This window comes from Triturus cristatus, chromosome 3_1 (assembly GCF_964204655.1).
Source record: "Triturus cristatus chromosome 3_1, aTriCri1.1, whole genome shotgun sequence".
In the NCBI taxonomy this organism is placed as follows: domain Eukaryota; kingdom Metazoa; phylum Chordata; class Amphibia; order Caudata; family Salamandridae; genus Triturus; species Triturus cristatus.
The window spans coordinates 624711198-624855376 of NC_140583.1; positions in this window are offsets into that span (position 1 = coordinate 624711198).

Sequence of the window (144179 nt, forward strand, 5' to 3'; positions counted from 1 at the left end):
GCAAAAGAAGGGATCTGGAGGAGGGAATATGTAGACATCCTAACATTACTTATGCATGGGTCAGCTGGGGCGGACACGAGGAAGATGGGCCGCAAGGAGGAGGAGAGGGTCAGGTACCAGCGGTGGCCGGACAAGACCATCGAAAACTGGACATCTGCATTCAATATATTGGCAGCGGTGATAGTACAGAAATTCCCCGAGCAGAGTGAGGCCCTAATGCAGTACGCTAGCACCATACAAGAGGAGGCGAGGCTCTCGGGGGGGTTAGGGTGGTTCTACTATGACCAAGATTTCAGGAAAAGAATGGCCATATGCCCAGACTTGGGGTGGGACCAAAAAGAAATTCAGCTTTGGGTAGAACACATGTGCCGCCCCACCAGGGAGAAGAAGGACCAGGGATATAAGGGGCAGGGTGAGGCAGTTGACAAAAGGAAGGACCACTCCCCCAAGCGCTCCTTTAGGCAGCCCTTTCGTGGTGGCAGGGGGCGGGGCCAGCGGCAGGGCAGGAGATTCAATTCTGGGACGTGCCGCCTTTACAATGGGGGCAATTGCACCTGGGGCAGGTCATGTAAGTTCACACACAACTGCAGCAAGTGCGGCGCGCAGCACCCCGCTTCTTCCTGCTCCTCCAGCCAGAGCGCCCCACAGCCCACAGCAGCACCCAGGAATGACGCCCGTATCTGAGACCTCACCCGGGCCCACCCCCTCACCGCCAGCACCCCACCCTCCCACACCAGTCATGCACCCCGCTTTCCAATGCTCACCACAGAGCGCCATGGCCCCTGTCAAAGGTCCTTCACCCATCATCCTGGGACATATCCTTCCACTCATTAGGAGGTATCCATTGCTCAGGGACAGACCGCTCCTGGCGGGGGGGTTCATCGATGGTTTCAGGATTCCCTACAATGGGCCGATGGAGTCCAGGGACGCTAGGAACCTTAAATCAGCTAGGGATCTGCCCGGGGTGGTGGACCAAAAGGTGGGGAAGGAGTTGTCAGCGGGTAGGATAGCGGGTCCTTTCAGCAGCCCGCCCCTGGACAACTTTCTAGTGTCCCCCCTTGGGGTGGTGCCGAAAAAACAACCTGGCGCATACCGTTTGATCCACCACTTGTCCTATCCTGAGGGAAATTCGGTGAACCACTGGCTGGACGAGGGTCTTTGTTCTGTAGTGTACTGCTCCCTGGACATGGCCATTGACATGGTCAGGAGAGTGGGACAGGGGGCGTGGCTGGCGAAGGCGGACATTGAATCCGCGTTCCGCTTGCTGCCGGTTCATCCAGCTAGTCAACATCTGCTAGGCTTCAAGTGGGCAGGGCAGTTCTTTTATGATCGCTGCATGCCGATGGGCTGTGCCGTATCCTGCGCCTACTTCGAAGCCTTCAGCTCGTTTCTGCAGTGGGCCTTGGGGGAACTACACGGGATCACGCAGGTTACCCACTACCTGGATGACTTCCTAATTTTTGGCGCGAGTGGGACGAATGAGTGTGCAGTGGGTCTGAGTCGGTTTGAGGAGCTGGCAGAATTCCTGGGTGTTCCCCTTGCCCCAGGTAAGACCGAGGGCCCTGCGCAGGTAATGACCTTCCTCGGAGTGGAGCTGGACACGGTAAAGGGCGAATCGAGGCTCCCCGCCGAGAAGGTACTGGGCTTGTTACAGGACATCCAGGCGCTGCTGGGCAAGGACAAAGCGACCCTGGGGGCTGTCCAGAGCTTGATTGGCAAGTTGAATTTTGCAGCGAGAGTGATTCCAGCTGGCAGAGTGTTTTCAAGGAGACTGGCAGGGGCCACGGCTAAGGTGACCCGGAAGCACCACTTTGTCAGATTGACCGCAGGTTTGAAGGCTGATCTCGCCATGTGGGCTGAATTTCTGAGGGACTTTAACGGGACGGTGATTTGGAGGGCCCCTTGGATAGCCAGCCAGGAGCTCTGCTTGTTTTCGGATGCGTCTGGCAGGGAAGGTTTTGGTGTGATTCTGGGGGACGAATGGTGCGCGATGCGATGGCCCAATGCTTGGCGTAAGAAGAAGGTGACGCAGAATGTGGCAGTGTTGGAGCTCTTCCCAATTGTGGTAGCACTGCACCTCTGGCGGGCGGCTCTGAGCAATAGGAAGGTTGTCTTCTGGTCGGACAACATGGCGGTTGTCCACGCCATCAACGGCCTGACTGCCTCATGCCCGCTGGTCCTGAGCCTACTGAGGGAATTAGTCAGGGAGGGCCTGCGCAGCAATGTCGAGTGTAGGGCACGGCACATCGCGGGGGTGCGGAATGTGGCAGCTGATGCTCTTTCTCGCTTTCAGTGGCTCCGGTTCCGGGAGGCCTGGCCGCGGGCGAGGGCGGAGATGACACCATTCCCGGACCACCTCTGGCGCTTGCTTCAGTGGGAGAAAGACTGAGGAAGATGGGGGAGAGGTCCCTGGCGCCGGCGACACGGCGGAAATACCACTCGCAGCTAGCAACTTTCAGAGCTGTGAGAGAGGCGCTGGGTGCCTCAGCCTTAGGGGCGGAAGATCAGGTGGAGGCCTTTGTGGTATGGGCCAGGGAGACCGGCAGATCGCACTCTTGGGTCAGCGGTCACCTGGCGGCAGTGCGCCACGAAGCTAAGCTAGATGGTAGGGGCGACCCCGCGGGATCATCCAAGATCAGGGCGGCCTTGAAGGGCTGGGCCAGGGAGGAGGTCAGACAACCGGACACTAGGGCACCCATTGAATACAGAGACCTCCAACTTCTCTTAGATGTTTTGCCCCTGGTAACTTTTTCACCGTTTGAGGCCAGCTTGTTTTCCACAGCTTTCTGCCTGGCATTCTTTGGCGCTTTTAGGGTCAGTGAGCTGGTGGCCAAATCTAAGGAAGACCTGTCTAATTGCGCCCTGGGGATTGCGGATGTGACCCTTGACACAGCACTGGAGCTACGTATCCGCAGATCGAAAACAGACCAATTGGGGAAAGGGAAGACAGTGGTGTTACAGACTCTGGGGGATAACAGGTATTGCCCAGTTCACTGGGTCAGGGAATACCTTGCTTTGCGTCCAGAATCCCCTGGTCCCTTTCTGATTCACGCAGACGGGTCCCCCTTCACCAAATTTCAGTTTGAGCGTCTACTAGGAGCTTCACTGGCGAGAGCCGGTCTAGCGGGGAGCGGTCGCAGGTTTTCCTCGCACTCCTTTAGGATTGGTGCCGCTACCACCGCGGCCAAGGCCGGCTTGGGCCCTGAGGGAGTAAAAGGGGTAGGCCGCTGGGAATCGGACTGTTTCAAGAAGTATGTCCGTCCGTAAGGCTGTGGCACAACCCGGAGCGTTGTTCCCGCTCCAAGTTTTGTTCTGTACATTGTCATGAACGCATCGTTTTGTGTGTGCAATAAAGATAAGCTTGCTTAAAGGCCGTTTCATCGCTTTATTGGCAGGTTCCCGGGTATGGTTGGTAGGCCATTCCTACATCTCGAGGATGGAACGCTGGGCAGCCCACAGGAACTGGTCGCAGAACTTTGCCACTACACAGCTTGAGTGGTTGGGTTCCCCGGGCATGAAATGGAGTGAAGCTCGCTGCATGATTGAGCAGCGCCTGGCAGTTGCAGGGGTCCAGCCCAATGTTATCATCTTGCACTTGGGGGGTAATGACTTGGTTGCCAGGGGGAGGAGGGCTCTGCTACTGTCAATGCAATCTGACTTACAGGCCATCAGCCAAACCGTAGGGTCATGCGAGGTTTGGTGGTCTGAAATTGTCCCCCGCAGGGTTTGGAGAGGGGCTAGGTCCACGGCTGCGGTAGAGCGGTCCCGTAGGAGGCTTAATAGGTCCATGCAGAAATTCTTGGAGCGCAGGGGCATGGGCTTCATCAGACATGCTTTGATCCAAGAAAAGGTTGGAGGGTATTATGAGGCTGACGGGGTGCACCTGTCCAGGGTAGGCATGGACATGTTCCTCCTGGACGTACAAGAGGCATTGGCTGGCAAGGGACATCAGTAGCACTTGTTAGGAGAGGGGGGCTCTGGCAGCGACGGTAGCCTCTCCAGAGCTGTGGCGGAGTTACAGGGTGATCTGGATGCAGACTGGTACAGTAAGGGTACCTCTGCGACAGGCGGTACAGTAAGGGTACCCCTGTCCGGCACAGTAAGGGTGCCCGAGCCAAGGTCCAGGAGCCGAAGGGGGTTCTGGGAAGACCGCGACGGCGCCCCGTTAGTCCTTCGGGCGGTTGGGGGGCCTGACCAACCGGGGGTGGCCACAACACGCTCCGCCCCTGTCAGAAGGGGCGGGAGTAGGAGGCAGATCACGTGACCCAGTGGATGATCTGCAAATATTTATGTGCCACACTGCCAGGGCATCGACCCACCGTGTGTGCTGGCTCACCAGGCGGGCGGGCAGCAAGGGGCTGCCTGCCCTGGATCGCCCGTAAGATAACCCAATTTTATTATCATACTGTGTTGTATGAAATAAACCTGCAGCAGTTCTTCACCCACAAATAAAGTGTCAGTGTAATCTTTGGGTGATGTCTGTGTATGCGTGTTGACTGAAGCGGATGACGGTGTGGTCACTATGCCGCTGCCCGCGTCCCAAGCAATGGGACATCAGCAGGGCAGCATTCTAGTGGCCGCCCGTCGGAGCCTTCCCCCCCCTTGCTGCCTCGCGCGCGAGGCCTACGCCCACTTGGGAAAAGACCCCCTATCGCGTGGAGCTGGAGGCGGACCGGGGGGGCGGGGGGCGCGGCTTACTCGCTACTTAATGGGCTCTCTCGCCCAGTTCCTCCTCTGTCTCCTGCGCGCCGCACCCAGCCTGGACACGCGTTCTCCCACCCTTTCCTCTTACCCCGCATGTCAGGCTCAGCGCGTTATTGGAATGTTTTAATTTTTTCTTTTTGCGTTGCAGGCGGAGTTACAGGGTGATCTGGATGCAGACTGGTACAGTAAGGGTACCTCTGCGACAGGCGGTACAGTAAGGGTACCCCTGTCCGGCACAGTAAGGGTGCCCGAGCCAAGGTCCAGGAGCCGAAGGGGGTTCTGGGAAGACCGCGACGGCGCCCCGTTAGTCCTTCGGGCGGTTGGGGGGCCTGACCAACCGGGGGTGGCCACAACACGCTCCGCCCCTGTCAGAAGGGGCGGGAGTAGGAGGCAGATCACGTGACCCAGTGGATGATCTGCAAATATTTATGTGCCACACTGCCAGGGCATCGACCCACCGTGTGTGCTGGCTCACCAGGCGGGCGGGCAGCAAGGGGCTGCCTGCCCTGGATCGCCCGTAAGATAACCCAATTTTATTATCATACTGTGTTGTATGAAATAAACCTGCAGCAGTTCTTCACCCACAAATAAAGTGTCAGTGTAATCTTTGGGTGATGTCTGTGTATGCGTGTTGACTGAAGCGGATGACGGTGTGGTCACTAGCCTGCACACTTACCAACAGCGATCCGGTTCTCACGGCTCACTGGGGTCTTGAGGCTGGCTTCGGGCAGGGCTCACTGGGATGGACAAGCAGGTGAAGACATTTATAGTCCCGGCCCTGTGCAATAAGTGCCGGTGCTGAGCACCGGAAAGCACCAGCACAAATTAAGCACTGTTCCCTGCTCTCCTCCGAACCCATTCATTGGCCTCTCTGCTGCGCTACATGGCCTCTCTGTCAATGTGCTTCTCTGCTCTCCTCAGACCTTATCACTTGGCCTCTCTGCTCCTTTACATGGCCTCTCTAACAATCTACTTCTCTCCTCTCCTCTGACCCTCTCACCGGGCCTCTCTACTCTCTCACTGACCCTCTCTCTGTCACTTGGCCTCGGCGCTCTCTCAATTAGTCTCTCCACTCTCTAGAACCATCCAGCGTAGCAATGGGTCTCTCTCCCCTCAAAAGGCTCTGTTTACTCCCACTAGCCCTCTCTTCCCTATCACTGACCCTCTATTCTTTATCACTGGCCTCTGTTCTCTGTTTTCACCCTCTTTGCTCTGTCACCGGGCCTCTTTTCTCTATAATTTGTCCTTGCTGCTTTTTTTCAAGTCCTCCCTGACTCCATGAATGTCCCTCTCTCTCTGGTCTGTCCCTGGCCATGTGCCTTCCAAAGTCTCTCAGGCCCTCGCTTGTCTCTCTAAGTCCCCCAGACTGTCTCTTCTCTGCTACTGGACCCCCGGCTCTTTCTCCATGAACCTTTCGGTTGTCTCTGAATTCACATCCTCTGTCCCTCTCATGTCTGCCAGAGTCTCAGGCACTCTTTTTCTTTCTCTTTCTACCTCTTTTCTCACTCTTTCAAGCTCCTCATACCTTTTCTATTCTGCTCTTTCCCTCCATGTGATCCACTCCTTTCTCTCTTTCTACTTCTATTCCTTCTTCCCTACACCCCTCCTCACCACTTCTTCTTTACCGCTTTTTTCCCCCTGTCTTTTCCCTCTCATCTCCTGTCCCTCCCTTCCTCTCTACTAACATGTTTGTTAGCCTCCCTCCCCTCTACCAATCTCTTGCTTCCTCATTCTCTCTTCTGCTCTCCCTCTTCTTCTGTATCCATTTCTACTACTCTCTACTACTCACTCTCTACTACTCACTCTCTACTACTCACTCTCCTACTCTCTACTACTACTCACTCTACTACTCTCTACTACTACTCTCTACTACTACTACTCTCTACTACTCACTCTCTACTACTCACTCTCTACTACTACTACTCTCTACTACTCACTCTCTACTACTCACTCTACTACTCTCTACTACTCACTCTCTACTACTCACTCTCTACTACTCTCTATTACCCACTCTCTACTACTCACTCTCTACTACTCTCTCTCTACTACTCCCTCTCTACTACTCCCTCTCTACTACTCTTTACTACTCTCTACTACTCACTCTCTACTACTCTCTCTCTACTACTCACTATCTACTACTCTCTCTCTGCAGGTGGTCGCATCGTAATCCCTATGGCGGGGCCGCCGACGGCTAGTCGGTCGGTTCCGTTTCCGATAGGGTGGCGGGCAGATGTAAGTCCATCCGCCACCGTAATCTGTCTCTAGGTAATGAGTCTCCGCATCCACTCAACATCCTGTGAGTCTGGAGAAATCACATAATCTCCCTGTTCCTACCCAAATTGAATGTGTGCTTCTGTAATGTAACTGGTGCTCATGGAAAGTTACCTTCGGGTGGCATTCGCTCCATATAAAAATGCTAAAGAAATTGGCAGAGTCCCAAGCCAGTGGCTGAAAAGGCTGGTTGAATAAAGCCAATGGTTGCAAGGGGCAGACCCAAAGCTTACTATATGCATGTTGTTAGCAATAGGCCTGTTTGAAAGGTGTGCTGTCAAACCCAGACTTAAAAATGGCGAAGTCTAGAAGCAAACACATCGATATACATAACATATTACAAATACTTTGGCACAACAAGACTCATTTTGCTTTCACATATACAAACACAGGTCATTAGTAAATTAGGTCTGCAACAAACAAATCTGTACTAACCATACAATTAACCAACCATGCACAGCCGACTGATTAAATTCCAGAACCATAGAAAAGCAAGGCCTAGATCAAGAAGGCACTAAGGTGCCTTACTAACGGCAGAAAGCTCTTATACACTTGTTGCTAACATATTCACTAAGATTGAACTTAGAAAGTATTCTTTACAGTTTTACTATGTACATTTGTATGTGTCTTGTAATGATATATTTGTCATTAAGCTCTAAATTGTAAAGTGCTAAGACCTCGACTCAACTTAGTTTTGTGCTATATCAAACTTCAAATAAATAATACCCCCTCTTACTGTAGATTCTCTCCCTTGAAGCATGTTTAGGAATGCCTGCAGCAATGGATAATGTTCACTGCGGCTATGGATGTAGGCTTCGGAAACAGGTGCCCAAACCACCTGACCATGATAATACCTTGTGCGGTAACAAGCATAGTCAACAGTGAACATAATACCATAAAGGACCTGCAGAGCTGATCAAAGCTGACAGTATACTGTGAACCATAAACTGTGCGTCTGTCCCTTACACTTCCTTATCTATCATACTGCTTAGCACTGCATCCCATAGCATGATAACCACATCTCAGGGGTCACCACACACGACATGGAAACACTTTTCACTTAGGCTCAAAACAAAGAAAACAACCTTCCAACCACACACCCTGCATAGTGTTGCACGCTCAGAGCCAGACTGGCCGTACTGGGCATTGGGCGTTTACCCAGGAGGCTGGAAAGGTGGGGGTCGGTTTTGCAGTAGTGCTGCAATATCGTCCCCCAGTAACAAAAGGAGCAAGCAAGCATAATTCACTCACTTTCATTCCACCCTTCCGGGTCTAGCCAGTGTTTCACATTTGCACCCCCCCCGTCTCCCGCCCAAACTCCCTTTGTAGTGGTCAGACTCACTCACTACACTCTGTGCTGGAGCAGGTCTGACAAAATCTCCACGACTGCTTCGGGTTCCCAGTCCAGCCCTGAGCATACTGCCCTTGCAGGCAAGATCTTTACCACCCCACATAGGGATAGTAAGTGCTCCATAAATGTTACAATACAATACAATGTGCTGTGACACCTAATTTCCTCAATGATGGGAGAGACCTTGAGCCTTTTAGAGGTGGCGTAGGAAAGTCTCTGTTCGGTGGTGGCCAGCACAGGTAAAAGCGGTGGGGTGATGGGCGGGGTGGTTGGGGAGAAGTCGACAGGCGACAGGATAGGTAAAATTACATTAGAAAATAAATAAAACCACTTACTTTGCTCTCGCAGCATCGCCACGTCGGCGATGCGGCGAGTGCAAGGTATGTGGTTTCATTATTTTATTTATTTAATTTTGCCTAGCCCGTCGTCTGTTGATTTCCCCCCCTCCACCCTACCCGCCCCACTGTTCTTACCTGTGCCGGTCGCCACTGTCTCTGTCCGTGAGACCAGCCACAGATAAATGCACATCTACCCTATTGCACAAACTCCAGTGAGGCAGTAAGGAAATACACCAGGAAATGGACTTCCTAGTGTTATGCTATAAACCTTTTTAGTTAAATAAAGACCCTTTCTTTGAGGGGACACACCAACAGGGTCGGACTGGCTTATAGAGCAATCAGGCAGTGCACAATGGACTGGTCTGACAGATCAGTGCGTGGGCCACTGTTTTAGTAGTTTGTGGGTCGGTTTTATGGTCAGGTGGGCTGGTTTATACTGTTGATTACCTTGATATTATCAAAAGCCTTGCCTGCAGCAAATACAAATGCATGCAGTCTCCTATACCATGCAAAACACCCATACAGCGTATCTTTACACATTAAAAACGTGCCTCATTTGCAAATGTAGGACACTTTTTGAGCTATCTGGTTTGTGAATGGGGGCCACTTTTATTTTGGTAGCCGGGCCTGGTTTCTGTCCCTGTCCGACCCTGCATAACAGAATTGTTGACCTACGGCCTCGTTCAGACCTTTTAATTTCCTGCCCAATAATGAGAGAAACTGGCATGACATGCTAGCCAGTCAAGCACTCTGTCAGCCTCCTCGGAGGCTGGAGGCCTGGGGACCAGATTCTACTCACCAGGGGAATCAAAGTCTGTTAATTAGAGAAACTGGAACTGCCTGGTACTGCCTTCTAAGCACTACTCACAGCGGCACTATACGGCTCTATTCCCTCACTGATAGCACCTTGGTCAAAATAAATAGTTCATGTGAGATGTCTCCCGTGCCCCGCACGCATGCACAGATTATTTTTGAGGGTTGATGGCACTCACCTCTGTCAGACAATTGAATGTGTTACTCTGTGTGTGTGTGCGCGCATGTGTGGGTGTGTGTGTGTGTGTGTATGGGAGAGACAGAGAAAGGATAAGCGGGCCACCAGAATTATGCAGCAGGGTTGACTAAATTATCAGGCAAGAAAAGACTGACTATGCTGCATATTCTGAGAGTATTTTTTCATTATTTTGTCATTTTTAGGTCTCGCCTGCGATGCAGCGCATGCGCTGCTTCGCCTTGGCAAGACCTATTGTCGTTGCTTTTGTGTCCGGCTTCTGTGGAAGCAGGGTTGGTGTCTGCCCAGTCGGCATTAGGCCCCACCCACCCGGACTGGAGATTTCACGTGCCTTGCTCTGGCTTTTTATGAAGCAGTCTTGGTGTTTGTTGGTGTCCGCTCTGTTCATTAGGCCCTGCCCACATGTTGATAGCAACCGACAAGCAATCTCTGGGCAGTCATTCACTTCGTACAAACCACGCACATTTAAATATTTCCATCCAGTATGATATAATTTTATTGTGCTGTGTCTTTATTAAGTGATAATACCATATGGAATAAATAGGCGGCAGACGGGTACGGTTTTTATTACATTCGACGCATCAATGCTTTGCACAAAAGGCAGATATCTATATACATAGCTGCTAATATATCTAGGCTTGGATCTTTACTTGCCACAGCAACATGGCGAATGTGAGCGAGTTAAGATTCGGCAAAACACTCACAATATCGGTCACGTGATGTCTGATGACATCACCATACCGCGAGAAGATCTACGTTTTTCTGAGCAGGCGCCATATTTAAAGACCGGATCAGTGTCTGTCTTAAAAACGTCAAAATCGTACCGGGTACCGAGCGGGATACTCGCTGATTTAGAACTGGACTGCCTCACAGCAAGTTAAGAATGGGATATGGTTATTAGAGAATCTCACATTCTCGCCTTCGATATTAGCACTTTCTGAATTTATGTATGGGGGAGGGAGGATCTGCACACCCACAGACTGAGGACTACAATGCTCGTCAGTTCATATAACATAATTGCGCTTCTATTTGCTGAGTATGGAAGCCTAATAGCAGAAGTTTGATTGCTGTCTAACCTTCAAAGCTGCCAGCACTAATATAGGTATAGTGAGGGGCGTGTTTTATTCTATGTTCCTGTTTCCTATGAGCTGTAAGAACGGATAACACTTGGTGCAGCTGCAGACTTTATGAGTCTTGCAGGATACCTCTACCAGAGCAACGAAGCACTAGTAGTATATATATAAAAAAGGTGAGAAAAGGTTGTTGTCGACTTTCGAGCCCGTTAGATACATAGGAGAGCCTAAGGACAGCATTTTTTGTGACTCATAGATAAATGTGAGCACATGGAACCAACTGTTGAAACAACCATGACAGTTTTCCCCTTTTTTGCCTTAAAGCACATCGGAGGTCCAAATTATAACTGAACATTAGCGGCCCGAAAAGAGACGCCCTACCTTGAACTAAAGGTGGAGCCCATTTAAAATCTTCAATGAGAGTAAGATGATTTTTTACCAACCATTTCAGAAGAAAGGTGTATCAAGGACATACTAGTCTGCTAATACCTTAAATACTCATGATATCCTTCTGTCCTAGATTAAATTTGCATTTTTGGGAACAGGAGAGCTACTGTTTGCTTGCTCTCATTTGAGTGTGCCCCATCATCAGCTAATACCCCGGACACACGCTGAATGTGATTGCCAGTGGTCGCTGACCACAGGTAGAGAAAGCTCTTGGCACTGCATGCCATTTAGCGTTAAAGCTGCAAATAACAAAAATGTAGACTTTCCACTTTGTCTATACAAAGAAACACTGGTTGTCATAGTCACATGGAGTAAGGCTTGCTTCATTATATACAAATTATTTTTTAATAATTGTCACCTGGTGTGTTTTCTCTTTTTTACTTGGGTCACATGTCTCGCATGCATGCATGCAGGGTGGCATGATATGAGTCTTTCGGTCTATTTATCACGGGCTCTTGGTGCATAATGGATGTTAGAATGTGAGCACCTGCTCACTGATTATGGATGTAGTCAGCTTTGTCAATTTAACTCATTAAATGTCAAACCCTTTTTTTGCTGTTATTGATTGAATCGTTATTTCACAGACAACCCCCGGCCACTTTTATTTGAGATTCAATTTTATCTTACCTTGGTCCTGCGGAAGGTGGTCTGATTGCGGATCCACCGAAACGCGCGTAGACCAGTAATACACATGTGGAGAGGTCCTTGAGAGACAGATACACCAGAGGCATCTGATGGGTGTGATTGATATCACCAACAACTACAGAATCTGTCCCTTTTACACTGACATCGGATCTCCCCTATGCTTGAATCTCTTTTTTTATGGATGTGTGTAGGTTTGAATGGTGTACTCCTGGGATGCCGCTTTGTCTGAGGACTGGCCCTTTTACTTCGGTTGACACACGGTACGTCTTATTAAGTCTGTAAGCACTATTTTCTTTAATGAGTTTCTCCTACTGCAGGCACAACATGCTTTCCTGCAACATTCAGCGCGCCATGCACGCTTTCACGAGGCGTTTTTTACAAAAAAAAGTATTTGTTTTTTAACTTGACAAACACATGCCTTTTCTGGTAAAAGCACACAATACCGTGCTTTCACTTTAATAGCAGCTGCAGACCTTTCTTTAGACACGGCTGTCCAAAGAAAGGGGCGTGGCCTATTAACGTGAAAGCACAGCACGGGGTGCTTGTACACAACAAGCATTGCATTTGCAATGCAATAAGGTCTCGCATTTTAGAAACTTTGACCTATTGGTATTGTAAAGGACAATGCCTTTTATTATTGCAAGTTTTTTAAACACATAAATAAAAGGCATTGTCATTTACAATGCCAATAGCTCAAAATTTCGCAATTGCGAGACCTATTGCATTACAAATGCTTGTTACACTTGTTAACACTGTCTGGTCAAAGGTTGAACCTCATTAGTACCAGTCAAACACCAAAACATAGCAATAAGCAGCAGAAAGGTGACCAATCCGAAGGGCCTTTCCCACAGCTGCAACACGTGTTGCTACAATTTTAGTAACTTTTGAACCGTTTGAGCTATAAACATTTTTTTTGCTAAAATCTGCAGATTAAGCAGCAGATAATATATTATGTGGCAAATGCGTTAGATTCATAACTATGCAAAAAAACATCGCAGCCTCACAATCACATTATTTCAGTGTGGGCCTGAGAATAATTGATTGGCAGTACACATTCTGCAGTTATTGCCCAATTTCGATGTAGTTTTCTGTAAAACTGCATGGTGATTGTCCACGCGCTTCTGATCCTGTGCTGACAGTCTTTAATATAGTGCGATAGCGGGACCATCCCTGTCCTTGGAGCAAATAGCTACTGAAAGCCAGGATATGTGGATACAGGATCGCATGAGAGCTGCCTAGCTAAGCTATAAGAATGAGCAGATGAAGCGAAAAAAGTCTGTGTGTGTGTGCGTGTGTGTGCATGTGTGTGTATGTGTTGGAGGGAGGCCCACCGGGTAGTCGGGGAGACTATTCCGGGCACCTTCCTACCGCAAAGTTATAGCCGAGCGCCGCTGAGAAGCCCCCTCGGGGAGGTCTTTCTCCTATGATCGTACTAGGCCCAGTAACACCACCACACAGGACTCAATAGTAGTTGCGAGATTAGATTCTTTATCGGCAGCAATACATGCAATATTTACAGAGGGATCGAGGGATCCTATCAGAGTCTCAATGTTCGTTCAAGAGGGTAGGGTAGCGGGGCAGTCTTAGTGCCAGCCAGGCACGGGAGGGCTCTGCGCCAGACCTTGGATGCTGGTCTCAGAGCGGCTCGGACGTGGAGAGCCGCGACGTCGTCTGCAGGGCTCGGATGGTAGTTCCGCTTAGGTCGAGCCACGACACGGTCAGCAGGGCTCTGGTGGTAGGTCTGCTTCGGTCGAGCCGCGACGGGGTCAGCTGGGCTCTGGTGGTAAGGTTCAACAAGGTCGGGCCACGACAGCGTCAGCAGGGCCCCAAAGGTTCGTGAGGGTCTTTAAGCACGGTGGAGCCGCGACGTCGTCAGCAGGGCTCAAGTGGTGGTTCAGGGTGAGTCTTCTTCCGTAGGGTCAACCGCGATCCGATCAGCAGGGCTCTTGACTCCAGGATACAACTACTGCCCTGTTGTCGGGTCACCCCAGATATAGGACGGGAGCCCTTTGATGTCCGGACCCGTGCGCCCGGAGGGGGCGGAGAGGCCGGGTAGGGAGCGGCCAGACGCCCAGCAGGAGAGGCGCCAGGCCCCAGAGAGCTGTGGGGTGATCACACCTAGGTGTGGAGAGACGGTAGGGGGTCCCATCGATACTGCCCTCCGCCGGGAGTGGGAAGGGCTCACGTGGTATCCCCCCAGGCCAGGGGTTGGCGTCTCGATGTCGGGCCTCGCTGGGACCGAGGCTGGGTAGAGCAGGGTCATACAGGTGGTCACGTGGAGTGACGTGCAATCCAAGATGGAGGAGTCCCGATGTGCATGGGACCTCGTGCGGCTTAGCGCGGGGAAACAGGACCACGCCACGAGGCCGGCTCCCACACGCATCCCCCCCAGCTGAAGGCAGGGAGAGTCACCCATCTTCTTGGGGGTTCTCCTCGCCGAGGCGGAAGAATCGGGACAGGCCGTCAGCATTGGCGTGGTCGTTGCCGGGCCGGTGTTCAACAGTGAAGTCCATCCCTTGCAGCGAGATGGACCAGCGTAACAACTTGGGGTTCTCGCCCCGCATTTGCATGAGCCACCGCAAGGGCCGGTGGTCAGTCTGGACCCTGAAGTGGGTACCGAAAAGGTAGGGCCGGAGCTTCTTGAGAGCCCATACCACAGCGAAGGCCTCCCTCTCGATGGTGCTCCACCTCTGTTCTCGCGGCAGCAGTCGGCGGCTGATAAAGGCCACCGGTCGGTCGAGGCCCTTGGCGTCCAGCTGGGAGAGGACTGCCCCGACCCCGTACTCCGAGGCGTCGGTCTGGACTACAAATTCCTTGCTGTAGTCGGGGGCCTGTAGCACAGGGGCAGCGCACATGGCCGCTTTGAGAGCATCAAACGCGGTCTGGCAGCGGGGCGTCCAGTGCACCGCCTTGGGTTGTTTCTTTGAGGTGAGTTCCGTAAGGGGGCCCACAATGCTGCCGTAATCCTTTATGAAGCGTCGGTATTAGCCTGTGAGGCCTAGGAATGCCCGGACAGCGGTCTGGGTGGCGGGGGGCTCCCACGCCTGGATGGTGTCAACTTTTAACCGGAGGGGGGCCACCTGGCCACTCCCCACCTGGTGGCCCAGATAGGTCACAGATCCTTGACCGATCTGGCACTTGCTGGCCTTAATCGTGAGCCCGGCTCTTTGGAGAGCGGCCAGGACTTCCCCAAGGTGTCCTAGGTGCGCGGCCCAGTGGTCGCTGAAGACAGCAATGTCATCGAGGTAGGCCGCGCTAAAGGCTTCGAGACCGGCCAGGACCTTATTTACCAGCCTCTGAAAGGTCGCTGGGGCGTTCTTCATGCCGAAGGGCATCACCCGGAAGTGGTAGTGGCCGTCGGGGGTAGAGAAAGCTGATCGTTCTTGTGCGCCGGGCGTGAGCTTGATCTGCCAGTACCCAGCGGTGAGATCAAAGGTGCTTAGGTAGCGGGCGGCCCCTAAGCGATCAATCAGCTCATCGGCTCATGGCAGAGGGTGGGCATCGGTCTTGGTAACTGCGTTCAGGCCCCGGTAGTCGACACAGAATCTGAGTTCGGGGGCCGTGCCGGGGGCGGCGGCCTTCGGCACCAAGACTACCGGGCTGGCCCACGGGCTGTCGGAAGGATCGATGACTCCGAGGGCGAGCATCTTGGCGACCTCGGTCTTTATGCAGGCTCGGACTCGGTCAGGCACTCTGTAAGCGCGGTGTCGTACAGGGGGGCTATCCCCCGTGTCCACGTCGTGGACGCACCAGGGGGTTACCCCAGGCGTGAGAGAGAAGAGGGCAGCGAAGGGTTGCAGTAGCTTCTGGCAATCATGGCGCTGTTCTGGTGTCAGGGTGGCGGAGAGGTGGACGCCCTCCAAGGAGCCGTCTTGGCTCGAGGACCCCAGGAGGTCTGGTAGGGGCTCGGAGTCACTTTCACCCCCATCGTCGGTAGCCAGTAGTAAGCTTAGTTCAGTTCGGGCAAAATGGGGCTTGAGCCGGTTGGCGTGCAGGACCCTGAGGGGGTTCCTCGGGGACTCCATGTCGACCAGGTACGTGACGGGGCTCTTCTTTTCAACTATCTTGAAGGGCCCGGTCCACTTGTCCTGCAGGGCGCAGGGGTCCACGGGTGACATGACCCAGACTTGCTGGCCCGGCTCAAACTCGACGGCTGAGGCATTCTCGTCATACCAGCGTTTCATATCTTCTTGGCTGGCTTCAAGGTTGGCTTCTGCCCATACAACAGTTCGAAGGGGCTGAAGCCCAGGGACTTCTGTGGTACCTCCCGGTAGGCGAACAGGAGGCAGGGCAACAGGACATCCCATCTCCTCCTGAGGGGCTCTTCCAGGCCCTTGATCATCCCCTTCAGGGTTCGGTTGGACCGCTCGACCAGTCCGTTCCCCTGGGGGTGGTAAGGGGGGGTGAATTTATAGGTGACCCCACATTGTTGCCAGAGGGATCTCATGTACTTCGAGATAAAGTTCGTCCCCCTGTCGCTCACCACTTCTCGGGGGAACCCCACCCTGGAGAAGATGCCCATCAGGGCCCGGCCCACCACTGGAGCGGTCACAGTTCGGAGGGGGACAGCTTCTGGGTACCGGGTGGCGTGGTCGACCAGTACCAGGATGAAGCGGTGGCCCAGGGCGGTTCGGGGGTCGAGGGGCCCCACGATGTCTATCCCCACTCGTTCGAACGGGGTGTGGACGGCTGGAAATGGCTGCAGGGGGGCTTTCACTCGTCCCCCAGTCTTCCCGCTAGCTCGGCAGGTCGGGCAGGACCGGCAGTGCTGGTCCACGTCTCGTCTCATTCGGGGCCAATAGAAATGGGTCACGAGGCGGCTGTAAGTCTTGTCCCGCCCGAGATGTCCGGCGAGGGGCACGTCATGTGCCAGGTTCAAGGGGAATTCTCGAAATCGGAGGGGGACCACCAGCACCCGGCTGGCCCCTAGTTCGGCGACTTTCTGCTCGCTATACAATAAGTCATTGTCCCAATAGACCCAGTGGGTTCCCGAGGGGTCCCCCGCAGCCTGGGCGGCCGCCTGCTGTCGGGCCCCCTCGAGGGACGGGCAGCCCTTCTGTTCTTGCTGGAATTGTTCACGGGTGGGGCCCCCGTCGTGGCGCCACTGGGCCAGCTCGGGGATCTCGCTGAGGGGAGCGGCCTCGTTGGAAGAAAGTTCGGATGGCCCGGCCTCCTCCTCAGGTTCCTCCGGGCCGGAGGAGGTGGATGGTTCGGGGCCCGCCGGTTTGTCGGGGGCCGGGGCCGCGGCTGGCTGGACGGTCATGGACCGAGTGGTGGCGCAGGCCCACTCGGGTAGTCCTAGCATCCCCAGATGCTCTCGGCACTCCACCTGGGCCCAGGGGGAGCTCTCTAGGTCGTTCCCCAGGAGGCAGTCCACCGGGGCGTCGTCGCGGACAGTCACTTTCAGGGTGCCGGACACTCCTCCCCACTCGAAGGGGATTCGGGCCATCCGGCACATGCTCTCGGTGTTGTCGGCGGTCCGGACAGGGCAGAGGACATGTGGTAGGATCTGTTCGGGGGTCACCAGATGGCAGCGGACAGCGGTCACACTGGCCCCAGTGTCCCGGAGGGCCTCGGCCCGTCGCCCATTGATGGTGACCCACTGTTGGTACTTCTGGGTGTTGCTTGGGATGGTGGCGCGGGGCACCATCTCTCGGGAGCCTAGGCACACAAGCGACATGGCGGCTGGTTCCCACTCGGGGGACCCGTCGTCGTGGGTCTCCTCCTCGTCCTCTCCCTCCCCCAGGGCTGCGGCGGCAATTTGTCGGGGAGGTGGCCCCATGGTCCCGTTCCGTCGGTTCACGGGGCAAGCCGGGTCACTCGCATAATGGCCGGTCTGCTGACATCCGAAGCAGGTTACTGTCGGTCGTGTTCCAGACCGGGCGATAGGGGTCCCTCTTCGGCCCTGGGTTGGGGAAGTGTGGTTGGTTGCTTGACCTCGTGGCGGGCTTCTGGGCGGCCCGGCTGGGAATTCTCGACTGTGGTGGGACCCCCCTCCTCCGCCGCGCTGGCGGGGAGGGCCCGTGGTGCTCCGTTGGTAGTCTCCCACGGGGTTCCGGGGGACCCGGGTGTTGACCCATCGGTCCACTTCGGCGGCGAGCTTCCGGGGTTCGGTCAGTTTACTGTCCAGGAGGTGTTGCCTTAGTTCCACAAAGCAGTTGTTGGCGAGGTGCTCCCAGACAATGAGGTCGAACAGTTCGTTATATGAGGTGACCTTGCTCCCTTTGATCCATCCTTCCAACGCTCGGCTGAAGAAGTCCACGTATTCGACCCATGTGGTACCGGGGATCTTCTTGCAGTCCCGGAAGCGTTGCCGGTACATCTCGGCCGACAGTCCGTAGCGTGTGAGTAGGGCTTCCTTCATGTGGTCGTACGAGGTCATCACTGCGTCGGGGAGTTGCAGCAGGGTATCCCGTCCCTCGCTGAGGAACCTCCCCCATAGGCCGGCGCCCCAATCCTTCCGGGGTACCCGATGGGAGGTCATGGCGACTTCGTACGCTCGGAACCATTGCTGTATGTCGTCATTTTTATAGTACTCCTTGACGACATCCTTGGGGATGTGAACCTTTGGCTCGGTCGGGGGCAGAGCGTCCCGGGCTCCGGGGTTGCTGGTCTCCCCAGTTTTAACTTTTAGTTCAAGTTCTTTAAGGCTCCTCTCGTGCTCGAGGGTTAGCCGTCCCTCCTCTAGCTCCCGATGCCTTTTCTTCTCCTCGATTTCTTCTTGTAGTCGTAGTTGCTCCAGGGCTATCTTTTTCTCCGCCAGTAAGAGCTCCCCGTCCAGCCAGAGTCGGGCAAGGTCCATTTCGTGTGTCCGGGCCCTTTCCCGTTCTCGGATCTCTTCGGGGGAAAGGCTGGCGTCTGGGGTGGTTCGCTCCCCGTTTGTCGGGGTCGTGGTTGGCAGGTTTCCGTCCCGGGCCGAGGTCCCTTCGGCTCGGGGCGGAGGGGTTTCGGGTTCTGCCCAGGCTTTCAGGGCTTTCTGCATTTCTTCTTTGGTGCCCAATCCTGTGGTTGGGATCCCTTTGTCTTTGCAGAATTGTTTGAGTTCCTTGTGGGTGTATTCCTCCAGTTTCTCCAACTGGAAGGTTGCGGCCACGGTTGCTTCTTGGCCATCCATGGTTCCCTTTTTCTCTCCTTGTCTGGTCAGGTAGTGGTTGCGTTACTTGCTTGTATGATTGCGTTTGCTCGGATCCCGTCGCTGGCCACCAAATGTTGGAGGGAGGCCCACCGGGTAGTCGGGGAGACTATTCCAGGCACCTTCCTACCGCAAAGTTATAGCCGAGCGCCGCTGAGAAGCCCCCTCGGGGAGGTCTTTCTCCTATGATCGTACTAGGCCCAGTAACACCACCACACAGGACTCAATAGTAGTTGCGAGATTAGATTCTTTATCGGCAGCAATACGTGCAATATTTACAGAGGGATCGAGGGATCCTATCAGAGTCTCAATGTTCGTTCAAGAGGGTAGGGTAGCGGGGCAGTCTTAGTGCCAGCCAGGCACGGGAGGGCTCTGCGCCAGACCTTGGATGCTGGTCTCAGAGCGGCTCGGACGTGGAGAGCCGCGACGTCGTCTGCAGGGCTCGGATGGTAGTTCCGCTTAGGTCGAGCCGCGACACGGTCAGCAGGGCTCTGGTGGTAGGTCCGCTTCAGTCGAGCCGCGACGAGGTCAGCTGGGCTCTGGTGGTAAGGTTCAACAAGGTCGGGCCGCGACAGCGTCAGCAGGGCCCCAAAGGTTCGTGAGGGTCTTTAAGCACGGTGGAGCCGCGACGTCGTCAGCAGGGCTCAAGTGGTGGTTCAGGGTGAGTCTTCTTCCGTAGGGTCAGCCGCGATCCGATCAGCAGGGCTCTTGACTCCAGGATACAACTACTGCCCTGTTGTCGGGTCGCCCCAGATATAGGACGGGAGCCCTTTGATGTCCGGACCCGTGCACCCGGAGGGGGCGGAGAGGCCGGGTAGGGAGCGGCCAGACGCCCAGCAGGAGAGGTGCCAGGCCCCAGAGAGCTGTGGGGTGATCACACCTAGGTGTGGAGAGACGGTAGGGGGTCCCATCGATACTGCCCTCCACCGGGAGTGGGAAGGGCTCACGTGGTATCCCCCTGGGCCAGGGGTTGGCGTCTCGATGTCTGGCCTCGCTGGGACCGAGGCTGGGTAGAGCAGGGTCATACAGGTGGTCACGTGGAGTGACGTGCAATCCAAGATGGAGGAGTCCCGATGTGCATGGGACCTCGTGCGGCTTAGCGCGGGGAAACAGGACCACGCCACGAGGCCGGCTCCCACAGTATGCAAGTGTGTGTGTGTGTGTGTGGTGTGCATGTGTATGCAAGTGGGTGTGTGTGTGCGCACGCATGTGTATGCAAGTGTGTGTGTGTGCGCGTGTATCAATGTGTGTGTGATTCATGCCAAGGTTAATGTTTATGCTTCTGACTTTTTGGTAGTCCTCCTTGTCCTCCATTAACTAACAAGGATGCTGCTATCATATCCCTGCCACCGGCAGAAGGTTGTCTTCCTCTTCTTATGTTGTATTGTGGACCCCATCCTTGGAATATTGTGAGTAGCCTTGCCGTTTTTGGGGACCTCCTTGACATAATCATGGTATAAGGTTATCTTCAGTACCATATTGTGTAACCTCTGCATTACTACGACCATCCCTGCCACAATTCCGATCCAGGTAAAATTTGCAAACTTGTCATTATTGTGACCAACACTGGAATAACACTGACCTTGGTATATCACTGTCCCTCTCTTCATATTTTGAGCATCTTTAATATTTCTGTGACCATCCCTTGCATCATTCTGAGCCTCGCATACGGCTTCCCTCCTTGGCATATATTTTGGTCATCCTTGGCATTATTCTGGCCAACCCTGGAACAATGGTGACCATTATTGTCAAACTAAGGGCATACCTGCCATCACTGTGACATAAAAATTACCCTTGCATGAGGTTGCTCTGCTTGACATATTTAGCTAATATTTCTGTTTTTGCGGTCAAACTTAGCATTAGATGGGTATGCCTGACATTCACTACTTACCCCTTAGTGTAGGAATCTGCGGCTCATCATTGTGATACACAGGTTTGTGAGATTGGTTCTATGTATGCATGGTAGTAGTACATATGAATACTTGACAAAATGACAAGCTGATTTAACAGGGCCAAACCCTGGTTTCACTGAAAAAGAAAAACTAGCCCCTGGGAATAAAATAATATATTCAGAATATTACAAGGCTTTGTTTGATGGAAATGCATTGGAATGTACCCTGAATATCGAATCCAGAATATTGCGGCATGCAAATACAGAGGCCAAATTATCAAATCCAACATATCAAACAGGAAGAATATATAGATGTTCTATGCCTTTGTACATATATGCACCAGTTAGCCCTCCAGTTACCTCCAGTAAGCACCACACAGCTGGATTGCTGGGAGGAGGTCAGAGGCAATGCCCCCTTTCTCCACCACTCTGCAAACGCACCCCCTTTAGTCCTGAGGCCCTCAAGAGGCAAAGAGACCTCATCGCCCCAGCAGCAGTGCACCAAGAGGTGTGTTTGCAGAGTGGTGGAAAAAGGGGAGTGGCCTCTGACCACCTCTCCGCAATCCTACTGTGTGGGGCTTACTGGAGGTAACAGGTGGGTTAGTTGGCCCCTAAGGATCCTCAGCGGCGAAAGGGACTTCATACCCTAACCAAGAGCGTGCCAGGAGGCCTGTTTGCAGAGTAGTGGAGAAAGGGGGCGGGGACTCTGGTGAGTTGCTGGCTTTTGATTTCTTTTGTCTGTTAAGGAAGGGGGCCTGCGTGGCCCCACTTCCCTTGACCCTTTTGGGCCCCGGGGACCGCATCCCACGGTGCCGGGCCCATTTTTTAAAATAAAATAGTGGGAGGGGACAGCTCTGCTCCCCTCCCGAGGCCAATTTCTGCCGTGGGGACCACATCCGCCGAGGCTAGGCCTTTATATATGTATTATATAAAAAGAGAAGGGGGGACGTGCGACCCCCCCTTCCCAGGCTGATTTTGACCCCAGGGACCCCCACCCCCCGGGGCGCACCATTTCTTCTTTTTTTTTTAAAGAGTGGGGCTCCCCAGGCTGATTTTGGCCCCAGGGCGCCCATTCCCTAGGCTGGGCCATTTGTTATTTATTTTTAATGGAGAGGGCCGCACGAGTCCCCTACCAAGGCCATTTTCAGTCCCGGGGACCCCATCCCCCGGGGCATGGCTCCCGCGGTCCCGGCCGGCTCACGACTCCTGCGGCAGCCAGTATTGGTTTTTACACTCAGGGAGCTACATGTTGGAGCTGCTAACATGCAACTCTCGGGCTGTAAAAAGCTAAGTGTGCTACGTATTGAACAAGTGAGAGCAAAATGCTCTCGCTTGTTCAAAGCTGAGCACACTTGTTTATTATAGGGTGGCTGGAGCACTGCTCTTGCCACCCCATAGCAAACTGCAATGTCCTGGGTCGGGCATCCTGGGACATTGCTAGAGCCGGCCCTGGGGAGTGGTGGTCTCCAGGGCTCATTTACTGCTCCAGGAGGAGAAAAGCACAGCCTCCCTCTCATCTTAACAATAGCCCTGGGAAGGTGGTGGTCCCCAGGGCAACGGGGAGCGTGTGGACCCCCGCATTTAAGTATAGTAGCCCTAGGGAGGTAGCGGTCCCCGGGGCTGCATGGGGGACCGTAGCCCCCCACACATCTTATTGAAATATAGCCCAGGGGAGGTGGTGGCTCCTGGGGCTGTGTGGGGGGCAAGAGCCCCCATGCATTTTAATTTACAAAAAGTCCCACAGAGGTGGCAGTCCTCGGGGCTGCGATGGCCGCATAGCCCCCCGCATTGCTGTGATCCAGCCCCAGGAAGGGGGTAGTTCCCAGGGCTTCAGGGGGCACTCAGGGGCCCCCATCATTATTATTTATTGCCCCTGGATCCTGGCCCATCCGGGGGCTTAATTAAACAAAGCACGGCAATCCGTGCTTCGCTTTTTTAAATTTTCCGCGGGATTCGCGGATCCAACGCAACTCGCGCCAAATAGTTTTTTTTTTGGGACCATCTGAACAGGCCTAGGGGGTCGGGGTATTTCTACCCTGCCCCCTTTTTTAACATTTTTGCTTGTGCCTCCATTCAACCGAGTCACAACATGGCTGCTAACAGTTTCTGGTTTGAAGTGTTTGCAGCCAATCAGATCTCAGGCACGAGATCGGGAGGGTTCGTGGATCCACTAGGTCTTTATATATGTATTAAATAAAAAGAGAAGGGGGGACGTGCGACCCCCCCTTCCCAGCCTGATTTTGACCCCAGGGACCCCCACCCCCCGGGGCGCACCATTTCTTCTTTTTTTTTTAAAGAGTGGGGCTCCCCAGGCTGATTTTGGCCCCAGGGCGCCCATTCCCTAGGCTGGGCCATTTGTTATTTATTTTTAATGGAGAGGGCCGCACGAGTCCCCTACCAAGGCCATTTTCAGTCCCGGGGACCACATCCCCCGGGGCATGGCTCCCGCGGTCCCGGCCGGCTCACGACTCCTGCGGCAGCCAGTATTGGTTTTTACACTCAGGGAGCTACATGTTGGAGCTGCTAACATGCAACTCTCGGGCTGTAAAAAGCTAAGTGTGCTACGTATTGAACAAGTGAGAGCAAAATGCTCTCGCTTGTTCAAAGCTGAGCACACTTGTTTATTATAGGGTGGTTGGAGCACTGCTCTTGCCACCCCATAGCAAACTGCAATGTCCTGGGTCGGGCATCCTGGGACATTGCTAGAGCCGGCCCTGGGGGGTGGTGGTCTCCAGGGCTCATTTACTGCTCCAGGAGGAGGAAAGCACAGCCTCCCTCTCATCTTAACAATAGCCCTGGGAAGGTGGTGATCCCCAGGGCAGCGGGGAGCGTGTGGACCCCCGCATTTAAGTATAGTAGCCCCAGGGAGGTAGCGGACCCCGGGGCTGCATGGGGGACCGTAACCCCCACACATCTTATTGAAATATAGCCCAGGGGAGGTGGTGGCTCCTGGGGCTGTGTGGGGGGCAAGAGCCCCCATGCATTTTAATTTACAAAAAGTCCCACAGAGGTGGCAGTCCTCGGGGCTGCGATGGCCGCATAGCCCCCCGCATTGCTGTGATCCAGCCCCAGGAAGGGGGTGGGTCCCAGGGCTTCAGGGGGCACTCAGGGGCCCCCATCATTATTATTTATTGCCCCTGGATCCTGGCCCATCCGGGGGCTTAATTAAACAAAGCACGGCAATCCGTGCTTCGCTTTTTTAAATTTTCCGCGGGATTCGCGGATCCAACGCAACTCCCGCCAAGTAATTTTTTCTTTGGGACCATCTGAACAGGCCTAGGGGGTCGGGGTATTTCTACCCTGCCCCCTTTTTTAACATTTTTGCTTGTGCCTCCATTCAACCGAGTCACAACATGGCTGCTAACAGTTTCTGGTTTGAAGTGTTTGCAGCCAATCAGATCTCAGGCACGAGATCGGGAGGGTTCGTGGATCCACTATAGCCACAGTTGTATATCTGAGGCATCTTTAAATTTCTCAGGAACTACTTGAACTGGTTTAGACCATTTAATAAAAAGATTGCTTTATGGACCAAAAGCTACCTTTTTGCCAAATTTTGTGTAATTCGGTTCAGCAGTTTGGGTTGTAGCCCTGTCTAAAGTTTCTAATTGAAATTAACATGGAAAAAAAGCGCTTTTGGGACCCACCTTTTTCTCAGCCCCGGTTCATGGATCACCCTGAAATTTTTAAAACAGCAGCTGATGTGACTGACCCATTAGTTTTGAAAATTTCACAAAGATTCGCCAAACGGCACCAAAGTTATTCGCAAATCAAAAAACTAGATCCTAACTATAACTACCTGCTATACATATTTATTACCTACTGGCGGTCGCCAGTAGGTAGTTATAGTTAGGACCCTGTTTCCATAGGAAAACCGCAACATTCTATTTGGAATAACTTTGGCGCCGGTCGACGAATCCTCGCGAAATTTTCAAAACTAATGGGGCGCTACGCTCCGCTCCTACCCTGAAAGTCTCGGGGGGATTCGTCAAGCAGGGGCTGAGAAAAAAGGGGGGTCCCAAAACGCGTTTTTCCCATGCATTTTTCCATAGGACATTTAGACACAGCTACAGACCGAACGGCTGAACAGAGTTACTCGAAATTTGGCAGAGAGGTAGTCTACAGATCAAGGAAGTGCCTTTTGTAGGTCTGGTGTAAATCTGTTCAGTAGTTCCTGAGAAAATAGCATTTAAATCAATATATATATCTGTGGCAGCTTACGGTGCGCTTACCGTGCGCTTACGGTAAGCTTACCGTACGCGTACGGTGACGTGCGCGAGCGCGATTCTGATTGGCTGTTTGATCTTAGTAAACATTCGAATCGGTCGCAACCAGGAAGCGGCGGCCGCCATTTTCTCTCTCGCACTCTGAGGTGGGGAGGAAAAACAAAGGTTGAAAATATCTAAAGGGGCAGGTTAGACAGCTCCTAACCACCTAGCCTTGATTAAGGTGTCCCAAAAGGACCCCCAAGGCAAAAAAATCAATTTTATGTTTTTTCGAAAAAACGCCTATTACGCTTACCGTACGCGTACGGTAAAAAATAATTTAAAAAAAAAATTATCCACACTTCCCCCATCCCGTGTGCAAAAGGTGCCCGCAGTGCACCTTGTGTGCATGGCTTGTAGATAACAAAAACAACATTTAATCGATTACCTTTCACAACGAAGCGCATAATATGTCCTCCGTGTGCGGACGGTGCGCGAAGCGCATCGTGCGTACATGGCCCATCCAGCGTAACGTGGGCACGCAGTGCGCGTAGCGCACCGAGTGCCCGCCGTGCGTGCACGGCACTAACTGCGTAAAGTGGGCGCGCGGTGCGCGAAGCGCACCGCGTGCTCACTGTGTTAAGTGGGCGCACTGCGTTAAGTGGGCGCGCACGCCACGAATGGCGTAAAGTAACTTAGCATTTAAAAAACCGTACAAATTCACTGAAAAAACCATAGGTTTCACACACGTTATAGTTAGGAATTAGCATTTAAAAAACCTTGCAAATTCACTGAAAAAACCATAGGTTTCACACATGTTATAGTTAGCTGGACATTTTACTCATAAAAAAACCAATGAAATTCCCCCGTTATAGTTAGTGCAGGCAACTATAACTCACGCGACCGCAATCCCCTGCTGATGACATATGTGTCTTTATGAAAAAAAAATATTTGTAATATATGTATAGCTAAAATTTAATGGAAGAAGACATGGGCAAATAAGTGTCTAAATACAGTATTAGCATCAGCAGAGGATTGCGGTCGCGTGAGTTATAGTTGCCTGCACTAACTATAACGGGGGAATTTCATTGGTTTTTTATGAGTAAAATGTCCAGCTAACTATAACATGTGTGAAACCTATGGTTTTTTCAGTGAATTTGCAAGGTTTTTTAAATGCTAATTCCTAACTATAACGTGTGTGAAACCTATGGTTTTTTCAGTGAATATATATATATATGTATATATATATATATATATATATATATATTCACTGAAAAAACCATAGGTTTCACACACGTTATAGTTAGGAATTAGCATTTAAAAAACCTTGCAAATTCACTTAAAAAACCATAGGTTTCACACATGTTATAGTTAGGTGGATATTTCACTTGTAAAAAACCAATGAAATTCCCCCGTTATAGTTAGTTCAGATAACTATAACTCAGGCGCCCGCAATCCACTGCTCTTGACGTCACATATTACATCACTCATGACATGGTCAGTGGCATCACTCATGACATCACTGATGACATCATCCTTGTGATAGAGTGGGGGTCGCGCGAGTTATAGTTATCTGAACTAACTATAACGGGGGAATTTCATTGGTTTTTTACGAGTGAAATATCCACCTAACTATAACATGTGTGAAACCTATGGTTTTTTAAGTGAATTTGCAAGGTTTTTTAAATGCTAATTCCTAACTATAACGTGTGTGAAACCTATGGTTTTTTCAGTGAATTTATACGTTTTTTTAAATGCTAATTTATTTATGTATTATTATTTTTTTTATATATTTATTTTACAATAAACTACGTATTAAAATGTTTTTTTTTTTTTTTTTTGGTTTTCACCGTGCGCGCACCCCCGCGATTTTTTTTTTTTTTAAAACAAATTTATTTATTTTTTGGGGTTTTTCACCGTGTGCGCACGGTGCGCGCACCCCCGCGATTTAAAAAAAATCGGGGGTCAGGAACTCTCTACCCTGCCCCCTTTTCACGTTCGCCACCTTCCTTTTTCACTCTCGCACTGAAAACAAACAAAATTGCGGCCGACACTTCCTGATTTCGACCGATTCGAACATTGACTAACATGTAACCACCAATCAGAATTACGCTCGCGCACGTTAGGGTGCTCGCACGGTGCTCGCACGGTGCGCGCACCCTGCGCGCGTATCGCTATTGATATGCTTTTAAATGCTATTTTCTCAGGAAATACTCAACAGATTTACACCAGACCTGCAAAAGGCACTTCCTTGACCTTATGGCTACTTCTCTGCCAAATTTCAAGTAATTCTGTTCAGCCGTTCGGGCTGTAGCTGTGTCTAAAGGTCCTATGGGAAAATGCATGGGGAAAACGCGTTTTGGGACACCCCTTTTTTCTCGGCCCCTACTTGACGAATCACCCCGAGACTTTCAGGGTAGGAGCTGAACGGAGCGCCCCATTAGTTTTGAAAATTTCGCGAGGATTTGTCAACCGGCGCAAAAGTTATTCAAAATAGAATTTTCAGATTTCCTATGGAAACACGATCCTAACTATAACTATCTACTGGCGACCGCCAGTAGATAATATATAGATAGATATATATATATATATATATATATATATATATATATATATATATATATATATGAGTACCAGGCGCATTCATCCACTTCCAGGCAGGCGAGGAGAAAGCATACGGACACCTAGTCGTGCTTCAAGGAGATTTATTCAGAGTCAGCATCGGCATGACATGCCATTACGCGTTTCGGCCAGCAGGTGGCCTTGATCACATAGAATAACAACCATACTGAACATCCTTATATATACAGCACTAAGTGATCACATGGTGAGTGGTGTGGAACGACATAAAAGAAATCTGGATTAATCGTATTCAATTAAAAACAGAAGTTATCACTTGTCATGATAAATTGTTGCGCACGTGTACAAATACATGAATATGAGTTCTTATAATGTGCAGATGCTTGTTGTGCAAAATTTAGCAAATTGGATTAAAGTGCAAATCGCAAGAATTTCTATGTACAAAATACGCAATAAAGTGCACAATATAACTAGTCACATGAGGTATATGCATAAAATGACCATATCTAAATACAGAAATATATATCATATAATAAAACCCAGACCTAGTTGTTGAGGCACAATTGACAATATAAAATACCACGATTGTATTAAAGCAAGAAATGCAATTTAGATGTCTACATTGGTCTGCAAAGAAAATCTTAACCCTATTCATGATTATTGAAAAAATAAGAGTACAACGCATCCTTCTGCTCATGAACCAGAGAGGCTACTATACTGGTAACAAGTATGTCGGTCGAATTCGTATTTATTTTTTTGGTATATAAATACCTTTTTTTTAAAGTGAACAAAGTGCAAAAATGTGTGAAAAATGAAATGAAAGGATGAGAAAAAGACTAAAAGCAAGAAGGAGAAAGTATTGATAAATGTGAAATAAACAGAATATTGAAATATACCACAAAGAACATCATATATAAATTCAATTACAAAAAACTAATTTCAATAAGCAAATGAAATCAACCAGATGTTGAGTTAGCGTGTCTTCGGTAGCGATGGTCCCAAATACATTGCGGTAAATACTGCAAAAACCAAATTGTATGGGAGTTCAATTGGAAATGCCGAAGACACCAGTATCAGGAAAGATGTATCTAACAACCAAAAACAGAGAGATAAAAATAGAAAGATAAAAGAGATAAAAGAGATAAAAAGACAGGGAACAATTGATCACATAAATAGAAGTAGAATATCAATGGGCATCATCATGAGTCAAATTGTAAAACTGGTAAATACTAATATAGCTATTTTCAGATACAGTTGTATAAGTCTTCGGTATTGTTAAGTCCCGTGGGTGCCTTACTGTCGAACTCAAGGATATACCTTGTTTCGAGTTGTCTTAGGGTTTTTTCTCTGTTGCCCCCTCTGCGTAATGCAGGGACGTTATCAACCACAAAGTATTTAAGGCAACCTAAGTCATTGTTGTGGCACCTTTTAAAATGTCGCGCTACGGGATAGCTAGAATCATTATTAACGATGGCTCTCAAGTGCTGGAGGATTCTGACATGGGCTTGGAGTTTGGTACTACCGATGTAATTTAAACCACATGTACACTTGAGAACATACACCACGAATTCTGATCTACAGGTGTAGTGGCCCTTGATTTGTCTTGCACTGGGACTGAAGGGAACAAAATATTCAGTGGTGTTTTGACCGAACTTGCAGGCCCTACAGCTTGTGCACTTAAAAAAACCATTTTTCGGTTTGAGCCATGCACTGTTTGAGGGTTTATCCTTGTTTGATTTCATGAGATCTCCCTTCATGGTCCTGGCCCTTCTGAATGTGATTATAGATTTAGGGGGTAGCATAGGGGCCAGAACACCATCAGTGAGCAGAATGGGCCAGTTTTTGTTAATAATGGCCCTGATTCTGTGGTGTTGTTTGTTGTAAGTCATGATCAGACGTGGGGCATCCGGAAATGGATCATCTGACCCTGGATCTGGTGTATTCAAAATGGGTATGCTCGATTTGTCAATTAATAATGCATCTCTAGGCAGACTGCACTTTTTTGTAAGCATCCCTCAAGATCCTCTCAGTGTACCCTCTTTCCCTCATCCTCATTATAGCTTCTTCTGAGCATCTTATTCTCTCCTCAGATGAACTGCAAATGCGCTTAATGCGGAGGAGTTCCCCATAGGGGATACTTTTTATGAGATGCTGGGGATGGGCACTGCTGGCGTGCAAGATGGAGTTGCCAGCAGTGGGTTTTCTATAGAGTGTTGTCTCAATTTTGTTGTCAATGATCATGACCTTAGTGTCAAGGAACTCAACTAAGCTGGTGTCAACGTGCGAGGTGAATTTGAGATTAAAAGTGTTGTTATTTAAAACCTCAATAAAATTCATCACACTGTTAAAATCCCCGTTCCAGACCATAAAAACATCATCAATAAATCTATACCAAGTAACAATTTGAGAATCAAAGATATCCGCATATGTACCCATGAGAACCTGCTCCTCCCACCAGCCTACATGGAGACAGGCATAACTGGGGGAGAAGCAAGCTCCCATGGCGACTCCCCTCTTTTGGGAATATAGATCATTGCCAAACATGAAATAGTTATTGTGTAAGGCCCAGTCAATTAATTCCAAAAGCATAGCGTTGTGTTGGTGAAATTTGATTGGCCTGTGCTCCAGATAGTGTTTGGTGGCAGCCATACCGGTAACATGATCAATGCTTGTGTATAGTGACTCTATATCTAGAGTCACTAGCAGAAATCCCTCTTGCCATTTGACATTGTTCAATTTTCTAATGAAATCACCTGTGTCTTTGATATAGGTAGATAAATTCTGGACTAGAGGCTGTAAAAAATAATCCACATACCTACTGGTGTTTTCACTGATGCTGTCAATGGCCGAAATAATGGGTCTGCCTGGAACCGGCCTCACTCCTTTATGAATTTTCGGTATGAGACGAAGTGTAGGGATTATGGGGAATTCATTATGTAAAAAATTGAATTCATTGTTTGAGATCAATCCCTGTCTCTTATAGGAATGCAACATCTTTCTTAATGATTCTTTGGCGGTGTTATAGCTCTTGATGTTTGTTTTTTCGTAGCAGCTGCCATCAGAGAGTTGCCTTCTAGCTTCAGTCTCATATTCATTCTTCGGCCATAAGACTACGTTACCTCCTTTGTCGGACGTGCAGATTATTAAGTTCGAGTTGTTCTTAAGTTTGGTTATTAAATTTTTGTATTGTAGCTCTTGTTGATTGATTTTAGCTTTTTTGTGGCTAATCGTCCTGTAGAGGTTTTTCAAATCGTTGGTGACCATCTCCTGGAAGATGTCTACGGCGTCTTTTGGCATCATAGGGGTGAAGCTCGATTTCCCTTTGAATGGGCTGAGTCCGGCACAAGAATCGACATTGATGAGGGTTGAGAGCCTGTCCTGTGTGGATCGTGTGTCATTAGGTTCATTTGAGGAATTGATCTCGACGTTGTTGAGTTCAGCCATAGTGAGGAGCAGGTGTGTATCCGCTGCTTCTAGATTGTAATTAGTAGCGGTGGCCGTGATGTCTGAGGAAGTTTGACGTTTGTTTCCATCTTTGATGGTAAAAAATTTCTTTAATTTCAGTTTTCTGGAGAAACTGAACATGTCCACTCTGGTTTTGCAATAATTAAAATTATTACTTGCGCAATAGGAGAGGCCCAGTGACAAAATATTTTCTTCAGCAGTAGTAAGTGGAATTTTAGAAAGGTTGACTATGGTGTTGCTGTCACTTACTTTACTTAGCGTCGTCGCCATTGCCCTCTTCTGCCTCTTTGCGTTGCGGGCTTTTCTCCTGGCGCTGCGCTTCTTATTGCGCTTGACCCTGTGGATATTTGTGGATTCCGCGGCCTCAGGGTCTGACGGCAGTCCTCGGCCAAAAAATTCAGTTCCTCTCCTGGTTGAAGGACGGTTAGCATCGTATTGGAACTCATACGATTCATTTCTTCCCCCTCACTTCTGCTAGTCAAGGAAGCAGAATCGGGTGTATCCGATCCAACCGTCATGAGATGCCCACTTGTGGTTGGTATGTTTTGTGTGGTTGCCGTCAATATATCGGAACGTTTTTTTCTGGCATTATCGTAACGACGGGCAAATGTGAAAATCTGTCCCAGTTCGTAGTCCTCTTTGTCCCTGGTGAATTTACGTACTTTTCTTAGTTTGATTTTCTCCTCCTGTTTTTTGATTCTGTCATCAATTTCCTTTCTTGCCTTCAAGATTTCTTCGATTTCTGGTCGTTGATTAAGTTGTTCATTGGTTTCTTCAATTTGTTTAAGGAGTGCATTACGATCAATTCGAGCATATTTAATTAAGATCCTGACCGCATTCATGGAAGCGTTGAGGTTGTTGTCTGCCCACTCTACAAGCATTTCAGGATGAATATTGTCGAAATTGGGCGCTAACATAATTCTTAAACCTCGTGGGACTCGACCTGCTTCTTCGTATTTGGTAAGTGAGATTTCCTCCCACCACTTCATCATCTCGCTTCTCTGATGTTTTTCGAGTGTTTTTAAAAGAGTTTTCAGGTCAGGATTAGGGCTCATAGTTGTATTCTTACCCTCCTCAGCTCGTTGTGTAGTCGTCGCACCCAAATTTTTGAACAGCTCTTCGGCTTCTGTCTCGCGCTCTCGTTGGGTGTTACTCGACATGTCTGCGCCGTGCTGACTGTAATTTCTTCTGTAGTCCAGAATGCGCTTGGACTGTGAAAGAATAATAAGGAAGCACTACCTCGGCACCCGTGATCTTCCGTGGTTTTAGTTCGTCTTGAAAGAGTTGTCGGGAAATGCCGTGCAGGGCAACATCCGGCAATGCGCTGTCAAGGTTCTTCTGGGATTCGTAGTTTCCACGGGGGGCCGCCACGGATTTCCGTTCAAGAAAAGAAGTCCTAAAGTGGCTGAAAGCGGCGGCCAGCTAACGTCGAGGGGGTCCGTGATTGGTAGCAGTCCCACTACCAACAAAATGATACGAGTACCAGGCGCATTCATCCACTTCCAGGCAGGCGAGGAGAAAGCATACGGACACCTAGTCGTGCTTCAAGGAGATTTATTCAGAGTCAGCATCGGCATGACATGCCATTACGCGTTTCGGCCAGCAGGTGGCCTTGATCACATAGAATAACAACCATACTGAACATCCTTATATATACAGCACTAAGTGATCACATGGTGAGTGGTGTGGAACGACATAAAAGAAATCTGGATTAATCGTATTCAATTAAAAACAGAAGTTATCACTTGTCATGATAAATTGTTGCGCACATGTACAAATACATGAATATGAGTTCTTATAAAGTGCAGATGCTTGTTGTGCAAAATTTAGCAAATTGGATTAAAGTGCAAATCGCAAGAACGAACTGCGTTAAGTGGGCGCGCACGCCACGAATGGCGTAAAGTAACTTAGCATTTAAAAAAACGTACAAATTCACTGAAAAAACCATAGGTTTCACACACGTTATAGTTAGGAATTAGCATTTAAAAAACCTTGCAAATTCACTGAAAAAACCATAGGTTTCACACATGTTATAGTTAGCTGGACATTTTACTCATAAAAAAACCAATGAAATTCCCCCGTTATAGTTAGTGCAGGCAACTATAACTCACGCGACCGCAATCCTCTGCTGATGACATATGTGTCTTTATGAAAAAAAAATATTTGTAATATATGTATAGCTAAAATTTAATGGAAGAAGACATGGGCAAATAAGTGTCTAAATACAGTATTAGCATCAGCAGAGGATTGCGGTCGCGTGAGTTATAGTTGCCTGCACTAACTATAACGGGGGAATTTCATTGGTTTTTTATGAGTAAAATGTCCAGCTAACTATAACATGTGTGAAACCTATGGTTTTTTCAGTGAATTTGCAAGGTTTTTTAAATGCTAATTCCTAACTATAACGTGTGTGAAACCTATGGTTTTTTCAGTGAATATATATATATATGTATATATATATATATATATATATATATTCACTGAAAAAACCATAGGTTTCACACACGTTATAGTTAGGAATTAGCATTTAAAAAACCTTGCAAATTCACTTAAAAAACCATAGGTTTCACACATGTTATAGTTAGGTGGATATTTCACTTGTAAAAAACCAATGAAATTCCCCCGTTATAGTTAGTTCAGATAACTATAACTCAGGCGCCCGCAATCCACTGCTCTTGACGTCACATATTACATCACTCATGACATGGTCAGTGGCATCACTCATGACATCACTGATGACATCATCCTTGTGATAGAGTGGGGGTCGCGCGAGTTATAGTTATCTGAACTAACTATAACGGGGGAATTTCATTGGTTTTTTACGAGTGAAATATCCACCTAACTATAACATGTGTGAAACCTATGGTTTTTTAAGTGAATTTGCAAGGTTTTTTAAATGCTAATTCCTAACTATAACGTGTGTGAAACCTATGGTTTTTTCAGTGAATTTATAGGTTTTTTTAAATGCTAATTTATTTATGTATTATTATTTTTTTTATATATTTATTTTACAATAAACTACGTATTAAATTTTTTTTTTTTTTTTTTTTTGGTTTTCACCGTGCGCGCACGGTGCGCGCACCCCCGCGATTTTTTTTTTTTTTAAAACAAATTTATTTATTTTTTGGGGTTTTTCACCGTGTGCGCACGGTGCGCGCACCCCCGCGATTTAAAAAAAATCGGGGGTCAGGAACTCTCTACCCTGCCCCCTTTTCACGTTCGCCACCTTCCTTTTTCACTCTCGCACTGAAAACAAACAAAATTGCGGCCGACACTTCCTGATTTCGACCGATTCGAACGTTGACTAACATGTAACCACCAATCAGAATTACGCTCGCGCACGTTAGGGTGCTCGCACGGTGCTCGCACGGTGCGCGCACCCTGCGCGTGTATCGATATTGATATGCTTTTAAATGCTATTTTCTCAGGAAATACTCAACAGATTTACACCAGACCTGCAAAAGGCACTTCCTTGACCTTATGGCTACTTCTCTGCCAAATTTCAAGTAATTCTGTTCAGCCGTTCGGGCTGTAGCTGTGTCTAAAGGTCCTATGGGAAAATGCATGGGTAAAACGCGTTTTGGGACACCCCTTTTTTCTCGGCCCCTACTTGACGAATCACCCCGAGACTTTCAGGGTAGGAGCTGAACGGAGCGCCCCATTAGTTTTGAAAATTTCGCGAGGATTTGTCAACTGGCGCAAAAGTTATTCAAAATAGAATTTTCAGATTTCCTATGGAAACACGATCCTAACTATAACTATCTACTGGCGACCGCCAGTAGATAATATATATATATATATATATATATATATATATATATATATATATATATATATATATATATATATATAGATAGATATATAGATATATAGATATATATCTTCAAGGCACATAGATATGAAGTTAGAAATAGTAATTCTGAACTTTCCTATATGGGTTTACCTTTCAATATCTTGTCCCTTGTTATTCTGTTGTATGGCTTGTATCTCTCCGGTAAAACTGTGCCTTTGTTGGACAGCATAAATGTCAGGATTGTGCCTGACTGATTCCTTTCACACCCTCAGGATATATTGGCCTGTATCCCTGCTAACCCAGAGTGCATCATCTGAACCCCTAACCTCACAGGGTAAAAAATGTGTGTGCAAACTCACAACATGACAACCCTGATCCCCCAAGGAAATTGTGGTACCAGATCTAGAACCCTTTCATTTGGACTTTCCTCCATACCCAAAGAAATGCACAAGAAATTCTCAGCAAGGCGTTTCAATATTTATTGAAGCATTGTGATTCCTGTATAAAATATGTGTGCTCCCCATTACCTGCGAGTAAGTGTCATCTGGCTGTCTATATGGGTCTAGAGCTGGACATCCCTCGTGTTAGTAAACAGGGATCAGCTGAGCTGTAATTCTGACTTGACCTCACAGTGTCTGCTGAGTGCGCCTCTTCCTCAAACAAGGAAGTGGTTCTGTGTATATATACTAAACAGCACCCATGTGGCCATGTCACAACACCTGTCAGGCCGCAATTGTTTATTCCAGTTGGATAGCGTTGTCGTTTACTGGACAATAACAATGATGACATCTGCGCAGTGAAATTTACCCTTGTACTAAATGTTGAAGGTGTTGTGATAGTGTGCCTACGTACTAGAAAGGTAAGTAATATTGATTCAGAGAATGTTATCTTGCATTGTTATGCACGCAAATGTACGTCAAAAGTCATCGTACGTAAAAGAGAAGATAACTTAAGAAATGTAAGTATGTAAATGGTGGTGTTTCTTACCAGGCCTATCCTGACCATGTTTTTAACATGTATATACTTCTTCACATATATATTGTGCGCCATATACTTGGACAGTTACACCACATGAGCCAGTATCTTATGAATGTTTCTATGTGACCCAACCAACTAAAAAACTGATTGGCCGATTAGTGTTCTCCTTTAATATGTACATTTATTTAAATAGTTGCACATGCCCTTAAAAATCCACAGTATTTATTTAAATGGACCAACTCTTTTCATTTTTATATACAACTTATAACCATAGGTCTTTCCACCGTGTTCACTAACTGACGCTACAGTAAGCATCGAGCATCTGCTTAAACCACGCTATCTGCATGCACGCGGCGAGCCTCCCTTTAAATAGACAAAGGGTACCGCGGCCACACAGTCTCTCAGAATCATACCGAAGCCGTATGCGGTGAGTCATCTGCTGTCTCTAATGCTTTAAACTTTGTTGGCCTTCGGCAATGTAGTTAAACTCTGGGGATCGCGTACTATCTTTTAATCAATCCTCGAAGCAATAGGGATTGGTGTTTTAATTTAGTGTCTAACTGGGCTTAGTAACGTGTCACGAAGGATGTATTTTCCTTGACTTGCCGTTTTTGCTTAACAACAATACGGGGCACAGAGGGTGTGCCTCGGCACGTCAGGCATTCAGGGTATACTACGCTATAAGCACGGTGTTTTTGGTTTTTTAACAGAAGAAAAAAAGCAGTCTTTGAATCAATTTCAACTTTTGAGTTTATATATTTAGCGCTTTAATGCTATTTTCACGTTGCTGTTACCTTTCTTACTTTTACTTAGTTTCTCATTGGGATTTGCCTGCGCTCCCCAGGTTTGGGCCTAAAACCATATATTTTTATATTTTTTGGACTACATAGGTTACTCATGAACCGTTGCTGAAATACAAGGTGGATTATTGGCACCTTCTTCTTTAACATACGTGAAACCTTTTACAAGTGAGCCTCAATTTACTTACGCACTTCCAATACATGTCTGTGGCCCTTTGGTCTGACTCTGTTCTCCGTCTCTGATCTTCTGATAAGGAGCTAACCAGGCCCATATTTGAAAATACAGCCCGAATTCTCGCGCTGTTACTAATGGTAATTACCATGAACCATTTTTGTTACTAGAGTAACTTTTTCCTTTATCAACGTCACCTAATTTTAGAATATTTGTTTTTAGGCGCTCCCATCACTCCCACCACCCCTTATATGAGTCCTGATGAAGACCCCAAAATAAGGATAAAGCAACCTTTATGACAATAGGGGTCGAAACGTTGACAAGATATTTGCAGATGTATCAAACACAGGCAACAGAGATGTGTTTATCTGTCCCTGGATTGTTATGTTTATTTTGAATGTTGTTTTGTCTATTTGAAGACCGGATTGGTTTTGAAAAATTGTTCGGATGTATTTGAACCACATTACCTCTCCGCTCCTTCGCGCAACCACTCAATTATCCCCGAGCACTCACTTCCTTCCTCCCTCCCTCCCCCTTTTTTTTCTGAGCACCAAAGTATTGCATTGATGATTAAGTTCATATTTTCATATGTTTTGATTGATTTTTAATTTGTGATGCAATATTAAATCACAGTAAATTACTTTTTTGTGCTGTGACGTTTCAAATGATTTAATGGATTTGAATTCAGTGCTGTGCAGAACCGCACTTTAAGTATTTAGCCACTGTGACCATTTTTTCTGTACCAATTTCTACCCTGGTCCAGAGGTCCTATGGGTTACCCCATTTAAATGTGCAGACAATGCCTATCAGAAATAAATGGATGTAAGTGCCATTCTAGCACACAGGAAAACATGTGCAAACCACCATTTGAAACTGATGCTAAGGTAAAACTAGAAACTAAAATGGAGACTAAATGTAAGCCACATAACAACCAGGAATGTAGATTTATGTGAGGTCAGCTGTGGCCTCCCCCTTTAGCACGCTTCAGATTACTGCCTGTGAATCCTAAAGTCTTCAGGGAGTTTACACTGATCCCCTGGCAAAACATAATCCTGTGACCAGTTGGTTCTTGCCCCCTTCCCGCCCCAATCCTTTGTGAACGCTGAGGAAAGCATTTGCAGAGATTTACTCTACTGTGATTAAGTGTGGCTACAGTGTTTGACCCAGCCATTCAACTGGATCGACCCTGGCTTGGTCTGTGTGCCCTCAGTTTTAGATGCAAACTTCCCCTCTTCAGCTGCTGGTTTTGTTTGTCTGACCTTCTAGAGAAGCAACTGTGAGTCAGTACAGGACATCCAAAGGCCCGACATTCCTACTGCACTCTCGAGGGAACTAGAAGGTGAGACTTCCTGGAGCAAGTTGTACTTCCCAGTATGAAAAGTAGGTATGGTAGGTTTTTTACTGCCTGGTCTGTATTTGTATATCCAGGTCAGTAAAAAATTGAGGCAAGCATTTTTTCCATTTTGTTTTTATTGATACATATAGTCATATCCGTAACATTCATTCATTATACGATATCAGTTATTGTCACATAATCTGGGTTGGCGCTTGTTACGCATGTGGGTTCCAGGGAAGATGACAATTTCCAGAATATATATACAGTTCATTAAAAGAAAGAAAAGAAAACGAACCAAGAGAAAGAAGGGAGTAATAATACATCAAAGCGTTAACACAAATGTAATCTATATACATTACCCAACCCCAATTAGCCACTTCGTTATTGGAGCCCATAATTTCATGCCCCACATTTTAGCCTGGTGCCCCTTGTAAGCATAGAGGGCCTGTTCGAGTTTATATACAGCTATAAAACGGGCCATAAATTCATGAAAGCATGGGGGCATTGGGTCCTTCCATCTAGTTGCAATAAGTAGCCTGATTATAGTAACTGAGATGAATATAATACTGGTCTGGGCTTGATCCAGCCCAACACTGCTGTCATACCCCACCATCATAAGCGAAGGGGTTAATATCACAGTTTTGCCAAAAATCCTCTCCCAAAAGTTTACCAGTTCTATTTTTAGCGAATCAAGCTGTGGACAACCATAGAACATGTGAATCTCCTCTGCTGGTCCTACCCCACATCTAGGGCATTTATCATCCTCCCTTTCCCCCCATTTAAATAGTTTAGAAGGGGTGAAGTATAAGTTATAAATCGTTTTATAGTGCTGTGCCTTTAGATTGGCTGATAAGAGCGTTTTCTTTGCCAGCAGCAATGACATAACAATATTCAGATCGTCGTTCTCTAATCTGCTGGCCCATTTAGGTTCTGTTTTTTCAATGTCATCCGAAACTTGCTCCATCATAATACCGTATAGGTGTTTAATTTTACAGATGGGCCTCCCCATAGTCTCAAACAGTAAGATTTTGGCACTTGGAATTGCCTGCCTCTGTTTACCCAAAAAAACCTTTATTTGTAGGTATTTAAAATAATGCCCATCCGGAATGCCATACTCTCTTTGCAACTCAGGAAAGAAATATAGTTGGCCCTTTGATGTCCTTAGACCAAGTTGCTCCCGTTGTTTCCCTATAGTGTTGTAGAACCAAGGGGGACATAGTGATGATCTCCAAATAGGTGCATACCTTGTAAATTTCTCAATGTTCATATGTTTTTGAATTTTACCCCATACTTTCCACGCATTCATGATGATCTTAAATCGAACCTTTTTATAATAACTGGGTCCCAACTGGCGGAGCAGCAGTGCTCTTGCCCTTTCCCTAAGTGCCAGCTCGTAGATTGTTGGGAGACCCTCAGCCGGTGCCCTGCTGGCTCTGCCAACATTGTCAAAGAAGAGTATGCTCATATGTTGTAATAAAGCTGCCCAATAATAAAAGGTAAGATTGCGAGCAGCCCATCCTCCCCGTGTTTGCGGCAAAGTAAGAAACTTTAGGGATCTCCTGACCATACCTTATTGCCAAATAAATTTACTAAATATGGAGTCTAGAGTTTTGATTATAGACCCTTCAATTTCTACCGGAAGCGCCCTAAACAAATACAGTATCTTGGGGAGCATTACCATTTTAAGAACGTTAACTCTTCCTATGATGGTCAGGTGCAATGAATTCATCCGCCTGAGATCAGTAGCTATTTTATTAATAATGGGGTTAAAGTTAATTTGGGCGATCCGATCCATATTCGGACTAACCCTGACCCCGAGATAGGTAGCCGTAGGTAATCGCCGACTATCCTGAAAGATGACATTTTCAGTACAGACTATTTGAGTCTTGGACTTATTCAGTAGATACCCCGACTCCTTTCCAAATGTGGTAGCCATGGATTCTATTTCCTTCATTGCTCCTTCGGGATTAGGAGTTAATGCCGCAATGTCGTCTACGTAGGCTAATACTTTAGTATTGAACCCTTGGGTTTTCACTGGTGTAATGGCCTGATTCTCGATTATCAGTTGAATGAACGGATCGATATCTAGGGCGAATAAGATTGGGGAGCAGGGACATCCCTGCCTTGTTCCCCTTGCCACCCTTATAATATCCGATTCTCTGCCCATCAGCTGAAGCTTTGCGTATGGTACCCTATACATTGCTTTGATTGCAGTGATGACCCAAGGGCCAAATCCCTTGGCTGCCAAAATTCCCCACAGGTACTCCCATGCCACATGGTTGAATGCTTTTTCCGCATCCAGGAGGATCATAGCCACCTTACCATTAGTTTCCCTGGCAATATCAAACAGGGCCACGGCTCGTATTAAATGGTCAGTTGTATCTCTACCGGGTACGAAGCCGTGTTGCCAAGGCAACATGAGGCTGGCTATGGCCCCCTGGAGACGATTCGCCAGAATTTTGGAATACATTTTTGCGTCCGCATTAATTAAAGAGATGGGCCTGTATGAAGTAGGCTTGTCCGGTGGTTTATCTTTCCTTGGGAAAATAACGATGTTGGTACCCTTCCAAAAATCTGGTGGGTTTCCAGAATATTGTACCCCCAGAAACAGATCCCAGAGCAGGGGGGCTAGCTCTTCTTGGAAGATTTTATAGAATTCTGATCGGATCCTGCTGCCTTGCCCGAGGCCAACTGCTGTATCGCTATTTGCACCTCCTCAAATGCTAATTCAGACTCCAGCCTATCTCTCGTATCCCCCCCCCCTCAGCCTCCTTCACTCCTCACTGGTCCTCACAAATAGATTTCCCTGGGGGCCCTGTAGCTCCTCCTTATAGAGGTCTTGATAGAACTGATGAAATACATCGACTATATCCGCCGAGTCTGTATAGGAGGTCCCTGTGAGGATATCTGACTCTTCATCGATTTCTGTCTTGTCTTTAAAGCGAGTAGTCTCCCAACTGTTTCTTCATATTCATAGCTCTCCGCCCTATGAGTCTGATATCCTGCTGCTGCCTTTTGAGAATAGTATGACACTATCTCAGTTTTAGTCAAAATGATGTCTAGCTGAGTTGGGGCCGCTTCCAACCCCCGCACTATCTTAACCCGATGCTCTCTCTCTAAATCCCGGAGCTTGGCACGCAATTGCTTAACCTTCATCTCTTGTTGTTGTTTTTTATTAGAAACAAAACTTACCATCCCCCCACTTAGTCCCGGGGTATTACGCAATGCACTATATCTATTCATATTGAAGAATTCTATTATCCATTTTTCAAAGTGGCTAATATATTCCTGATCCACCAACAGTTTCCGATTGAACGTTCATTGTGATTGCTGCAAATGTATTTGCTGCAATCTTATCCCTAAAATCAAGGGATTGTAATTGGACATTACTTTTGGTAGTATTTCTATCTCAGCCCCTCCTAAGGTCTGCTTCGATACACAGAAATAATCCAACCTGACATATTTCTGGTGAGGGTGGGAAAAATATGTGTATCCAGGGTCAGAGGGAAACTTGGATTCCCATGCATCTATTAACCCATGGCTTTTAACTAATGATGCTAGTGCTCTATATATTTTAGGCTTCCGTCCGTGATACCTCCTGGACATCATATCGCCTGCTCCTAAGTGAATATTAAAATCCCACACATAATTAGAGGGGGTAGGCCAGGTAACCAACTCCATTTCCAGATCTTCAAATATCTTAGGCTCGTCTTGAATTTAACCATACACCGTTACTATTGTTATTCCGAGGTCTAATTCCACCGAGGCCCATCTCCCTCCTGCATCGCCCAATGTCCGCTTAGCTGGTCCTATTCGATTCTTTGCTAAGATGGCCACCCCTCTGATATTAGAAGTTTGAGTAGAACAGGCCATTAGAGAGTAGCCTTTTATCATAATTAACCCCCTCTTATCCCATGGTATGTGTGTCTCTTGGAGAGAGACAATATCTAAATTAAAAGATTTTAACATTTCCATAGTCCGATTTTGCTTATTCCTATCCCCTAGAACCCCTATGTTAACCAAGCAGATAGTCATCTTACCCATTTACACTAGATGAATAGTTCTTCTTTATTTCAATGATAATCCTTTCCCCCCTCTGACCCTGGTAGGAGCATTTTATTCCAGATTCTGTCATTATTCTTAACACTTTACAGTTTTGTTTGAAAGTTTTCCTAGTTACCTCTCTGAGTTTTTTCACCCCATTTTGTCCCCACCACCCAATACCCCTTTGACCCCCAGACCGTCCCTCTCCCCCCTCCCCACTCCTCTCCTACCCTCCTCCCCTGTCCACCTCCTCCCTCCCTCTCTCCCATCTTCAGGAAGTACCCAGACCGCACATCAGTCTGTTGGGAGATGGAGAGCGGTTTGCCAACTCCGTGAATTACCGTAAAAACAACACTACACTTATAGGGAAAGACCTTACAAGAGAAGGTAAAGATTAGAAAAAAGAAAGAAGAGAGAGGGAATGAGAGAAAGATATCTTTCTTTCCAACAACTCAAAATCAGAATACCAAATTTCAGCAGAAAAAAACATCCCGATATTTTTCCCCCCGTATACTATACACCCTTTTTTCCCAGTCCATTAAGATGCTAAGGCTTCAGCCCTGCCAGAAACTCTTTAGTTTTTATTTCAGATGTAAAAAACCGTGTTGAACCTTGCCAAACTACTTTCAGGGAGGCAGGATTATTCAAAAAAGCATTTGTGCCTTTATGCTGAAAAGGTTTTATTAACTGGTGTAGCCGCCACCTTCTCTCGACAGTGACGTGACAAAAGTCTGGTCTGACGAAAAAAGAGACGTCACCCACACTTCTCCTAGCCTCAGGCCTGGCTCTTTCAAACACCGCCAGCCTCAAGAAAAAGTTTCCGAAAAATACCAAGATGGCTCTTGGCCTTGCCCCTTTCCTAATGGGATTTCTCAGGGTAAACAGTGTCCTATGTACTCGCTGGACCTCTTGTTGCCAGTTCCAATCTGAAAGTTCCGGAAATACTTGCCGAAAAAGATCCAATACGTAGGTCCGGATATCTGATCCCTCCTTCCCTTCAGGGACTCCCAAGACCCTCAAATTATTACCCCGTTGGCGATTCTCGCTGTCCTCCAATTTCCATTGGATATCAATGAACCATTTCTCTTGTTCGTTGGACTGTATAAGTTTTTCAGTTACCTCCGTCTCAACGTTACTGACTCTAGTTTCAAGCTCTGTAAGACGTTCACCTATTGGGTTGCAAGTCTTTGTTAGCTTCCTTACTGCACCCTGGACTTTCCTTGCCACACTCTGGGCTTTACGGGCATCTGCCCGTGTCTCTTCCCAGTGCTATATGATAGTTTGCAGAACAGTTTCCAATGTCGAGGCTTGCAAGCCAGGGATGTCCTGGGGTACTACATTTTGAGCAGTGTTTTTTTGAGTCAGTTAATGAATAGTCCCATTTCAGGGTAGCTGCCCTTTGTAGATGGTACTCAGATGTCTTGCATCCAATCCGATGAGCTGTCATGAAGAGAGAGTCTCCTGCCTTTTCTGGGTCGTTATCATTTTCACTCGATATGATTGAGAATCCTGAGTCATCAGCCGACCATTCAGGGCCATCAGATAAAGAAAAAAAGCAGTCATTGGGATCTATCTCAGCCTGAGTGTTTATAAGCAGTATTTCTTGCTCCTGTGTTTGGAAATGGGGCTGTTCTATAGGGTCCACTTGCTGGACTGTCTCTGTTATTAACGGCCTGTTACCCGTTGTGACCCCACCTGACCCCCCTCCACTTAATGTCTGTTTTTCTTTAATTTCCCCATTTTGGCTTAGAGATAGCCCACTATTCCTCAGTTCATCTGCATTTGCGAGCTCGGATACATTTCCCTTTTTCGTTTGTAACTCAGTACTTACAGTCTGGCTCCCTGATAGTAGCTCTTGAGCCGGATGAATATGGAAACTGGCCTCTCCAGCCACCTCTGGGCCATTACCATGTCCAGGTCCGTGAGAGAGCTTCCACCTTGGCCTTAGGTGTTCCTGTAGCTTTAGCTATAATTGCAGTCTGCTTTCCACTAGGAGCGCGCAACATTTCCAGCACTGTGCCCCTCCGGCACACGGCGTCCGGATGAGGTCCCGCCTCTTCCCCTTTCTGTAGCCGGCTCCCTCTCCTTCTCTGGTGCTGGCGTCATTGTTTGCGGCGTCCACTTACCGCCTTATCTCTCCTTGGTGCCTGCAGGATCCGCCGTCGGGGGTACACCAGACTTCCCCTATGCTGAACTGGCAACTTAAGGAGCCATTTGTGCGATCGCTCTCTCCCGGCAGCGCCGGCAACCGACAGATGCAAGGATTTGCTCCACCAGCATCTTCAATGCCGTGCGGTGCTCCTGCGGCTGCCCGTCCCTTGGACAACCGTCAAGTCCCGGTCGGGTGTTAGCGACAGTGCCGAAGGTCCCGGCGTCGAAGAGCATTAGACAGATATGTGCTGTATATTTTCTTTAGTCGTCTCCCCGTCCTGTCAGGAACATTTTCACGGTGCTAGTTTGGCAAGCCCGCTCCTACGACCACAAGCGGCCACTATCTTGCTTGTCTCGAGCAATCACGTCCCGGGTTTTGGAGTTTAAAAGCGTGCCCCATTTTTTCCATTTTCAATGTAAACCTAAAACAGTAAGAACATGAAGAAATCACTTGAAAAGTATTTGAGTACTATCTATTTTTTTCTAATTGATTCTTAAAGCAAACCGAAGGATAACTGCCATTGCGGCTGCGTGGGCGGTTGCAAGGGTACGAGGGATCACAAAAGACATAGTGCAGTGGAGTACTTGATTTTTATTACTACTTTTATAATGAAGAGGAGGTCAAGGAACCTCATAAAGGAACTTGAAAAGGTTCAACCAGAGGGTAACATATAAAGAAAGAAAAGTCTTCTCCGTGATGTCCGGTTCTGATCCGTTATAGTCAAGGTCTTCTCTGTCTCTCTCTTTCGCTCTTGTAACCGGTGGATAGGGAAGGGAAAAGAAAACAAACAGGCTGGGGTCAGTTCCTGGTCTCGTGTTGTTGTGGGGTTTTTGTGCTACCATCACCAAAGAATCAAAGTGTGATAAGGGTAAGGTGGCTGTCAGGGGTTTTTAGACTAGATACACCTGTGTGCTCTACCTTCCCAGACCTCCCCACCACCCCCACCAGAATGATCCTACACGACCCCTCTCCAGGGCTGTGACGTCAGGACCCGGGGCGTCCTCTCCCTCCTCTAGCCTGCTGGGTATGCTCGCTGTACACAATACTCCTCTTGTATCCTGCTTTGTTGGCTCCTTCGTGGCTCCGCCGTCCCCCTCCTCGCTCTGCTCGGTACTCTCCGTCTGCTCTCCTCATCCGATGTTGCCTTCCGTCTCCTCACTCCGCTCTGCTTTCGCCACCTGCTCTCCTTCTCCGATGCTGCCTTCCGCCTCCTCACTCCGTTTTGCTTTCGCCGCCTGCTCTCCTCCTCCGATGCTGTCGCACACCGTCTCCTCTCCTCTCGCCCTATTTGGGAGTCTCGGTTCCGCGTTCGTCACTGACTCCTCCCTCCTGGCTTGATCCGCCACTAGACCGCTGTCTGCTTCCTGTTGGGACAGGTTTGGCACTCTCTCCTCCCACTTTCAGTCCGCCTCGATCAGGTCCTCATTACAGCCATGTTACAAAAATATACTGAAAATGTTGGCCAAATTATTTGTCACCTACCAGCTTATGGCCCCTCCAAGACAGCAAAACGCAAAATAATGGCTAGTATTTTTTCTGAGAAACATGACAGCCCCAGTGAGAAGGTGGAGCTGAGCCCATGAGGATACCGAGTAAGGCCCACTGAACTGAACCCGGCTTTGAGGTGATCTAGAGGAAGTGAGCTGCCCAAGAGCTATGAGGACCTTGCAGTACATCTGGCCACAACCAAACAAAAAACAATCCAGGACCACAAGTCTGATGGAGTCTTCATCATCAAGACCTAGCCAGTGCCCCCTTGGTACTGCTTGGGGATCTTTTGTGAAGGAATGCCCATTTCCATTACCAATAGTGTCTCTGTATGAATTTTGCCTTTGGAGACAATGGAGCTGTAACAGGTCTTCCTTTGACCTGTGTCCGGCACTCCTCGTTTCTCTCTCTGAGCACCAGAGCCCAGTGGATATTTAGCTGTACAGTGCTGCCCATTCCTAGGTGGTGAGTCAAACTACCTCCAGTGATATCAGCCTTGTTGTATTGAAGGGCCTAAATCTTATATACTGATTATTGCTAGTTCACAGTAGTTTTCCTGCATTTTGATTGTAAGCTGTTTTTTTGTTCCGCATGTGTCATTCTTATCACGTATCGATGATGTTACGCTTCATGTAATGGTGATGTCTTACTTCATGTACTCTATTGGTGGTTTGTCGAGAAGTCATGTGGCATCCGGTATCACAACATCTTTGGCCGATAATTAGGTATCTTACCTTTGAAAGGTAATTGAATACATTTTTATTTTAAGCTTATTATTCAATCTATATTGCAAGTTCAAGGTAAAAAAAATGTATAATAAAAAAAATTACAATGCACATAAAAAATAATAAAACCAATAAAAATTAAAGAGGGGGGCTACCGCCCATTTTCAACAGAAAATACAAAGATTGTTAATCATATAGCCCCTTTCTCTTATGGACACAGCATGTAAAGTGAATAGACATTTAAAAAACGGGTCATAGCTATGTCCATAGGTTTAACAGTTGAACCTGTTGACTGCAATTCGTCACCCTTTAAGCACAGTACCTGCTTGTAAATCCACACATTCCTACAGGCCCAACATTGCTTTACTTTCTCCTTTCATTCAACAATGCTGTAGATATGCACAATATATGAGATACTGATTCTTTGGCACAACAACAGAGCCTTTAAGCCCTCTTAACTCCCCACTGTAGGGTACAAGGACACCATGTGATCTGCCAATGGTGGGTGGAAATAAACAGGACTTGATAAATTTGTGACGGGTATTGTCATTCATTGGTAAGTACAGGCGGTTTGGGGTATACACTTACTCTTATATTGGAAACCTGAAATCACTCTGTTTCCTTTAACAGAGATCAACTTTTTTTAAAACACATTTTATTGATCTTTTTTAGCAATATCAAGACACTTCAGTAGTCCAGGTTAAAACATCTTAACAGTAAAACATCCCTCCCACACTTCCTCGCGTTTCACCAGCGATATCTGTCACATGAATGGTACGAAAAAATGTATGTAGCAATCAGCTAAGATGAGGTATGTTGAAGGGCAATGCAATGCAAGAACAGTGTATTAGTCTGTGGGGTCTCGATCATGTAGGAGCTCTAGGGGTATCTCAGTTAGAGTTAGCATGTGTATGTTGGAGGGGTGTTTGTTATAGGTCTTCTCCCTCCTCTCCCGTGGTCTCCAATTCTGGGTGCGCCAGGTCATGCAGGAGTCTCCCAGGATCTGGCCATCTTTATGTTGCTCAGACCTCTTTTGGCTTCACTCATCAGTATTCATCCATCACAGTCTGCCCATTTCAGGAGTTCTTTTTTCCCGGTGGTCACTCTGGGGCCCCCTGGTGTTTTTCCAGTTTCTGGTTATTAAGTGCTTCGCTAGTACGAGAGATAGGTCCTGAAATTTACCAGTGGCTTTGGTTTTTGCTGTGTGGGGGCACCACCCTAATAGGCAATGGGCTGGTGAGTAAGGAAAACAGAGATCAACTTAATCTAAAAAAAAAGTCCCTGCTTTTAAAACCCTACAACGTCCACTCAAAGGTGTCAACTAGACACCATTCATATGATGTATTCATACACTGCGGGAGTTCGCTTTGCAGTATAGGTACCTCAGTCCTTCCCCTCCTTCTTCCACCCTCTCCCTCCTTGCTTGCCCAACCCTGCTGCACACTGAAGAAGCCATTGGATGTATGTAGTGAAGTTTCTTTAAGAGGCCAACTAAATAATAACAATCATTGGCAAAGCCAATAGGTCTTGCCCACGCATAGAGTAGAGTCGCGTAGAGTTGCATACAGTGGAGTGGCTCAAGAGTAGAGTGGACTGGTGTAGAGTGCATTGGCATTGAGTGTTGCAGAGTATAGTGGAGTAGAGTGCAGTGGTGTAGAGTGCATCGGCATAGAATTCAGTGGCATACAATGCAGCATCGTAGAGTGCAGTGGTGTAGATTAGAGTGTTCCATAGTAGAGTGCAGTGGGCCAGCATAGAGTGCAGTTGTGCAGAGTAAATTAGAGTAGAGTACAATAGCATAGAGTTCAGTGGTGCAGAATAGAGTGGCACAGAGTGCAGTGGGATAGAGTGGTGCAGAGTAGAGTGATGTAGAGAGGTACAGAGTAGAGTATAGTGGCATAGAGTGCAGTGTTATAGAGTGGGGTGCTGCAGAGTGCAGTGGCGTAGAATGAAGTGATGTAGAGTAGAGAGGTGTAAAGTGCAGTGGTGTAGAGTGCATTGGCATAGAATGCAGTAGCACAGATTAGAGTGACGTAGAATGCAGTGTTGCAGAGTAGAATGTCACAGAGTGCAGTGGCATAGCATGCAGTGGCTTAGAGTGGTCTAGAGTGCAGTGAAATTGAGTACATTGGTGGAGAGTAGAGTGCAGTGTTATAGAGTAGAGTGGTTCAGAGTGGAGTAGAGTGCAGTGGTGTAAAGTGGCATACAGTGATGTAGAGTGGCGTAGAGTAGAGTTGCTTCGTGTAGACTTCATTATCACAGACTGTTACAGAGTCTAGTAGCATAGAGTGCAGTGGTGTCGAATGTAGTGGCTTAGATTAGAGTGTTACATAGTAGAGTGTAGTGGTATAGAGTGCAGTGGTGCAGAGTGGCATGGTGCAGAGTAGGGTAGTGTAAAGTGCAAGGCATAGAGTGCAGTAGTGCACAGTAGAGTAGAGGAGAAGAGAGTGCAGTGGTGTAGAGTGATGCAGAGTAGAGTGGCATTGTGTACTATGGCATAGAGTGTAGTAGTGAATAGTAGAGTGGCATAGAGTTAAGTGGTGGAGAATGCAGTGTTGCAGAGTATAGTGTCATAGAGTGCAGTGGTGTAGAGTACATTGGCATAGAGTGCAGTGACAGCGTAGAGTCTCGTAGAGAGCAGTGGCATAGAGAACAGTGATGCAGTGGCGTAGAGTGCAGTGGTGTAGAGTGGAGCAGAGTAGAGTGGCATGGAGTGCAGTTTCATAGAGTATGGTGGCGCAGAGTGAAGTGGCACAGAGTAGAGTGGCGTAGAGTGCAGTGGCATAGAGTAGATCGTTTCAGAGTAGAGTGACGTGGCATGGAGTGGAGTGGTGCAGGGTAGAGTGCAGTGGCGTAGAGTGATGTAGACTGTAATACTGTAATAGCGTTAAATAAAGTGTACAGAGTGCAGTGGCATAGAGTGCAGTGGTGCAGAACAGACTAGAGTGGCATACAGTGGATTGGCCTAGAGTGCAGGGGCATGGAGTGGTACAGAGTAGAGTGCTTTCGCACAGAGTGCAGTGGCATAGAGTGCAGTATTGCAGAGTGGCGTAGAGTAGAGCTTTTTGGAGTAGAGTGAAGTGGCGTAGACTGGAGTGGTATGGAGTAGAGTGGCATAGAGCGCATTGGCATAGAGTGGAGCATTGCAGAGTAAAGTAGAGAGGCATAGAGTGAAGTGACGTAGAGTGCAATGGCGTAGGGTGGAGTGTTGCAGAATGGAGGAGAGTGCAGTGGCGCAGAATACAGTGGCAGAGTGCAGTGGTGTGGATTGGTGCAGAGTAGAGTGCAGTGGCATGGAGCCTGACATTCGTTCTCTGTCTGTGAATGCACAACAAATGTGACAAGATAAGAACAAGATTTACAGGTCTGTTTACAGTAAGGAGCACTCACAGGAGAATACAAGGAGAGGTACTGTGAAAAGACTTTACTCCTCGGGAGGGGCAAACTCAGGCTGGACATTCTAAAACAAATAAAGCCAGCAAATAGAAAGCCAGAAAATGTGAATTACAAACCATAAAGCAAATGGGAAGCAACAGGCAGAATGCATTCCAAGGGAAGCTTTCTGAATGTCCCCAAGATGACTTTAACAATCCAGACAGCTCAGACTTTGACATAAAAATGGACAAGTTGCCATTTGCCTTAATAATCAGTATGCACATTGCACTGTGCGTGCCCTGTTAGAGTGAGGCAGGGTCAATTCTATGGTGAGCCTGTGTATTGTATGTCTTGTGTGTCTTCAAATGAGAGGGATGGCTATTAATGGGATTCACTGCTCAGTTAACATTTTTCTTTTCTTTGATTATATGTAAATCAATATGGTGTTCCTAGTTATTTAAATCCTCACTGTGGTTGTAATTACCCTTTTCTCAGTATCGGGGCTTCATCAAATCTGAGTGGTGGCTTTCATGTAATCTCTGGGAGTCTGACTGGTCAGAAAACTACAGAAAATGTCATCCACCTCAGGGCTAGTTTAAATTTGACATGGACGGGGAGAGATAATAGGTGCATGGCCATGTCTGACCCAAGATGGTCATGTAAGCTCAAGTTGTAACCAGTAATGCCATATAGTCAATAATAATTCTTATCTTCTTAAACTATACCCTCATTTATAGAGGAGACAAAGTTTTGAGAGGTTGATATAAAATTGTGGCACTGCGCTGATGTATCCTGCTTGGATGTATGACGTTACAACGCACACTTTTACAACGCATGCACTTACAACGCATTTTTTACAACGCATAATCCATTACAACGCATGACATTACAACGCATGACACTACAACGCATTTTTAAAAAATACCTTTACAACGCATTTCCATTACAACGCATACTACCTTTACAACGCATACCATTACAACGCATAATATTAAATTACATTTAAGGTAAGTATTAGATAGTATAGGGGTAAAAGTTACTTTTCTAACTCCAGGGGGTGCAACAGTAGGGTAAATGTTGGATAGTATAGGGGTAAAAATTACTATTCTAACTCCAGGGGGTGCAACAGTGGGGTAATTGTTGGATAGTATAGGGGTAAAAATTACTATTCTAACTCCAGGGGGTGCAACAGTAGGGTAATTGTTGGATAGTATAGGGGTAAAAATTACTATTCTAACTCCAGGGGGTGCAACAGTAGGGTAAGTGTTGGATAGTATAGGGGTAAAAATTACTATTCTAACTCCAGGGGGTGCAACAGTAGGGTAAGTGTTGGATAGTATAGGGGTAAAAATTACTATTCTAACTCCAGGGGGTGCAACAGTAGGGTAAGTGTTGGATAGTATAGGGGTAAAAATTACTATTCTAACTCCAGGGGGTGCAACAGTAGGGTAAGTGTTGGATAGTATAGGGGTAAAAATTACTATTCTAACTCCAGGGGGTGCAACAGTAGGGTAAGTGTTGGATAGTATAGGGGTAAAAATTACTATTCTAACTCCAGGGGATGCATCAGTAGGGTAAGTGTTGGATAGTATAGGGGTAAAAATTACTATTCTAACTCCAGGGGGTGCAACAGTAGGGTAAGTGTTGGATAGTATAGGGGTAAAAATTACTATTCTAACTCCAGGGGGTGCAACAGTAGGGTAAGTGTTGGATAGTGTAGTGTAATATTATGCGTTGTAATGGTATGCGTTGTAATGGTAGTATGCGTTGTAATGGAATGCGTTGTAAAGGTAGTTTTTAAAAATGCGTTGTAGTGTCATGCGTTGTAATGTCATGCGTTGTAATGGATTATGCGTTGTAAAAAATGCGTTGTAAAGGTAGTGCGTTGTAAAAGTTGCGTTGTAAAGGTTGTTCCCCATCCTGCTTAATCCATGCATATGGAAAAGGAGAGACCACTGGAACCAACAGATCTTCAGAACCCTAATTATTCCGCAGGGATATCAAGCACGATGATGAGGTGAAGGCCCCCTCCCCCTCCTGCCCGCCAAAAATACAAGAATTATTACAGTGGTTTTAAAAATGCAGCATTAAATAAACACATGCAAGATATTCCAATTGTTTCAGCATTTATGTAAAATGTATACAAAGATACAGTTTTAGAGAAAGTTTGTTCCAATCTATTACTGATTCATTATGTACAGCCAACACATGGTTCGCCCCTGGAGGTGTGCAGGCCTGGTTGGTCAAGGTAGCGTGCTATTAGTATTTTCAATTTTGTGCTGATCTAGCAAGGAAGGTTGTGGGAGACAAAAAAGTGTTCATTTGCTAATTGGCACTATGGGAGGGGTGGACCGGCGTGCAAGATGGCAGGTGCATCATAACAGGGCTCGACCAGGAAGAATCTAGTCCTCTGGAATCCTGCTACTGACCCAGGATATCGGAGGTGGCCCGACAGGAAATGCCCAGTCCATAGCCAAGCTGAGTTTTTTTCCTCGCTCACGTTCGTCAACGTCAAGTTGGCGAGCGCGAACGAGGAAAATCCACCTCCCAGCGAGATTTTTCCTCATCCGCGATCATCAACATCAAGTTGGCGATACGAGTGTGGAAAATCAACCTCCTGGAGAGATTTCTCACCGCGGGCGGTCAGATTTCTCATTGCCAGTGGTCACGTATGCTCATGACCGCTTGCTTTGAGAAACTGTCCGTCCGCGTTGAGAAAGCTGCTGCTCGAGTAAAAAACTACTCAAGCGGCAGAAAGGAAGCAGCGCCCGCTTGCGATGTGCATGGCGCCGTTCGCGATGATTGCAAAGTGCGGACAAGCATCTGGCATTGAAAATCATTGCAAATAGCATTGGTATAAAGCACTCCGCCACTTGCGTAGCGCAGCTGAGTTTTTATTTTGCAGTTTGCGGAGTTCCGCATAGCGGAACTCCACAAACTCCACCCAGGCTTAGTTTATGCACCCGAAGCCTTGCTTCAGACTTTAAAACCTTCTCTTAACTTATGTACCCAATTGTCCAACTTCTTTGACACTAAAATCCAAACCATTGTGAATGCTTTACATCTCACGGACGCCACCCCGATGAGGATCAGTGGCCACATGGCACTGCAGGTAGAAATGGTGCCCTCTTGTGGCCATTTGCTATAGGTATTTGCCTTGATTTCACATGAGAAGTCCGCTCAGGCCTTGAGTGCCTGCAAATCAGGGTCGCTAGATGACCACTGTCCTCTTCACATTCTTGCCGCTAATCAACCCTGTTCTAAATCAGCTTCTAAATCAGTCAATTTGGTTGGCCACAGTGCCCAGTGGTTGGAAGCAGGCCAAGTTGATTCCTCTTTTAAACAAACACTCTGCAGACAAGACCAATCTAACCAATTTCCTTCCCATTTCTCTGCTGCCATACTTTACCAAGATTTTACAGAAGCTCATAAACAAGCAGCTCTATGCTTTTTGAGAACAAAATGCGCTTCTTCACAGTACCCAGTCAGGCTTCTGCCTGGGTTTCAGCACCAAGACCACACTGTTAGGGTTCTCAGATAAAATTAGGCTAGCAGTAGATCAAGGGAAGCAGGTGGCACTGATCCTCCTTGATCTATCCACGGCTTTTGACCCGGCCTCACATTCGACACTCCTGCAGCACCTCGAAGCCATAGGTGTCTGTGGTTCTGCTTGGCATGGCTCCGTTCCTTTTTGACAGGCAGGTCCCAGTCAGTCTGGATGATCAAATTTGTCTCTGATCCTAAACCATTGGGTTATTGAGTTCCTCAGGGGTCTGAACTATGTCCCACATTGTTTTCAATGTGGATATGACCCCTTTGGCACCCATAATTGAATCCTTTGGAGTACATACAACATCTTATGCAGATGATACACAACTGCTCCTCACCTTGACAGAAATTCGCCTAATGCACTGCGTAACTTCTAGACCTGCTTGATGTCTGTGTTTCAGTGGATGCGTGATAGTGACCTTCAATGCAATACTAACAATATAGACATTCTGCTCTTTGGGGTCCCCTCGCCCTGTTGGGACAATGACCACTGTCCCAAGGATGTCCACAGTACCTCCCCCTACCATGGTAGTGCACAATCTTGGGGTAAAATTCAATACAACTGCTTCTTTCGCCCCCCCAGGTGGGGGGGGTAAGTTCCCCTAACTTCTCCTCTGCCCACAGCAGTGATCCAGGCCTTGGTCACCTCAAGGCTGGAATATACTGACTCTCTGTACTGTGACCTACCTACATATCTCCTGAAGAGATTACAGCTGGCGCAGAATGCTGCTGCCAGGCGTCTACTACGCCTTCCCAAGAGAGCCAACATTCAACCAGGCTTAAAGGAACTGCACTGATTTCCTATAAAAGAATGTGTGTGGTTCAAAGGTTTTGTTCTGGCACACAGAACTTTTTTACCACAAAGGACCTCAGTATTTGTGAACAGATTCACACCTTACCAACCAACTCATTCTCTTCAGTTATCCAACTCCTTGCTGGTAGTAATTCCTTATTTCATTCAAAAAAGTGGAGCGGTAACTCCTTCTCTTATCTGGCTGCCAAGAAGTGAAATGCCCTCCCAGTTCAGCTCCCTGCTTCCAGGGACCTTTTGATATTTAAAAGACATCTCAAGACCTGGCTTTTTGGTTCTTCCTTTTAGTACCTCTGTTATTTAGGGATCAGACTTGCTACTTTGCACCGGTACACTCTATTGAGCAGCTGCAGTGCTTTACTAATCTTTAAATAATAATAATAATAATAATGTGTAATTGCTTCAGCAGGTTAGGATTGAAAGACTTTTTGTCCTTATAGAAGAACAGGATCAATTTTTTTGTGCAGAATGAGCATGTCCAGTGGTGAAGACATGTTAAGGTAGATTAGGGTGTCATCTACGTATTGTTGGATGGAGACATCCCTTTCCACCAGTTACATAACTTGGTGACCATGGGCCCTAAGTCAAAAACGTCAAATGAGACCCCACTACATCAGTTAGCTGTCTCATATCCTCAGCGGACCTTGCTACCCTTTAACCTTCCTCAGAATTTTCCACGCAAGTCTGTCACAGGAGGTGATAGTAGTGACATACCTTTACTTAATATTAGATATATATTAGATGTCACTCCCAGCACGTCATATTGTCTTTGCTATTAGTGTTCATGATGGCTCAAGTTAGAACAAAACCATTATAAATACAGGCTCCATTATTAAACCATAATTTTACATTCGGAACACAGTACGAACAGAGTACCCCACCATAGCATGTATGTGCTATGTTTCTAGAATTCTTTATGAATGATCATCTGCCTAAGTATACACTATCCAAAGGAGAGTAGCAGGGCACTTTTTTGGCCAGTGTTGACAGTGAAGCTTTAATAGAAAAATGTTCTAATTTTCCACAGTGATACTGTAAAGTTCACATTTGCCAATGTCGGTTAACCTTTTATGGTGTTCTTTGTTGCTTTTTCTATGTGTAGGCTAAACTACCCATTTTTCAGCAGCATTCAGTTATCTGCACAGTTTAGAAGAACTGATATGTTTGTTTAAAAACAATACATTGTGTTGTGCGACAGCTCCTTCTCAGACAAACTCATATTTTAGTTGCTTGCTTCCAAGACAACAGAAGTCGTTTCCCTTGATACTTCTGAGAGTTTCCCTTACTCGTTTCTGCTTGTGTCACAATAATGCTGTGTTTAAGGAGAGGAAAGAATAGATCTTCACTACATCACGTGTGAGGGCGAAACCTTTTACTTTAATTCTGGCTCCCTCTCCAACTCCACTCAATGTAGTGTGATCTCTTAGAAAGTGGCTACTAAGAGACACTGTGCTTAGGACTCATCTTCTATGTGTATGTCAAATATCCTGTCAATCCATTAAGGGGTGGAAGACAGAATTAGGATGTGTCAATCACATTTTCATTTGCTTATGATGTTGGCGCTGTTTGATGAATCTCAATGAAATGTGCATGTAGTTAGCAAGTGACACTCAGTGCAGATACTTCGTATTTTATGCAGATCCAGTGGTGGCAAAGTTGGAGGGGTCAACTAATAACTTTGGCACTGGTTGATGGAAATGTTTTAGCTGAACACTTAGGGGCATATTTACAAGGGCTTTATCTCCGCTTTTTTGGCTTACAAAGCCAAAAAAGCAGAGATAAAACCAGCGCCCTATTTGCAAGAGGGTGCTAACATGCATAATCTCATGTTCGCACCCTTTTTCCCAACGTCTCACTTTGCATCTCCAATTAGATGCAAAGTGGGCGTTACTGGGCGTACCCAAGATGGACTACCTTGCAAATATCACTGATGCTTACATCGCGATATTTACAAGGCAGCCCACATGATTTTAGCACACATTAGATTTCTAACGTCTGCTAAAATCCTGACTTAGCCATTCCTAACATAGGGGGTGGCTTATGCTGATACGACCATGTGGGTCGTATCAGCAAGGTTATCGCCCTTTTGCAGAGAACATCGCTGAAAAACCAGCGATGTTCCATGCAAAAGGGCGATAACCTAGCTATCTCTGGAATTTTTATCGCCCTGGAGTAACGCGTTGTTAATAACACGCTACCAGGGCGATAAATACCAGAGATAGCCTGCGATAATACAATTATCGCTAAGAACAGCCAGCGATAATTATCGCCAGCCGTTGTTAATATGCCCCTTAGTTTTCTCAGTTTCTTGTAGATCCATCAAGGGGGAGGCAGATTAAAAAGGGGGCAAATATGTGTTTATCTGTTAATAAATTTGTCTCCGTTTTATGACTCCTCACTAATTTTGCAATGCTTGACAGGTTTAGCTTCCGGATGGTTAAGTCAAGTTTTGAGCCAATATCTCGTCGGGGGGAAAAGATAAACGAGAGACAGTCACAGATCACTAATACCTGTTGTGCTTATGGATAGACCTTCATGAAATTTGGCAGGCCAGTAGCAAATTAAGTCATGACCAGAACAACACGTACTGCATGTGTACAAAGGAGGTTGCTACAGGACCTGACTGAATGCTGCGCACAGTTCAAAATGGGTACATGGCTGGTGAATGTTGTTCATCATATAAAACCATGAAACTCAATGCACGACGCGCATACTACTTAATGGGTGGGTTGCAAAAAACAGAACAAAAGGCCGGCTGCACAGAGCAAAATATCAGGGTGTGACTTAAAGTATTCATTGTGTGCACTGCACACCACAATATGCAAGTTTCATGGATTTTTCGACTTTTGTGCTCACCGAACCATAACTAACTTTGAAATGTGTTTTTTCAGTGAATAAATACACTACAATTCGTTTTTAATTTAATGGGCTACTGCAAAATCACTTACTTCCATCCCCACCCTTCACATTGAGCCTTACCCAGCATCATCTCACTTCACATGACTGTTGGGGAAGGACAGTTTAATTTCTGTCAGATCACATGGTTCCATCCCATCTACACCTTAAGGTCTATTGCAATCTAGAACTAATGTTTACATCCAGTCCAGATTTAGCGTGCATATCTGTTCAGGTTCAAAAGTACCAATGCATCCCATGTCGACCCAATGGCCCCTTTCTGTGTATCGCCAGTGCTTAATCTGTGCCGGTGGTTGCAGGTGGGGCCCAACGGCACTCAGTTTTGGGGACCAGCACCTATTTTTCCTTTAATAACTAGACTTTGATCCAGAGCAACAGAAAGAAAAACACAAAAGAGGGAAAGGAGGAGGGAGAGAAAGACGAAAAACAGTAACAAAGTGCTAAACCAATGATGAAAAAGAATGTGCATGAGTGAGGTACAGAGGCAGGGAGTGTCTGGTGGTGGGTTAAAGAGGCATGAGGTGGAATCAAGAATGTGCAGCCTTGGTATTCAGAACCCTGAACTTCAATAGCGCAGACTGTGGTTTTCTGAGAAAAACTTTGGACCCTAGTTTTTATTTTTTACAAATTAAGCACTGTTTATCGTACCCGATGGTTTGTCCATTGCAGGCCCAACAGTTCTATCCCATTGGACCCTAACTGTCTTATTTGAATTGAGCTGTGTTGAGCGCGCCAATCCCGGGCCAACAGTTCCATTCTATCTGGACCCTATGGCTTCATTCTGTCTCTTGCACCAGTGTCTACATCCGTTGTACTGTAATGGTTCAAATCGCTCCTGGAAACCAAATTCCATTTTACACAGGCTTGCCAGAGGTTAGTGCAAGGCCAAGGGCCAGAACCCAACGCTGGTACCTCTGGATACTTCTTCCATGTCGGCCATGTTCGATAAGCAGCACATATTTCCAAGTATTAGAACATTGACTGGTTTCTGGGGGCATCTAGTAGTCTGGCCCCTCGAGCTGCCTCATTATTAAGGAAGTTGGAAGACTTGCTTGCAATTAAAAATATATAAACAACTGTTGCTGGAAGAAAGTGGGGACCTGGAAAGCACCAGGCGTGAGGTATAGTGCACACTCAATCACGTTCTTTCCGCCTGATCTCCTCTTTGTCCCACAGTTCAATTCCATTTAGGTCCAGGAGGTTTCTTCATCAGTACTAACAGTCCTTCTCAGTCAGATTCAGCACTCTCGTCCATCTCGACCCAACATTTCAACCCAAATGCAATTGTCCCACCCAGGTTGACTGAGTTGGTGCATCCTATGTTACCCCAAGAATCTTAGACCAGGCTAATGTAGCAGTTCCAGCCCTGTCTGAGTACGATTCAACAAGTCAATTCAAACAGGAATCAGTGTTTCAATCACATTGTGGCGCAACATTTTCATCATACGTACGGGCTCAACATTTTTGTCCCAACTTGAGAAACTAGTCAATCTCATACTTCAGTGGGTCAAGCCCGGCAGCTTTCTCCTGGCTATAGATCCAGTGAACAGGCTTTTGTTGAGTCGACTTGTGACTGACTCGTCCCCATCCCTGAAGACTTTTCAGAGGCAATCGCCTGCCAGAAAATCTCCCACTTTACAAGCAGATGAGCCTGCCTCCGATTGAACTGTTTAATTTTGAGGTAGGAATTATCTATGCATATTGCGACTTGTGCAAAGAGGGAAGGGCCAGGTGGCACACACAGGGCGGGAAGGTGGGTACGAGTGCAGCTGTTCCGAGCAGTCCCCTAGAAGACCCAAATCCAGCATTGTTACTGAATAGCTCATTAAGAGTGTTTACCCAACTTAGGGTCGGACATACAATAGGCTTCACTGTGATCAGTTGTGTTTTCACAAGCCTGGGCCAGAGAAGGGCATCAAATGGCCGCAACAGCAGCCATAAATCTCCGCGTTAGCTTCGGGTTATGGTTGGATGGCAGTGATATATGTCTTGTCCTAGGGAAGCATCTGTAAAAATAGACCGCACCATGCCTACACCACAGGGGTATGGTTCTGAAGGGAGCTGCGGTTACAGGCCATAACTTCATCATGGGAGCCAGGCACTGATGTCAGCTGGGGTTACAGCCGAAGTTTTAGTGTCCACATATGGGCCGCCGTTGACGAATTCGCACACAGAGTTCTACCCTACACACACCTATTACACATACAAGCAGGGTGCCGCCTCCAGGTCACGCAACAGGTTCTGGACCTCGCATTTCGAGACTGGTCTAGGCTTCTGCACACACACACTGGATCAGAGTGATGAAGGGCCAAACAAGAAGTCAGGATACCAGAGTCACAAGAGTCGGCACTCAGAGCAAGGGTACACGGCCGTTTAACACGCAGGGGACATTCCCATCCCAACATCTGTACACTCTGGGCATAAGTACAATGATGTGGCGGAGCGCGGCAATAGCCTCCTTGGCTTAACGCTGCGCTTCGCCACTTCAGAAACACAGGGCTGCACCATATTTACAACAATATGATGCAGTCCTGCGTTTCCCCCTGCGCTGGCACGAAATTTAGCAGTCTAGCGACACCATAGGCATCCTTGCACAATAGTGCAAGGGTGTCTGCATGGAGGGGAAGATTGTGTATGTGCAGGAAGGTGTCCCTTCCTGCACATAAACAATTTTAATTAGTGTTTTGTAACTTTTATGTGTGCTGCTTCATGCAGCACACATAGAATTTGCAAAAATTCATTTTTCTTGGATTGTTTAAGTGCAGGAAGGGGCACCTTCCTGCACATAAACAATCAATGGCAATTTGCTGTTTCTATGTGTGCTGCACAACGCAGCACACATGGAAAAAGCAAAAACAAGGAGAAATAAAGCATTTCTCCTCGTTTCACCTGTAAGACCAGGTTTTCCCTGGTCTTAATTTTGGTGCTGACAATTATTTACGCCATCCTTGTAAATAGGGGTCAGTGTCAAAATCAATGGTTGTTGCGTTAGAACGCCCACCGCAACACCAAGTGCCCTCCACTTTCACACTGAATACAGCGTAAAAGGGTGCCTTATTTACAATGCAGCGTTCAGCTATGTTAAGTGGCTTAATGCTGCCTTGTAAATAAAAGTGATGTTGTGGTGGCGATAGGGGCTTGTAAATATGCCCCTATGTTTTTTCTTTGATTGTGAGAACACCATTAGTACCTTTCCATGTTCATCCAATAGGACACTTAGCACACGCAGCCAACGCAACCCTGCTACGCCATACAGAAAGAGCCCAGGGAGAACACACAGACATGCTCTATAGGTGAATGCCAACATGCTCACAGTGGCACTACCCAAGAAAAACCACCTCACTAGAGTACCTATTAAGTTAGAACTCTGAACATACATGCAACAAAGCCTTGATAAGTAAATAACTGGCATCCAACAGCATTTGCTAGCATCAGCTACTTCCCAAACATATACGTGCCCCAGGCAAGGGGCATGTGTGCCAACCAACCAATGAAGAGGCATATTATCAAGGATGGCGTTAAAATTATCGCCGCTTTGGCGGCCGGAAACTGCAGCTAAAAGCGGCGATAATGAGCTTGATAATATACCGCAGAGAATTCCAATAGAAGCCCATGTTCTGGTGTGAACATGGGCTTCTATTGGAATTCTCTGTGGCATGTTATCAAGCCCATTATCGCCGCTTTAGCGTTAGTTTTGTGCCGCTAGAGCGTCGATAATTTTAACGCCGTTTCTTGATAATATGCCCCCAAATCTTTTGGGAAGTCGTATGTGGTTTACTGAAAGGTACTATGGGGCATATTATCAAGCCAGGCGATAAAATTATCGCCGCTTTAGCGGCAGAAAACTGCTGCTAAAACGGCGATAATGGGCTTGATAATATACTCTATGGAATTCCAATTGAAGCCCATGTTAGATGTGAAGGACATCTAACATGGGCATCAATTGGAATTCCATAGTGCATATTATCAAGCCTATTATCGCCGTTTTAGCGGCAGTTTTCTGCCGCTAAAGTGGCGATAATTTTATCGCCTGGCTTGATAATATGCCCCTATGATGCCTAATAATGGCAGATTCTGTGCTGTGCGAGTGCTGTATAACAATAGCAACAAGGATAATAGATATTTGTGCAGTCGGTGAAGAGATAGATGTGGGAGTCCGATGCACTGTGCATCTGTGTAGCCCAGATGCGGCAGGCACAAGTAAAGCTGTGCTATGTCCCAGTTGAAAGGCGCAGAATGTGTGTGCACTGAAAAGCTTGAAGTAAAGGTTTATTTTTTGTGACTACAGCAATCTGTCAGCCCCTAGCCCTGGTATCAACCTTATTGTGTGGCGCAACATCATTCAGAAATGCCCCGGACCAAAAACGTTTAACAAAATATCAAGTCGAACAAACCAGTGCCGTAATTAGCCACGCATCTCCCTCACACACCCCTTCATCCTCACACTGCTGAGCGCTGTGTCCCATAACACACACACCTCGGTAGTCCTCAAGCATGACAAAGCAACACATACCACAGGGGACAAAAACAAAGACAACACCCTTTCAACCACACCCTAGACGGTGTAGCTGTTCATGTAGGGAAGCACTTCAGTGCTCCACATAGAGGTAGAACGCGATATCTAAAGGCCACAGTTCAATACAATATTGTCTCTTATTGGCACGTTCCATGAGACCGACAGCATATCGGCGGACGGTCATATCCCAAACCATAGTGACCACACCGTCATCCGCTCCACTCAACACGCATGCACAGACGTCACCCAAAGATTACACTGACACTTTCATTGTGGGTGAAGAACTGCTGCAGGTTTATTTCATACAACATACGTATGACGATAAGTGGGTTACGCGTGGCCAGGAGGAGCGGCGCAGGAAGCAGAGGAAGATCTGAGGGGGGTGAGGCGCCTAAAAAGGGGGGTCTAGCCTCGCCCATCCTTGTGGCACGCCTCCCCAGGACAAACCCATTGGGGGGGCCTCCCCTCCCCGGGCGCGGCCTCGCTAGAGAGGCGGAGCAGGGGTGGGGGAGGCTCCGACGGGCGGCCACTAGAAGGCTGCCATGCTGATGTCCCCCTGCGTGGGACGCGGGCAGCGGCAAACTACTCCCTGTAGCACAAGTATCCCCAATGGACTCGCCCCCAAATACAGTAGAAGACTCCAACCCCTTTGGTCGCCTTAGTTTGCATCATAATGTTCAGTGAGGGCGCTAAGCGCTACCAGTCACGACTAGAACAGCAGGCTTGTTCGAGTATGCACCAGAGAGGACTGACGTCTCAGGAGACTGCCATTTCCCGCCTCCTCTTTCTCGTCGTGTTTTCATTCTTTACAAATGGGACACTACGGCCTTTGATGACAGCTCAGGAGAAGCGAGTCCCCGCAGGCTCTTCGGGGGGTGATGAGGGGGCGCCCACGTGACGTCCCCGGACAGGTGCTTCGCGCCCTCCATAGATTGGAGGCCGCTGTGTACAGCCGGACGAATACCGGTGCCATAGCTTAATGTTGTGAATACAGAAGCCTCGCTTTCGGCCTGTATCAGGCCTCACCCAGTTACAGCAGATGCCCTGGCAGGAGCAGGGTCAGAGTCATGCTGGCCCCACTTCCAATTGGCGTTTTTATTTCCAGTGATACTCCTACGTTTTATATGGCATCACTGGCTCGGATTGAGTAGGCAAGCACACAAAAGCACCAGACACAATACACTTCCATCTAGCTATGACTCAAAAGAGACAAGCGCCAAACACCGCTCTTTCACAAGAACAAGCAAGAAAAACTGTGCAGGTGGGGGGCACATAAGAGCACAATAGACTCAAAATAACTTTTAAAATGCTAAGAAACAAAGCAGGGGATGCACACTACGGGTAAGGTGTAATATAACACTTCCACTGAAACAAGCAGCATCATGCATCTCCACTGTAGGATCGATAATTCCCACGACAGGCTATAATTTGCCCCCTCCGCCAGCCGGTAACAGGTTATCTTGAGCTTCAGAGGCACTCAGCCTCTTTTCCTGTCATGACCACTGCTGTAATGGATTCTGTAGTCTGTGTAGGTTGCCTGACATCCAGGATTACGTGAATCACGATGACCAGTGGACTGTAGTGTTAGGCAGGGTTTTAAGTAGGATGAAAAAAACGTGGGGTCTCCAAAAGGGGTGTGGCTTAAACATGTAAACTACATTTTTGTGATTTCAATAGTGTGCCTCCCAATTGGTATCTGTGCTTTCTATTGTCGGATACAGATATATCACACAGCAACTGCCATACACCTCAAACCAGGTACGGCTATTGGCTTTGTCAATGGGTGTCAGCTGTGTAAGCTAAATGAGTGACAATAATGATTTAGTCGTATATAATTAATCTTTAAAATGTTTCATTTCTGAAATTGTGAGACTGTGAATAACATTTTACTGAGGCCTGTGAAAGGGATAGTGGTTTTCCGAGTGTCTTTATTAACCCCTGGCGGGTAACTACGCTCTGCCAGCGGAGTTTACGTAGTTTTGCCTACTACGTGTTCCGTTGCGATTGCAGAGTTCAGGTGAAACTACGGCACCCTGGCGGAGCGTAGAGCCAGCCCCTCCACCCTCCGAAATGAATTAAAACAAATTAAAAGGCACTTACCTGCCCCGTAGCTGCCTCCTCTTTTACATCGCTGCTCTCCTGCTTCCTCTTCGCCTTCCTGCTTCACTGATTACTCCTACGTTGTATGTCTTGCGAGTGAGCATGCGCACGCGCTAGACGTACAACGTAGGGGTTATTAGTGAAGCAGGACGGCAAGGAGGAGGCAGGAGAGTGGTGACGTAAAGGAGGAGGCAGCCACGGGGCAGGTAAGTGCCTTTTAATTAATTTTAATTAGAACATTGGAATGTGGAGCACTCCATTGTAGACAATGGAGTGCTCCATGCTTCTACGGGCCGGTAAAGGCCCGCAGAGCAACATTCCAATGTCTTACAAAGGCCTCTCGGAGCTCGAGGGGATTTAAATCCCCTCGAGCTTCGAGAAACCTTTGTTTAATTTGTTAGAACATTCTGCCCTCTAGTGGCAGAATGTTTTAATAGCCTTATAGCCCTTCGTAGCAGGGCTATACCGCTATTAAAGTCCCGCTGCTTTTGTTAAAGTCCCTCGCCTTCGGCTCGGGCCTTTAACGCTGCAGCGGGCCTTTAATAGCCAGTATAGCCCGCTACGGCGGGCTATAAGGCTATATTATTTTGGGAGGGGGAGGGCATGTAGCGTAACGAAGTTCCACGGAGTTGCTTTCCAACTCCGTGGAAATTCGCAGTGAGGCTCTCCGCCTGCTCCACCCAGGGTTAGTCTTTATCACTCCCGTTATGTTCACTCTATGTTAGATATGCACATAGTTTTTGCCTCCACATCTTACACCTGATCTCTTTCCTCTTCAACACTCTCTTTTCACTCTCTCATGAATGCACTTCCTCGCATCTCCTTCACTTCACCACCCCCAAACATACAATGCACCCAGTCATCTGTAAGCACAACATTTTCTTTTATTTATGGCTTGTCAACATTTTGACAGTTATGTACCTCCTTCACACACATGTGCACAGAATCACAGTTACAACTGGAATTCGTGACCACTTCTCTTGGCACTCTGCAGAGAGGCCAAAATTTAGATGACCATGCATTCTGAACACCTTTTTGACCCACTACCAGGCACTGCCTTCAGCTTTGAAACACACCAACGGCAAGCCCATCTGAGCCCGTCAGCGTCCTGTTAGTGGCCACCGCCAGCCACTATGCCTGGGGTAAATCAGCTCCAGTTATTCGTGTTTTCTATACCACACAGGAGCTTGCTAAATTATGCCTGAGGAATGTGTGTACTCAGCATTTTAACTTAAATGATGGTACAGAAACACTTTCATGTCAGTCCTGTGGTTTTAGTGCTGAAATATCCCCCCAAGGCTGGGCCTTAACCTTGCTGGCGGTAAATACGCTGCAGACTGAGTTGCTTTGATCTTTCATGTGATTTATCAACTAATGTCTTTTTTATTACTGAGACTTGGCTCTCCAGAACGGCCCTCCCTGTCATTGAAATGGCCATCCCTAAGGGTTATAAGATCTATAATTTGGTTCAGCCTTTTGTTTGTGCGCGTGGGGTGGGTTGCCATTGTGTCTACATTTGTAAACTTTTGCAACTGATGATTTGGTAGGAGCAGAGTCCTTTGGGCTCTTTCTAACACTCTCTCCTCAACAATAGATGGAGGGTGTTTTAATATACAGACCTCTGGGCCCTGCAGGAGTGTCTTTGAATGGCCAGGGTGAAGCCCTGTTCCATCTGGCACTCAGGTTTTTGCATTGCATTGTTCTTGGTGATTTTAATATTCCTATGGACTGCCTTACAGCTAATGGGACAGTTAACTTGCTGGATACTATGTCCTTTTGCGACCTGACCCAATTTGTTTTAAAGCCCGCTCATCAGGCAAGTTACATGATTGACCTGTTTTTTTCCAAAATCAGTATGCAGATGTTGGACCCCCTGCCTATATGATGGACAGACCATTTTTTTTTTAAAGTTTAACATCAAAGTTTATTGAGCAAACTTCAATATAACACAATATATAAAAGAGAACAATATTAAATGTAATTAAGAACATTTTCAAGTAAATAATAATTTATATGAAAAAGATAAAGGAAGGAGAAGAAAGGGGGGAAGGGGGAAAGGGAAGAAGGGATAGGAGAAAATACATTCTGCTATAATCTGAACTCTGTAATAGCCTTTAAGAGAGAATAACATATGAAACAAATTGGTATGCATAAAAAGACATTGTTAAAAAATATCACTATCAAGCTATAATAATAATAGATATTGTAGGGAATATTGATGAGAAACTGTTTAACTAAGCAAAGACAACAAGAAAATCATGGAGGTTTTTGAACTTCATCAGAGGTTTGAACTAATGGAGCACTATGTGAGGCAATATACGTTAAATACGTGGATATAGGGAGCCATAAAAGATATCTTTTGATGGACACTGAAATAGGGGTAACGAAGTTAGTATCAAGTCTATGATGAAAACAGACTGCATTCCACCAGGCTCTAAAAGTAACTTTGTCAGCTTGTTTCCAGTTAGAGGTGATTAAGTGAAGAGCTACCGCCAGTAACAAATCTATGATTTTAAAACTAGAAGGAGGTTGGGGCCAGCATGGGGATAGAGAGCCTAGAAAAATATTGGAAGGGGAGAAGGGAATTTTTGTTTTAAAAATGTTATTAATTCGAGACCAAACCAATTGCCAAAAACATTTCACAGGGGGACAACCAAAAAGCATGTGAAGTAGGTCTGCATTTATACAAGGGCAAGACCAACAAATTGGAGTAGAATTTGTAGTGAATGAGGCTAACTTTGCGGGAGTAAATAAGAGATGTTGATAAACAAAATAGAGGGTTTGAGATGTATTAGCAGCCCTGGAAGTTTTATGAATTTTGAGCCACAACAGACCATTTTTTAAAAATTATGTTTAGTTGGCCTGCTACATCCCGGATGGGTGAACAGGTTCAGTAGGCTCCTTACTCATACAGGCAATATAGTAAAGTCAAGTCATGTGAGCTCTTTGGCTCCCTAACAGAGAATACTCCGAAGCTCTCTGGTACTGTTGAAGCTGATGCCACTAAAGTGGACTGGTCGCTCAACACGGCGTTTAACAAACTCGCTCCGATTACGATTCGTAAACCTTGTAGAAGCCGACCTTCAGCACCTTGGTTCACCGACATGCTCGCTGTGGAAAAAACTCAGTAAAAAGGCAGAGAGAAGTTGGTGCAAAAGATATAAGAAGGCAGGTACAGCTCTCTACTGGCCGACCTTAAGGGAATACCATGCCTCAGTTAAGTCTTTTATGAACATAAGATTGAAGTGGCTGGTAATAAATCACACAAGGTGTTTAAGGTGGTAAAAAATGTATGGCCCTCCTCTGCTTGTGCTTGAAGCCTGCCACCCTCTTTAGAGAGGTTTGAAAAATTGGCCTGTGTTTTCCAGGGTAAGATTCTCAAAATCCAATCCAATCTGGCTACCTCCTCTCTGAATTATGCTAGCTTATTCCTCCCCAAGTAAGTGCTAGAGGCTGCAGAATGCTCCCTTTTTTCTTTTAACTCTGTTTCCTAGGAGGATACTATTGTAGCTATTCAGAGTCTTAAATCTGGCTCACCAACCGATCCCTGTCCTACAGAGCTGTTAATCATGGATGCAGAGGTGATTAACCCATTGGTGAACATATTACTTAACGACTTCTTAGCTACAGTGGCAATTCTATTTGCTTGGAAACAGGCAAAAAATCCTCCCCGTATTGGAAAAACCTTCAACAGACCCCAAAAGCTCTTAGAGAAATTTGTGAATACACAGCTCTCTTTCTATCTGGAGTCCAATGATCTCTTGCACCACAGTCAATTGGGTTTCAGACCAAATCTGAGCACTGAAACTGCTCGCCTTGAGATATCTGAGCATATTAAATGTACCTTGGATATAGGCAAGAAACTGTGCTGATTTTGCTAGATCTTCAACAGCCTTTGATACAGTTCCTCACTCAATCAATCTACTTCATCTTCAGAAGATTGGATTGAAGGGTGCAGCGCTAAACTGGATGAACTCCTTTTTAGAGAACAGAGGACAAGGGGTCTGGACCCCTCCTTTTTCATCAGTTAATAAGGCAGTAACAGTCCCACCTACCTTTTTACAAACTTAGCACTGGCCCCACTTTGTTTAATATCTACCTCACCCCTCTTGCCTACCTGGTGGAATCCTTTGGAGCCAAGATTATATCATATGTGGATGACACTCAGGTGCTCTTGTCCTTTTATAAAGGCAAAGAAATTGCTGCGGACGTAATCAGGCCATGCCTGACTGCAGTGTTTGCCTGGATGCATCTAAATCAAGTGAAGTGCAATACCGACAAGACGGACGTACTCTTCTTTGGCATGGATTCATCCCCTAACTAGTCGGCTTGCTGGCCTGAGGGAGCCCCTCCTCCGCTCCCTCAAACAGAGGTGGTTAAGAACCTAGGGTTCGTATTTGACAATAAACTCTCGTTCCATCCTCAAGTCAGTTCTGTGGTAAGGACCGGTTCTGGTCTCCTCTGTGCGTTAAAAAGGTTTCTGTTTCGTCTGCCGGTTTCAGACAGAAAAACAGTGATTCTGGTCTTTATTACCTCTAGGCTGCATTATGCTAATGTTCGGTACCTTGGATTGATAGACTATGTAATCCAAAGGCTAAACGTGGTTTAGAATGCTGCAGCACAGCTTCTTCTCAATCTTCCCTTGAGAACCCAGGTTTCTTCACATTTATACGTTTTGCATTGGCTCCCCATAAGGAACCATATTTTGATCAAAACGCTACTTCTTATTTATATAGTCTCACATCAAGTAGGCTCCAGATATCTGGCCACCAGAATTACATTTTACCTTCCTTCTAGGAAGCTCTGGTGCTCTAATATGACCCTAGCTATGGTTCCAAGGATCTATCGTTCAAGGTCAAGAGGTCATTCTTTCTCGTCTGGGTCCCTCTGAGTGGAATAAACTTCCTTTGGACCTTCGTCTTGCAAGAACGGAACAGATCTTTAAGAAGAAGCTGAAAACATAGGGGCAGATTTATATTTCCTGGCGCATACCTGCAAATCAGCAGGGATGCGCCAGGAAAGATGCGTCATGCAAGTTTACCCTTGCACCACCACAGATGCGCCGCACTTACAATGCACAGCATCGTGGCGCAAGGATAAACAGATGCGTGATGCATTTGATGGCATAAGGGCGGCGCATTGCTGGAGTCGTGTCGCAAGCACGACGCAACTCCAGCAATGCTCAGGGGCTGCCCATAGCGAACATGCTGCGTCATGCCTTACGCCTGCTTCAAGCAGGTGCAAGGTTTTGACGCAGCAGCGTCGGAAAAGTGACTCAGTGAAATCCTGTAGATTTCACTGCGTCACTTTTCCAAGGCTTTTTCCGACTGAACGCCCACCCTGCATACATTAAACTTGACACTGGTTTAATGTAGCGCAGGGCTTTACAACGTGACGCATCTCCCTAGATGCGTCACGTTGTAAATAAGGCGCAACATGGCGAATGGTTTACGCCGCCGCTGCATCACAGAAGTGACGCAACGGCGGCGTAAATGTCTCTCAAGGGGCTTGTAAATCTGCCCCATAGCTTTTTGCTTAGCTGTAAGTGCTTACCTGCAAAGACTAGCGCCGGGACACTACTCGGAGCATCAGTGCACTCTATAATTCCCATTCATCATCATCATCAACAACTTCAGAGCGCTCTTTCGTGGCTCATGATAAATATCGGGGGGCAACTCAGTTCAAAGAATACACAAATATTATGCTACATCGCAAACAACATGGGTCTGAGACTAGACTCATTTGGAATATTTGTAAGGGGGTGCGGAAAATGCAATTCAAGAATTAAAAATAAAATGAATTAATCTTAATCTATAGTTTGTGGGGAGATGTTTTAACTGTCCATAGCAAATGGACCACTGTACGTTCGTGATGGCCTGGTCAATGTCAGCTCTCCACAGTGCCTGGGCTTTCGGGGTAGTGATTGGTGAGGAGCTTTGCATAGTGTTATAAAGGGGAGTAACCAATTTACGTGGGGAGGGGGTAGCGAGGATATGTTCCAACGCCGGTAGGGCATGGGGTGGAGCTGGATACATGCCATGCAGTGTGCGACACATAACTCGTAACTCACAGTATAGTAAGGTATCAAGGAGCGTAGTGGATGGAAATGTAGTTTGAAGTATTGAGAGGAACTGTCCATCCAGGTACAGATCAGAGAACAGTACGATCTTGTGTTTGTGTGCACGCATAATGGATCCTTTCTCTAAAAGTGGAGGTAGCAGGGGGTTATTGGCCAGTGGGATAGAAGGGGCTTAGAGATGATCCAGTTTTGCTCTCTTTCTCAAGCCCTCCCCCATGCCCAGCGGACACATTTGACTGTGTCGATCTCGCTTCTGGGATTTCAATAACGGCAATATAGCACTGTTGTCAGAGGGCATGGGGCAGCTCGATCAGTCTCTATGGCCACGTGAGGTTGGAAAGCAGTTGAGTTGAGCAAGAAATGTAAACATTGGGCCTGGGCACAGTAAGCATATAATATCAGGACCGGTGCTCCCATTTCACCATGTGCTAGTGGGAGAGTGAGAATTTCCCATGAGACTCTTGGTTGTTTACCTGCCCATAATAAAGTGATCATATTTTGGACTCATCAAGCTTACAGTGGTGGGGGGCGAGGCTAGCCAACACCCAAGATGGCCGCACTGGGATAGAGTTCCGGCCGGCAGCCGACTGAACTTCCCCTACATCCATTGAAAATATCCGCTTTGCTTACCATTGTCCAAGCGCCTGAAGCTCCCGGGGTCTGAGACCCCTCTGGTCCAACATTGAAGTGAATCGGATCCCAAACGCCTTTGAAATCTGCTCTGATGTAGTCAACCGGGAGGGGATCACCAATCCAGCCGTGATGCCGCACGGCTCCCTCCTGCCTTCCACCCCTGGGGCCCTGATTCTACACACCCAGCACTGGTATTAGCAAGGGAGCCCTGACACAGTTCCATCAGCCATCAAAGCCTACAGTTTCACCTATCCAGGACTTGCTGTCTCCTGGGCCTTCAGATTTCCCTACCCTGGGCAGTGTGCGGGACGCGATGGCCACCACAAAAGGCTCCAAAAACTCCTCCATGTCCAAACTGGCGAAATTCACCCACACCAGGGCGGATGCTGCTGAAGGGAGGCAGGACAGTACGGATGTGAAACAACAAACCGACAAAGGGGCCCCAACACTGCTTGACGTCATGGAAGCTATTCAGGGTGTCCGCATGGCATTAGAACTCAAGATTGACACTGTCTCTATAGATGTCAAGCTCATACGTACTGATCTGAGGAATATGGGTGAGAGGGTCAAGGCGACCGTGGACTCTGTCGTAACTCTTAAGCACTCCACGACACAGCTGTAAACGATGATCCAGCAACTGCAGGCCCAAGCGCAGGATCTTGAGGCACGGCTCGAAGACTACAAAGGGCGCATATGAAGAAACAACGTGCATATCCTGGGGGTTCCCGAATGATCGGAGGGGCAGGCCGCGGACCTGTTTGTGGAGGACCTCATTCAGAATCACCTTCAGCCCGCTCACTCTCCAAATATTTTTCCGTTGAGCGCGCCCTCAGGGTACCTGGGGGCCCACCAAGGCCGGGTGCTCCACCGCGTCTCATCCTGGCGAGAATCTTTAATTTTCTACATCGGGACATAATCCTTCAGGCTGCAAGAGCCGGACCACCGCTCAAATTTGAAAATGCAAACATCACCTTTTTCCCAGACTTTACCTATAAGGTGCAACAGAAATGTCGATCCTTCCTGGAGGTAAAGCGAGTGCTCAGGGGCCACAATTTGAAGTATGCAATGCTTTTACCCGGCAAAACTGCATGTGCTCTTGGACGGTAAGTCACTATTCTTCCAGACCCCGGTGGACGCCTGGGACTAATTGAAGGGATGGCGTTCTTCCGGGGAGCGGGGACGTTCCTCTCCGGGTCACCCGCACCACCCCGATCATCGCTTGGAAAAGAATGACTGAGACAGCTAGTTGGTGGAATCGCTTGACGCTAACCTGTAGTTGGGGCCTGACCCATCTCTTAATTCTACCTGAGTTACCAGTGAGGGGGTGGTCCTCAGCGCGGCTTCTGGCCCATCGGGGCGGGGGTGGCCATTTACTTCAATACATTGTTTATATTTATATTTGTGTCTTCCATTTGACGCCTCAGGGTCAAAATCAGTGATTATTTAGACCCCCGTCCTTGTGGATTGTGGTTGTGGGACTGATTGTTTAATGCTGTTGGTACTGCACAACCCGAGTTGAGGCTTTGAGGCCCTATGTGATTTATCCTGGGCAAATGTAATGGTTCCTTGGGGAGGAGAAGTTATACTCTTGGGTAGTTTGGCTGTGTAGCGTTCCCCTCTACACAGTTCTTTGTTCTGGGTACACTAGCGCTGTGCAAATTGGGGTGGTGGGCAGTTCTGAGTCCACATTGCAGGGAGGCGGGTGGGGGGGGGGCACCAGGGTGTTTTCAGGGGTTTTCTTTCTTGTCTTATATTGTGTTTTCTGAGCAGTTTGTTTTCAATTATCACGCACAAATCTGAAGAGGTTACTATCGCATTGTGTGACATATCTTGCAGACTTCTATTGCGTTTTTGGTACAGTTCCAATACTGAGGTTACTGTTTTGGTTACCGCAGGAGAGGGGGGTGTTTAGTTCAGTTTTGTCTTGTATTATGTAAGTATAACGAACTTGAATCTGCTCGAGCTTTGATAACCACTGTGCAAATGTTTGGTGCTGTTGAACCAGGTATGGGAGGGGGGTCTATGGTACAGATCCAGCCTGGAAATAACCAGGGGAGGGGTCCCCTGCGCTCATGCTTCCAGATCTTAGACAATGGGTGACAAGGTAGCTCGACCAGGGCTCAAATTGGTGTCTTGGAACATAAATGGTCTGGGGGACAAGATCAAACAGGGTGTGGTTCTGCAATTCCTTAAGCGTCACTCTCCAGATGTGGTCCTCTTACAGGGAACACACCTGCAAGGCAACGTATGTAAAGCCATGACCATTGGGGGCTCACTCAGCGTTTGGGTCTGGCTCCAGGGGAGTGGGCGTGATGGTGCGGAAATCGTTTCCCATGATGATAGATAAGGTCCGCACGGATACCCTCGGCAGGTTTGCTGTCATAACTGGGACTTGGGTTGGGGAAACACTGAACTTCCTATCTGTCTATATTCAGCCAGGTCTGCAGGCACAGGCTTTTAGGGACCTAGGAGAGCTCCTCCTAGCACTCCCAGAGGGTAGGGTATGGATTGGGGGTGACTTTAATTCGATTGTATCGGATTCGCTTGATCGTTGGCCCCAGAGAGCTCTGCCACCTTCTCAAACACAGATTCACGGCTTCTTGGGAGCCATGAGCCTGTTCGAGATGTATGGAGGAGAATACACCCAAGTGAGCAACAATACACGTTAAAAAAACAAAAGCTTACAATGGTTGACAGCCAGGGGTTTTCATGTTAGCTATTCCCTCAGCCAGGAGATTATTGGCTATTGACTATTTGGGGTATCATTACACCGTCAAGGAAGTGCTTCCATTGAAATGCATGAAGGACTATTTTACAACTGAAAGATACACTCAGTCATCACACGGTTTGGCACATCCAAGTCTTTATTACGAATATATACATGCAATATAGAAAGCAATTTATAATGAATTTTTGCTATTCTTTCTCCAGCGCTAGCAGTCAATAGAGCAGGCTTTATTGTGTTAAATAGCATCTGTGGCATGGCCAAGTAAGATGGCTGGATGGACGTGAGCCGTTTCAGCTCCGGAACCCGACGATTGCCTCAAGACCCTTTACAGCATGTAGGGAGCTTTATCTTATGTGCTTCTTGCCTGCAGTGTCCAGAGATTCGCCAGGCAGCTTAAAAATGCAGAAACGACAGTGCCCTGCCGCGTAACTGACCCAGCTCTCGCCGCGACGGAACATCGCGGCCGCACTCAAGATGGTGTAGCGGTGCTCTCCGGACACTCTACCCCAACGGAGGAGGCGAATCATGGCTCACCACGGTTAGCGTTGCAATCCTCCTGGCACTGCGGATCCCCGGAGCTGCTTTCCGAGGTTCGCGCTACTGCTGGCTCTGTAGCTATGGAGGGGAAAGGATCGATGGCCGCATAGTGCACCAGAGCATTTGCAGAGCGGCGGATTCCCTGCTGCGGCGGTAGTGGTCGGCGGATGGGCAGTTCACTCTGATCCTGGGTGCAGGTCAGTCTCTACCCCATTAACTCGGGCGCAAGGGACCTGAGGGACGAGGCCTTAGAAGATTAGCGCCTGACTTTAAGATGGCGGCGCGGTGGCGGGAAGAGCAGTGAAGATCCCCAGGTCTTATGCAGGGGTCGAGTTGCCCTTCCCAGCCAGACACTAGATGACTCCCATGGACTGAGTGCCTTTCTTGGTTTCTGGATCATCAGAGTGTTGTTGTCTCGCATCCAGGGCATGCCTCGTTCTGCCTGATCCTACTATGGCGCCCTAATCCTGCAACTCAGCAGCAGTTGCCACCCTCCTGTGGGGATTCCACGTGCTTGCTACCCGTTTCTTGTCATCTGGAACGTGGCCGTACCCTGAACCTGCATTGTTGGATCACTCGCCGTGCTGGGCCTTGCCCTTATGCCTCCTAAGAAAAACGCGAACAAGGTTTCTCGATATTTCACCGCCACGGAAAATGCCCCAGTTGAGACTGATCGCCTGCAGACCATGTCCCTCACAAGAGAGGATCTGGTGGCTACCGTACGAGACTTCAAGGCTGAACTATGCCAGGAAATCAAACAGGACCTGCGATCCTCTATGGACCAACTGAAAGCCGACCTCACAGAACAGATGTCAACGCTACGACATGATGTGGACTCCTTTGGTACCAGGGTGCTTGAGGTGGAGGAACAGGCCCAGACCCTTACGACTCACGTCACCAAACTACAGGACTCCCAACAATCTTTGCAGGCCCAGCTCCAGTAGATCACATTGAAGGCGGAAGACCTAGAAAACAGAACCCGGCGGGAGAATGTACGTATTCGAGACTTGGAGGAGGGGGCGGAGGAGCCTCATCTGGAGGCGTTTGTGACAGGCCTTTTTGCAGAGCTCGTGGCCCTTCAACAATTGAAGCTTAAATTAGACCGGGTCAATCGTATGGGGAACCTGCAGTCCAGAGAACGTAGAAGGCCTTGTGACGTCTTGGTCAAACTTAATTCCTTCACCACAAAGGAGGCTGTACTGATCGCAGTGAGGAAGCAGAAGGAAGTATCCTTCCAGGGCTTCAGGTGCTCCCTCTATCAGGACCTGGCTCCCTCCACTTTGGCTCGTCGTCAAGCACTGCGTCTAGTCATATCCAAGCTATGGGACGAAGCTGTCCGCTACCGCTGGACCTTCCCTTTTGGCCTCTCGTTCGAGTATCACAACAAGGCGCACCTTGTAACCGAACTTTCAGATGGCTTGCGCATCCTGGGCCTTCCACTCCCTGACGAAGCCTCCACATCCAGTTCTTCTGCGGAGGTGGGCCTGCCCAGGAGAGACACCAGATCCTGGCATACAATCACGGAAGCTCGAAGGTCCCCGCACGGTACTTCCACGGATAAAGGGTCTCCCTGATAGTCCTGTTCGCCTCTACTTCTGTCTTCATCGTGGTTTCCAGAGAAGATTCTGCACAGTGGCGACAAGAACCCGTTACACGAGTTTGGTAGAACTGGCTCAACCCACCATTACCTGTGATTATTAGGGACACTGAGGTTTTTATTTTCCTCTCTATGGTATTGCTCTCTTGACATTCTCAACAGGCAACCGGGGGGTTTGGGCCTTGTCCATGATACCCTTGGTTCTTCTTTTTTTTTGGAAGAATCGTGAGCCTCAGACCTAGTTGTCGCATGGCTCTCACTTTGGGGAAATGTTCGGGGGGATTTCTGGGGGGGGAGGGGAGGCCCGGTGGTGACCTAGGGGGTTTAAGATTGGGTTTTTTGGTTTTCTTGGACTTCGACCGTGCGGCTGGAGGAGAAGATCTGTTCCTTCTGTTTGCGGGCAGGGCCGGACCCACTCTACTGTGGGCAGCTGTATATACACACTTGGGAGAGGGCTGGTCCATATGGGGAGGGGGAGGGGTTTGTTGCGGTGATGGTTTCTGTTGCCTCTTGGAATGTTAAGGGTCTGAACTTCCCCCAGAAGCACCAGAAAATATGGAAGTATCTCGTGGATCACCAATTTGGAGTGGTGGCCCTTCAAGAGACTCACCTTAAAAAATCGGAAGATACCAGGCTCCGGCACAAAGCATACCCCTTAATATATAAATCCTCGGCCAGCACCAAACATAACGGAGTGGCGCTCCTTTTTCATAGCACGACTAAATTTCAGCCCAAGGCCACTAAATCAGATCGGGAAGGGAGAGTCATAATGGTTAAAGGGAGGTTGAAGGGCGTACTATGTACATTCATTTCACTTTACGCTCCCAACTCAGGGCAGTCCACGTTCCTTTCTAAAGCTCTTGATTTGATGGGAGGATTTGCTGAAGGGCCAGTAATACAACTGGGAGACTTTAATTTGACTTGGCATGGCACAATAGACAGCTCCCACTCCACCCGGTTGCCTACCGGTTCCTTTTCCAAAGGGCTTAAACAGAAAATGCAGACACTTGGCGTATGCGACGCATGGCACTCCCTTCACCCCACCACCAAAGACTACACATTTTATTCTCATGTTCACCAGACATACTCCAGGATTGACTACATTTTCGTTAGCCAAGCTCTGATTGGGTCATTGCAGGCGGCACAGATCCTGCTGATCTCAGTCTCTGACCATAGCCTAATCACCATTACCCTGGCCTGGAGCGGACATAAGTATGGAAGGTCTAGGTGGTATTTCCCAACGGCGCTCACACGGGACAAGGTAATGCAGGAGAAACTCAGGGTTCCCATCACTGATTTCTTTACACTTAACAATCCGCAAGACACGTTCCCGCAGAATAACTGGGATGCCATTAAGGCTGAGCTATGGGGCAAATGCATCCAACTCAAAGCAACACTAAACAAACAGAGGGCGAAGGAACGCACTGCTCTTGAACAAGAGCTAGAGACAGTTGAACAGGCTCACAAAGCTACACCTACACGTGCGCTGCAGCGACATCTCACCGCAATCAGGGGGAAACTAGGCTCCATCTACACCAATCGCGCAGAGTACACACTTTTGAAATTGTGACAGACGTCTTTTGTCCAGGGAGACAAATTGGGTCACCATTTGGCACGGCAGCTCAGGGTGCAACGGGAACGCAAATTTATTTGGGGCATGTTAGACCAACAAGGCCACCTCACCCACGATGACCCCACGAAGGCCAATGTTTTCGGTGAATTTTTCGGGAAGCTCTACCGCGGCACCACTCCCGACGCGAACCTGCAAATGACCTATCTTGACTCCGTAAAGCTCTCCAGGTCCCTCCTGCCACTGCAGAATCCTTAGATCTCCCTATCACCTTGGAGGAAGTGAGGAACGCTATTTCAGGGCTTAAGCTGTGCAAAGCCCCAGGGCCCGATGGCCTCACGGCACAATTTTATAAATGCTATGCGTCCAAACTCACCCCTTACCTCACTACCCTGTTTCAGGCTATTGCGGGAGACGCTCGGGTATCTGTCTCTATGGCAGTGGCTGTGATATCGGTACTTCCTAAGCCCGGTAAGGACCCCCAGCTTTGTGGCTCGTATAGACCAATCGCCCTTCTCAATCCGGATGCAAAGCTCTACTCCTCGATTTTAGCGACTAGATTAGAACATTTGATGCCGGATCTGGTCCATCCGGATCAGTCAGGCTTTATCAAAGGCAGGCAAACGCACGATAATATCAGGCGTACTCTCCATCTGATCGAGAAAGTGTCTACATTTCGGATTCTGGTCGTCCAGGAGGGCCTTGACGCGGAAAAGGCCTTTGACAGGGTGGATTGGTCATTCCTTTTTCTGACTATGCGGAAGTTCAGGTTTTGAGATGCCTTCCTCAACATGGTCAGGGCCAATTATCATCTCCCAAACTCTCGGGTCACGGTTAATGGCTATCCTTCGCTTCCTTTCACCCTAAGCAAAAGCACCCAGCAGGGATGTCCCCTCTCCCCCCTGTTATTTGCTCTCAGTATTGAACCCCTAGCTGCAAAATTCCGGTCCAAAGATGAGATACGGTGCATCCGTTTTAGCGGTATAGAACATAAGGCTTCGCTCTTCGCAGACGACATTCTGCCTATACTTACGGATCCCGTCACCTCGCTCCGAGTGGTGCAGGGAGAATTGCAGCACTTTGAACAGGTGGCCGGTTTTAAGGTAAATCTGTCTAAATCATCTATACTTAATCTTACACTTCCTATCGCCGAGGCAACTGGATTGCGAGCTCGGGCGGCTCTACCATGGGCCAAACACTCGCTCTTATATTTGGGGGTCCACCTTACTGCCCGTATTGGGGACCTCTACAAGGCCAACTATCCAGCTCTGGTGGCACATTTACAACAAGACTTCAAGAGATGGTCTCCCCTTTACATCTCCTGGCTAGGGCGAATCAATGCTATTAAGATGTCGGTCTTGCCAAAACCTTTATATTTTTTTCAGGCCCTGCCCATAGACCTTGACCGGGGTTTACTGCCGAACTTGTGATCCTTAATTACCAAATTCATCTGGAGAGGAGGGAGAGCTCGCCTTCCTTTTCATGTGCTGTGTCAACCAAGGAGCAAAGGGGGCTTAGCTCTACTGGACTTCGCACTCTATTACCAGGCCGCACAATTGAGAGTAGTAATGGAGTGGGCTGTGCGAGCATCTGATAAACATTGGCTACATATGGATCGCTCAGTGGTGGGAAGATCCACTTGGGATGTCCTTTGGAAGCCTAAGAGGGACCGCCCCGCAAATGCTTATATTAGCACCCCTACACGCACCACCCTGACCGTCTGGGATTGGGTTACCGGGAGAGAAGGCTGGACCTCATTTCCTTCTCCTTATACTCCAATCCATTTTAACCCGGCTTTACCACCTGCCTTACGCGAGGAACCCTTCGATTGTTGGAAGGAGGGTGGTTGTCTTAAACTCTAGGATTTGTTCCATAACTACGACATACTCACATTTGAACACTGCCAAAGAGAATTCTTGATTCCCCAAAGCGAACACTTTCACTACCTCCAGCTTAAACATTGGGTGACACTTCCCAACATTGGAGAAGCGGCCACTAGAGAACTCACAGACATGGAGCGATTGGTTATACACAAAGCAGGCACCTCGAGGGGTGTCGTTTCCGCACTTTATGACATGCTATTGACCTCCTTTCACTTTCCTCGAGCGCGCTACATGTCTTTTTGGGAACGGGTCTTGGGCAGGGATATCACTGAGGAGGAATGGAAACAGTTTGGGGTGACAACATTAAGCACAACAAATCAGTGGCCGTACAGGAAGCCCACTATAAGACGCTATTCGACTGGTATCTATACCCTACTAAATTGCGCCGAATCTTTCCTGATACCTCTGATCTCTGCTGGAGGAGCTGTGGCCTCCAGGGGGGATTTCTGCCACATTTGGTGGGACTGCCTCAGTATTCGTCTTTTATGGGAAGAAATCCTTTCTTTTATTTCAGAGAGAATGTCACTACTGGACGTTTATGAGGATCTCTGTTTGTTATCAATTTCAATATTCCGCACACTCTTGACAGTTGTTTATATTTCACCTAGGTACTGGTGAAAACATTGTATGGCCCCCTGATGAAGGCACATGCCGAAACGCGCGTAGGATTGTGGATACATCCTAAGGCCATAGTAACGCTCAACCCTTCTGTTCAACAGTCCTTGAATTTTGTCTTGTCAAATGTGTAACCTTTATACTGATGTTTACATTGAGGAGACTTCCCATGTTATTTATGCCAGACAATTTTACACATGTATAATTAATTAAAGAAGTGTGATCAATCTGTACATGAACAGTAAATCTAAATATGCAATTGTAAATATATATATTTTTCTCTATAAAATCATAAAAATAAACTTTTGAATAAAAAGTATTTAGACTTTAACTAATTCTGAGCTCAAGAGTAACGCTGATTTTGTTTTTGAATCTGTTTCCTAAATCTATGTTTCCTTACATTCAAGAAATCCTTTCTCACCTCAAAGACATGTTGGGCTACCCTATTCCAACTAGCATAGAGGGGGTTCTGCTAGTTATCAGAGATCCAGCTTTATTGCACCAAACGAAAGCTGACAAGGCGATCATGTGGACCTGTCTGGGGGTGGCAAAAGTCACCATAGTGGCTGCATGGAAAAAGAAGGAGGCTCCGGCAACATCGCTGTGGCATTCCCGCTTATAGAGGATTCTCTCCATGGAGCGTCTGGCATTTTTAGAGACAACTATAAGGCTTTTGAACACAAGTGGGGTCCACTAGTCACACATCTATTCCAAGGTTTGCCCTCCGCAGTATGCCCGGCCTCCATAAGGGCTATGCACCTCTTCCAGTTCTGATCCGCGTAAGGCTAACATGAAGGGGTACACCCTAGAGGTTTGAATAGCGGGAACATTGATTTGTCTACTCTCCACCGTATCAGCGCTTTTACTTAATATTGTTTCCTTGTGAATTATCATCACCACCGGGAGTGGGGGGGGGAGGGGTGAGGGATTCTGGGGGGTGGGGGGGGGGTGTTGTGTTGAGGTTAGGCTCTTGTTAGAAGACCTTCCTCAGGGGGTTTTGATATTTCAATTTTGCATCTAAGCCTTTGAAGAGGGGAGGTGATATGACCCTAGGGCTGTTTGAAACTGAGACCCCCATAGCGGACTGTTCTGCAACCCTGGGGCCTGCGCGCCCTATTGTACGCATGATGTCACTGCGATTCTTTGGTATTGATGCTTAATAAAAAGAATCTTGACAAAAATAGCATTTGTGCACCCAGCTTTTGTGAATCCCTGAGATTACTTGTGTTGGCTTGTTAAAGCCAAACCTTCAGGCTTTGCCAATGCTTAAGGTGTACACGGTCCTAGAGAAGCAAAGTGTTGTATATGACCCTGGCTGGGGTTAAACATGATGGGTCTGAATGTCAAAAGACTTTGTACTCACAAAATCATTGTAACTGACATTACAAATGCATAGCCTGAAATTGCATTTTACAAAAGAGATGTGTGAGTCGTCACAATTACAAAGCACAAACATTGCCACACCTTGAAAATCGTAACGGTAAAGGTTAGGCAGACAGACGTCCTTGCTTCTTTGCAATCCGCAAAGAATGCACAAATGCTTTGTGACTGTTTTTGCAGTCACAAAGCATGGTATGATTAGCATCTGCCTAGGGCAGATGATAAGTATTTGTAAAGTGTATGCTGGCAAATATTGTCAGCTTGTACTCTTCTTGGGCAGGCTTCAAACATCAGAGGGTGCAAACAGTGGTTCCATAGGTCAGTGCATGCATTCTCTATTGTCAGAACAATAGAATGCTGCTTGCTGTGGAATTCTGAGCCCTTTCCCCACTAGGCAGAGGGCTCACAATGCCAGTACATTGCCATTTCGAATGAAGGGATGGAGGTATGCTGTCCCATGCAGGGCTTAATCCCAAAAATGGTTGTAAGCGGTAGGAAGCCAACTCCCTAACTATAATTATAAGAAGGCAGTTTGCAACTTTTTGTGCATCCTTTTGTGCACTTTGAGCATCTTTCACACCACAAAGGAAGAGGTTGAGTGCAGCCAAATGCACAAATTGTACTGTGGCCTGCCCTTTTTTGAGAATCAGACCCATAGTTGGTTGCAGGCAGATCTTATGTCACACTTACTCTGCGTTGGGCAGAATTCTAATGTAGTTGACAAATTTGTTTTGTGATGCACCAGGCCTGTTGTAGATATTATCTCAAGATGCAAAGGAAGCGCACATTAGGAAATGCAATAGCAACTGTTAGAAATGGGATTTTTGGTAGGCTAGGGCATGCGCCAAAGCCAGGCAGAAACCATCACTCTAGTCAGGATAAGGGAGTTACACTCCTAAAATAACCCCTGCTCACCCCCTTGGTAGCTTGGCACGAGCAGTCAGGCTTATCTTAGAGGCAGTGTGTAAAGCATTTGCACATAACCAACAGTAATACAGTGTAAGCACTACAAAAGGACACCACACCAGTTTAGAAAAGTATCTAATATTTTTATATACTTAAGACAAGACCAAAAACGATAAAAACCCACAATACAGTACATAAAAATCTTCGGTTATCAAAATATGCTTGAAAAACAGTTCCTTGATGTCCATAGCTCCGTCCGGGCTATCTTGGCGTCGTGAGCAAACAAATGCAAACAGTTCTGGCTGACCGCTGTGTCGCGGGCCAGCTACAGTGTCGGAAAGACCCGCAAACATTACCTTTTAGAATGCAGAGCGTCGGCGACCTCTCGTTGAGCTTCCGAAAGCACGGCGTCCGCAGGCGTGGGCTCTGGAGGTCAGTGCTGGAGTTGTCGGGGCCCTCGAAGTCACACGCGTTGCAGATCGATCTCCTCTCTGTTGGATTCAGGAGCACTATAAAACCTGCTCTATTGACTACCAATGCAGGAGGTAGAATAGCAATAATTGTTGCTTTCTGCATAGCATGTATATATTCATCATTAAGACTTGGGTGTGACCGGGGCGTGACCAGCTGCTGAGTAAGATGGCTGCTCACTGAAGCTTCTCCTGTCATCCGCCACAGTAATCCCCCATCATCCGCTCAAATATCTGAATTCCACGTCTGTAAGCCTGATGTCTGTGCTCTATTAACACTGTGTTGCGATACGTGTAGCTGTCTGCGAGTTCCATCACCCTTGTGGCAAAAACGGCGCAGCCTCTATTTCCTCTTTCAAGTTGAGGGGGTGCGCATTGGTGATGACTGATGGCTGAACTACCCCTTACCTGCTGGCGTGCCTGAAAATCATCCGGTGCCTCAAGACGCGACCTGGGACTGTCGGCAGGCAGAAAAGCGCTGCCCGGGATTGGCCATGCGGGCGTTGTAAGTAGTGAGAAGCCTGGTGAGACTGCGGCTGCTGGGTTTTTGAGCGGCTAGGCGTGAATGATGAGTTGGAGGTGGGGATCCCTTCATTCCCCTGCTGGGCTGTGCTGACCCCTCCGCTCCAACCAGGGATGTTACGCGTGGCCTGTTTCGAGGCCTGGCGGAGGACTCCTTGTTGTCGTTATCCTCCTCCTCGTAGTGCGGGCCCCCAAGAGTGGTGCCTGACAAGACGATACTGAGTGCAGAGTTGGTGCGACACTGGGGTCTCCGTAGTGAACTGCCAGCGCTTTGAGACACTTTGAAACCAATAGAGAAAAGATAGTCCCCATTCCACCAATGGGCCTTCGACAGAGAGACTAATGTTATAACACCACTGCCCCTGGGTAGCTCACGACGACTCTTGAAGGCCTATACTGGGAGTAGCGCTAATTCTAAGAGTACTGGATGGGGGCTCAGCTCGCGAATGGGTTACTATTCTAAAGGTAACAGCGTTTGTCATGGAGTTTCTATGATGGCCAGCCAACCGCTGGATGCTGCCTTGTTACCGTTTTGACTGGAGGATCCAACCGTGGGGCTGCAACTGCCTTTTGGCTGATTATCTTTGGTGCACAACTCCCCTCTGCTCGCCTCCCTGCGGCTGGCAGCCCTGCCCTTAAGCATGTGGACCAGAGAGCCCCAGTGAGCCCTCATTACCACCACGATCCGGAGTGCACTCTGTTGGGTCCACAGTCCTTGCCGCACAACTTCAACACTTTGGGTGGCAGAGTGAGGAGAAGGGAAAACTGACAGGCCGCAGGGTAAACCTGCATTTTCTCCCTGGCAGGCAGCGGTGACTACTGTAGTCCCTCCTCCCTCTTTCTGGTAGCACTGGCATACGTGGCATAGAAAGCCCCGCCGTGACCACTTGAGGATGACTAGTGGCAAAGCAGGCTGCACCATCCACCAGATCAAACTGGACAATTATACACAAGCACAAAACTTTACGGCTACACCAATGTCGGAGGGTTAGGGCCCTACTGGTGCCCAAGCGCCCCCTGCAGAGGACTCTCCCACACTTATAGACATAATGGAGGCAATAAAAGGCATCCACACAGCCCTCTAATCTAAAAAAGAAAGACTCTATCTCCACTGAGGTTAACTTGATACGGACTGATTTGCGCAACATGGGAGAGCGAGTCAAGGAGACGGAGGACTCAATCTTTACCCTGCAGACCGACAATAAGGCCCTAAAAATCCAAATCAAAGAGTTGCACACCACCACAAGTGCCCTAGAAGCTAAGTTGGAAGACTTTGAAGGGCACTCAAGAAGAAACAACATCCGTATTATTGGAGTACCCGAGCGTTCGGAGGGTCCGGCAGTTGACTTATTTGTGGGGGACCTTATGCTTAAACAACTGCAGCTGCACAGCCTCTCGAAATACTTCTCTATCAAGCATGCTCACAGAGTCCCTGGTTCCCCACTGAAGCCAGGTGTGCCACCACGTCCGATCATAGCACGCATCTTTAACTACCGTGATCAGGACATTATTCTGCAAGCTGCTCGTAGTGCTCCACCAATCAAATGCAACAATGTCACTATCACTTTCTTCCCTGACTTTACACTTCAAGTGCAAAATCTAGGCAGATCCTTTCTTGAAGTCAAAAAGGTGTTGCGAGACCGTGACATGAAGTACTCCATGATATTCTCAGTGAGACTCAGCGTGGTGGCGATAGAAAAACCTGGTTGTTCACTGCTCCGGAGGAGGTCTGGGATTGGCTGGATGGTTGGAGAGTGGTGGGAAATGCTCGACCCCGCAATCGGTTGGACAGGAGAAATACTGGAGTGGGGACCCAAAATGAGCAGCGAATTGGAAATTCGACTCACTCCTGGATTATCTAGGCTTCCAGCCTGTCATCAAACAACTCACATCACATTGGGACTGACTCATTGTTCGCCCGGACAGTTTGGAGATGACAAGTTCCTTGGCGGCTTGTCGCTGCAGTTTTCCTCGAGTTGTCAATATTATGTGGTTTCATGCAGTTTTCTAGTATATGGGGGGGTGTCAGGGTGATTACCCGGCGACGCCCACTGCCTCTCCTAGTTTGTAGTATGTATAATGGGCAAAGTTGGGGGGAGGGTGGACAGTTAAAAGTCTGCTACCCAGGGAGGTGGGGTGAAGGATAATGTTTGAGGATCTTGTTTGTCTAGTTAATTTGTTTGATAATCTACAATTGTCTACCATCACAGAGTTCCCCAAATGCCCACACTGCACCCGAAACGCCTTCCTAATCCGGCCACCTGTTACCACGGTTGGGGCAAGGAGTAGGAGATAGCCCATACCCTATTCACACCTATGGCCGCTTAGGTAGATATGGCAAATCTCCGCCTCATGTCCTGGAACGTTCAGGGCTTCGGGGACAAGATCAAGAGGGGGTCGTAATACAATACATTAAGCGCCACTCTCCGGATGTGGTGCTCCTCCAGGAGACTCATCCGATAGGTACTACTTGTAGTGCGATGGACAGATGAGGGTACAAGATGGTTGCCCACGCATGTTACACTACTGGCTCAAGAGGAGTAGGTATACTTGTGAAAAAGCTGCTGCCACTCAGGGCTCATAACACCAGGGCAGACACAAACTTTTGGGCATATGGGAGGGCACAACTCTCAATATAATCTGTGTATACGTCCCACCACGACTGCATGACATTAAGCTTCCTGAGCTGAGTGCCCTTCTGCTCCGTCTACCTGTGAGAGAACTGCTTTTGGGAGATTTTAACATCACCTTCAGCGATGCTGATGATCTCTGGCCTCCTAGACAATCAACGTCCTTGTACCGTCCCTAGGCAAACTTTCTCTCGGCCCTACGCCTTGTGGATGCATGGCGCGCCCTTAATCCTTTGACCCAACATTACACTTTCCATTCAAGGGCTCATGGTAGTCTCTCCAGAACTTACTATATCCTTGTGTTGGCAGTCCAACTCCCTTGCTTCCGTGAGGTCTGACACCTTGCAAAAGGCATCAATGATCACTCACGGCTTTGAGCAGTCTATGGTCTTGGAAACCGTTGGAGCGTAGGGAGACTGTGCTCAACCCCTGGTATCTCGAAATTTCCAGTGTAAGAGAGGGACTTATAAAGGCAAAGGACATATTTTTTTCTGAAAAATTAGACCTCTGTAGACTTGGCACAGACCATGGGCCTCATGTAGGTAGCTAAATACCGGTCGGTAACGGCCGAAATTCGGTAAAAAACTCGTTACCGACCGGTATTTAGATAGTTGAGATGTAGGAGGCCAAAAACCCATATTCGGTAAATATGAATCGGTAAATACCAATTCATATTTACCGAATTCTAAAATACCGCTTCAAATTTACCGAATACATATTTTCCGATTCGGTAAATATGAAGTGGTAAATATGAAGTGGTAAGACGGAAAAAGATATGTAGGTAAATTTGGTAATTAAGAAATCCTTGAAAATCGGTAAATAAGAGTCGGTAATTAACACTGATAGAAAGCAGGTGGTAATCATCAACAGTGCATATAAGCAATCCCAAAATGCAACAGCATGGACAACATGGCCGCTCTGTATGTCATTGCAAGGCGGCTACGTCTACAGGCAGCAGGACTGAGGATATGGAGACGGGAGGAACGCATCTACAGACAGCGCATCACACTCTTCCAACTGACTGACGCAGAGATACATGAAAGGTACAGGCTACACCCCCAAACCATCATGGACCTGATAAGGGACCTGCACCCACTCCTGGACCAGCCAACAAGAAGGGTGCATGCCATACCACCACATGTGCAGGTTCTCTGCAGCCTACACCTACTTGCATCTGGCAGTTACCAGGGGGTGATAGCTGCGGTGGGCGGTGTATCCCAGAGTTGCCTGTCCCGTTTCTTCAGGAAGTTCCTGGATGCCATGATGCAGAGAATGCACCACTACATCAGCTTCCCAAACACACAGGCTGAACTGCAGAAAACTAAAACTGACTTTTATCACATGGCACAGTTCCCCCATGTCATTGGCTGTATAGATGGCACACACATCCCAATCTGCCCACCAGCTGCCACTGAGCACATCTACAGGAACAGAAAGTCCACCCACTCCATCAATGTGCAGGTAATCTGCGATGCAGGGAACATCATCACTGATATCGTTGCCAAATTCCCTGGGAGCACCCATGACTCCTACATCTTCCAGAACAGTGGGATCTACACACGACTGCTTGCGGGAGAATTTGGAGAAGGATACCTGCTAGGTAAGTAACAGTGACGCTCCATAGTACTCAGTGCAAATCATAGTGTATTGAGGCATGTGACTGATGTCTCCCTTCTACTCACCTAGGGGACAGTGCATATGCCGTGCGGTCATTCATCCTCACTCCCTACCTACACCCATCAACCCAGAGTGAGAGACGATATAATGTGGCACACAAATCTACACGCAATGTGGTGGAGCGCACGTTTGGACTACTGAAGAGCAGGTTTCGCTGCCTCCATAAGAGTGGAGGTGCACGCCAGTACACACCCATCCTCTGCTGCAAGATTATTGCCACTTGTGCAATGCTGCACAACCTTGCCACAAAGAGAGGCACAGAGGTCGAAATGACATATATTGAGGACAATGATGATGAGTCTGCACAGGCAGAGGCCAACGCAGCAGGAGTGCCAACAGCAACAGATGGAAGAGTGAGACGGGCAGAGATCACATGCAACTATTTCTGAATGAGTAAGGGGACACAGCCAGTAGTTGGATGCCATAACGTAGTTTAATCATGCAGCACTACGCCACGACACAAAGGAAAACGTATTCCAACAACAAAGAAAAATAAAATTTTGTTAGTTAAGGGTTACTTCACCCAATTGTGTCATTGTTTTGCCTGACGCTTTAATGTTTGCGCCCACGCGCACCAGTACGTGATGGAATTGAGGGGGCGTCCTCACTGGCTGGGGTACCAGTGGCACCACGTTGACGCCTGTTGCTCCGACGAGTGTCTGGGACAGGGGGGGTTATGCTGCTCCTGCTGGTCGTGTCTTCTTTGTCACCAGCATCCAAAGCGCCAGTTGTTGCAGACTGGCTGGTGAGCAGCACTTCTAGTGCACTCGTGACCCTAACCATCCCCCTGGACACATCTGTGCTGCAGTGTGCAAGGCCCTCCTGCATCGCCACAGAGCGCCTGCAGAGCAGCGATGTGGCAGTCGCCAGCCAGTTCACCGCCCTCGAGGTCAGATCCTTTCTCTGATGTCCCCTGCGCCGTGCTGCCCTGTCCTCATCGTACTTTGAGCACAGCAGCATGATGGATTGGGACATGTCCCGCATGCCCGCTGCCATATCAGCCATGCCCCCTGCCATGGTGCTGATGCCCTTTTCAATGTTGCCAAAGGTATTGTTGAGGCCACGCATTTGTCGCTGTACGGACACCATTGCCCTTGCCTGGATGCGTTGTATTTTTACCATGGTGCCCTCAAGACCTGAGAACACTCCATGGCCCTGCCCAAGGGGAGGTGGACTCTGCGGCCGAGCCCTGCGGCGCCGTCGGCCAACTGTGTGTTATCCCTCAGAGTCGGAAGGCACACTGGCATGGGTTACATCCTGGGGTACAGTGGACGTTTCCGGCCCCATCGAGTCTTCGGACGATGAGTCGGTCACATCCAACCTGGCTGCAGGACGCCTACTCAACCTGTGCAATGCAGGTGGTGAAGATGGTGGTGACACCTGCAGGACTGGGGATGCTGGCAGGAGCGGCGATGCTGGCTGGGGTGGTGTAACTGCCTGTGGTGCCGTTCCCTGGGCAGTACTGGTGGTGGCCTTCTCTGTGCTGGGTTTGTGGTGTGCCCTCTCTTCCTTGTCATGGCCAGTTCTGTGCGCAGTAGTGCCTGTGGACAGAAAAGCAACATCAGCTAAGTGTACCTGAAGCATTGTCTTGATGACATGACAACACATTTTCTGTACAGTATCTCAATGTCCTCTGCCTGCTTCTCGCTACTGTGTGTCTCATGCCCTGTTATTCTGTGCTAATCGTATCCTGTTTGGGCTTTCAGGGACTACATCTCCCATGATGCATTGCAGGCATGCACTAATACCTGTACTGGAGTGGGATTCTCATAGCACATTTGGGGAGTTGGGATAGGATAAGGGGGGGGCACATTGCTGTGCAAGCGTCTTACCTTGTTTGGAGGTGCCTCTGGCGGAGCTGTCAGCGTCCCCAATCCCCACGATGCTTTCTGGCTCAATCGTTGTCTCCACTAGCTCCTCCAGTTCTGTCAGGGCTGGTGCCCTGTTGCGTCCACCTCCTGTCTGGCTGGCCTCTTTTTTTAATTCTGCCACCTTCCTCTTCGTGATGATACGGATGTCGTACCACCGCTTCTTCAGGACATCGATGTCCCGGGGGGTCACTCCCATGGCATTCACCTGTGCCTGGATTCCAAGCCAGATCTTTCGTTTCTCTGACTCAGGCACTTGCTGTGACAGTTTTCCAAAAAGTTTCTGGTGCTGCTTCACGACCTCCTCCACCAGTACTTGGAGCTCCTTTTGGCTGAATTTCAGCTTTCGCTTCCTCTCCCCTCCTTCCCTCTCTGTGTCCTGGCTGGCCATTCTTGCAGTCTCCAGGGCTGAAACAGGCAGTTGCTCTCTTCCTCTCCTCAGCACTCCCAGCCTCTCCAGAGTCTGCTGATTGTGTGCACCTGCCTGGGTGTGGCCACTCCCTGGTTGGGTGGGGTTTAGGTAACACAGGATTGGCTGATTCAAGTCATGTGTTTTTGAACTACCGATTCGGTATTTACCGATTCGGTATTTACCGATTCGGAAAATACCACTTCGGTATTTACCGATTCGGTAAATTCCGATTCATGTTTACCGAATTTTACCGAATCGGTAATGTTTACCGATTGTTGACCTACATATAACTTACCGATTCTTAAATACCGATTCGGTAAAATTCGGTATTTAAGAATCGGTAAAAATTATTTACCTACATATGGCCCCCTGTGAGAAGCCTACAATGCAGTCATCAAGGGTCAGGGCCTCTCACTTTTAAAAGGATATAAAAAGGACAAAAGGGCTGAATTGGTGACAATTGAGCATGATATACTTGCCCTAGAATATAAATTGACAGATCAAGAACAAGCAGATATTAAGCATACCCTAGCACTTAAACAACAGGAATATAGGGGTATGGTGAGTGACGCGGCCCGAGTCCAACACAGGGTTATGATGCACCGACTTTATGAAGTAGGTGACAAGGCTGAAAAACTCATTGCATGGTTTGACAGGCGAGAATGAGATACTGGGATTTTGCACTGAGGACAGTGAGTGGATGAGAGGCAGACAGGGAGTTGAACATGCTTTTGCCTCCTACTATGCTCAACGTATTTCCCCATCTGTGACCACTACAGCGGAAGTCTGCTGCAACTTACTGGCTGATCTACTTATTCCTACCCTCGCAAGTGATGATTGAATGCTCCTCAAGAGGGACCTCACTGAAGAGGAAATCGTCCACGCAATATGAGACTTAAATTCTGGTAAGGCGATCAGCTCCAATGGCATTCCAATTGATCTCTATAAACTTACTGCCCAAAAACTTGCCCCGCACTTGTTGCGGATGTACATGGAGAATAGGGATTGGGGTATACTTCCCCATAACCAGCAGTTAGCTACCATAGTTGTCATTCATAAAGAGGGCAAACCGCCTGATACCTGTGCTTCATATAGACCGATCTAATTCCTTAACACCGAAGTCAAAATCCTAGCTAAGCAATTGACTTCCAGACTAATCCAAGTTATCTCTAAATTAGTTCAGCAGGACCAATCAAGTGTTATGCTGGGACAATACTGCCCTTAACCTTCAGCATATTCAGGGAGTACTGGGTCGGGCCTGCAGAATTCAAGAAGATGCCCTAGTATTTGAAGTGCTGACCAAGATGGGCACTGGCCCCAATTATTTAGCATGGGTTCAGCTCCTCTACAATGAACTCTTGTGTGAGAAGTTGGCCTGGTATATGCTGTCCACTAGTTATAGTGGACACTTTGTACCAGTCCAAACAACCCTTATTGATGATTAGGTTTAAGACAACCTTTATTGAAAGCTATCCTAGTGGTAGCTATGGAGAGCAGCCTTCAGGCTAAGTCTCAAAGGAATGTAAAGCAGCTTGGTTAACCAGATTATAACCTCCTGAATGACCAAATGAAAGGAGAACCACACAAGGTATATATATAAAAAAATGTATTTATTACTAAGCACTCTCTACTAACCTCTTTATGAGATTAGAGAGCAAGGCACACAATATTACAGTTCTAAAACGATAGAAAATAGCACAATACACAGTGGGCCCCAAGGGGGAGACCAAACCATATATTAAGAAAGTGGTATAACAACCACGACTTGACTAGAAACAGTGCCTAGAGTACGTAGAATCGCTGGGACACCACCCAAGGTAGTGACACAGGGGACCCACGGGGGACGTGTGCAGTGTGAGAACACAGCCGCGAGCTCCGTACAATTCTATGGGAAAGTCGTGGTTGGAATTTTACAGATTAAGGACACTTAGGAGAGGACACTGAGTAAACCCTTTTAGACTTAGAGGGTTCTAGGGTCAGCACCCACGGGAGCACCGGAGTACTCGTGTTACCTCACCTAAGAAAGCCGGGTGCATAGTTGTGAAATGGTGTCGGGAATCGTTGTCGTTTTCAATGGCGATGTGCTGCAAAGTGCTGCTGCTGGGAAGAGGAAAAGTGTCTGGTGTAATGCAAGCCTGGATCGGAGCTTTGAAGAACCTGAAAGCAGTGGGGACAGATTCTGGGTCATTTGCCAGTGTCCAGGGGCACGATAGATGAATGCCCACCGATGTCGGGTGCGTCATGTGCGAAGAGGTGAAGCTTTACTCTGCCGCCACGGGGACCAGGAGACGTCGACGATGACCAGGATCTGGATGCGAGCTGTCCCCCGAAGGATGTCGAGTGCTGGGGAGGGTCAGTGTTCGGATGGAACACCATCAAGCCTTGGCAAGTGCAACCCACGCGGGCAGAGAAAAGATGCTTCGGTGTGCACCAGCAAGGTCCTGGAGACTCCCCAAGCGATGGAGAGTCAGGGCACGTCTGGAGCAACCAGGGAAGCCAAATTAAAGTTAAAGATGCCTTCTTGGGGACCCACAGGTCGACGGACCAGGGATCGCGAAGGGACCTCAAGAGAAAACACAAAGGGCCAGCTCACGGAACACTTGTGGAGTGTAGGCCAGCAATCTTTGGTGGAATTGCTGCTCGGGGTCAGGGCTATAAGTAACCCAAAGCTCAGCCTCAGAGGTCGCCTCAAATCTGATGCTTCTGCAAATGGTCACGGTGTCCAGTTGTTCGAGTTGCACAGTCTCCACGAGGGATATAGGCCTCAGAGTTGCTGAGCGCACAGATCGACCTCAGAGACCACGGGAACTCACCTCCTGTGTTGCAATATTCTTCGGAGTCCTCAGGAGCTTCGGAGATGCAAACCGGACAGATGCGTCTTTGGTGCCTGCCTGGCAGGGGAGTAACTCCTTTACTTCATGTGAGATTCTTCAGTCATCCAACGTCGTGTAGAAAGTTGAAGTTCTGGGATTCTGTAGCAGAGTTTTGTCCAGGTAAATCAAGTCCTGTAGTCAGGGGTTCCTACTTTATACCCAAGGAAGGGGTGGGGCAAACTCTGGGGACCCAACTACGGGGGGGTCAGGAAAGAGGGGTGGCTACACCCATATCCTTTGTCCAGTTTCGCGCCAGAGCAGGGTCTGGCAGCCCCTGCAACCGGTTTGAGCTGGACTATACACAGGGACACCAAATGTGCCCCCAGTGCAGACTTCAAAGCACTCTTGGAGTGCACCCACCCAGCCCCAATACACCAAAGCCTGTCTGGGAGGTGGTCACACCTCCCTGTGACAGGAAACCTATTGTCCAGTCTTCCCTGCCGGAGTTTCGTCCAGCAGCAGGAGGGCAGACTCCTGTCTGTGGCTGGCAGCATCCATTTTATGATGCCAGGGTTCTGTTAAGCTGGTACCGGGTATACTTGTGGTGCCATGTTTCTCCCTCTAGTAGGGTGGAATCATGCCTCCCACACCAGTTACAAGTGTGGAGGTATGATTCCAAGGTGTTTGACACCAAACACGACATGTTTCCATGCAGACGTTTTAAAGTTAGCATTTACCGCGAGGTTATAATGCACTTAAGAGTATATGGTTGGCTGCATCACAAACAACCCCGGGATAAAGGTTCTGAAGGCTGCAGAGGGGCTCTGCTTATGCAGTTGCACCCTCTCACACAAAACCCAGCACCCTGCCTTCAGGGTTGTTAAGGCCTGCCATAGGGGTGACTGATAGGTTTAGATGTGCAGTGATATGGAGAGATATTGGGAACCTATATCTCAATAAGGGGTGCATACACCACCTTACACAGGCTGTTGTAGCAGACCTGTTGTGTCATTTTAAATGTTTTTCCAGGGGTGGCACAATACATGTTGCAGACCCTGATAGGCCACTGGGGTACCTATGCCCTGGGTATATAGCATACCATATACTAGGGACTCATAAGGGTGCCTCAGAATCCAATCTGGAGTGTACCTAAAGTACAGGTAATCAATATAGAGTGGAAATCAGATAGACTGGGGTCCTGATTAGCAGGATCCCAGTCTGACTAAGTCGAAAAACAGTAAAACATCAGCAAAAAGTGGGGTAACTATAAGAAGCAGATCCTACTCTCCTACACAACCCCCCCCCCCCAAACGCAAGGACATTAAACTAACCTTGACCATTTGAGTCTTCATGTTCTAAGTGGAAATATCTGAAGAGTCCATCTGCATTGGCATGGTTACTCCCAGGTCTATGTTCCACTGTATAGTCCATCACCAGTAGGGAAATAGACCACCTCAAAAGTTTGGGGTTTTCACCCTTAATCTGCTTTAGCCATAAGAGAGGCTTATGGTCTCAGCTTCTTCAGAGCCCAAACCACAGCAAAGCCTCCCTCTCAATAGCTGACCAACATTTCTCTCTGGGGGGTCAGCCTTCTGCTAATGAAAGCTGCTGGCTGATCCTGACCCTCATCATTCAATTGTGATAACACAGTCCCTACCCCCAACTCAGATGCACCTGTTTGGACAATGAATTGTTTGGAATAGTCAGGACTTTGCAGAATGGGAGCAGTGCACATGGCCTGCTTCAGGTCATCAAATGCCTTTTGACAGCTGACTGTCCACTTAACTTTCTTGGGCATGTTCTTAGAAGTTAAGTCATTCAAAGGGGTCACTATAGATCCTTAACCTTTGACAAATCTTCTATAGTACCCAGTCAGGCCCAAGAAAGCTCTGGCCTGAGTCTGGGTGGTTGGAGCAACCCAGTCCATGATGGTCTGGATTTTGCTCTCCAATGGTTGAACCTGGCCTCCACCCACAAGGTGGCCCAGGTACACAACCTGACTCTGCCCTATCTGGCACTTGGTGGCCTTGATAGTTAGACCTGCTTTCTGCAGGGCCTCCAAAACATTTCTCAAGTGGACCAGGTGATCCTCCCGGGTGGAGCTGAAGACAGAATTATCATCCAGATATGCTGCACTATAGGCTTCCAGGCCTGTAAGGACTTTGTTCACCAACCTTTGAAAAGTGGCAGGAGCATTCTTCAGACCAAAGGGCATCACCACAAATTGGTAATGCCCACTAGGGGTAGAAAATGCTGTCTTTGGCTTCGCATCATATGCTAGTCTGATCTGCCAGTAGCCAGCTGTTAGGTCAAATGTGCTCAGAAACTTGGCTGAGGCCAAAGTGTCTATAAGCTCATCTGCCCTAGGGATTGAATGGCATCAGTCCTAGTGACTGCATTGAGACCTCTGTAGTCTACACAAAACCCCATCTCTCTCTTGCCATCTTTGGTGTGAGGTTTAGGCACTAAGACTACTGGACTAGCCCAAGGGCTATCTGAGGGTTCAATAACTCCCAATTCCAACATCTTCTGGACTTCAGCCCTGATGCAGTCCCTGACATGGTCAGGTTGCCTGTAAATCTTATTTTTGACAGGCAGATTGTCCCCAGTGTCCACTTCATGAGTGCACCGGGTAGTTTGACTTGGAGTCAGTGAAAACATATGTCTAAACTGGTTGAGAACTTGTCTGCAATCAGTTTGCTGCTGAACAGTGAGGCTGCCTGCCAAGGCTACACCATCTACTGAACCATCATCAGAGTTCTGTGAGAGTAGGTCAGGGAGTGGATCACTCTCTTCCTCCTGTCCCTCATCAGTAGCCATGAGCAAGCCCATGTCTGCCCTGTCAACATATGGTTTGAGCCTGTTGACATGGAGCACCCTATGGGGGCGCCTGGGAGTTCCAAGGTCCACCAGGTAGGTGACCTCTCCCTTCTGCTCAATTATGGTATGGGGGCCACTCCACTTGTCTTGGAGGGCTGCTGGGGCCACAGGCTCCAACACACATACTTTCTGCCCTGGCTAGTAAACCGTCAGCATGGCCTTTTGGTCATGCCTGGCCGTTTGTAATTCCAAGGTTTTTTGTTGCCTTCTTCATGTATTCAGCCATCCTGGAGCGGAGACCAAGTACATAGTCCACAATATCCTGTTTAGGGGGTTTGAGAGGTAACTCCCATCCCTCCTTCACTAGACACAATGGACCCCTAACTGGATGTCCAAACAGAAGCTCAAATGGGCTGTAACCAACCCCCTTCTGTGGAACCTCCCTGTAGGCAAAGAGAAGGCAGGGCAAAAGTATGTCCCATCTGCGCCTAAGCTTTTCTGGGAGACCTTTGATCATGCCCTTGAGGGTTTTGTTGAACCTTTCAACTAACCCATTGCATTGTGGGTGATAAGGGGTGGTACATTTGTAATTTAATCCACACTTCTTCCACATAGCAGTTAAGTAACTAGACATGAGGTTTGCATCCCTGTCTGATACCACCTCCTTAGGAAACCCACCCTGGAAAAGATTCCCAGGAGGGCCCTTGCCACCACACGTGCAGTGGTGGTCCTAAAGGGAATTGCTTCTGGGTAACTAGTGGCATGGTCCACCACCACCAGGATACATCTGTGCCCAGATGCAGTCTGAGGATCCATGGGACCAACTATATCAATCCCAACCCTCTCAAAGGGAACTCCCACCACAGGTAGTGGTATCAGGGGGGCCTTTGATGTACCACCTGCCTAACCACTGGCTTGACAGGTGACACAGGAGCGACAAAACACCTTGGTGTCTTCAGACATGTGTGGCCAATGAAAGTGAGGGACAATTCTGTCCCAAGTCTTGTTTTGGCCTAGGTGACCTGCTAAGGGAATATCATGGGCTAGTGTTAATGGGAAGCCCCTAATCTTCAGAGGTATAACCAACCTCCTGGTAGTTCCAGGCTTGGGGTCTCTACACTCTGAGTATAGGAGTCCATCATCCCAATACATCATATGGGTTCCACTAGCATTCCCAGCAGCCTTAGCCTGCTGTCTGAGGGGTTCAAGAGAAGGGCAGCTCAGCTGCTCCTTGCTCAGATCTGCCCTGGAAGGGCCCCCTGTCCCCAAGAACTCAACCTGATCAGGTTCAAGCTCATCTGGGACAGTTCCTTCTCCAGCACTAAGATCAGCTCCCTCAAGAGACTGGTCTGAATTTGTCAGGGGGGAAGACACTGCCTTACCCCTACTGCTCCTTTCTTGGAAGGCGCCTGGTCCATTCTTTCAGGATCCAGGGCCTATTCAGTGTTAGACATTTTTGCCTGTGACCTGGTCATAGCAAACACATATGCAGGGATTCCCAACATTTCTGTATGAGTCCTGAGCTCCACTTCAGCCCAAGCTGACGTTTCTAAATCATTGCCAAGCAAGCATTCAACAGGAAGGTCTGCACTTACCACAGCCTTCTTAGGGCCAGTTACCCCTCCCCAGGTGAAATTAACTGCCAAGGAATGGTCTGTCCTAACATTGCTAACATTGGTCACTTGGTACATCTCCCCAAGTATGATTTGCTCAGGAGCCACAAGATCCTTTGTCACCATGGTGACACTTGCTCCTGTGTCCCTGAATGCCAAGGCCTCTTTTCCATTTATCAAAGGCTGCAGTCTGTATTTGCCCAGATTACTGGGACTGACAAAGGAGGACATGTCCATGCCTCCATCACAGATCAGTACAGCCTGAGTTGGAACTCTGACTAGGCCAGAGTCCACCTCAGAACCCAGGGTTAACCCTACTACACCCTTATTCTGAGTACCACCACTTGGAGCTGAACTAAGGGGAACAGTTGCCTTAGGGGCAATGGTGGCTGGAGTTGAGTCCTTGGACTTGGTACAATCACTGGTCCATTGGGTTTTCTGTTTACAGATTTTACACCATGGTTTCTTTTGGCCTTTCCCTTGTTGGATTGTGACTCCCCACCAGATGCAGATTTGTGGGGCCCTTGAGAAGACTTCTGGTCTTTACCCTTGTCCCTACCCTTAGCAGAGTTTTTGGAATCCTGCTTCTTGGAGTCACCGCCTCAATTCTGAACCTTCTACCTCACTCTGGATCTGACCCATTTGTCTTCCTTCTGACCCAATTATTGGAGAGAGGTCAGATCAGAGTCCACCAGGTACTGATGCAACAGCTGATTTTGACAATTATTAAGGATCTGCTCCCTCATAATTAAGTTGTACAATCCTATAAAATCACACACCTTACTGCCAAGTAACCAGCCCTCCAGAGCCTTAGTAGCACAATCTACAAAGTCAACCCAGTCTTGAGTCTTTAGTGTATCTCTGAACTTTATCCTGTATTGTTCAGTGGTGAGGCTAAACCCCTCAATCAGAGCACTCTTCAAGACTTTGTAATTATCATCATCCTCTTCTCTAACAGTGAGGAGCTTGTCTCTACCTTTGTCTGCAAAGAAGAGTCACAGATTGCTGCCCACTGCTCCTGAGGGACCCTCTGTACCTTACAGGCCCTCTCAAGTGCTGTTACCAATTTGTGGATGTCATCCCCTCTCTGGTAGGGAGGGACAATCTTGTTCAGGTTCCTATGGTCATGAGTATGTTCTCTACCTCTAGGGACACTGTTGCTGCCACCATGGGGCTCTAGGCCCAACATTTTTTAAGCTCTCTGGAGCTCCAGGGATTCCCTATCTAATGCCAACTGCTCTCTCTTGATCCTAAGCTTAGCTTTCTCAAACTCAAGCAGTCTGCATTTCCTCCCATAAGAGGACTCCCTTTTCTGAGAAGTAGTGCTCCTATGAGAGACAGAGGTCCCTACAGATGTACAAGAATGATTAGATTCCTGTGAAGGAGATCTTGATCTTCTTGGCACACTGCCAACTCTTCCAGGTGGGGTAAAGAGAGGGCCACTGAGACCTTCTTCCTCACCTTCAGGAAAAGCTGCATTGTCCAGGTTAGAATCATTTTGATCCTCCTGGCCGGCATCAGAATCTGGGTCATAGTAGTGTTCACTACCTGGCCTTTCCTCTTCTGCTGTCCCACCCAACCTGCCTGCTTCATCAGACCCTGGGGTCTTTCTGAGGTCATCTAAAAGCAAGGCCTCTATGAGGCGTTGAGTGTCTGGGTGTCTCCCTGTCTTCACCTTCCTAGATGTACACATGTTTCTCAATTCTTGGAATGAGAGATGGTCATATCTATTTGGGAGAGGCCCACTGACATCTGCCCTTGAAAACATACTAGCGTGGTGTGGTGTGTGCACCTACCTACTCTAGTGGGAGCTACTAAACTCTCTTGAGTTGTAGAAAGAGTGTGCTAAGTCCTTGATACACAACTCTAAGTTCAGTAGAACTTACTGTATTCTAGACTTGATTATATGTACCTATGTACCTATAGTGGTTTTCAGTTAGTCACTCAATGAGATTATCTAGTAAAGCAATAGCAAGCTTGAATCCCACCGCTGCCACCAATGTGAGAAGTTGGCCTGGTATATGCTGTCCACTAGTTATAGTGGGCACCTTGTATCAGTCCAAACAGCCCTTATTGATGATTAGGTTTCAGACAACCTTTATTGAAAGCTATCCTAGTGGTAGCTATGGAGAGAAGCCTTCAGGCTAAGTCTCGAAGGAATATAAAACAGCTTGGTTTACCAGATTATAACCTCCTGAATGACCAAATGAATGGAGAACTACACAAGGTATATATATAAAATATATGTATTTATTACTAAACACTCTCTTCTAACCTCTTCATAAGATTAGAGAGCAAGGCACACAATATTACAGTTCTAAAACGATAGTAAATAGCACAGTACACAGTGGGCCCCAGGGGGAGACCAAACCATATATTAATAAAGTGGTATAACAACCACGACTTGACTAGACACAGTGCCTAGAGCGCGTAGAATTGCTGGGACCCCAAGGAACCACCGAAGGTAGTGACACAAGGGACCCACGGGGGAAGTGTGCAGTGTGAGAACGCAGCCGCGAGCTCCATACAATTCTATGGGAAAGTCGTGGTTGGAATTTTAAAGATTAAGGAGAAAACCCTTTCAGACTTAGAGGGTTCTAGGGCCAGCACCCACGGGAGCACCGGAGTACTCATGTTACCTCACCCAGGGAAGCCGGGTGAATAGGTGTCAAATGGTGTCGAAAATCGTCATCGTTTTCAATGGCGATGTACTGCAAAGTGCTGCTGCCGGGAAGAGGAAAAGTGCCCGGTGTGATCCAAGCGTTGATCAGAGCTGTGAAGAACCTGAAAGCAGAGGGGACAGAGTCTGGGTCACTTGCCAGTGACCAGGGGCACGATAGATGAATGCTCACCGATGCCGGGTGCTTCAGGTGCGAAGAGGTGAATCTTGACTCTGCCGCCATGGGGACCAGGAGATGTCGACGATGACCAGGATCTGGATACGAGCTGTCCCACTAAGGATGTTGAGTGCTGGAGGAGTCAGTGTTCAGAACACCAACAAGCCTTGGCAACTGCAACCCACCCAGCCAGAAAAAAGATGCTTTGGTGTAGACCAGCAAGGTCCTGGAGACTCCCCAAGCAATGGAGAGTCAGGGCACGTCTGGAGCAACCAGGGAAGCCCAATTAAAGTTAAAGATGCCTTCTTGGGGACCCACAGGTCGACGGACCAGGGATCGCGAAGGGACCTCGAGCGAAAACACAAAAGGCCAGCACACAGAACACTCGTGGAGTGTAGGCTGGCAATCTTCGGTGCAATTGCTTCTCGGGGTCAGGGCTACAAGTAACCCAAAGCTCAGCCTCAGAGGTCGCCTCAAAGCTGATGCTTCTGCAAATGGTCACGGTGTCCAGGGGTTCCGGTTGCATGGTCTCCTTGAAGGATACAGGCCTCAGAGTTGCTGAGCGCACAGATCAACTTCAGAGACCACGGGAACCCACCTCCTGTGTTGCAATATTCTTCGGAGTCCTCAGGAGCTTCGGAGATGCAAACCAGACAGATGCGTCTTAGGTGCCTGCCAAGCAGAGGAGTAACTCCTTTACTCCAAGGGATATTCTTCGGTCATCCAACGTCGTGTAGATAGTTGAAGTACTGGGATTCTGTAGCAGAGTTTCATCCAAGTAAATCTAAAGTCCTGTAGTCAGGGGTTCCTACCTTATACCCAAGGAAAGAGTGGGACAAACTCTGGGGACCCACCTATGGGAGGACCAGGACAGAGGGGTGGCTACACCCATATCCTTTGTCCAGTTTAGTGCCAGAGCAGGGGCTGGCAGCCCCTGCAACCGGTTTGAGCTCGACTATGCACAGGTAGACCAAATGTGCCCCCAGTGCAGACTACAAAGCACTCTTGGAGTGCACCCACCCAGCCCCAATACACTAAAGCCTATCTGGGAGGTGGCCACACCTCCCTGTGACAGGAAACCTATTGTCCAGTCTCCCCTGCCCGAGTTTCATCCAGCAGCAGGAGGGCAGACTCGTGTCTGTGGCTGGCAGCCTCCATTTTGTGATGCCAGGGATCTGTTAAGCTAGTACCGGGTATACCGGTGGTGCCATGTTTCTCCCTCTAGTAGGGTGGAATCATACCTCCACACCAGTTACTGGTGAGGAGGTATGATTGCAAGGTTTTTGACACCAAACAGGATATGTTTCCATGCAGCCGTTTTAAAGTTAGCATTTACTGTGAGGTTATAATGCACTTAGGAGTATATGGTTGGCTGCATCACAAACAACCCCGGGATAAAGATTCCGAAGGCTTCAGAGGGGCTCTGCTCATGCAGTTGCACCCTCTCACTCAAAACCCAGCACCCTACCTTCAGGATTGTTATGGCCTGCCATAGGGGTGACTGATATGTTTAGATATGCAGTGATATGGAGAGATATAAGGAACCTATATCTGAGTAAAGGGTGCATACACCACCTTACACAGGCTGTTGTAGCAGATCTATTGTGTCATTTTATATGGCTTCCCAGGGGTGGCACAATACATGCTGCAGCCCCTGGTAGGCCTCTGGGGTACTTATGCCCTGGGTATATAGTATACCATATACTAGGGACTCATAAGGGTACCACAGAATCCAATCTGGAGTGTACCTAAAGTACAGGTAATCAATTTAGAGTGGAAAGCAGATAGACTGGGGTCCTGATTAGCAGGATCCCAGTATGACTAAGTCGAAAAACAGTGAAACATCAGCAAAAAGTGGGGGTAACTATAAGAAGCAGATCCTACTCTCCTACACCTTGGTTCAAGTTGCCCTCAATGGGGGGGAAGTCTTGTGTGTTTAGGCTTCAGTGGGGAACCAGGGAGGGCTGTCCGCTCTCTCCGCTTCTCTTTGCCCTCATAATCGAGCTGTCAACGGCCTAGATAAGGACAGCTCCTTTGATCCATGGTTTGCTCTGGACTGAGCAATGGGAAGTTCGATTTTTGCTTACGTGGATAACATCTTTCTATACATAGCTGACCCCCGTTTTTTCCTTGCCAGACTAATAGATATGCTGCGCTCTTTGGTTGCTACTCGGGGTATATGATTAACAGGATGAAGTTGCTAATATACTTTCTGTGTCGGCGTGTACCCATATTAACCCAGGGATGCAAGGTACAGATAGTTGTAAATGGGTTCTGATATCTCTAAGTCTTTGTCACCTCCAACCCAGAACTATTCTATGAAAAAAACTTGTAGGCTCCGCTGGCACGCCTAAAGAGCGATGTATAACACTAGACTACCATTGCCACTACTTGGCAGAGCTGCATTATTCCAAATGATGGCCAGCCCCGCTTTCTATACGCACTCCACAATACACCAAACCCACTCCCTCCGGCCTACTTTGAAGCAATAGAGAGTAACCTCAGGACACTGCTTAGGGGTGGGGGGACCACACGCACTGCACTCAATAAACTCACAAGGGGTTGGTATGATGGAGGGATAGCTCTGCCTGACATTCAAAAATACTGCAGCTCAAACCAATACCACTAACCTGGGGGTGCATTTTCGCGCTCATGAGCCTGTGCTGTGTATGGACTGGATGGTTCTGCAGCGGGGGATACTTATTAGCCCTCTACTCCAACCCATGGCGTTTGAAACTCCAGGGACCCATGGCAGTCACAGTTTCAATCTGGCACACAACTCTGGCAACATTGTGTTGGAAGGGTAGGATAACCCAAGCCACCCCCCTGTGGGGTTTCGTAGAGTTGGGCACCCTGGGGACACAACCGGGATTCGACAAGTGGGATCTCATTGGTCTCTCCAAAGTGAGAGACCTCTGGTTCCAGGCAGAGGTTGCGCCCTTCACTGATTTGCAGTGGCCCCCACTGAAACCTTCTGCGACCTACAAATACGACATGCACTTCGGGCAGCGCTTCCCCAGGGAGAGGAGCTACCTGAATCCTCCCCCCTGGAAGACAGACTGCTTGACGACCATATTTGCCGTGAGGCGAATTCCCTCATATACTGAAAGCTGATTAATAATTCACCAGATACTCTCCAACACGTGCGGGAATGATGGGACCTAGACTTGGGGAGTCTGGGAAATGATGAATGGCCCGAAGCTTTGGCCTCCCTGGGAGAGGCAGCGTTTGAAGCTGGATTGAGATTAGTGCAACTCAAAATGCTACACAGGTCCTATTATGCATGCACCACCATGGTTAAGATGGGTAGGGCAACCCATGTAAGCTGCTGTAGACTATGAGTTCAGCAGGGAACGTTTTTTCACATTATTTGGAGTTGCCCTGTTGTACAACACTTCTGGAAATCTGTGGTGGACTGCATGAATGGCCAGTGCAGCACTGAAATGCCACACTCGCTAAATGGTGCTTACTCTACATCTGGGATGCCACTGACCTGAACCATACGGCACAGGCCTGGATGACCCTGGGACTGGCAGTGGCCAAGCCAAGGGGGCGGCCACAGCGTCATGCCTGACAGAGTGGAAATGAGACATGAACTGGTGCATGGTGGCTGAAAAAGAGTTTTATGAGAGCAGAGGCTGCTCTAAGAAATGGGAGAAAATCTGGGTCAAATGGGTTGATTATAGTGGAGGCCTGTGTGCTTCCTTTCTACCACCGAGTGCGGCTGTATTTCATCCTTAGAACTCCCTTTATAACTTTATGGTTGCGGGGCTGGGGCCAGAGGGGGATAGGGGAAGTGGGGAGCAGGCTTCATGTTCCATGATATGTACCTAATAATTATGTGATCTATGAGTCTAACAAAACGTGGTGCACTTATTTGAATATTATTTCTTGTTTCAATAAAAAGATTTAAAAAAAAAAAAAAAGATTTGGATATGACAAACCATGTGATGACTGAGTGTATCAAGCTTTCAGTTTAAAATAGTCCTTCATACATTCCAATGGAAGCACACCCTTGACGGTGTAATGATAGCCTAAATGGTCAATACGTTATGTTATCTTATGTTATGTGAGCAGTTTTTTAATGCGCCTTATGTTATGTTATGTTACGTGAGCAGTTTTTAAACGTGCCCAATTACCCTGGGGTGTCTTGGCGCTAGCGGAAAGTACATAGGGGCATATTATCAAGCCAGGTGATAAAATTATCGCCTCTTTAGCTCAGGACATCTAACCTGAGCTTCAATTGGAATTCCATAGAGCATATTATCAAGCCCATTATCGCCGTTTTAGCGGCAGTTTTCTGCCGCTAAAGCGGCGATAATTTTATCGCCTGGCTTGATAATATGCCCCATAGTCAGGGCCGGACTGGCCGTAGCGGGCACTGGACGTTTTCCCGGTGGGCCACTACTGTGGGGGACGATTTGGGGCCCCTGGGGGCCGTTTTTGTTGCCGGGGGCCTGCAATATAGGTCCCCGGTAACAAAATCGGCCTTGCAAACAGCTCGGCAGCACCCCCTCAGCGCCCCAGGGCCGAGCAGTTGGCCAGGGCTAGTTTCGGTTCCCAGTCCGGCCCTGTACATAGCTGAAAGAACCCTGCTTGAGTTAGGGAAGAGAATAACATTCCTCTAGGCGGAGCCAAAGTCCATCTTTTGTATATTTCAAAGAATTGGTAACAGTAAGTGGGGCAGACAACTGGGCTGTCAAGCCAGTCCTCAAAAGTTGTTCCTCGCGAGCCCTGCTGACGCATATGTATTTCATGCCCAGGAGACAGGTATAGTCAATCAAAAATTGATTGATTGATTGGTATATTAATGGAAGTGGCGCAGACATGGTGCTGAGTGCCAACATTTTGGACCGCCGTGTTGCGCAGGGTCGCACACAGCCAGAGCGGAAAAGGGTCTAACCTCACTCTTAGTCTTAGTCCTTTCATTAAATAAATAAATAGTAATCGGGGTATTTGTAAAGCGCGAACTAATTACCTCTAAGGGTCTCAAGGCGCTGGGGGCCGTCGGGAAGATTAAGCGAGCTATTGCCCAGAGTCACAAAGTGCTGGGCTGAGCTGCCGCCGGGGATCAACCGTGAGTAGGGTGACCAGGCGTCCTGAGCAGTTGTTTCTAGAAAGCAAGTTAATTAACAGGGAAGTTTCTGGGTTTAAAAATTGCAATTTATGTATGGTCTAACTACCTGTTCTGTAATTCCGTGCTGAGGAGCGCTCTCATTCTGTACGCTCGCTTGAAGTAAAACTGTAGTCCTCCTTCTATTTTCATGAAATGTCCCTGTTTTTGGCTTTACAATTCTGGTCACCCTAACCGTGAGCCCAGTGCCATGCGGCCCCCAGGGGAAGTAAGGTCGACAGACCAGTCTTGCCCTGGGGTGTTCGCGCGATACTAGGACAGGGGAGTTAGAGGTGGGATAAGGGGTGGGGTCTAGGTTGGGTGATAAAGGGGGCTGGGAGAGGAAGTTCTTCCTCTTCCTGTCCCCAGCGCCCCAGGGTGGGTTAGGAGTTCTGTTTTGGTAGCGGAGACTTGTAGCGGCCCAGTCTGTCGGCTGGAGCGGCAGAGGCATTGTCGATCGTTCGGCACGCGTGGTGCGACGATGGAGGTAGGAGGCGGGGCGAAGCCCGATGCGGCAGCAGTACGCGCTGCGCTGCAATTACTCGGCCGGGCAGGGAGATCTGATCTCCTTCGGCCGGGTGTGTTGGAGCAGGCGTGGGTAGGTATGACCCGAACGCCGAGATCCGCGTCCGTGGGTGTGGCGGCTGCGGTGGCGGCTTGCCAGGAGTAGCCGCCACCGGCGAGACCTAATTCGCCGGCGCGGGGGAGGGGCAGGAAGCAGAGGGAGGCATTGAAGCGCGGGGACCGGCGTCTGAGCCTCCCCGCTCTAGCTGTACACGCGAAGAGTGAGCCAGTGGGGGGCGGGGTTGGGTGGGTGTGGTTTGCAGGCTGGTATAGGCGGTGAGAGGCCCCTGGGGGGGAACAGGGAGGGGGCACAGCTAGGGATGGTGGGAGCAAGTATACCAGGGCAGGGGCTGGGCCTGATTGAGTACAGTGAGGACAGTGAACTGGATGAGGAGAGTGAGGATCAGGCGGGGGATGAGTTTACCCTGCAATTGTCTGGGAGCGATTCGGTTGGGGGGGAAGAGGGAGTATGGGGGAGCAGCCTATGGACCTCGCCAGGAGGGGCAAGGGGAGGGTTGAGGGGCGGGGGGGCAAGGACAAAGGCCCAGTGAAGGCGGCGGTGGCGCAAGGGGGGGCGTCAGGGGACGGGCGGGAGGCCCCGGGCCCCTCCAGGGGTTTGGGGCACGGCTCCAGGGGCAGGGCTGAGTCACGGGGGGGAGACAGGTGGGAGGGGTTGTCCATTGAGGAGCGCATACGGGAGCAGCGCAAGATCATTGAGGAGATGGAGCGCAGGTGGCAGGAGATGTGTGCGGCGAGGGAGGTGGCGGGGGAGGGAGGGGTGCCATCGGGAGTTGGCCAAGCGGCACGGCCGGGAGATCGAGCTTCGGGACGCGGTAGGGGAGGGGGACAGCCCAAGGCTCGAGGTCAGTGGGTATGGGTAGAAGAGGTAGGGACTGACTTGACGTCTCAGAGACCTGGTGGCGCTGGGGCAACCTTGGGCTGTGCCGGTCCGGGGGCAGGGGGTTCAAGCCAGCGATGGATGCTGGTAGAGGCCAGGGTGGGCCGGCTGGACGCAAGATGGCTTCCAAACACCGGGGCGAAGCAGCAGGGGGGTCCGTGGCGGCCTGCCCTCCATCGCGGGAGCAGGCTTCGTCGGCGCCGGAGTGTGAACTTGTGCCGGGTATGAAAGAAAAGGGTGCGAAGAGAGTGGTGAGTGAGGTGCAGAAGGTGCAGTTTGAGGATGAGTTTGAGGAGGAGCTGGATTATGAGTCTGAAAGTGAGGAATTGGAAGAAGGTGAACTGCTTGAGGTGCACAAGGGGAAGGGGCAGACGGCAACCAGAAGGATAGGTGTTTTGCAGACGCCGCAGGCCAGCAGCAGTGGGACTCAGACGGAGAGGAGGAAAGCCCAAGTGTCCGGTGGACGGGAGTGGAAGGTGCCAGTGACTCTTGCAGGTGAGGGTGCTTGGTGGGAGGCGTGGGAGGATGGGGACAGGGGGGACGGAAGAAGGCCTGTAGATCGGTAGGTGTCGGTGAGGGGTCGGTGAGGGCGGTGGGAGCACTAAAAAAGGGAGCAGAATTGGCAAGGTGGGGAAACGGTTCGTTGTGGCTGGCGTGCAGACGGACAAACCGGGGGAGCCAGAAGGGAAGGATGAGGGGGATAAGCGCAAGAAGAAGTTGCCATACATGGGTCTAGCTATGCTCACAGGGTCACATTTATTGGAGAAGACGAGGGCAAGGATTTGGAAGCACAAATATGTAGATGTGTTCAAATTGTTGCATAGGGAGATACAGGCCAAGCAGGGTTTGAAGGAGGAGGAGTGGGAGTTGACGAGGAGGCCTCGGGTGCCGGTGAATATGGAGAATTGGACGTCGGCCTTTTTGATCTTTGCGAGCATATATTGTGAGAAGCACCAAGTTAGGGCTATCGCGTTATTGAAATATATGGATATTATACGCAAAGCGCAGATGCACTTTGGAGGGTTCGCTTGGCTCAGCTACAACGAGGAGTTTAGGGCCAGAATCAGTGTTCACCCCGAGAAACCCTGGGGTAAAGTGGACCAGGAACTGTGGGTGCAGTGGATGTCTTCCACGCAGTCGTCTGCTTCTACGCACACGGCTAGTGGGCTTCCGGTGACGTATCGGTCTTTTCAGTCTCGTCCCGCCCAAGCCGGGGCAGGGGGAAAAGGTGGTGTCGGGAGTACGGGAGGTCAGGCCTCCACTTCTGCGGCCCCAGGCCAGTCCAGTAAGAGTGGGGGAGCTACCACAGGGGCCTGTTGGAACTTTAACAAGGGTTTCTGCACCCGCCATCCGTGTAAATTCAAACACGAGTGTTCTAAGTGCGGGGGACGTCATCCGGTCACACAAAGTTTCACGCTGGCCACTCCCTCTGAGCAGTGGCGGATTACCAAAGGAAGGGGACAGTCTGGGCCAAAGGGCGCCTACGCCGGTTAAGGTGGAGGCCATGGGTCCATGGCTCTCCAGATACCCTGACAGAGAGGCCGCGCTAAAGATGTACTGGGGGTTTGCAGAGGGTTTTCGAGTGGGTTACCAGGGTCCTCGGGAGCGGAAATGGGCGGAGAATTTGCAGTCGGCGAAAGTATTTCCGGGGGTGGTGGAGTACAAGCTGCAGAAGGAAGTGCTGGAGGGTAGAATTGTGGGCCCGTTTGACACGTGGCCGATGCCTGAGCCCATCATCTCTCCACTGGGGGTGGTACCTAAGAAGGAGCGGGGGGAGTTTCGTCTGATTCACCACCTGTCTTGGCCGGAGGGGTCGCCAGTGAACGATTTCATTGCGGTGGAGGATTCCAGGGTACTGTACGCGTCCGTGGATGATGCGATCGGTTTGGTAAGGGCCTGTGGCCGGGGAGCGGAATTGGCGAAGTGTGACATTAAATCTGCGTTTCGCCTCCTTCCCATTCATCCGGCGGATTTCGCATTGCTAGGAATGCAGTTTGGGGAGGCGATTTTTGTGGATAAGGGTTTGCCAATGGGCTGTGCCGTATCCTGTGCGTTGTTCGAAACCTTCCGTTCCTTCTTGCAGTGGGCTTTCACAGACAGATCAGGACACCGGCTGGTGTCCCACTATTTGGATGATTTTTTGTTTGTGGGGCACGGCCAGTCGGGGGAGTGTGGGGTGGCTCTACGGCAGTTTCAGTGACTGGCCTGTGACTTTGGGGTTCCATTGGCGCCGGAAAAGACAGTTGTGCCTAGCTGTTGTTTGTCCTTTCTGGGTATCGAATTGGACTCCGTGGCATGGGCGGCGAGGTTGCTCCAGCAGAAGGCGGGGGAGATGCAGGAATTTCTGTTGCACGTGGTGGGGCAGCAGAGGATTTACTTGAGATCGGTGCAAAGGCTGTTGGGTTTGTTGAACTTCGCATGTCGAGTGGTGCGGGCTGGCAGGACTTTTTGCAGGTGGTTGGGCATGGCCATGTCCGGGGCGGTGCTCCCTCATCACAGAGTGCGGATATCCATGGGCGTGCGAGCGGATTTGCGGATCTGGCACGTTTTTCTGAGCGAATTCAACGGGGTGTCTTTGGATTTTGTGGATGACAAAATGGTGTGGCAAGTGCAGATCTTTTCAGACGCGGCTGGCGCGAAAGGTTTCGGCATTTTCTGGGACGGGAGGTGGTGTGCAGAACAGTGGCCGGAGCATTGGTTGACGCAGGGCAGGAGCATCGCATTTTTGGAGTTCTTTCCGTTGCTGGTCGCACTTCACGTGTGGGTTTTGGAGATTCAGAACAGATCGGTCTTGTTCCATGTGGACAACAAGACGGTGGTGGACTTGGTGAACAATCAGAGGGCAAGGGATTTGCGGGTGCTGCGCTTACTGCGAAGTTTTATGCTGCTGTGTCTGCGTTTCAATGTGCTGTTTCGCGCGCAACATGTGCCGGGTGCTATCAATCAATCATAGGCATTTGTATAGCGCACTGCTCACCCGGAGGGTCTCAAGGCGCTGGGGGGAGGAGGGAACGCTACTGCTCGAACAGCCAGGTCTTGAGTTGCTTCCTGAAGGCGAGATGGTCTTGCGTTGTCCGGAGGTGGATGGGGAGGGAGCTCCATGTCTTGGCTGCCAGGTAGGAGAAGGATCTTCCTCCGGCGGTGGCTCTGCGGATGCGGGGGACGGTGGCGAGAGCGAGGCTGGCGGAGCGGAGCTGGCGGGTGGGCTTGTGGAAGGTCAGGCGGCTGTTGAGGAACTTGGGGCCCAGGTCGTGGAGGGCCTTGTGTGCGTGGGTGAGGAGTCGGAACGTGATTCTTTTGTTGACGGGGAGCCAGTGCAGGTCTCTCAGGTGTCCGGAGATGTGGCTGTGTCGGGGGATGTCCAGGATGAGTCGTGCTGAGGCGTTCTGGATCCGTTGGAGTTTCTTCTGGAGTTTGGCGGCGGTGCCGGCGTAGAGGGCGTTCCCGTAGTCCAGCCGACTGGTGACGAGGGCCTGGGTGACCGTCTTCCTGGTCTCGGTGGGGATCCACCGGAAGATCTTTCGAAGCATGCACAGAGTGTTGAAACATGAAGACGAGACGGCGTTGACTTGTCTGGTCATCGAGAGGGAGGAGTCCAGGATGAAGCCTAGGTTGCGTGCGTGGTCCGTTGGCTTGGGGGTGGCTCCCAGGGCGGGGGGCCACCAGGAGTCGTCCCAGGCGGAGGGTGATGATCCCAGGATGAGGACCTCCGTCTTGTCTGAGTTCAGTTTCAGGCGGCTGTTCTTCATCCATTCGGCGACGTCTTTCATCCCTTCGTGTAGGCTGGCTCTGGCGGCGTCCGGGTCGCTGGTGAGGGAGAGGATGAGCTGGGTGTCGTCGGCGTAGGTGATGATCTTGAGGTTGTGTTGAGGTGCGATGGTTGCGAGGGGGCTCATGTAGACGTTGAAGAGGGTGGGGCTGAGCGATGACCCTTGTGGAACGCCGCAGATGACTTCGGTGGCCGCTGACCGGAACGGGGGGAGGCGGACTCTCTGGGTTCTTCCGGCGAGGAATGAGGTGATCCACTCCAGGGCCTTCTCCTGGATGCCGGTGTTGTTCAGGCGCTGTACCAGGGTGTGGTGGCAGACAGTGTCGAACGCTGCGGAGAGGTCCAGGAGGATGAGGGCCGCAGTTTCCCTGTTGTCCATTAGGGATCTGATGTCGTCTGTGGCTGCGATGAGGGCGGTCTCCGTGCTGTGGTTGGCTCGGAAGCCGGATTGCGAGTGGTCGAGGGATCCGTTGGTCTCGAGGAAGGCGGCTAGCTGTCTGTTGACGGTCTTCTTGATGACTTTGGCAGGAAACGGGAGGAGCGAGATGGGGCGGTAATTCTTGAGGTCGGAGGGGTCTGCAGTTGGTTTCTTCAGCAGGGCACTGATCTCGGCGTGTTTCCAGCACTCCGGGAAGGTGGCGGTGTTGAAGGAGGCGTTGATGATGTCGCGGAGGTGGGGTGCGATGATGTGGTCGGCCGTGTTGAAGATGTGGTGTGGGCAGGGGTCCGTAGGGGATCCGGAGTGGATGGTGTTCATTGTGCGTGTTGTGTCTTCGGTGCTGACTGGGGTCCAGGTGCGGAGGGTGGCGGTAGGGGGCATCGGTTCGGTGGTGGGGTTCGTGGTTGGTGGGCCGAAGCTGTTGTGAATGTTGGCGATCTTGTCGTGGAAGAAGGCTGCGAGGGAGTCGCAGAGGTCTTGCGAGGGAGTGATGTCATTGTTTCCGGCGTCGGGGTTGGAGAGCTCTTTGACGATGCTGAAGAGTTCCTTGCTGTTGTGGGTGTTGTTGTCCAGTCGTTCCTTGAAGGCTGTCTTCTTTGTGGCGCGGATCAGTTGGTGGTGTTTGCGGGTGGCGTGTTTGAGGGCCGTCATGTTGTCTGTGGTCTGGTTGGTGCGCCAGGTGTTCTCCAGGGAGCGGCAGTTCTTCTTGGAGGTGATGAGCTCGTCGGTGAACCAGGAGGCTTTCTTGCTGCCGTGTCTGCTGGGGGGGTTCTTCTTCAGTGGTGCGAGGGCGTCTGCGCAGTTGGTGATCCACTGTGTGAGGTTGTTGGCGGCTTCGTTGGGGTCCGTTGAGCTGGTGGGGGGGTTCTGGCTGAGGAGGTTGGTGAGCTGGTCGCTGGTGATCTTGTTCCAGCTCCTGCGGGGGGCTTGTTGAGGGTGGTGGTGGGTCGTCGTTTTACTGAAGCTGAAGTGGACGCAGCTGTGGTCAGTCCACTGGAGATTGGTGGAGTGGCTGAAGGTGACGTATTTGCTGGATGAGAAGACTGGGTCAAGCGTGTGGCCGGCCTAGTGGGTGGGGGTGGTTACCAGTTGCTTGAGTCCGAGGTTGGCCAGGTTGTCCAGCAGAGCAGTGGTGTTGCGGTCCTTGTTGTCCTCCAGGTGGAAGTTGAGGTCCCCCAGGAGGATGTAGTCGGTGGAATTGATGGCGTGCGGGCTGACGAAGTCTTCGCTGAACTGTGTGCGTGGTCCCGGTGGTCTGTAGCCGAGGGTGCCTCTGAGCGTGGTGTTGGGGTCGGTGTGTATCTGGAAGTGGAGGTGTTCGGTGAAGGTGTCATCGGAGTTGGTCGTGATGCGGATGGTGTTCTTGTGGATGATGGCGATGCCTCCTCCTGTCTGGTTGACGCGGTCCTTCCTGGTGATTTTGTAGCCTTCCGGGACGGCGATGGCGACGTCGGGCGCTGAGGAGGCGTTCATCCAGGTTTCTGTCAGGAAGGCGATGTCTTGTGCTGTCGAGTCGAGGAGGTTCCAGAGTTCGACGGCATGCCTGTGAACGGAGCGGGTGTTGAGCAGGATGCACATCAGGTGTTTGTTGCTGGGGCTCGGTTTAGCAGGTGCGGTGTTGGGTCGGAGGCCGGTGAAGCGGCAGGTCAGGCAGGTGAAGGGTCCGTGGGTGCGTCTCGGGGTGGCTCGGTAGCAGGCGGTGTTTCGGGCGGCGTTGAGTGCGTGGAGGGTTTTGGCGTCGTAGATGTGCAGGGTGTGCTGGCGAGGGCGAGGACCAGGGGGTCTGGCGCTGGGCGCGGTCCAGGCGTGGACGGGCGCAGACGGGCTTACCTTTGGCGCACCTTCGGCGCTCAATCGGCGCTCCCGCTGCGCGCGTCTGCTGCGCGGTCGCTCTGGGGCATCATAAGTAAGGAGCCGGGAGGGAGGAGCAGCTGGGTGGCTGGAGTGGGGGGGCGAATGGAATCACAGGGGGGCGGGGCCGCAGGGAGGCAGCGGCGGGAAATTCCAAGAAGCAGCGGGCAGCGGGAAATTCCCAGGAGCAGTGGGAAATTCCCAGGAGCAGCGGGCAGCGAGCGAAGGAATCTGCAGGCAGGAGGCGGCAAGGGCAGGCAGGAGCGGCAGCAGTGAGTGGGGCGACCAAGCCCTGTGGAGGGCTGAGCGGTCATCTAGAAATGACATTGCGGATGCATTGTCTCGTTCACAGTGGCAGCGCTTCAGGAAGCTGGCGCCGGGAGCGGAGGCTTGCAAGACGAAGGTGCCAGAGGGTATCTGGAGCTGGGGGGAGTGAGAGTAGTGGATCTGGTTGAGAAATCTATTGCGGACTCCACAAGGCGCACGTATCGGCTGGCATGGTCTGAGTTTGGAGCGTTTTTGGGGTGGACTAGTGCGAATTGGCGTATGTCACGAGGCAGCTGTGAGGAGGGGGTGATGAAGTTTGTGTTGCACTGTATGGACAGAGGTCTGTCGCAAGTTACGATTGCGGGGAAGTTAGCGGGCATTTCCTTTTATGGCATGGTGTATTTGGGTTTTGATCCAGCGAGGAGTGAATTGTTGAGTAGGATACTAAAAGGCTGGGGTAGGGTGAGGGGGGCAGTTGTGGGGGGACGTTGCGGGAGGCGATCACGTTTGATATGTTAGTTGAGATATTGGAAGAATTGCGGCACTGTTGTTACGATGCTGCCGAGTTGGCTTTGTTTTGTTTGTGCATGACGTGGATATTTTTTGGGGCATTCAGGGTGTCTGAGTTGTTGGGGACGAGGGGTGCGCCTTGCCGGCGTTTTGAGGACATGCGAGTGGATGGGGCACGGTTGGGTATCTGGTTGGTGCAGTCAAAAACCGATCAGGCAGGGAGGGGCAAGTGGGTATGGTTGTGTGAGTCGGGTTGGGCAGGGGCTTGCCCGGTGCAGGAGTGGAGAGCGTTTTGCAGGCAGGCGGGTAGTATAGAGGGGGAGATTTTTTGTCGCGCTTCGGCTAGGAGGGTCACAGCGTTTCAGCTGTTGGCAGTGTTACGAATGGCAGTGAAGCGCCTAGGCAAGGACCCGGCTTTGTATGGGACGCACTCATTTCGGATTGGCGCGGCAACGGCTGCAGCTCGGCTGGGGTGGTCCTGGGAGAAGATCAGGCGGATTGGTAGGTGGAGGTCGCTTTGTTGCGAGCGGTATGTGCGAAAGTAGGACTGGCGAGCACGAGGGTGCGCGAAGGTTGCTGGAGCGGTGGGGATCTGTTTCTTTGTTCTAATTTCTTTTCTCTTCGTAGGTTGCGTGGGGGGTCCGGGAGCCAAGACGGTTACCTGGATCGTTGGACACTCCTTTGTGCATTGGGCCTCCAAATATGCAGACAGGCAGGTGTACGGTCGTAGCCTTGGCCTGCGGAGCAGTCATCATGAGGTACATTAGTGGGGCAAGAGTGGGATGCGCTGGGGGGCACTGCTGCCCTGGCTGATGAAAAAGGTATCGCAGAGGGGATGCCCGGACATGCTCGTTATCCATTTTGGGGAAAATGATCTGGTGAAACAATCCGGGGTGTCGTTGCTTCATTTGATGCAAAGGGACTTGGAGGCTATGAGACGCAATCTGGCTGGCGCCTGCATTGTATGGACTGAATTCATTCCACACCGGATTTGGAGGGGGGCATTGAAGCCCGCTGCTGTTGAACGAGCAAGGAGAAAATTGAATAGGGCAATGCGTGTCTTTTGTGGGTACACTGCAATCAAGATGATTGCGCACACGGGTCTGCGGCTCGAAGAGCCCCTTCTTTTTAGGGACGACGGGGTGCACCTTTCCTACATGGGCAATGCGTATTATATGATGGAGTTGAGGGATGTCATCAGTGGGTTGTGGAACGAGTCCATTTGGTGCCGGAGGGAGTGAGGACGAAAGGTGCACTTGGGTGGGGCAGGTAACCGCCCTCCGGGGGTTCCCTGGTTGGCGTACTTGGGAGGGGGGGAGTCCATGACGGGCATACTCACCCTTCCGGGGAGGGGGATACTGGTGCAAGGTGGGGGTGCGTCATACAGGAGTGCGATGGATGGAGATGATGGAGGAGGTTGGAAGAGAAGTGATGAAGTGAATGGGATAAGTGAGGAGGTTGCTGTGTGATGCGGGAGTGAGTATTTGGAGTATGGGAGAGAATGGAAGGATGAGAGATATGTCGTTGGGGATTGTTGGGGGGTTTGATTGATGTTTTGTTATGGTTGTTCAACCCTGTCCTAATAAATGGCCTTTTACGCTAACGAATTGCGTGGAGTGGTTGTTACGCGAGCCTCCCTGGCCGCTGCTCCACACCTCTCTCTCCCTTTCATTTCATTAATTGGGTCTGTCTCAACTTATGCGACGTATCATCAGGAACTGCGATTGGGCAGGGGAACTTTTCTCTCAGAGATTCCTACCAGATTTATATCTCTGAGATCCTGCCTTCTGATTCGTTGATCTGTCTTCCACCATGTAAATACCAGCACTGCTGACCAGGGGTGTCGGGGAAAGACGGAGAAACATTGACAGAGCTGCGAGATATGTTGAAACTAGGGTAATAAGGAGTGAGAGTGGTTTAGTGAAGCTACGTCCGCAGGATGAAGGTCCTAGGCTTAGGCAGAGCTCCACAGCTTTAAAGAGTCTGGAAAGCTGAAATCTGCGTGACGCAATGCAGGTCCAGGGTAGAGGCGAATTGACAGTGCTGCTGGATTTAGCCAGGGAATCTTTTCCTGAGTGTCTCAAGACCTCTTACCGAACGAACTAAGCTCAAACTTCATAAAAATAGCACTAGATGGACACCGCTGCATCGTGTCATACCGCCTCGTGCATTAGAGGCGGCTTGTCGCGTGGCCATTATACGGCAGGGCCTCTTCGCGCGGCCATTATACTGCGGGAATGGATAGGGACGATCGGGAGAGGTAAGACCAGCAGCTTGCCGATATAAATTGGTTTACAAAAGTCCTCTGTAATCCACCGAGCTCGGGGATAATGACATTTCCTCCAATATGTCGAAAAGGCTGAAAAGCAGAACATTGCATCTCAAGCCCCAGAGATAAGGCCAGAGCCCCAGGGAAGCAGCCCGTGAAATATTCATGCGATGGGAGATTGCATGTCAGAAATGTTGCCGGAGGCTGGCTTTCGAAGGTAATACATTTAGCAACTCTGGCCGGCTATTTATCGTGCAATACATGGAATGGCAGGGCGCGGGCGACCAACACAGAACCTTGGCCCTTTCCTGCTGGTGCAGAGAAGTGCCCCCGGGCCCTCAGAGTAGTGAGGAGGCTGTGATGGAGCTGGAGGTAGATGAACTGTGGCAGATGATGGGGCCCCTCTGTGGGTAATGTTCACAGGAGGGCTGCAGCACTCCAAGGGAATCACTTGCACATGAGGGAATGTCTCCAGTCTGGGAAAAGGAGCACTTTCCACATAGTCCAGTAAATAGAACTGTTCTAGCTTGCATCTCCAGTGTATAGGTAAGAAGACCTAAGTTTCGCTCACCTCGTCCTTGGGACGGAGATAGCACCTAGGTGTGTCCAGGGTCCGCCTCACTACTGGTAGGATGCTGTCCACCGTGACTACATTTTTCTCACTTTCCAAAGCACCCCACCTGCTGCTCAGTGACATACAATGAGCTGGGCTTTTTCTACAGGCGTCAAACCACACTCCTCTCATCCAACCAACATGTCCCTTGTAGGCCAAACCACAAAAGCTCTTGCAGCCGGTCACTCTGACAGGCACCGGGGGAACTAACGCACATCGGAGCACCTCGTATATACCCGCCAGAAAGCGCTTCGGGCCTCACAAGAAGTAAGAAAGCGCTATTCGAGCACGGGACAATATAATGTTGCTAGGTTATACTCATTTCCCAGTGCAAGTAGGATATCCCAGCGCATGTTTTCCTATGCAGGGATCTTGTGACCCTCTACCAAACTGTGCAAGTCAGAATTTGAGGCAAGTATGTTGGTGCTGTGGGGCCCAGTGAAGATACCCGGCTTGTTCCTTCAAGTGAGCGAGTGTGGTGCATTACCCTTTAGTCTCACCCTGTTCTGGTTTCTATTCTGGCTGTTCTGGGCCAATCGAAAGTGTAAATATTAAAGTTTGACACGGTTGAAGACCTGCTCCCCGGGACCACACATAAGGGGTTCTCATACCTCAATTAGATTTCCATCATCCCAGCTGGTTGAGTGGTTCAGGAGTGACATCTCTCTGCACGAGACAGCAGGGGATTCTTTCATTTGATTTGCTGGCTGTACAATTAAGACATCCCTTATTTTGTGTTATTCCTCCTCTGATGCTGAACAGGTATTGTGAGCGCGTGAGACGTCGCTTGCCAGCCTTGTCTGGTCCATGTCCGCCTCGAGGTGCTGATCCAGGCCTGTTGTACCGCTGATCATTGCGGTCTGCGTTTTCCATTATGGATGCACATAAACAGAACAATTGTCAAAATGTGAAGACGCCCAGGCCTGAATAAACTGCTCATAACTAGCATGGGGTAAATTGCTATGGATTTTTGGAGCTGGGGGTGACACCGCCCACTTCACCTTCGCTGACAGCGCCCCTCCCTCGCCAGCCCCCAGGGTTATCATATTTCCAGTGCCGGGTGCCATCACTCTTTCTCAACCTCAGCGCAGGAAAGCAATAATAGCGCCTTGACCCTTGGCCTTCCCCCCGCACGCTGGCGCTTTATTCGCCCATTCACCAAAGGGCATTTTTATTGCATTCTGCCGTCTGTCTCTCATTAAACGGATGTGGCTTCTACCACACAAAGACTTCCAGCCAATGGATTAAAAGATACAATAGTCTGCCTCTCTGCAGGACCGGATGAATTCCGAGCAAATTGAGTCGGTGTTGAAAGAGCGTAGAAATGACCAACCCGCGGCAGTTAAAGAAGCCGCGTTGCCCCCGGAAGCCCCGGCTCCAGTTTCCTCCACTGTTCTGAACGACGCTTGTGTGCCTAGCTGGTACTTTTCCAAATGCTTTTCTGTAATCCAGAAGCATATATTTTTTTTTTTATAATCAAATTAAAGCACACCGGCAGCCCTACTGGTTTAAAAAGCAGGCTGCTGCTTTTCGGTAGAAGGAAATACGCCCTGCGGATTGTACCTGTAGCTCATGCCCAAAAAGAGGTCGAAATTCTCTAGTTTTTACCCTGTAATTATTATAATAATGACATCACAGCAAATCAAATTACCTGGATCATAGAAAAGGGACATGTGACTTTACTGCGATGGCATCACGAGAAATGCGTATATCATTACATAAGTTGAGTGATTGCAATGTACGGATGCCAATGACACATCTCTTGAACAGCAAACACACCACCCCTGGAGTGAGTGCAGTGATGTACAATAACAGCACGAGCGTGCGTTCCGGAGGAGTACGCAGCTTTCAGAGACATGTTGGTAATTGTTATTCCACTCAGGGGGCCAGGCCTCACTTCCGGCAGCAGGGTCACTTCAAAGACGTTTTACGCGCTAGCTCTGCTGAAAAAAGCAGCAGGAGGTGTGACACGGGCAGGTATGCTGCTGAGAGGCAGAGATGGAACCCAGCTCCCTTAGAAGGACAATTATCAACAAGTACCTAAAAGCCTTTTAGAGTTCGGCATCCATGCCTCTGGACCTCACAGCTGTGGATGAAAAGATGTGTTAGTGAGATTAAAAATGACCAATGTCCACAACAGTCAATCACCTATAACCTAACTTTTATTCCTCTAGGTCACAAGCCACGTGGTTCTTTTTTATCCGGATCCCGTAGCAAGTGATGTATTGACCTATATACCTGGCTGTTGAGCCCTCATAAGGGCGACATAGTTCCCCGGTTGCCTGTGTTCCGGTTCAGGGAGGACCTGGCTTGGCACTAGGGCTGAATTATTTCAAATGGAGCAGGGTCAGGATTTATTTGCATATGGCTGGATCCAAAGTGAGGTGGCATGATGGGCGAAAAACGATGGATTGGAATGTGGCCAAGCGTTTGCCAAAGACTGAGATTAATTCAAACATTCCATCCATCAGTTTGTTTGAGATGCCTTAAGTGTGATGAGTATGCCCAGGCGTGGGTCCCGAGCTCACTGTGCCACTGGAACCAAGCTATACCTGGCTGATGAAACCGAATAAGGGAAAAACTGGTCCTAGGTTGCCTTTTGTCTGGTTCAGAGAGGACCTCACCTGGCAGTTCGGGCTGGGCTGTTCCCACTGGAGCAGGGTCAGGAAAATTTGCATATTGCTGGGTCCAAACTGAGGTGGCAAGTGGCTGAGGCTCATTAAGGCATTTACATCCATCACTTTGTTTTCGTTTTTGATGGTGTATTTTCCTATAATGTCATCATCAGTCCAGCTGTTGTATGGAGTGATTTTCAGCAATACCGTAATTATGCTAATTATCGATTTGACATATACTTTAATTTCATGTACACTGGCAGGTGTGAAAAAAACTCCTGTACAGTCTTTTTAAAAGAATTTTTTTTTCTCTCCTTGCTAGCCATCTGCCAGACCTTTGAAGACAAACGTTCCTTATCCTCTGTGGACCAGAAGGCTGGTGTTGCACTTGCATCCGTCACGGTAAGTGCAGATTAGTAAAAGCAGGTTTCAGAAAAGCAGAATGCACATTTCTCCTAGAAAGGCTGCTGTGTGGATTGAATATTCCACTTCGCATAAAGTCCAGCAGATGCCTTTTGACATTTCTGTAAAATCACTTTAACCCTGGTGGAAAGACAAGTTCATAAGTTGCACATAGATTCTTACTGTAGCTTTTTGCAGGTATATTGTCTTATTTGGATTTCTGTTTCAAGAGCACCGGCTAAAAATTCAATCACATGTTGGAAATGTTACTTTTGTCTAGAGGGGTTTGTGAGTTTCAGTTCTAAAAGTACTCAACTTGTAGGATTCCCCTTGTTTTCCTGCTGGACATACTGTATGTAATATATTGCTCAGTTCCATATAAGACAACTGGATCTAGTGGAAAATACTTGTAACTGAACAGATGGCTGTTCCATTAGAGAAGCTTCATCATATTGCGCTCCACCTACTATTCTCGCCTTTACGCTCTTGTAGACTTCTTTGAGGTTTAAAAAGGGCTCTGGGTAGTCTCCAAAGATGCTCCTGTGGAATGACGTCTACTGAAGTAGTGAACCCAAGCAGTGAAAGGTATACCTGTCACATATAGGGATACTAGATGGCAGCGACTTGTACTCACATGTCTGGCAGCAGGCCAATGTCAGAAATTGAAAGTTGCTTTGAGGCAAAATGGACGGTTTATTGCCAAGATAGGTTGATTTTAAGCCTTAAAATGCTCACCCTACCACACAATTCCATTAGTAGATCATTTGCATTACAAATTTAAAATGCCTTAAAGTCTTATTCTGTTTTGTACAATGTTACAGCCCCAAATTAATTTTATATTGCTCCAATTAGCACCAATGTTCCCAAAATGGTGTGTTCTAGGGATCGGCCCAGCTTGAGAATGTAGCTGCCCATTATCCAGCTGCACAGCAAACAGGAATAATAATCAACAACTTAATGAGGGGCGATGGACAGACACTGCAAATGTAAAATGCAGTAAATGTTAATGACTAGGCGGCAGAGTGGGAGAGGTCACATGGGCTGGCCACAGAGGCGGACATGAACAAGACACCACTCCCAGCAGATATGTGGAGCATAGGAGACAGAGGATATTCCAGCTGGTTGTAGGGTCCTTGGCGAAGTCGACAGGAGGTCTTATGCACAGGCGTGAGACAAATTCATACAGAGCAGCGCGCAGAGAAGGCCAGTGGGTTGGAGCAGGGATTAGAATGTGGGGCAGTACATTTTGGATTTGATTGACAGGGGCTTGCCCAGGGTCAATGTACTGTTTGGTAGACCAACGCACTCCAATGTTCTCAGGGTCACCATAACGGGGAAACTGGCGGGTATTGCCTTTATGGGCAAACTGTTTTGGGAATATGCCAGTCTGCCAGCGGAGTCTTAAGGGATTGGTGTGGGAGCGGAGCAGTGGGGAAACATGTTGTCGCGTCCCCTGTTCGTGAAGGTGGTACAGTCTCTGCCAGCGATTTGTGATGGGGAGAGGGAGGTTTTCCTGTTTTCTACGCTGATGTAATGGATGTTCTTCTGAGCCTTTCGGGTATCAGAGTTGCTGGGGGAGGTCTATGGGGGGTTTGAGGGGGATAGACATCAGGTGGACAGGGAATGGCATTGAACTCTTTATGCTCAAGTCAAAAACAAATCAGAGGTCTCAGCGGAAGACAGTGAAACTGCAGTATTAACCCACTCACAACTTGTGCCCGGTTTGGTGGGGTCAGAAGTTGCAGGCTGGCAGTGGTTGCCTGCTCGGGGAGGTCTTCCTGCATGAATCTGGGGCAAGGGTGACTGTATTCCAACTCCTGGCAATACTGTGTAAGGCTCTAAGGTTGCTGGGCGACCTTTGGCACTCATTCCTTCAGGATCTGGGTGGCTACTGAAGCAGCAAGATGAGGATGAGGCATGGAACGTATTATGACATGTTTCAGGGGATATGTCAGGTTTGGTATGGAAAAGCACTGACGGCATAGAGTGGAGCAGCCACTGAGTGGGATAGAGTGGAGTATGGCACACTGTCATATAGTGAAATACGGTAGAGCGAAGTGGTGTACAGTGGAGTGGCGTAAAGTGGAATAGTGTATAGTAGAGTAGCGTAAAGTGGGGTGGGGTACAGTGGAGTGGCATAGAGTATAGTGGTGTAAAGTGCGATGGTATAGAGTGGAATAGCATTCAGTGGACTGTTGTAAAGTGGAGTAGCATAGAGTGTAATAGCATAGATTTTAGCGACGAAGAATGAAATAGCATACTAGAGTGGTGTAGACTGGAATACCATAGAGAGGAGCGTTGTAGAGTGGAGCAGGGTACAGTGTAGTGGGATAGATGGTAGTGGCACTCGGTGTAATAGCATAGTGTGGGGTGGCATAGAATGGGGTGGCATAGGGTGGAAGTAGCATAGAGTTTAGTGGTATAGAATAGAGTGGCGTACAGTGGAGTGGGGTACAGTGAAATAGCATGGAGTGAAGTGATGTAGACTGGAGTGGCTTTCAATGGAATAGCATGGAGTGTAGTGGCATACAGTGGAGTGCTATAGAGTGAAGTGGCATACAGTGGAGAAGCTTACACTGGAATGGTGTAGAGTGGAAAAATGTTGAGTGTAGTGACATACAGTGGAGTGGCGTAGCATGGACCACCATATAGTATAACGTAGAGTGGTGTGGCATAGAGTGTTGTGTCCTTCAGTGAAATAGCACAGAATGTAAAACTGTAAAGTTGAATGGTGTACGTTGGAGTGGCGTAGAGTAGAGTGGCATAGAGTGGAGTGGTGTACAGGGTAATAGCGTTCAGTGGAGTGTCGCACAATGGAATGATGTAGCGTGGAACTGGCATACAGTGGAATAGCGTACAGTGGAGTGGTGTAGAGTAAAGTGGAATAGGATGGAATAGATTAGAGTGTAGTGTCACATAGTGGAGTTACGCACAGTGGAATAGTGTAGAGTGGAGCTGAGTGGAGGGCACACAGTGGAGTGGCGTAGAATTGAGTGGTGTAGACAGTAATACTACAGTAGATTGGTGTAGAGTGGAGTGATATATAAAGGGGAGTAGGGTACAGTGGAGTGGCGTAGAGTACAGTGGCGTAGAGTAGAGAACAGTGAAGTGGCGTAGACTGGAATGGCATACAGTGGAATAGGGTACCTTGGAGTGTCATGGCACACTGTAGAATAGAGCAGAGTGGAGTGGAGTACAGTGGAGTGTGGTAGTATAGAATAGCCTATAGTGGATTAGCATATAGTGAAGTCTCGGCCATGGCCAGCGGCCCTCAGACTCTGGATAAGTCAGTGCATGCCATACATAGAAGCACTTGTGGGAAGATCAACGGCTTGCATGTTGAGAGTAAGCCCTGGCTCCGTTGTTATGCTATGTCCTGCCACCCCTGTAGACTGTATCATGGGTGAACATGCTAGCTGCTGTTCATACTGCCCTCCGTTCTTGTTGTCTGGTTTTCTTTTGGCATTTTTTAGGTTTTACTTTTTGTGCTAGTCTTTGTTGTCTGCTTTGTTTCTGTAGGTAGTGAACCCTGTACCCTGCAGTGAGCAGTGAGGCTCATGTGACTACATGTCCAAGCAGGCGCGAGCGGCAGCCATATTGGGTGTGGGTTTTTACTATAAAATGGAGCCCCACCCGCTTGCTTGCTATTCCTTCGACGAAGACAACGATCCAGTAAGCGGTCATAGCGGGCTCTCCGTGCATCACTGCTCTCTGCTGGTCAAAGAAATGCCTGTGCTGTGTCAAGCCGCATCCATAAAAGGAGAAGTGAAGCAGCCATCACCCTGTCCCTGTCACTTAAGAGGTCGGACGGACCACACTTGTAAGAGTGCAGTGGCACTTTCATGAACATTGATCAGGCACAAAGACAGTGTTAATTTTGGAAAAGCAGATCATGCTGAGAAAAGCTGCTCATGGTTGGACATATCAGTGCATAGAATAACATACTGATAAAGACTTGTGACTAGCCAAGCAGGTCCCCCTTAACGTTGTTTATGGCAAAAGTAATGTGAAAGACTACAAATCGAAGCTAATTAAAGGAATGGGTCATCTTCCATTGCAGACCCCCTGGGATGAAGGGAAAGAAACAAAAAAAGAGCTGTAGATTAGGTGGGTGCATCTTGGTTGAGTACTAGGAAGTTAATATATCAGTGTGGTTTCCTAATGGTGTTACTGGGTTATATCTATGTCCTTTTCTTTCTCTATGAAGTGAACCAAAGCAAACTACCGCTAGGGAGCAACGTCTATTAAAAACTGGTAATAACCTAAAGGAATTAGTGGTTGGTATTAAAAAAGGTTAGGGGAGTGTATTGGATTATTCACAATCCTTGTTCTTATCTTACAGCAGCCATGGCCGGTGCAGGTAAGAGCGGTGTATAGGGGGGAAGACGACAAGGGAAAATACATTTAAAAAAAAGAAAATCACTTACGTTGCGCTCGCCACATCACCAAGTCGGTGATGCGGCAAAGTGCAAGGTAAGTTTCTTTTTTTACATTTTATTCCCCTCGTCGTCGTATGTTGACTCCACCCCCACCGCTCTTGCGTGCACCAGCCGCAGCTGTCTTACAGGTATTCCTCCCCACAGTTCTTACCCCCACTTCCTCTCCCTCACGTGGCCACTCCAGTGATTTGCGCCATTATGGCATCAGACTCGGTGGTGCCTGGAGGTGGACCCTTATAAGCAGCAAGCAAGCCCCAAGAAGCGCAAATACCCATTTGATAGAATAGCGAACCATGAATATGGTTTCTCCTTACTTGCTTGATGCTATAATGGCCACCTTGGACGATGTCATGAAGGCCCTGGTCAAAACTGGCCATGTCAGCTTTAGCAGATAAATTAGCCTATCTGCAACACAGACATAGCAGAGAGGAACCCATTTCACTAGGGAAATACCCAAGCATGGTTCACACACATACCACAGGGATAAGTGTAGGTCCAAAGACGGTCACTACTACCAATGTTTCAGTCACAATCCCACCACAAATACCCTTAGCTGCCCCAGAAAGATTCTCAGGTGATCCCGTAAAGGTACAGGTGTTACTCACTCAAATAGAACTGCACTTTACCTGTAGGCCTGCATCATTTCCAGCTGGCCAATCCCAAATCGCTTTTCTGATTTCTTATTTGGCAGGAGATGCTGCCAAGGGCTGTTCACTAGTTAGGAGTGACAGCCTTATGCCGTATGATTGGAAAAGGTTCATCAAAGAATTCAAGAAAGTGTTCGATAGGCGAGCTACCACTCTATCCGCAAATAAGGACCTCTTAGAGCTCAAACAGGGTAACCGAGACCTGTTTATATACCTAATACAACTTAACAAGTTAGTGGCAGAAGCCACTTGGCCTGAAGAAAAGCAATAATTTATTTACTACCAAGGACTCAAAAATGAGTTAAAAGACATTTTGCACAGATAGGCCCCCAGCCACAGACATGCCGAGCTTATCAATCTTACACTTAGACTTGATCACAGATTGGCTGGCCGAAAAGGGGAAAAGAGGAGTGAAGAACGCCCACCTAGGTTCGAACGTTCAAGGCCCACAATTACAGCCACTGGTTATGGTAATGCAAGTGAACTGATGGAAATAAGGTCTGTTCGCCCATCTCTAACTAAGGAAGAGAAGGAGCTGCTAAGGAAGGGCGACTTTGTAGATACTGCAGTAAGAAGGGGCATTTTGTTATAGAATATCCCACTAAACCAAAAACCAAATTAATGGGAACAGCACCAGCAAAGACAGCAAACGTAACCATTGAAACCTCAGTGGAAAACTAACCAGCTCAAGGGACTATGAAGGGCATCTTTTGAGCCAATTGAGAATCCCTTCACTGAATTGGTGATCACGTAGCACATTTTATGCTGCAAATGGAACTTATGCCTGGGCCTAGTCAACATCACAATGTTGTGATCCTGCTAGACTCTTGGGCTACTGGCAACTTTGTTGATTCGACTTAAGCAAAAAAGTTATACTTGCCCTGTGAACCTAAAAATAAGCCAGAAGTTCTACAAACAGTGGATGGGCGAGTATTGACTTCAGGGCCTATCACCATGCAGACCTCTGAACTGATCTTGAGTTTTCTCTTTGAACACCAATACCATTCAGAAAAGAATCAGTTTAACATCAATAATGCTCTTCAATATAGTTTTATCTTGGGACTACCTTGGCTGGTGGTACACAACCCTAGCATTGACTGGGCCTCCCATTCTATAACAGCCTTGTCCACATATTGCACGGAACATTGTTTACAATCCAAAATTGAGGGGAACAACCATTCCATTCTAATGGCAGAGGAAAAAGACATTTTCCTACCACAGTAATACTCTCAATTCCATCGAGTTTTTAATGAACAACAAGCTGAACAGCTACCACCCCACCCCACATCCGACAGCCAGATTGTTCTGATGCAAGGAGCAGTCATCCTTCATTGTCGCATCTATGCTCTGTCAGAGACTGAGAACGCCGATTTACGCAAGTACTTGGATAAGTATTTCGCGAACTGATTTATCAGGCTGTCTGAGTCCCCAGCAGCCTCCACACTGTTTTTGTTCCAAAGGCTAATGGTGAGTTCTGCCCCTGCATTGACCATCACGTACTGAATAAGGTCATGGTTAAGAATAGGTATCCACTCCCCCTTATTCCAGTGCTTCTAGACCAAGTTAAGTCAGCAGTCATTTTTACCAAGGTGGACCTTAAGGGAGCTTACCATTTGGTTCACATGCACCAAGGAGACAAATGGAAGACCGCCTTCAAACCACGCTATGGTCTCTTTGAATACACTGTGATAGTATTTGGGTTTTGCAATGCACCAGCAGCGTTTCAGGTCTTCTTAAATGACATGTTCAGGGAGTATCCTGATTTTTTTGTAATAGTTTATATCGACGATATCCTCATTTATTTAAACTCAGAGCAAGAACACACAATGCACATCACTACCATTCTAGCAATCTGACAAAGACACCGCCTATACGGTAAGTTAAGCAAGTGTGAATTCCTTGTCAATCAGGTGGAGTCCTTAGGGGTCATACTCTCTTAAGGAAGTCTCCAGATGGCTGAAAGAAAGATCGAAGCTGTCTAGCAATGGTCCAATCCTTAAAACATATGGGACATACAATGCTTCCTTGGCTTTGCCAATTTTTACATGTGCTATATCGACCATTTCTCTCACGCAGTAGCCCCAATCACTCGGCTGCTAAGGAAGAGCGTTGCTTTTGAATGTACCCCAGACACCCAAGATCCCTTCCTTCGGTTAAAAAAAAGCCTTTACTACATACCCATTCTAGTCCACCCTGATCCAATCTTGCCTGTCAATGTGGAGGTGTATTCCTCAGAAGTGGCAGTAGGAGCCATACTATCTCAAAGACATGCCAGCAGAGGACAACTACACCCAGTGGCATACATGTCCAAGAAATTGATCCCTGCAGAAAAGAACTACACAATAGCTGAGAAGGATCTCTTAGCTATTTGTGAGGCATTCAAGAAGTGGAGACACTACCTACTGGGTGCTCGGCATACTGTAATAGTGCTTATGGATCATTGAAACTTACAGTTAATGAAAACTGCCAGAGTGTTAACTCCTCGTCAGCATAGGTGAACACTCTTCTTCGCCGAGTTCGATTTCATCTTCTCCTTTGGCCTGGCACTGAAAACCGCAAAGCTGATGCTCTAACTAAACAAGAGACAACTCAGTTATCCAGCACCTAACCCCGAAGAGCCATTCTGAATCTAGCTAAAGGTTTGAATGTGCTTTTCAAGAAGAGGTTCTTGATCAAGTAAAAGAGTACTTTAGGATCCTAGATTGGCCATCCTGGATACAACAAACCCAAAGAGACGTGTCATGCAGGTGTTACCGATTCATGACTCAAAATTGTATCTACCCAATGCAGAGTTGCGAAAGACAGTCTTTTAATGGAATCATGAGCATCCCTGCGCAGAACATCCTGGGGAGCAGCGGACCAAAATAGCTATCAAAAGGAACTTCTAGTGGCCTACATTGAACCACACTTTGCCACTTGGATCAAAAACTGCGAGATCTATGCATGGGCTAAAAATGATCATGGGAAGCCAAGAGACCTCTTGCTCCTATTGGCAACGCCCTTTACTCCTTGGGAACATGTGTCCTTAGACTTCATCACAGACTTACCTAACGATCAAAGCTACACCACCATTCTTGTAGTGGTGAATTCTCTTAAAAAACTGGGGCATTTTTAGTGTGCCTCAGGTGTTATATAACCTCCGCCTAAGAATCCTGGGTGGATCTGCTTTGGCTGGCTGAAATTGCCTATGATTCAGCTCATCATTCCTCTATACAGGTGTCACCATTCTATAGAACGTACAACTTTTATCCCACGTATCTTCCAATTCACAGTCCCGAAAATGCAAACATAAATCAAGCGTGGGCAAAAGTGACAAGTGGATTCTACATACCCACGCTCAAATACACAAGTAATTGGACTAATCCAAGAAATGCTATAAACAAGCAGCAGATAAGAAACACCAACCCGGGCCATATTATGTAATTGGGGACAAGGTGCGGTTATCTACCAAAAACATTGTATTTAATCAGACAAAGGCTTTCCATCCCAAGTTCATCGGCCTGTATCCCATAGACCGAAAAATCAACTCTTTGGCCTTCCAGTTAAAGCTACCTGCGCAGCTTAAAATACATCCTGTGTTTCACACATCTTTATTGAAACCAGCACCATGAATATGTAGACCACAGTCGCTCCCATTGCTGGTCTATGGGCACCAGGAGTATGAGGTTTGCCGCATTCTGGATACCTGGCAATGGGGTGCCATGTTATGGTATCTCCTTGCCTGGAAAGGTTATAGACTAGAAAAGAATTCCTAGGAGCCGGCAGAGAATGTGCATGCTCCACAGTTGGTGAAGCGGTTCCATGCTCAGCACCCCCATAAGCCGGCCTCAAGAGGCCACTTTGGGGATGGGAGTACTGTCATGGCCATTGCCAGTGGTAATTGGACTCTGAACAAGACAGTGCGCGCCATGCATAGAAGAGCTTGTGGGAAGTTCCACGGCATGTATGTAAAGAGTAAGCCCTGTCTCTGTTGTTATTCTATGTCCTGTCACCCCTGTAGAATGTACCATGGGTAAACATGCTAGCTGCTGTTCTTACTGCCCTCCGTTTTCATGGTCTGGCTTTCTTTTGTCCATTTTTAGGTCTAGCCTAGTGTTGCAGCGCGCATGCGCTGCTCGCTCGCGAGGCATATTGTAGTAGGGTATGTTTTAGAAGTGGTGTGGAAGCCCCGCCCATATTTTTAATTGACTGGCGTCATCGTCCATGGTAAACGCTGGCTTCCTATTGACAATGAGGCTTCTTAGTCCCTCCTTGTTACCGCCCTGTCTCCTTTTGGGACTGCCCATCAGGACTTGATCTTTTACTTGCGTCGTTACACGGTCTCCTTCCTTAGTCAGTAGGCACTATGTTTTTTCAGTCGCCTTTGGTAAGATTGGCGGCGTTTTTTTTTTTTCCATCACGCTTTCACTTAACGTGAAAGCACTATACAAATACAAACTGCCTTAGCTTGTTTTAACTGTCACTTCCACCATACGTCTCCACTCCCTCCCCACGTTTGCTCGTGTGCCACTGTGCTGAATTCATCTGATATATAAGCTTAACCTCTGTTTATCCGCTTCACACAGAATGAGTATTTCCCAGATCCTAGTGGGAGAGCCCCCTGCACTCTGCGCTGTGGGGAGGAACCCGCGTCTAAAGCCTCGGTGCATGTTGTGGTTGCCTGCTTGACCCCCACCTTCCTTGTCTGTTACTCACTTTCTGGCACAATGCGGTCTGATCCGGAGCGCAAAGGCAACAGGAGGGGTGGCCTGGGAACAGCCTCCCATGCATTGCGCGTGCAGTGAAACTTGTGCAGCGAGCCCGTGCGGCGATCTGGAAGTCATATGCTGGAGTTGCTGCAAGGGAGCTCCCTCACTCACTACCCAGGTCAGTTAGTTGAGTACCATTGAATAAAGTACTTGCACATGTTATTAAAATGAGGTAGAAGAAGAGAATTTATAAGAAAATATATTTACATATTTTGTGCAGCTGGGCCGTAGAACTGAACAAAGTAAATATTTTGAGAGAGAGCTGTGCATTTGAAAAGAGGATGCGGCGCTATGGCCACACTATGGACTTTGGAGCTGGGGAACCAGGTTCGAGTCTCGGCCTTGGCTCAACATCCCGTGATTCTGGACAAATAAACTTAGTGTCTCCCCATGCCTAAAAAATTAATGTGTCCATATGTAATGTAACTTGTGCACTTGTAAAGCGCTCCCATAACTTTGGTTCGAGTTGTATAAAAAAAAATGCAGCCGTCCTTTTAGAGGCAGGACCTGGCAGGAATCCACCTGATTTCCAGTAGGCCCGCTGACCCTGACAGTAAAGCATTCCTATTTCGGATATGAGCATCACACTCCAACACAAAGCTTATTGTTTGCAGCCCAGTGACTGGTATTGTTACAGCGTTAGGAGCTTTGTGAAAAACAGCTTTTGTATTTAAATGTTGAGGTTATACTGCCCCTTTGAAAGACAAATGGAAATGTATTCAAATGCTGCGAAGATAAAACTGCTGCTTTTGGAGACATACACAAACATCACTAACACACGCTGTTACTGCCTCTCGAAAATTGCTGTTACTAGTATTCCATTAGTTGGAGGTAGCAGTCGCCAACCTTGCAGCCCGTTTGGCTTCACCTTGGAATTAATCTTTCGGATTAATGATCGTAGTTCCCAAGCAGCGATCACTACACTAAGCACACTAAAAAGCCCTTGTTTGATTCTGTACCCCTCACTTGCCTAATTTCCATCATAAGGAATGTGCACAAGTCAAGTACTCTGAAAACTTCGTCAATGCTTTCCTCCCATTTGGACTAGGGAAGGGGGCAATCCCCACACTGTACCAGGGCTGGACTAAGAACCAAAAGCAGCCCTGGCAATTTTTGTCATACCAGCCCCCCACACTGCATTGAGAGAGAGCAAAGTGAAAAGCGAGACTTAGCAATACATGGCAGGTTTGAGATGTTATAATATTACCAGTATTTGTAAAGCGCAAACAATTACCCGAGGGTGTCAAGGCGCAGGGGGCCGTCGGGAAGATTAAGCGAACTATTACCCAGAGTCACATTGTGCTGGGCTGACCTGCCGCCGGGGACCGATCCGTGAGCCCCCCGTGTTTCCCGGAGTCCGCCACCCTGGCTGCTGCGCCACACCTCTTCCTCACTCACCTTTTTAAATTGGGGGAAATCTGATGCATTTAACAACATATTCCTCATTTACTACCATTTTCGCAACTCTTTTCTCTCTCAATACTCCTTTCTTCTGCCTGCTCGTTTCTTCACTTGATCCCTCTGTTCCTATTCTCTAACTACATCCCAATGATTACCCTCTGGCCCCTCCTTTCTTTTGCTCCCTCCTAGTTACTTTTGTTGTCCTACCTCCCTTGTTATTACTTCATTCTTCCTTCTCTCCTTTTCTCTCTGCGTGTCTCCTTTTCATTGCTCGTCTCCATGTCATTCCTCGTTTCCTGAGTAATTCTGTCTCCGCCTTTGCTTTCTTCATCTTTGCTTTTTCTCCTTTCTTTCTTGCCCCTTTTTCGGTCAAGCCTAGGCAGCGCATGCGCTGCTCTGCGAGACATGCTGTATTGAGGTAGGGACTTGAAGCTCCGCCCACTCACCGCCCGCATTTTTCATTGGCCTGTGTCATTGTCCACTGTAAACTGTGGCTGTTAATTGGTCAAAAGGCTTAGTAGTCCCTCCTTAGTACCGCTTTGTCTGATTTTGTAACCTCCCATGGCGACACCCCCTGTTACATGTGCTGTTGCTCGGTAGGTTTTAATTACCGCCTCCGAGCAATATTTTCTCAAATAGCATTGTCCGCAGGACACGCTCTCTCCAAATGCTTTTTAAAAAATTTATAGCACCCATTTGCAATGCAATAGGTTTTGCATTTGCGAGAGTTTAAACTATTGGCATTGTAAATGACATTCCTTTTATTTTTCGATTTTAAAAACAATACATAAATAAAAGGCATTGTCATTTACAATGCCAATAGCTCAAACTCTCATAAATGCGAGACCTATTGCACTGCAAATGCTTGTTAGGTTTTATCTTCTGTTTTGTTCTTTGTTGCCTGCTTTGTTTCTGCAGGCAGTGAACTCTGTGCCCTGTAGCGAGCACAGAGGCTCATGGGACTACATTTCTCAGCATGCTCGAGCTGCCATGTTGGGTGTGGGCTTTTAGTATAAAAGGAGCCCCTCCCGCTTGCTCGCTATTCCTTCAACGAAGACAACGATCCAGCAAGGGGTTGCGGAGGGCTCTCCGCGCATCACTGCACTCTCACAGCCAAAGGAAATGCCTGTGCTTTGTCAAGCCGCTTCGGGAAAGGGAGAAGTGAAGCTGCCATCACCCAATCCCTGTCATGTAAGAGGTCAGACAGACCTCACTGGTAAGAGCACAGTGGCACTTTCATGAACACTGTCCAAGCACACATATGGTGTTAATTTTGGAAAAGCAGGTCATGCTGTGAAAAGCTGATCATGGCTGGACATATTAGTGCATAAAACAACATGACAATAAAAACTTGTGATAAGCTAAGCAGGTCCTTCTTAATGTTGTTTATGGCAAAAGTACTGTGCAAGACTCTACATTGAAGCTAATTGAAGTAACTGCTCATCTTTTATCACAGGTGCCCTTTAATGAAGGGAAAGACAAAACAATAACAGAGCTATAGATTAGGTGGGTGCATCTTGGGTGAGTACTAGTGAGTTAATATGTCTTAATGATTTCCTAATGATGTTACTGGGTTACATCTATCTCCTTTTCTTTCTCTCTGAAGTGAACCACTGCAAACTACAGCTAGGGAGCAATATCTAATAAGAACAGGTAATAATCTAAAGGAGTTAGTGGTGGGTATGACAAAAGGTTAGGAGAGTGTATTGGATTATTCACAAGCCTTTTTCCTATTTTACAGGCCTCCCTCCCCGCAGTTCATTTCCCACACCCTTTCCCTCAACCTGGCCACTCCAAGGAACTGTGCCATTATGGCATCAGACTTGGTGGTGCCTGGATGTGGACCCTTATAAGCAGCAAGCAAGCCCCGAGAAGCGCAAAGACCCATTTGATACATACAGTGGAGTGGCATAGACTGGGGTGGTGTACAGTGGAATGCAGTAGAGTGGAACAGCATACAGTGGAGTAACGTAGAGGGAAGTTGCGTACAATGTAATAGAGTAGATTGGAGTTGAGAGGCTAACAGTGGAATAGCTTACAGTGGACTACGGAGAAGTGGTGTAGATTGGAGTAGTGGAGAATGAAGTAGCATACAGGGGAGTGGCGTACAGAGAGTGGCATAGGCTGGAGTGGCATACAGTGGATTGGGGTACAGGGGAATAGCATACAGTGGAGTACATTGGAGCTGTATAGAGTGGAGTAGTGTACAATGGGGTGGCGTCCTATGGAATAGTGTAGAATGGAGTGGTGATGAGTAGAATGGAGTAGAGTGGAGTAGAGTACAGTGAGGTGGAATGCAGTCGAAAAGCGTAAAGTGCAGTGTCACACAGTGGAATATCGTAAAGTTGACTGGCGTACACTAGAGTGGATTATAGTGTAATAACAGAGTAATAGATTAGCATACAGACAGTGGTGTACAGTGGAGTGACATAGAATATAGTGGTGTACACTGGACTGACATAGACTAGAAGAGCATACAGGGGAGTGTTGAAGAGTGGAGTGGCATAGAGTGCAGTGGTGGAGAGAAGAATAGCATACAGTGGAGTGACGTACACTGGAGTATGTTAGAGTGGAGTAGTCCAGAGTTGAATAGCGTAGATTTGAGTGGCATAGATTGTAGTTGTGTACAGTGGAATAGCGTATAGTAGAGTGGAGAAGAATGAAATAGCACACTGGAGTGGTGTACATTTGAATACCATAGAGTGGAGAGTTGTAGAGCTGAGCAGGGTAGAGTGTAGTGAGGTTGATTGTAGTTAAGTACAGTGTAATAACATAGAGTGTAGTGGCATACAGTGGAGTGGTGTTGAATGGAGTGGCGTATAGTGGAGTGGGGTATGGTGGAATAGCATTGAGTCAAGTGGTGTAGACTGGAGTGTATTCCAATGGAATAGCAAAAAATAGAGAGGAGTGGAGTGGCATAGACTGGAGTAGCATACAGTGGTGTGGAATACTGGCATAGCGTAGACTGGAGTGGATTGGGCTAGAGTGGAGATGCATACGGTGGAGTGACATATAATGGAGTGGCATAGACTAAAGTGAGGAAAGTGTAATACTATACAGTGCAGTGGTGTAGAGTGGAGTTGCATATAATGTAATAGCACAAAGTGGAGTGACGTTCAGTGCAGTGGCGTAGAGTGCAATAGTGTAGAGTGGAGTACAGTGGAGTGGAGTACAGTGGTGGGGGGTAGAGTGGAATAGCTTACGGTGTAGTGGCGTAGAGTGGAATGGCATCCAATGGAATAGCATAGAATGGAGTGGTGTAGAGTGGAGTACACTTGAGTGGCACTGAGTTGAGTAGCGCAGAGTGGAGTTACCTGTAGTGAAACAGCAGACAATGGAGTGTTGTAGAGTGGAGTTGCATATAGTGAGTAGCGTATAGTACAGTAGCGTAGAGTGTATTGGTGTAGAGTGGAGTTGCATACACTGGAGTGGCATACAGTGGAATAGCGTACAATGGAGTCACATACAGATGAGTGTTTTGAGTGGAGTGGCATAGATTTGAATAGTGCAAGCTAGAGTGGAGGAGCGTGTAGTTGCTTACAGTGCAATATCATAGAGTGGAGTGGCATTGAATGGAGCGGTGTAGAGTGGAATACCATAGAGTGAAGTGTTGTAGAGTGGAGCGGGTTAGAGTGTGGTGGGGTAAACTGTAGGTGCATACAGTGTAATAGCGTACAGTGGAGTGCTGAAGAGTGGAATAATTTTTAGTGTAGTGGTATACAGCTGAGTGGCGTGGAGTGGAGTACTATATAGTGTAGCATAGAGTGGAGTGGCATAGAGTGGAGTGTTGTTCAGAGGAATAGCATAGAGTGTAGTACTGTAGAGTGGAGTGGTGTACACTGGTGTGGCGTAGGGTGTAGTGGCATAAAGTGGAGTGGTGTACAGTGTAATAGCATACAGTGGAGTGTTGCACAATGTAGTGATGTAGAGTGGAATGGCATACAGTGGAGTAGCTTACAGGAGAGTGGTGTAGAGTAAAGTGGGATAGAGTGGAATAGAGTCGAGTGAAGTGTCGTAGAGTGAAGTTGCTACAGTGGAATAGTGTAGAATGGAGTGGCATAGTGTGGAGGGGTGTTCAGTGGATTGGCTTAGGCAGGAGTGGCATAGAATGGAGGGGTGTAGACTGTAGTAGCATACAGTGGAGTGTTGTAGAGTGGAGTGGCATACAGTGAATTAAAGTATGACGTAGTATGAAAGGGGATGAATGGACATAGATGTAATGTAGCAGGAATACAGTTTATGAGGTGTAATGGTAGTATTTGTTAGTAGGTGGAAAGAGTGCAAGTAGTGTTAAAGTTCTGTGTTCAAATATTTAGTTACATAGTATGCCGCAGCATACTCCGGGAACTTTGCATACCGCGGTACGTTGCGATGAAAAGGCAGTATCGGATTGGCTAATGGATGTCTTCACAAAATGTAAAAGGCAGCAATGTACAGCGGAGGAGAGGTGGCTGTCCGCTGGGGGTTGGGTACATGACTTGGCTGCAAGCCAGACTCTATGGCCCACCCTTCAGCCATGTGGGCATGAGGTTGGCTTTACATATTGTGATAAACTTTTACTTTACTTTAAAAAGACCATAGAAATTCACTGAAAACACCACCGCCCAATTTCTCTATTAAATAGTTAATTGTATGGTAAAGGGACGTTATCATTTTGGTGAAAATGTCAGTGACAATGTAACGTTTTAAAGTAAAAAACCACTGAAGTTCACCAGTTACATATTTTTTTAAAAAATATTTTTTTATTTCAGCTTGGAAACAAAAACATATCACATAGCTTTTTTGATTGACATTGACATCTGTTACATCTATTACAGCCATCATTTCCTATATGTCATCTAGACATACCTAACCCCACACCGAAAATAAAGCGAACCCATGCATCTCACTACCCCACGAAAAAACCATACAATTACTACAAATAATACAAATAATAACAATAGTAGACTTAAGAAATGGCTTACCGCAGCCCAATTGTTATAGCATTTAGCTTTCCAACCATTGTGTAAATGGGGCCCATATTTGTGTGCCCCTTTCCCGTCTTCTCCTGCCCCCCCTCATAAACACAGCTAACTCCAAATTGTGGAGGGCTAAGATCCTTGCTCTCCAGTTTACGAAGGTTGGGGCGGCAGAGCTTATCCATTCCGATGTGATACATAATCTTATTTGCGACATTGCAATGAATATTAGAGCAGTAATATGACTTGCTCTATCCATTGATATATCGGTCTCACACCCCAATATCACTAATTCTGCTGACAAAACCAAGGGAATTTTAAGGCTTATATTAATGAATGTTTGTACATCTTGGAGAAACTGGGCCAGTTTGGGGCAAGTGAAGAACATGTGGACGTCATTAGCTGCTATTATGCCACATCTAGGGCAGATGTGGCCTCCCCTGCCTCTCCATTTAGATATTTTGGCTGGGGTATAATAAAGATCGTACAGGGCCCTATAGCTTTGTGAGCGTAGGCTCCCCGAAATTAAAACCTTGCTAGAAAGTTCTAAAGCTTGGACAATATCAATATCAGGCTTACAGAGCTTGGCTTCCCATTTAGTTTTATATATCAATATATCGTCGGGTAAAGCTGACAGTAAATTTCTATAAATTGGCCCAATTCGTGAATTTTTCAAAATTAAATCCATAAGCGTAATCCTACAAAATAAAGTTGGGGTGTTGTGCAGAAGTTTACCAAGATAGCTTCGAACCTGTAGATATTTAAAGAATTCGTGAGTATCTAATGTAAACTTGTCTTTTAAAAAAGAAAAGGTAGCCATACTCCCCTCATAAGCCAGATCCCCTACTGTCTTGATACCTTGTGCCCGCCACCGTATTGTAACATTGTCTTAGAAAATACAAGGAAGCAATCTGGCTGCTGACAAGGGGGTATAGAAGTTAATACTAGAAATTGACCATCTGCGCCGAACCTTCCTCCATACGGAGTACATAGAGATAATAACTTTGAATTTGTTTTTTTTGTAGTAACTAGGTTCAAGTACTGACATTAATATCCCCTTGGCAGCCTGTCCTAGACCTATCTCAAAGATAGATGGTGCACGGCATGATGGGAGATTTGCTCTGTCCCCAAACAGAGGAACAGCAAAGTGTTGAATCAGCGCTGTCCAACTATATAGCAGCAGGTTGGGAACCGACCACCCGCCCCTTTCCAATGGTAACTGCATCCATTTTGCTGCCCTGAGCGGCTGACGATAGCCCCATAAAAACCTACTGCAGCATCTCTCTGCGCGGACAAGGCTTGACTGGGCAAATTCCAATGGGATAGTCCTAAATACATATAGCAATTTTGGGAGTATCAGCATCTTTAAGACATTACGTCTTCCAAACAAAGATAAATGTAAGTTATCTAATCTGCGTAATGTAAAACTGGCTTTGTCTATAATGGGCAAAATGTTCATATCAGGCAATCTATCAATCGCAGCTGTTATTTCTATCCCTAAGTACCGTGCACTCTGAACCACCGGCGCATTAGAAGGGCCCATTGCAGCTGTTTGGACCACCTGGGTTTTCTGAGCATTAAGTTTATAGCCCGAGTACTGGCCATAGTGTTTAGCTACCTCTTTAATTGCTAAGAATGAAGCGGAGACATCTCTAGTTAACACTATAATATCATCCGCATATGCTAGGACTTTGAATTCGAAGGTATTAATCCTAACAGGGACTACATTCGGGCAAAGTTCAAGTTTACTCAAAAATGGATCTATATACAGGGCAAACAGCAGGGGCGAGCAAGGGCACCCTTGTCTAGTACCCCTGCTGATTGCAAAAGAACTTGAAACCTTTCCAGATATAGATAGGGTTGCCCGAGGTGTTATATATAGTGACTGCAAGGCATGGATAAAGTTGGCACAAAACCCCTTCCAATGCAGGACCCGCCAGAGAAACCGCCAGGCAACCCTGTCAAACGCCTTTTCGGCGTCCAGCAGTATTGCACCGAGGGGGTATCCCGCGGCCTGGGCCCAGTCTAATGGTGCTATAACACAACGGACATGGTCCGCCGTGTCCCTACCTGGAATGAATCCATGTTGACGGATGGAAACTAATGGTGATATCACTAACGCTAACCTTGTTGCCAAGATTTTTGCAAATATTTTATTGTCAGTGTTAATTAGTGATATCGGACGAAATGATGCAGGATCAAGCTCTGGCTTATCCTTCTTCTTAAAAAGAATGATGGTTGTATACCGCCAGGAATCTGGAATCTGACCTAGTTGTGCCTCTCTAAGTATCTTCAAAAAATCCTCACAGATCTCGGACCGGAATACTTTATAAAATTCTAAAGGAATTCCGTCCGGGCCTGCAGCCTTGCCATTAGCCAATGAATTCAGTGCAGTTTCCACCTCATCCCATTCTATGGGTGCCGCCAAAATCATATTCTGTTGGTCTGTTACTCTGAGAGTGTTAAGTTCTGTTAAAAAGGTACTGATATCATTGTCTGCATTTGAGTCCTCAATTTCTTCCGTATAAAGGGATGTGTAGAACTCAGAAAAAACAGATAGGATAGATTCTGGAGTATCTTGGATATTGCCATGAGTGTCCTGAATCTTGGTAATGCGGTTAGCCATAGCTCGTTGCTGGAGTCGTTTAGCCAGCACCTTGTCCGATTGTTCACCAAACTCGAACATCGTCGAGCGGTACTGAAGATATTTAGCTGCGAGGTCCTGTCCAAAGAACTCGAGCAAAGAAGCTCTGATGTTGGCTACCTGGGTTTGACTATAAGATAAGTCCCGACCTTCCCTGATTGCGTCAGTAAGATGGATTTCTGCAGAGCATAAAGCTACAATCCTGGTCTTAATCTGCTCTTGAATTTGCTTGCGATGAAAAAATGAAAAGCTCTTAGTTTCACCCCGAATTGCTGCTTTCAATGTATCCCAAACAATTTTACTAGAGGCTGATTCTCTGTTAATGTTTAAAAATTCAGACACCCACGGCCTCATATGATCTAAATACATCTGTTCTGTTATAAGCTTTTTCTCAAAAGTCCATGATTTAGTAGGTTTAACAATACCATTCAGAGTAAGAGTGGTAACCACCGGATTGTGGTCTGAAATAATGCGGGGAAAAATTGAAATTGAAGTAAAGTCTGCAAGCTGATCAGACAGAAAAATATAGTCCAACCGCACCATTTTTCTATGCGGAGCAGAAAAGAATGTATAGCCATCTAAATATTTGAAATGGTGGTACCAAAGGTCGGTCATTGAATGTTCCTGGACTAATGCTTGTAGTGCCCTAAATTCTCTCGGTTTCTTGCCCAAGTACCTTCCTTGTCCATCCATGAGATTAAAGTCAGCCGCAAGATTTATATTGAAGTCACCGCAGAGACAGATAGGTTGAGGCCACTGCACTAACTCAACATTTAAATAATGTAGAACTTCAGGGTCATCGAGATTAGAGCTATATACTGAACAAATGGTAAATAATGTACCACTAATCAAAAGCTCGGCAATGACCCATCGCCCCCCATTGTCTTGTGTGGTTCTAACACAGGATCCTACCCCTCGCCTTAATACAATTGCCACTCCTCTTATCATCGAGGATTGTCGAGAGCACCCAATCAGGTCAAATCCAGGGATTTTTAAACAATCTCGATTATTCCAGGGCACGTGGGTTTCCTGTAAGCATATAACCTCTAAATGTAAATTACGGACAATGGTTGAGAATAACGCTCTTTTCTTGCCATTATTAAGACCACAGACATTCCATGATGCTATACGTATCTTAGCCGACGCCATTACGACATGTGACTATATGAACCAGAATCGTGACTGTCATAGTGAAAACATTAACATAATAAAAAACCAAAACATTTTTCCGAGCTTTTTATTTTTAAACTGTGCCCCTACCCCTCCCCCTTGCCCATCCCCACCGCCCCCCCAGCCCTTCCCCCTACACCCCCTGCTCCCCTGACAACCACCCCCCCACAACCACCTCAAACCACCACCCCCCATCCTAGGCAATAGGACCAAGGTCCGTGTGATGGAGAAGCCGGTATGAGCCCAGACGCCCTCCCCTCCCGACGCTGCCGCTATCTAAACATTGTAATGGAGGCGTTGCCTTGGAGGTGACAGACAAGAGCAAAACGTTGCATAAATATACTAAGAATATTACACCCCAGAAAAATGCATTGCCTCCACTAAAAAGCGTCATACACCTACAGGTAGGTCAGAACTAAAAAACTTAAGGTCTGATTATATTTGCTTTCTAAATTGAGTCTAGAAAAGTTCTGGCCAAGATTTCAGATTCGAAATATTTTGTCTGAGCTTGGTAGATAACTTTGAGTTTAGCAGGAGAAAGCAATAAGACCTATGCTCCTTTCATCTGAAAGGGGGCAATAAGCTGACGGAGCTGCCACCTCCGTTCAACTGTGGCTGGACAAAAGTCAGGCCTTACAAAGAACTGACAACCCTTCGCTGACCTTTGTCTATCAGGCCTAGCTAGGTCGTAAATCCTCTCTCTAGCTAAGAAATGATGCAAGCATATTAAAATAGCACGAGGTCTGTCTGCTGTTTGGCCTGAGCGTTTCTTCGGCTTGAAAGGGAAGCGATGAACACTCTGAATTTCTAACTGCCAATCCCATTCCTTGACCTCTGGGAACGCCTCGGTGAATAGGTCAATCACGAACTGTCGAGTGTCCAAGCCTTCTTTACCCTCGGGGACCCCCAAAATTCTTAAGTTGTTTCTTCGGGCGCGATTTTCTATGTCGACCAATTTCCATTGGATATCGTCCCGTTGGGATTGAAATGCATCTATGGTGGATTTTTGAGCCACTAAGTCATCTTCCATTGACAAAATCCGTGTCTCAGCCTCGGTGACCCTAGATGCAATATCTGCACATGATTTAATCACTCTTCGTAGCGAATTTTGGACCCTGCGGCATGCCCCTTGCGCCCGTGCGCTCTCTTGTCTGGTCTCCTCCCGGTGTGCCATAATTGTTTGATAGATTATTGCCAAAGTCATCTCACCAGGAGGAAGATATGAGTTAGAGACTGAATCGTGAGTAGTGGGATCTTGAACATTAGCTTGCTCAGCAGATTGTCCTGAAAATGAATAATCCCATGCCAGAGATCCTGTATTACTGCCTAAATCTTGTGGTGCCTTACGTACTGTAGGGGGATCCCTTATAGTGTCAGCCAGATTCAGAACTTCATTAAGGCGCCAGTCCCCCGATACACTATCCTCATCATCCGTCCAATCTTTGTCCAATCCCTCATCGGCAACTGAGGATCCTGTATGGTCGGATAGTGAATAGAAATTGTCGCCGTCAGTATCAGCATCTATATTTGAGAGGGTAGGAGGTATAGAGACCTGCGATGAATCTATGGAGAGAAGATGCGTCACCGCTGGCTGTATACTAGGAGGTAGGTCTGTAAAGACTACGTTTCCCAGCATGCTGCTGGTCTGCGAGTCCAGTCCAGGCACGGTTTGAGCATATGAGAAAGTCTCCTTTACATTCTCTAAATCATTCCCTCCTTTTGGTTGCATCAGTAGACTTGTGGGATCCCCCTCATTACTACCCTCATTGGCATTCGCAGGTACAGCTATTACAAAAGTCACAGCGGGGGCAGATTGATCCTTACCAGTTTTGTTAACTGCGGCGACGCCTGAGGAAGAACTCCCCACCGCAGGGCTCTGTGGAGTTTTATTAGAAGCGGCTTTACAAGATTTAAACATTGCAGGGACCGGAGGTAATCCTGATTTCGAAGACTTGACCGCCGCGCACTCCAACTGACTGCCTTTTGAGATCACAGCCAATGGCGGAGAAGGTTGCTTTGCTACGGGGGCTGCAGATGAGGGTGGCGCGGTAGCTCTCGCTGCCGTTCTTGGAGGATTCTTGACTTGGCTTTTTGGAGGCATCCTAACGTTGCACCAACCGAGGCCTCGGGCAAGCTGATAACGTTGAAAATACAGGAGCCGCTGAAGGTGCTGAGTGCCTCGATCCGACACTGATAGGCTGTCCCCCGGTAAGCCTCGAGCCGATAATATCCGATGCAATAAGTTGTTATAGTTGTATCGAAGCCACCGAATCATGTCAATCTCCCGCTGCTGTGCAGAGATTTGTGAACCACGCTGTATTGATAGTGAGTTTTAGCGGGTCATCTAGCGGGTCATCTAGGAGAGGGTGCTAATACCGGCTTACTCGGCCAGGGTGCTGGTCGCCATCTTGCCCTCTGATGCAAAAAGAGTTACAATTATTTCTAGTAAAGATAACCTGTTCCCCAAACTAACTATAACTTGCGCCCCGTCATGCACTGGTAATTACACCACATATTACATCACTAATGACATGATCTATGACATCATTGGCAACATGATTGCAACATTTGAAAATACATAATTTATGACAATAATGTGCATAGCGGGGGAGCAAGTTATAGTTACTTGACTTAACTATAACTGATTAATTTCAGTGTTTTTCAAGATTAAAATGTAATATTTTAACTCACATTTTCACCTAACTATAACAGCACTTTAACAGTTGTACATTTGTTTTTCAGTGAATAAATATATATACACACACTAATTATAGTCAGGACCATGGTTCCATAGGAAAAATGTTTTTTGACTTGCCAATTACTTTGGTGCTGTTTGGCATATCTACACGAAATTCCCAGAAAGAGTGCCCCGGTGATTCTAGTTGTGCATGGAAAGTTATGGGGTGATCCATCAAGCAAGGGCTAAGAAAAGGGGGGGGGGGCAAAATAAGTGTGTTTCCCATGTTAATTTCCATAGAGTTGATAGACATGCCTGCTACCCGAACTGCTTTAAGGAATGACACCAAATTTGGCAGAAAGGTAGATTTTGTTCCACAGAAAGGAAATCCAAATTTGGTATCCAGGGTTGTGAAGTCTTTGCGAATAATAACAAGCTTGAGCAGAGATCTGCCAGAGCACTGATTGGCTGGCAACACTTCAGCTAGGAAGTGTTAGCAGCCATTTTTGGGACTCGACGTCAGCCAAGTCCCTAAAAACACAGAAAACAAAGAAAAGGGGGCAGGGTCAGAATACTCTAACACTCTAGCCTTGGCCTAGGGCCCCCCCGGGAACCTTCCAAGGCATACAATATATATATTTTTTAATTCATGCTGATTTACGCTAATATTTGTGAATTTCACTCTGAATTAGAAGAAAAAAAACAAGTGCGGTCTCCTGTGCTATAATTGTAGCCCTGGGTGGGACAGGTCCCGGGGTATGCAGAGTATTCTTAAAAATGGAGAGAGGGGCACAGGGCCCCCCTCCAAAGGCATATTTAGCCCCAGGGACCACAACCTCCCTGGGGCTAATACCTCCCCAGGGATATATACAAAACATATTATGGGAGAGGGGCGCACAGGCCCTCCCTGGGCACCAGGGATCACCAGCTTCCCGTGGCTAAAATACACATTAAAGAGGGGGTCCACGCAGACCCCCGGCTCCTGGGAACACCACCTCCCCTGGGCTTTCTTTATTTTAGAAGGAGAGGGTCGTGGGGTCGTGTGGCACTCCTCAGGGGGCCGTTCTCGACCCTGGAAACAACAATCTCCCCAAGGCAGGCCTTTGAAAATCAAAAGAGAAAGGCAGTGTACCATCCCTCCTGGAGCCAATAATGACCCTATGGGGCCGTCACCCCCCAGGGCCGGCTCCTGCTATGTCCAGGGGGGGCCACCCTAAGGAGGAAGCTGTTTGCTTTTGCTTGGTGGGAGCTTTGACAGCCCCCATCAAGCAAAAGCAAACACCCCACTGTCCTCACTCTGCTTGCCGGAAGCGGAGTTTTCAATTAATCAATAAGTAAACCAATCAGGGGTTTTTAAAGCGTGGCTACTCACCTGTGAGAGTCTCAAGGTGCTTAGGGGGTAAGGGAGAGCTGATCCATCTGGATGTGGAGGTTCAGTCGAAGAGCCAGGTCTTGAGATCCTTCCTAAATTGGGTCAGCCACAGGGATTGCCTGAGGTGGAGGGGCAGGGTGTTCTAGGTCTTGGCGGTGAGCTAAGAGAAGGATCTTCTTCCAGTTCTAGTCTTGTGAATCTGTGGGACGGTGGCCAGAGCAAAATGGGCGGAGCAAAGTTGTATAGCGGGTACGTGGAATGAGAGTGGAATGATGGACATGTGTTGTGGAGAGCTTTGTAGGCATGTGTGAGGAGCTTGAAGGTGATTGTCCTGTTGACTGGGAGCCAGCTGAGTTGTCGGAGGTGCTGTGTGATGTGGCTGCGGTGGGGGATGTTGAGGATCAGTCTGGCTACAGCGTTTTGAACGTTCTGCAGTTTCCTGAGTTGTTTCTGGGTGACGCCTGTGTGGAGTGCGTTGCCAGAGTCGAGTCTGCTGGTGATGAGTGTGTAGTTGACCATCTTTCTGGATTCTGTGAGGATCCATCTGAATGTCTTTCGAAGCAGGCGGAGCATGTGGAAACAGGTTGAGAATCTGGCGTTGATCTGGTGGTTCATTGTGAGCGAGGTTATGTACGCGGTGGCGGTTTCTATGGAGAAGTTGATGGCGCTGCAAAGCTCTAGGGCGATGAAGGTGGCTGTTCTATGGAAGATGTTATACAGGCAAGGGTCCAATGGGGCTCCCGAGTGCATGGTGAGGAGGTGAATAATAGTTACATTAGGCCATGAGTTATAGTTACTTGAGATAACTATATCTATAACTGCTGAATGTCTATGGCTTTGTGTGTGTAAAATCTGAACCTAACTATAACATCCCTGTAACCTTTTGTTTTTTTCAGTGAATTTCCATTGTTTTTTAATAGTATTTCCCAACTATAACATCCCTGCAACATGGGTGTTTGAGCGGGTGTGTGAGTGGAGGTGTGAGTGGTTGTGTGGGTGTGTTAGTGGGTGTGTGAGTGTGTCGTGGGGGTGTGAGTGCTTGTGTGACTGGCTGTATAGGTCTCTGAGTGGGTGTGAAAGTGACTGTGTGGGTGTGTGAGTAGGTGTATGAGTGGTTGTATGGGTGAATAAATGGGTGTGTGACTACCTGTATTTGTGTGTGAGTAGCTCTATGGGTGTGTGAGTGGGTTTGTGGGCTGTGTGGGTGTGTAAGTGGGTGTGTGAAAGCTATGTGGGTATGTGAGTGAATGTGTGAGTGGTTTTGAGATTCTGTGAGTGGGTGTGTAAGTGGGTGTACCTAGACAGGCGTGGATGGCGTCGACTCCTTGCACATCGCCATCCAGGAGGCAGAACAGGCAGC